At 37.3% G+C, this 144,179-nt stretch overlaps 1 long non-coding RNA gene across 4 annotated transcripts; it reads left to right on the top strand.

The window, feature by feature from the left end:
• The first annotated feature begins 67,104 nt into the window (after positions 1 to 67,104).
• LOC134486295 (uncharacterized) lies at positions 67,105 to 130,808 on the top strand. Of its 4 annotated transcripts, XR_015684958.1 has the most exons (7): positions 67,105 to 67,383; positions 76,473 to 76,557; positions 80,919 to 81,028; positions 91,405 to 91,571; positions 93,283 to 93,421; positions 110,841 to 110,877; positions 130,409 to 130,798. It is a non-coding gene; the product is annotated as an uncharacterized LOC134486295 (long non-coding RNA). The 4 variants fall into 4 exon arrangements; XR_015684961.1 differs by lacking the exon at positions 110,841 to 110,877 and having other exon boundaries at positions 130,409 to 130,808; XR_015684960.1 differs by lacking the exons at positions 76,473 to 76,557; positions 110,841 to 110,877; positions 130,409 to 130,798 and adding exons at positions 94,304 to 94,488; positions 95,236 to 95,314 and having other exon boundaries at positions 67,128 to 67,383.
• The last annotated feature ends 13,371 nt before the right edge of the window (positions 130,809 to 144,179 follow it).

Here is a 144,179-nt window from a genome sequence, read left to right as displayed (position 1 = left end):
AAGGAGAGCTTGGGGACAAGTGCAACTCCCCCAGGAATCTTTTTATATGAACAGATGTACACTCCTTTGGGAGGCTCAGGCATTGCTTGATTAGATAGGTAAGATATGTAAAACTGCAGCTGACTCTTTCCATTCAGAGACCATCTCTGGTTTTGACTGGACATTTACTGATATTGTTTTAATCTAAATTTTCATAAAACAATATGTTTAGATGACTTATTAGAATTATTATGAAATATAACTGATTCTAAAGTTTGTATATCAGGCTTTTACCACTACAATAGTTTTAAAGAATCATATTCCAAGGGACAGTTAAAATTATTTCATTTGGTCTTGTCCTGAGATTTAAATCTTTTGAATATGCTCAATTGAATTTCTAACTAATATATTTTTCTTTTCCACTGAGAGAATCTCAAACTGTTAATTATAAGCTTATCTATAAAAGCAAACTGCAGTTCATTATTAAATTTGAAGAAAATTATTTACATAAATAAATCAAAGAAGGAAAACAGAAGAGAGAATAGCAAGTTAGCTTTATAATAGGATCCTTATTTTAAAGGGACGATAAATAGCAGAGTAGCCCAATAGGTGTCTAGATTCTTGTCAACAGCAATGTTAACCTAACCTCATGTATTTGAAGAAATTCATTTTAACAGAAAAATCTTCAGTGAAAGTAAACTAAATGATACTTCCCTGAAGACATAATTTGCAAAAAGCACGTATAAAAATTCAGATAACCATATAAACTTAACTCAGTGATTTTTTTTTCTCCTAGGCTGTGAGTTTATAGAACAAGGGAAGAAATTTCTGAGACAGAAATGCTTGAGAATTATTTATGTATTTCCTTATCTGAACAATCACTGTTTTTGGAAAGAAATATCAGGCACTGCCAGCTGAGACTCTTCATTCCTTCTTTTACAATTACAAGGAAGTTTAATTAAGAACATCAGCATTATCAGTCAAGCAGCCAACATTGTATTCCAAACTGAGCCCTACCTGATAAGGTCAAGCTACATAGTTATCCAGAAGCCTGCATTCTTTTAAACTTGTGGAAATTTTCAGGGATAAAAAGACTAACATAATTGCAGATAAATTTTGAGAATAATTTCCTCTTTTTCTTTGTTTTTTGTTCTGCTTGATAAGGTCTCTAATAATGAGTTATTATGGAAATAAATAATTGTGGATCTAGGAGCAGTTTCTCACCATAGAATTGAAACTGGTTAAGCTTCCAGCAAAGAGAATCTCCTGACTGAATAAAAGAAGGTTAATGGGAAGATGCCCTGGGGTTGAAGCAAGAAGCAGAACTACTTGATGTATGTATTAATAAATTCACTGCAGATAGTGCTGGACTCAAAGAGCTTCTGTAAAGAATTGAGGTCTGAACTTTTGGAAATTCAATGCACAGTTCTCTGAGCAAACTTGTCAGCTTGTCCATATTTCTCTGTTTAGAAAGAAAAGTTTCCATGTTCATATCTTCTAGCTTCAATTTTAATTGTTGAGCACTGTGTCTCCTAGGGGATTGTTATCTGTTTCCCTTTGACACAGAAGACACTGACATTTGTAGTAAAAATGCCACATCTGTCATCAGGTTCAGGACCTGGAGTAACCATTTTCCTGTGATAGGGTTTGGAAGCAAACTCTGGAAGTGGTAGGAAATTGAGCTAGTAAAAAGGAAAACAGGAATGGCGTATAAGCCTCCATCCTACTAATCAAATGCACACACATACTGCTTATATCCAGCCCTACCACATCTCTCAGTAAGCTCTCATTGTCATGGAGAATGGGTTTATATAATCAGAAAAAATAATAATCTCATGGACTTTTTCAGCTATAACCATCTTAAGGCAAAAAAAAATCCACAATAACTTGTCTATAAGATAAGTGATTTCATTAAATTAAAATATTGTGATAGGTCATCAGAAAAGACCAATTACTAGGCTTCGGGTTTAGTCTACAATGCTGCTATCACAATAATATCCTTTAAGTGTTGGAAAGCAGAACAATGTTCATTTTCTCGCAAGAGTTTGCTGTGTGCATGCAAATTAGTGTGTACACACATGGCAGGTAGTGTGTGCACGTTTGAAAGGTAGTGTGAACATGCATAATATGGTAATATGGGTAATATGGGTAATATGGGATAAGGGGTGGAACAATAATAGGTAGATAAAAGTTCAGAGCTAAGTGGAGAATAGGTGGGAGAAGACCATCTATTCTCAGAGTTGTGTCAGTGTTGGCAAAACTCTTCACAATGTTAGAAAGAACAGTTTGCAAATTCATGTGGAATGACAAAAATCCCAGGATAGCAAAAACTATCCTCAACAGTAAAAGAACTTCTTCTGGGGGGAATCACCATCCCTGACATCAAACTGTATTACAGAGCAATAGTGATAAAAACTGTAGGATATTGGTACAGAGACAGGCAGGTAGATCAATAGAATAGAATTGAAGACCCAGAAATGAACCCAGACATCTATGGTCACTTGAACTTTGACAAAGGAACTAAAACAATCCAGTGGAAAAAAAGATAGCATTTTCAACAAATGCTACGGTGGTCAGCATGTAGAGGAATGCAAATAGATCCATTCTTATTGCCCTATACAAAGTTCAAGTCCATGTGGATCAAGAACCTCCACATAAAACCAGATACACTCAAACTAATAGAAGGAAAAATGGAGAAAAGCCTTGAACATATGGGCACTGCAGAAAATTTTCTGAACAGAACACCAATGGCTTATGCTGTAAGATCAACAATCGACAAATGGGACTTCATAAAATTACAAAGCTTCTGTGAGGCAAAGAACAAAACAGGAACCAACAGATTGGAAAAAAGATCTTTACCAATCCGACATCTGAGAGAGGTCTAATATCTAATATATACAGAGTACTCAAGAAGTTAGACCCCAGAGAATCAAATTAAAAACCCTATTAAAAATGGGGTAGAGAGCTAAACCAAGAATTTTCATCTGAGGAATATCGAATGTCTGAGAAGCACCTAAAGAAATGTTCAACACCCTTAGTCATCAGGGAACTGCAAATCAAAACAAACCTGAGATTCTACCTCACACCAGTTAGAATGGCTAAGATCAAAAACTCAGGTGACTACACATGCTCTCAAGGATGTGGAGAAAGAGGAACACTCCTCCATTGTTGGTGGGATTGCAGACTGGTACAACCATTCTGGAAGTCACCTCTCTTGGGCATGTACCCAAAAGATGCCCTAACATATAAAAAAGACACGTGCTCCACTATGTTCATAGTAGCCAGAAGCTGGAAAGAACCCAGATGCCCTTCAACAGAGCAATGGATATAGAAAATGTGGTACATCTGTACAATGGAGTACTACTCAGCTATCAAAAACAATGACTTCATGAAATTCATGAGAAAATGGATGGAACTAGAAAATATCATTGTGAGTGAGGTAAACCACTCACAAAACACACACATGGTATGCACTCATTGGTAAGTGGATATTATCCCAAAAGCTCGAATTACCCAAGATAAAATCCACAGACTACATGAAGCTCAAGAAGAAAGAGGACCAAAGTGTGGATGCTTCAGTCCTTCTTAAAAAAGGGAACAAAAATATTCACAGTAGGAGATATGGAGATGAAATTTGGAGCAGAATCTGAAGGTATGGCCATTCAGAGCCTGCCCCACCTGAGGATCCAGCCCATTTATATACAGCCACCAAAACTCGACGGTATTGCTGAAGCCAAGAAGTGCATGCTCACAGGAGCCTGGGAGCTCAGCCAGAGAATGACAAATACAGAAGTGAATGCTAGCAGCAAACCATTGCACTGAGAATGGAGTCACCATTGGAGGAGTTAGAGAAAGGATTGAAGGAGCTGAAGGGGCTTGCAATCCCATAAGAACAACAGTACCAATGAACCAGAGCTCCCAGGGACTAAACTTCTACCCAAATAGTACACATGGACAAACCCACATGGCTCCAATTGCATATGTAGCAGAGAATGACCTTGTTGGGCACTAAGGGGAGGAGAAGCCCTTGGTCCTACTAAGGCTGGACCCCCCAGTTAGGGGAGAATCAGGGCAGGGTGGTGGAAGTGGTGGGTGGTTGAGTGGGGGAACACCTTCATAGAAGAATGGGAAGAAGGGAAAGGATGGAGGCTTATGGAAGGGAAACCGGGAAAGGAGATAAATTTTATATGTAAATAAAAATATCGTATAAAAATAAGTAAAAACAAAACATAAAAAAATACCCTTTGAAGCCATAAACAACACAGTTGGTGGCATGTTTTGTGATGTTATTGCAGTATCTAACTTGCTAGATGGGAGGCAATGCTTCCTGAAGAAACCTTGGGGTGCTGGGAGGGTAAAACTTCTTAAAGGTTATAGCAGAACTGGCAAGCAAGCATGCTTAGGGATTACAGGAGTAGATTGCCACTGTGTCAAAGCCGAAAATACTGATTTGTTTCAGCACTGGGCTTGTAGAAACAATTCCATATATAATGTCTTCCATTCTGTAGAATCTCAGTCAGGGAGAATAGACCTGATTTCTATGCTGAGGGATAGTTGTACACCTGGTAAATAATTTCCTCTCACCTATTACTCTTGCTTCTGATTTGGTTGCTCCCTGGAAGGCTCTGCTTTGTTTCTCACTTCTCCTCAGCATGCTGGTGCCATGGAGTTTCACAGTGGCTGCCCCTCTAAACATAATCACCCACTCCACAGATAGCCACACAGTTAGCTACTTCACCTTGGTATGACTTCGTGCTTAAATATCCTTCCTTCTTTGTTTTAGAAATTTTCCTAGTGTCTACTGCAGTTTGCATCCTAGAAAAGGAAAGACTTTATGTTATTTGCCCACCCTCTCTTCAGCACTTAACAGTTTGGAATCCCCACAAACCTCAGAAATATATGGAGAAATAAAATTTGTTGCATGCAGAATCCCTCTTTGTTTAGGGTATGTATTCCAGGAACCCAGTGGGTACCTGAAACCTCAGATGCTGTCCATCTGTATATGTACAATTTTATGTCCTATAAATATTCCTCTGATAAAATGGAATCTATATGGTAGAAATATCAAGAGCATAACAGCAAACTTATTCACTACCTTATATATCAGTAACTAACAAAACGGAAAAGTATATCATATTGCAACAAAGACTTCATGAATTTAATTGTTCTCTATTGAAAGGATTCAGATTATTCTTAACATTTTTAGACAGCCATTTGCTCCACAGGATTGAAACCATGGAGTGTGGAACCATGGTTAAGGGAGGGGCTCTATTATTAGCTGACTCTCTGTTAGGCTGTGAATTAAAGTCAAGAGGTCTTCCTCAGTAAATACTTAGTGAGATGTGGATCTTGAAAAAGACTCTTACTGAGGAAATATCAAGAAAAGACCAATATTTGCTCTTTCCCCTTTGTCGTGCCCCAGACCCCATTTCTTCCTCTGCATTTTCCCTGTCTGATTAATTCCACAACCACTGTAGTTTACTCTGCCAGGAGACTTTACAAAGCAGCGCTTCCCCACAGCCTTGCTATTTTCACTCTCTTAAACCCACTTAAACAAATTCTAGCAGTGGCACAATTTCAACAATCCTTGGAATACACTTTCTTCTTCGGCGTCTTTGATATTTGCCAGTCATTTATCCTTCAGCATTCTGCCTGGCTCTGACCTTGAAATCATTATTGCCCTAACATTGGCAAGCTTCAGCTCATTACAGTTTCTCTGCTCCACGGGAGGTCTGACTTTGTGAAATTTTAAATGGAGGAAGACTTTAATGCACACAATTTAAATCACAAGGCCCCGATAATTTGGTGCAGTATGCAGATGCAAAATGAAAGTTCTTTCTGACTTTTGTAAGGGTGACCAAAGTAGAGAACGTTTGGCCTGCTACAAAGGTTGCTGGGTCCTGATGTTTGGTTCAATGGACATAATTTAGTTTCTAGAACGCTTGCAGCTCAGCTTGCAAGCCTGAGTAAGAAGCAGATGAGTGAGTCATTAGGGTATGAGTAGTCACCTCTTCTAAGTTGACTACAGCCACTATTAGCACGGAGCTTTGAGCAGGCTCCCCTTGCTTTGCCTTGCTGCAACTCAAAGAAACTCCTCTGTAAGCCTTTTGATCACTGCCCCCAAAATGAAGGTCTGCCATGGAGCCATTTTCTCAGTTGTGTCTAATTGCCCCAAAATAGATTTGTTTCCCAAGGTTTACTACCTTATGAGACTTATACCTACTTTGACATATTGCAGGGAAAACAGGTCTGTTTAGACTTGAGCAGTTTTTGGAAGAAGTCAAAATATTACTATTTGTAGATGATATGATAGTCTACTTTAGTGACCCCAAAAATTCCACCAGAGTTAATCTCTTTATATTAAGGAATGTGTCTTTCACTGTCAGAAGAAAGATGCTTTTGAGATTAAAAACGGGTTACTGAAAATTATAATTTTATATATAGATCAATATTGGCTAAATTTCATTTTGTTGTAGTGATAGATTAAAAATTATAGATTTTTTATATAGCAGTGTCACTTTTAATAATTAAACTAACATGCCAATGTTTACTAAACAAAGTTCTTAGTAATGACCTTAACATTAAAACTATAACCCATAGGAATTCTTGGTAAATGTTCAAGAACTTTCATTGTAGCAATAGTGTTGACTTTAATAATACATTGCTCATATTTTTCTGATAAATTGATGGTTTACAATATGATTAAATTAGATTGACTTAATTCATCTAAAAGGTGCATTGTATAATTAATATCTTAATATTTATATTTTAAATAAATTTATAGTTCTTCCTTATATGTTAAGAATGTACTTTTTGTAACTGCTCTTATACTCTCTAAAATGAGACCAAATTGTGCTATGTGGGTGGATATTCCTTTTTGTTTGACATATAGAAATATAACTATCCCAATTTTCTACACATATGGTTTTTCTTCATTTCATTCTAAGAATTTTACTTTGAAGTAACAGTCCAAGTTCAAAAGTTTTGCAGACAGTCTATAATTCCCAATTCCAATGTTGTGCACATTTAATTATTTCAATCGAAATACAAACATCATATAAATATTTTTCTCAGAATTTAGAAATTCCAAAGTGTTTTAGTTATGGACTTTTTAAGCTGTACTTTTAAATTTAGTATATTATATAATTTAAATTTAATTCTCAAGATTGTGCTCTTGATTTGAAACAAATTTTCTTTCCTTTATTTTTATTATAATTTCTGTAAAATTTTATCTTCATGACATGCAGAAAATATGAAACTATCATGATCCAGTTATGAGACTCTAAAAATAGGCATGGGTTTTATTCAAGTGCACAGCTTTATATTTTATTCCTGGGTCATGTGCTGTTTCATAAACAGAAGTGAAGAGGAGAGGGTTCAGATTAGCTAGAAACAAGGAGAGTTTTGATCAGAATTATGAACTGAGTTGATCACACTCTAGGGGAATGTGAGATGTATGCGCAGCGAGTTACTAAGAGAAAGCATTATCATAGCAGAGCTGAAATGCTCAGCCCTGTCTACAGAATGCTCATTTGACTGCACTGCCCTGCCTACAGAACGCTCATTTGAATGCACAGGGTCTCCTACAGAATGCTCATTTGAATGCACAGGGTCTCCTACAGAACGCCCATTTGAATGCACAGCCCCTCCTACAGAACGCCCATTTGCATGCACAGCCCCGCCTACAAAACCCTCATTTGAATGCATAGCCCTGCCTATATAACACTTATTTAAATGCACAGGTTCTGCCTACAGAACAATCAATTGCTATATTATCAGGTGTTTTTTTTTTTTTTATCTTTTATTGGTACAATCCTGAAGGTATTTAAATCCCAGATAAGCAAATCTTCAATGTGCCATTCCATGAACAGTGGTGATGGAAGTAAGCCAATTTTTTTCCCCTATCACCACTTTGTTCCAGAAAGACTCTATGTTACCTAACATTTTTTATTTTAAAAAGAGTCATTTGCTCAATGAATTAATGGTAGCTGTCTTTTTTAAAAGGTATTTTTATTTTAATGTTTATGTATTTACATTTCAAATGTTATCCCCTTTCCTGGTTCCCCCTTCTCCCACACCCTCTCCCCCTGCTTCTATGAGGATGCTTTCCCTCCCACCCACCCACTCCCACCTTAACACCCTGGCATTTACTGGAGAAAAGAGCCTTCACAGGACCAAAGGCTTCTCCTCCCAATGATGCCAGACAATGCTGTCCTCTGCTACATATGCGGCTGGAACCATGGGTTCCCCCATATGCACTTTTGGTTGGTGGTTTAGTCCCTGGGAGCTCTGGTGGGGCCTGGTTGGTTGATATTGTTGTTCTTCCTACGGGGTTGCAAACCCTTTCAACTCCTTCAGTCCTTTCTCTAACTCCTCCATTGGAGTCCCAGTGCTCAATCTGATGGTTAGCTGCAAGCATCCTCATCTGAATCAGTAAGGCTTTGGCAGAGCCTCTCAGGAGACATCTATATCAGGCTCCTGTCAGCATGCACTTTTTGGCAACAGTGACTGGGTTTGGTGGCTGTATATGGGATGGATTTCCAGGTGGGGCAGTCTAGCTGTCCTTTTTTAATGTGATGTGAGTGAATAGGATTGAACTCCATCACAAACTTCCTCATTGTGTGGTCTCATACCAAAGCAGACAAGTCCTGCAAAAAGACACTTGTTTCTCTTAGAACTTCAGAGTGAAAGGAGATTATAGCAGGCAATGGGGGATATATCTGGAAGACACCTGGGTAATACTATTACCCAGATCTCACCTACCAGAGCTGAGAAAGCTAATGGTAGTTGAAAAGATGAAGGAAAAAAGATAAACATTGAGTGGGTGCTCAAAGCTTATCTAAGATCATAATTTCGTTATTTGCTATTCGTAATTTTGATACTTCCAGCAAAGCAAAGATACAATAATAAAGAAACTCCTCACTAGGAAGACAGACATGCATCTCTGGAGCAGGTATAAGGAAGACTTTCATTCTTTGGTTACATGCAGTAAGTTTGTTTATTGTCTGATGGAATTGCAGGTGGTCCAGTGTCTGGTGTAAGTGCAGGTGGTCCAGTGTCTTTGTGAGTGCAGGTGGTCCAGTGCCTGGTGTAAGTGCAGGTGGCCCAGTGCCTGGTGTAATTGCAGGTGGTCCAGTGTCTGGTGTAAGTGCAGGTGGTCCAGTGCCTGGTGTAAGTGCAGGTGGCCCAGTGCCTGGTGTAATTGCAGGTGGTCCAGTGTCTGGTGTAAGTGCAGGTGGTCCAGTGTCTGGTGTAAGTGCAGGTGGTCCAGTGTCTTTGTGAGTGCAGGTGGCCCAGTGCCTGGTGTAATTGCAGGTGGTCCAGTGTCTGGTGTAAGTGCAGGTGGTCCAGTGTCTTTGTGAATGCAGGTGGTCCAGTGCCTGGTGTAGTCCCAGGCTCTTAGACCTGGGTTTTCATCCAGATCCTCAGTCCCCTTTCCCAGTTCCAAAACAAAACAATTAAATCTGCAAACTCTGCTGGGATTTTAGCTTCCTTTAGTTCTTCAGACAGAAGTTTTATCTATTCTTCTTCTTTTATTTAACACTTTTGAAATGCCTCTTGACTGACAGTTTTGAATTTCAGAACCAAGCTCCTCAGCACTATAGAGGCTACGTTTTCGTTCCTGAAGTAGGTCTCCTCAGTTGTAACTTCTCTCTATAGTATCTACAGGCTTCACTAGCCATGCATTTTAGGGAACTTATCTGCTGATGTTTAGAATCATTTGAAATAATTACTTGCATAAATACTAGGTGAATTTCATTGCCCATTAGGAAACTAAATGAGCTCAAGTGTAGGCAGTTCCGTGTTACCTCTTCAGGGATCCTATGTGAACAAACTTGTGCTGGTATTTACATTGCATGCCAGCTAGCAGTAGAAAATGTCACAGGGATCAAGACATGAATGGATGCCATTTTTATGTTTTTAGATGTTTAAATTACATAGCACACCTGTGCAATTCTTGGTACATTTGGCTAGTGTGCAAAGGAGCAAACTAGAATCCCATGGAGCAGAAATAAGGCTCTTAACTTGATAATTCTATTGGCCTATTGCATATTTTAGAAAAGCACTTGATTGCTACCTGCTGTTTCCATGCTTTTAAACTGAGATGATTGAGTTAAAGGACTCCATTTTCCTTCCCAAGTCTAAATTGAGGATTTTTATAGGTTAGTTCTAGAGAAATGAAAGAACGTTGCTTCTCTTCATGTTGTTACCCAATGCCAAAAACCAAAGTCAGAGTGAAATAGGGTTGTATTTTTATAACATGGTGCTTTACTCACTGCTGGACATCTGAGCCTGTTTACAAAGGGATACTAGAAAAGGAAAGAAAGGCAGAAAAAATATCATGTTTGCAGTCTTATCTGTTTGTTGCTAGTATGATGGGAATGCTTCTCTCCATTCTGATATATATTATCATAATTTGCTGGGAACACCTTTCACCACGGAGATATGTATTATCAAAGTATTCTTTCCTTCCCTTTCTGTTTTTCTTTTATTTGAACATTGGGTAAGAAGCATTAAATTAATAGACTCCCCACTTCAGATCAATTATCCTTGCAAATCCCCTTTCCTGTCTTCTTATATTATTGATATTTCAATAATTCTTATTTTTAAGGATTAATGTATTACATTACATACATACTAGGAAAATCATTGAGATTTACCTTATTGTGAATAATTTTCAAGACAGTCTATTATACATGCCATTCTATTGCCATCCTTTTCACTCAGCTCATAATATTTCTATTTATGCATTCTGCTATGTGCACTCTACTCCACCATAGGACTGGCACACTCCCTACATTTATCTTCTAGAGAAAAGACTGCTTCCTCTTCCATGCCAAAATGTAATGTTACAGAAGATCATTTTCTGATTACATAAGCGTTCACGTGGGGCAAATAGGGAACTGTATCACCAGTATGGATGGTGGGTGTCTGCTTAGTTTGCTTGTCATTCTGAACTGCTTTTCAATGTGTCTATGTCAAAAAGAACATTATGGCTTTTTGTTGCAATCCAATATCACACTTGCGATGTGTACTTGTGTGCAACGACAAATTCTTTTATATTGTATATTAAAATATAAAGGTAATTTATCTCCTTTACAGTCTGCTACATGATGTGTTGTCACAGTAAAGCAATTATAGGAAGAGTTTCCATAAAAATTGTTACAAAGAAATATATTTTAATACCTTGTGTTTTCCTCTGGATTCTAAGGAAAACATATAATTATTTTATCCTACAAATATAACCTTAAAATTTGTTGCTAGTACGCTTCCACCAGGGGACACATAATAGTTTTCCCTGTCGCCAATACCTATGAGTCCTTTCCCTAGTAGATACTGTACTGCACATATAGGTCCATGTCATTAGGTTTTAATTTTTCTTTCTTTTTGGGAAGTAATAATATCAAGTCCCTTTTTGTATATAACTTTTCAGTTGAATCCCACTTATTCAGGTATAAATTATTTGCTAAATCTTTTTTTCCCAGTTTTAAAGCTATTCTAAACATGCATCCTTTATCAGAAGAATACGGTTAAATCTAAATATTTAGTTTTTATTTCTCAAGCTGCCAACAGTACCTTTGTATAAACACATTATTTGCATCAGTTCGTCAATGAAAATAGTTATGATTCTCATGTTCTCTTCAAATAATCCTTCCTTGTTCCATAATAATAATTATGTTCTCTTTCCTAATAGTGCTATTTGCTAGGCAGGATGCATGTTAAGGGACACAGTTCATCCTCAGCTAATATTTATGTCATTGGTGCTAGGGTCAAAGGTGATGCTTGTATAACTATTCAGTTTATAGTATGGTGGTTGCTTTTTTCATTGCTGTGAGCAAACACTTAACAAAGCATCATGAGGGAGGAGAGGCTGACTGTGAGTCACAGATTCACAGGGTCGCAGCAATCATGGCAGAAAAGACAAAACTTCTTGGTGCTTGACGGACTTGGTGTACATGGGTGTGGAGCAGGAGACACAGCAACTGGGCTTATAACCTTCTATAAAACACTCCATAGCCATCAAAATATTGCTGTGCTTTAAAGCATGAGCCTATACATGCACATTTTAAATACAAAGCTTAACAGATAATATTTATGGGGTTGCCATAAAGCAAATAGTAACCATGAGAAAAACATCTCACTAAGAATGACCTGAACGGCCTTCATCAATGCTTTAGCTTCAGCTATCACTCTTCTCACACATACTATTAATCAGAGACAAAATTAATTTTAATCTGGTTTGGTATTGTAAAACCCTATAGTTAGGGGACAATATTAGGAGCTAGGAAAGAAAACCAAGTGTTATAATTTTCATCTTCTGTTGTTTCCCCTCATCTTTCTCAAAATGAATTTTCTCTTTTTCTCTACACTCAATGCCATCTCACAGAATATCTGCCAGGGGTGTTTATTTATTATTTACTTGGAAATCAGGATAGAAAGCTGCTTCTTATTATTTTCAGTCTTCTGCTATGCATCCAATATTTGGTGGGCATTTTATAAGTTATTTTATTTTCTCTTTTTTAACATATATGTTAGTGAACGTTGTGATTTAAGTCACCAGAGCGCTTCTAAATCTTTCTACCTGCTCTCTGTGCTGAATTTTGAGTAACTCTTATTGTTGCAAGCTTGAATTCACTGGTTTCTCTTTGTGCTCTTCTAACCTGTTTTCAACCCCTGTAGCATGCTTGTATGCTTTCAATTCACATATTGTATTTTTTATCTATACATACTGCAAAGATGCCTATTTTAAATATATTTCACAGAACACTTATACTCTCATCTGTATTCTGGAACAGATGGTGCATAATTATAGTTGCAGTTTAGAATTCTTTTCTAATAAAGCATTACCTGTCTTCCTTTTGATCTGCCTGTTCACTAACATTTTTCTCGGTCTGATTTACAATAGATGTTCTACTTTTCCCAGCTTCATACTTTTTAAATTGGAAACTGTATACTAGAACTTTTACATTCTTTTATTGCATTTATTTATTTGCTTATTTAATGTTTGTGCACTGGGGAAGTGTGTGCACATGAGACATGATTTTTGTCCTGGTAAACAATTAAGTTAAAGGGGTTCAGTCAGATGCTTAAAGTATGTCTTTAGATGATATTACTAATTGAAGCTAGCTTGGATTTTTAAAAGTATATTAATCAAGGGTCTTAATTCAAAGGATGTATCAAAGACTCTGAATCCTCTAGAAGAGAGGGGCTTTATCCATGTGTGAACTCTGGGAGGCTCTTGCCCTTCTCCTGCCTTATGAATGTTTTAACTGTTTTTCTGTTTTAGCTAAAAACAGACCCTACAGAGTTATCAGAGAACTGCTCTCATTTTTAGAACTCTCCCCATGAATTGTAATCAACTCCCTTTCCAAGAGTACCTATTTATGTCTCCTTTCAAAGAAAAGTGCCATGTTTTCTCTTCCTGACCTATAGCATGAAATCTTCACTCAGGCCTCAAATCGCTGGAGATGATTCCAGAGCTCACTGATACCTGTTTTCTCAGATGCAGTGATCGATGCCCATTGTTTATTTGCAAAGTCAGATGACTGATATGTAAGTGGCTAATATCTTTCTCCAGGTTTCTAACTATTAGAGGAAGTGGGGGTAATTCTGTTTCCTATAACTAGGTCATGATGCTAAATCAAATTTCTTTCCTGTCTGATATAGAAAAAAAACCCATATATTTCCTTTGTTAAAATAGAGGGCCCAGTTTCCTCTCCTATTTGCTCTTTCATGGCTGATTTTGTGTCAAGGCAGAATTTACTGACACACTTTCTCCAAAATGATCTTTTATAATATGTTTACAACGATAAGGATATTGTTATCTGATTGACAAACTAGATTCACTTCTTTGTCTGCTGTGTACTTTTTTTGGTCACTAGTTTTCAGTTTTCATTATGTCTAGCAAATGTAGTGTAGCTGTCTAAAAGTAAAGAAAAAAAGAAATGGTATCAGGAAGATAATGAAATGACAGCAAGTAAAGCGTCAGGGAACACAAGCTATTATATAGGTTCTATGGCAAATCTTATGGGTTAAAGAAGTTATCAAGCTAACATTTTTTATTAGATGACATTGTTTAAACATTATCAGCTTTAGATCTCATCACATATAAGCTTGACACTTTATATCATATGTAAAGAAAGAAAAAATGTAGTTGAATTAGGGAAAAGCTGGAAAAAGCTGAGGAGGGCAACCCTAGAAAAAGACCAGCAGTCTCAACTACCTTAGGTCCTCGGGATCTCTCAGACACTGAGCCACCAATCAGGCAGCAGCTGAGATGAGGCCCCCAACACATATATAGTAGAGGACTCCAGGGTCTGGATTCAGTAAGAGAAGATACACGTAACCCTGGAGAGACTTGGGGTCCGTGGGTGTGAGGAGGTCTGGTGGGGTGGGGGTGAGGGTGGGGACATCCTCTTGCAAACTGGCAGGGGGAGGTGTTGGATGTGGAACAGTTGGAGGGTGGGTCCCAGTGGGGAATAAATTCTGAACTGTAAAAAAAGATTAAAGAATATAAAAGAAAACAACAACAAACTCAGTCCTTATCTTTATAGTCTCCATTTCCAAATGAACACAAATAAAAACACTACTTCAAGTCTCCTATTTGATAATTTATAGAGGAAAACATATTTTGGGTGTTAAATATTTCATGCTACATAGGAAACCAAACAGTTACTTAATGCTCAGAGTGGGTTATGCTATACTCAGAAGTGGTTAAGATACTTCAGGTAGGTAGAATTGTTTTGCTAAAGTTAATTGCCATAGGAAAACTTTATAATCTACAAAATTCAGCCCTAAATTAGAGAGTATATTTAACAGTTTTTGAGTTTAAAAATCATTACAATTGACTTTTTCCCCCTTCACTTTGGTTTTCTAAGATACCAGATTTGCTTCCAGGATGTTGGAAAAATTAATATCAGTATTCTTTAAGGTAGACTAATTCTTAAATAATATAAGTGAATACTTAATTTAATTGGAAGTATAATTTGTGTGTAATCATTTTGCTAAGTATCTTTGTACCTAGTAATATGCATTAACCTGTGACTTTTTCTTCAAATCTAAAGGACCAGGGAAAGGAAATAAAACTAATGATCCCAAGAGTCATGAAATATTTATTTTCTGCCCCTTCTTTAAAAAAGAAACAAACTTTAACAGTTAATAGTGATTGATGGAGATAATTTGGGACACATGAGGCAATTTCCTTTATTCAACTTTTCTTCACATTTGTGTTTTATTTCTTCTTTTGTGAGAATTAATGGTTGTTGTGGTAACTTAACAGATGTTAAAAGAAGGTCTTAGTAATGGAAATTTGGATCATATCAATATAGCTAGAGTTAAGTGTTCTTGCTCATTGAATAGACATAAATTCCTCAAGTTCATTCTAAAGTTACTCAGAGCCCAAGGAAATAGGACTTTTGGAGCCAACGTTTTTTAAATGACCTGCAAAACTAAACAAAACAACTGAGTAGAACAGTCAGTCTCTGGTGTATTTACTCCCATGTTAAGAGAAATGGTGAGAAGAGTCTGCCTTAGACATCTGAGTAAATAGATGCTCATGACAAAATAAGATAGCAAATGCTTATTGAAAGTCACCTGCAAGAGCAGCTTTTGATTCTTCCAGTAGAAAGGGAAGAAAATAAACAATAATGTCATATAAATTTTACTGCTATTGGAAAAATACTGGAATATTATGTAGCAGAAAATTAACATTGATGTGTTCTTCTATATGTATCAACTATCAATCTCAGTGTCTAAAAGTAGTTGGAACTGAGATGAATGAAAAAGTTATACAGAATTTAAGAAACAGAATATCCCAAGTGTAAGAAATTGCTAGTGTATCTGCCTGGGTACAGCATCAATGGAAGAGTCCACAGACATGGAGAAGAAGGCAAGGTTTAGGCTAGATGAATCTCCAGATGGGCTGGAGATTTAAACACATACATTATTATGTTATGGAATCTCACAATGACATCTTGTACACTAGAAAAATATTTTTAAAACTTTATTTGTGATAATTCAGGTATTAGTAAACTATGGTCAGATTTGAAGTGTATTTAAGAAATAATATAATAAAATTAATTTATAAAGAATTTAGAAAATAACTCGTTTTTGTATAAGCATTGGGCACATCATGATGTTATTGCTTGATAGAAGAAAAGTGAACCTACAAAATGGCTATGTTTCTTTTTAGTGTAAATTATTCCAGAGGATTGATATGCATGGTGAGGGTGACTTGGTAAAGAAATGAACTATAAGAACTTGTTCAAAATCTACTGTACAGAAGAAAAGTCTGAAATTGGTGATTAAAGTTGATGGCTTCCAGAATATGTACAATATTGCATAACAGGGCTATTGGTATATGATTTGATAATACTAAAATTATTCTAACTGCAGATATCTAAAATGTTCAATATCTACAAATGATGGCAAAGTTTAGACATCAGAACAGAATAGCTATGAAAAAATGCTGAAATAAATTGCCTCAGATATTTTTATTTCATCACTGTTTGGGTTTATACTTAAGAGGATTGCTGTAATTATTTTATTGTTAAAACACTTAGCTCGAGGGATCCTTGAAGCAATAGGTTTAGTTTCATGATCAAGGTTTTTTAAATCTGATAAAGAGAAGAATTATATATGCACAGATTTTCTTTCCATGGGAGATTACTTGCAAGGAGCCCATTTCTCTCCTTGCTGTATCCAATGAGTTAGTATTTTGATTCTCCTTCAACCAAGTTGTAGAATTTACTATACTTTAGTTGTTAGGTGAGTGACCTATGGTGGAACTGGTATTGAAGTAGTTAGGTTTCTCTGTCACAAGAGAATGTGTATTTGCACCCTATGTCTTTTAACTCTCTCCTTCTATTGACATCTATGTTATTTAGACTGTCGAAGGCTAAAAGTCCAGGTAGACTATAGGTGAGCTTTTTCACAGTAAAGTATCTGTTTTCATTACTTGTACTTTGTTCTTCTAGAAATCTCTGGACAAAAGAACAATGTAGGGGAGAAAAGATTGATTCTATTTGAGGCAATACACTTGAACATGACATTGAATGCATTGTGGTAGGATCAAGGAACTAACTCCTCATATTTCATCCAGAGTCAAGGAGCAGAGTTTAGTGAGTCTCAGCTTTCAGCTTGCGATCTCCTTTTAATTTTGTCCATCCTATGGACACTTGCAGTTATGGTGGGCATTGCCACCTCTATTAACATTATCTACATAGTCTCTCAGAGGAGTATTTAGAGACCCAAAATAACCTAGGAAATCTCCTGCACATATGCCTGGAGGCTTCTCTCCTAGATGATACTAGTCCCAGTTAAGCTGATTGTCTCTATTATTCCATTTATCTGTACTGTGGAACTTTCTCTGAATCAGACATAGACTTCAGGAATAAAGCATATTAAATATGGTCCAGTGAAGGCTCTTTTCCCCACTGTAGGGGAATGCCATGGTATTGAGGTGGGAATGGATGGATGGGAGGGGGAGCATCCTCATAGAAACAGGAATGGGGAGTGGGAGGGGGGAACTGGATAAGGGGAGAATATTTGAAATATAAATACACAAACTATCCAATCAAAAAGAAAGCCGGCAAGGATGTAGAGAAAGAGGAACACTCCTCCACTGTTGCTGGAATTGCAAACTGGTACAACCACTCTGGAAATCAGTCTGGAAGTTCCTCAGAAAATTGGACATTGCATTACTTGAGGACCCAGCTACATCTCTCCTGGGCATATACCCAAATGATGCTCCAACATATAACAAGGACATATGTTCCACTGTGTTCACAGAAGCCTTATTTATAATAGCCAGAAACTGGAACAAACCCAGATGCCCTTCAACAGAGGAATGGATACAGAAAATGTGCTACATCTATACAATGGAGTACTGTTCAGCTATGAAAAGGAATGACTTCAAGAAATTCATAGGCAAATGGATGGAACTAGAAAATATCATCTTGATATTTTCTATTACCTAGTTTTGTAACCCAATTTATTTCTGTAACCCAATCACAGAAAAACACACATGGTGTGCACTCACTGATAAGTGGATATTAGCCCAAAAGCTTGAATTACCCAAGATACAATCCACAGACCACATGAAGCTCAAGAATAAGGATGACCTTATCAAGTGTGGATGCTTCAGTCCTTCTTAAAAAGGGGAACAAAAATATTCATAGGAGGGGATATGGAGGCAAAGTTTGAAGCAGAGATTGAAGGAACAGCCATTCAGAGCCTGCCCCACATGGGTATATAGCCCATATATATCTAGCCACAAAAATTAGGTAAGATTGATGAAGCTAAGTAGTGAAGACTTTTAGGAGCTGGTTATAGCTGTCTCCTGAGAGGCACAGCCAGAGCATGCCAAACATAGAGGCAAGTGCTAGCAGCAAAACATTGAACTGAGAACTGGACCCCATTTAGAGGTATTAGAGAAAGGATTGAAAGAACTGAAGGGGCTTGCAACCCCGTAAGAACAAATGCCAACCAATCAGAGCTTCCAGGGACTAAACCACTAGCAAAAGACTATACATGGACTGACCCATGGTTCCAGCTGCATATATAGTGGAACATGGCTTTGTTGGGCACCAATGGGAGGAGAAGCCATTGGTTTTGTCAAGGCTGGACCTCCCAATGTATGGGGATGTCAGGGGTAGGAAGGGGGTGTTTGGGGAGGAGAACATCCTTATAGAAGAAGGGGATGGGGTGATGGGATAGGTGGCTTATGTCCAGGAAACTGGGAAAGAGAATAACATTTGAAATGTAAATAAAAAATACCCAACAAAAAAAGAATGAATAAAATAATATTTAATAAAATGGATGAAGAGACTTTATTCTGTTAGCTAAATTTCATGAGCCCATCATGTCCCTAAGATGAACACACACTTTGCTTCCACACTGTTAGAATAATTTAACTAATAATGTGATTTGTTGATATCTATAACATGGAATACCTCAATACAATACTTTAACTATTATATAGCAAGCTACATAGGTAAGCGTTGCTTTGTAAAAGACGGCTTTCTGCAATATTAAAAAGACTGGAATGACTGTCAATAAAATTTACCTTTCCCTATCAGCTATATGCATTTTTTTCAATTTCATTTATGCCAAGCCCTTATTTTATTCAAGATTCTTCCTTGAGAACATGAGCATACAAAGCAATGGGAGCTTTAGATTGCTTGTCCTTTAGTCTCACGCTTCCACATCTCTGTACCAGTTGTTTTTGTGTGTCGATTTGACATAAGCTAATTATTAGAGAGGAAGGAGCCACAGTTGAGAAAATGTTTCTGTGAGACCCAGCTATAAGACATTTTTTCAATTAGTGATCTGTGGAGGAGGACCCAGCCCACAGAAGGTGGTGCCATCCCCAGACTGGTGGTCTTGGGTTTTATAGTAAGGAAAGGTGAGCAAGCCAGTAAGTAGCACAGCTCTATGGTCTTTGCATCACTCCTGCCTCCAGCCAGGTTTGACTTTCTGTCCTGATTTCCTTTTGTTATGTACAGCAATGCGGAAGTGTAATATGTATAAACCATTTACTCCCAGTTTGCTTTCTGGTAATGTTTGTTTGTTTGTTTGATTGTTTTGTTGTTGTTGGAGCAATTGAAACTCTGAGACACCATCCCATATATGAGAAGAAAAATAGTCTCTCTGTCTTTAGAACAAGCACGGAGATCTTGAACAAATGGGATTCTCAGGATACCTGCACCCAACCACATATATTCCCATTAGTTCCCCCACTGTGCTGCCCGAATGGCATGTTGTCTGTGGTCTATGAAATAAAATCTATGGAGAATAGCACTTTGATGAATTAGATTCAGCAGATGCAAATTGTCACATGACTGATTACTTCTCTCAACTTTTCTAATTAAATGTTTCCTTCAGACTTTGACTTTACTTTGGGTAAGTAACACTTTATACAGTCCCAAGCAGAACATGGTTTGTAAGACTGCTTTTGAATGTACTCTAATGCATCTTCACCACTGCCTGACACAGCCCTCCTCTTTTTCTTTAATTTTATTTTTCTTGGGTATTTTATGTATTTACATTTTAAATGTTATCCCTTTCCCCTTTCTTTCATCATCATTCCCCCTGTTTCTATGAGGATGCTCCCACTCCCACCCACATAAAAGTATCAACCAACCAGACTTCACCAGAGTTCACATGGACTAAACCACCAACCAATGATTACACATGGAGGGACTCATGGCTCCAGCTGCATATGTAGCAGAGAATGGCATTGTCCAGTATCAATAGGAGGAAAAGCCCTTGGTCCTATGAAGGCTTGTTTCCCTTGTGTAGAGGAATGCCAGGGAGTTGAGGTGAGAGTGGGTAGGTGGGAGTAGGAATATCCTCATAGAAGCTTAAAGTCACTCAGTTGTAGGGCTTCCACCAAACGTCAGCTTTTATATAATGGTTGGCAAACTTACCTAACCTATACAATCTTATCTTTTTTTTCTTAATCTGAACTCTGAAACATTTAAATGCCTACAGAATGTTAATTATTACAAGTTATAGACCACCATAGCCTCAATTAGCACAGAACTACTCTAGTTTAAATATTAATAGTTTTCTAAATCATGCATGGCAGTGCAGGGCATGTAGTAACATCCGAATTTAACACTTAGGTACAGGCTAATAAAACATAAAAGCAGTCTCTGGGGGAACATAGACAACTGTATTTAAAAGTTTTAAATGAAAAAGGGAACAAGAAATTTATTGTATTAAACTAGAAGCACACAATGCACACAGAATACTCAAAGTAACAATTAGAGTAGCAGATCATTGTGAGTTACTAAACATAGAAAGTCATACACACCAATGAGCAAGACAGAGCATTCTTATTAGTCTTTATAGTTCCTTGTGATGCCTGTGGGTTTTGCACCAGAGATGATTGGTACTGACAGTTCTTTAATTTTTATCTTTATATGATTACTATGTAGTTGAGACCTGGGGAAATGGAGCCAATAGGTGAGACAGAATAAAGTCTTATGGAATAGCCAACTCTGTTTAGACCTTCAGACCCTGAGAGTTAAGAAAGGTCACACGAGTAGAGATCTCATGAGTCCAAGCTATATAACAGTCACAAGGACAAGCTACAAATGGGAAAAACAGGTTTCTCCATACAGCCATAGAGAAGATAGTTTAAAAATATAACTGAATAACAAGCATAAGCAATAATGACTAATATGAAGTAAAGTCACCCCTATCTGCTGTACCTGAGTGGAGTGTGGGAAGATATCCCAAGCTTAATTCCTTGTTTTGAAGAAACTGGAGTAACACGAATTTGGCTTGTTTTCCTAGAGTGTTCTCACAAACACTCAGAATTCTCTTAAGACAACTCAATCCTTGCACCATTTTATGATGCTATGATTTTTATATATAATTATTTAGTGTCTAGTAAATATTCATAAATTGCATCTGTCATGTAGAACTGAAATATAATTTTATATAATAAAGTAATTTAAACATTTATTAATATGGGATCTATTGACTACTGATAGTTTATAATAATAAACTCTTTCATATATAGTACATTAATTATAGTATATAAAGGTATTATTTTAATGCTGTTAATGATGATATATCTACCATTTGATGAATTTTTTTATTTACTAACCATCACAGGAAGTACTCACAAACCAAGGTGGGTAAATTTCAATTTCAATAGGAGATATATTCTTAAAGGTCATAATTATATGTGGTTATCTATTGACAGACATGTCATCTAATTTACCATAACATGTATAAAATAGCATAATGTAATGACTCATTAGTACACAGATAATAAATTTTTGTATTAAGGTATTTATGAGATATATTTAGTAATATTTTCTATGACTTTCAAATATTTCTACTTTAACAAGAATATGTTTTTATTTTCATAAAGATCTTAAGGATTATAAATATTTTCCAATTGTTAGAAGACCGAACTATACATCTGCTATATATATTTAGGAGACCTAGGTCGAGCCTATATGTGCTCTTTTGTTGGCAGTTTAGTCTGTGTAAGCTGCCCACAGTCCAGTTTAGTTGAGTCTGTAGATCTTGTGTTATCCTTCACCCCTCTGGCTACCCCAATAATCCTACCACATCTTCCAAAAGACTACCAAACTGTCCTAAAATTTGGCTGTGGATCTTTGCATCTCTTTCCATCAGAAGCTAAATAAAGCCTCTCAAAAGACAGACATCTGAGCAGCTCTCTGCTCCCAAACTCCGTGGGAGAGAGCCCTCACCGCCTGGTCAGGTGGGCACTCCTGAGACTGCAGAGCGGAAGAGACCAACAACACTGCCCTACCCTGCCCACATCCCTGGCCCAAGAGGAAACTGTATATGGCCTCTGGGTTCCCCCAGAGGAGGGCCCAGGAGCAGCAGGTCCACTGCGTCTGAGACAACGCCAGAAACTGAAGGGACCGACCAGATAAACAGTTCTCTGCACCCAAATCCCGTGGGAGGGAGAGCTAAACCTTCAGAGAGGCAGATACGCCTAGGAAACCAGAAGAGACTGCACTCTGCACACATTACTGATTCCAGAGGAAAACACCAAACACCATCTGGAACCCTGGTGCACGGAAGCTCCCGGAAAGGGCAGCGCAGATCTTCCTGGTTGCTGTCACCGCGGAGAGCTCATAAGCAACACCCCAAGAGCAAACTTGAGCCTCGGGACCACAGGTAAGACCAACTTTTCTGCTGCAAGCAACCTGCCTGGTGAACTCAAGACACAGGCCCACAGGAACAGCTGAAGACATGTAGATAGGAAAAACTACATGCCCGAAAGCAGAACACTCTGTTCCCATAACTGGCTGAAAGAAAACAGGAAAACAGGTCTACAGCACTCCTGACACACAGGCTTATAGGACAGTCTAGCCACTGTCAGAAATAGCAGAACAAAGTAACACTAGAGATAATCTGATGGCAAGAGGCAAGCTCAGGAACCCAAGCAACAGAAACCAAGACTACATGGCATCATTGGAACCCAATTCTCCCACCAAAGCAAACACAGAATATCCAAACACACCAGAAAAGCAAGATCTAGTTTCAAAATCATATTTGATCATGATGGTGGAGGACTTCAAGAAAGACGTGAAGAACTTCCTTAGAGAAACACAGGAAAACATTAATAAACAAGTAGAAGCCTACAGAGAGGAATCGCAAAAATCCCTGAAAGAATTCCAGGAAAACATAAATAAACAAGTAGAAGCCCATAGAGAGGAGTCACAAAAATCCCTGAAAGAATTCCAGGAAAACACAATCAAACAGTTGAAGGAATTAAAAATGGAAATAGAAGCAATTGAGAAAGAACACATGGAAACAACCCTGGATATAGAAAACCAAAAGAAGAGACAAGGAGCTGTTGTAGATACGAGCTTCACCAACAGAATACAAGAGATGGAATAGAGAATCTCAGGAGCAGAAGATTCCATAGAAATCATCGACTCAACTGTCAAAGATAATGTAAAGCAGAAAAAGCTACTGGTCCAAAACATACAGGAAATCCAGGACTCAATGAGAAGATCAAACCTAAGGATAATAGGTATAGAAGAGAGTGAAGACTCCCAGCTCAAAGGACCAGTAAATATCTTCAACAAAATCATAGAAGAAAACTTCCCTAACCTAAAGAAAGAGATACCCATAAGCATACAAGAAGCCTACAGAACTCCAAATAGATTGGACCAGAAAAGAAACTCCTCCCATCACATAATAGTCAAAACATCAAACCCACAAAATAAAGAAAGAATATTAAAAGCAGTAAGGGAAAAAGGTCAAGTAACAAATAAAGGCAGACCTATCAGAATCACACCAGACTTTTCGCCAGAAAATATGAAAGCCAGAAGATCCTGGATAGATGTCATACAGACCCTAAGAGAACACAAATGCCAGCCCAGGTTACTGTATCCTGCAAAACTCTCAATTAACATAGATGGAGAAACCAAGATATTTCATGACAAAACCAAATTTACACAATATCTTTCTACAAATCCAGCACTACAAAGGATAATAAATGGTAAACCCCAGCATACGGAGGCAAGCTATACCCTAGAAGAAGCAAGAAACTAATCGTCTTGGCAACAAAACAAAGAGAAGAAAAGCACACAAACATAACCTCATATCCAAATATGAACATAACAGGAAGCGATAATCACTATTCCTTAATATCTCTCAACATCAATGGCCTCAACTCCCCAATAAAAAGACATAGATTAACAAACTGGATATGCAACTAGGACCCTGCATTCTGCTGCCTATAGGAAACACACCTCAGAGACAAAGACAGACACTACCTCAGAGTGAAAGGCTGGAAAACAACTTTCCAAGCAAATGGTCTGAAGAATAAGCTGGAGTAGCCATTCTAATATCAAATAAAATCAATTTTCAACTAAAAGTCATCAAAAAAGATAAGGAAGGACACTGCATATTCATCAAAGGAAAAATCCACCATGATGAACTCTCAATCCTAAATATGTATGCCCCAAATACAAGGGCACCTACATACGTAAAAGAAACCTTACTAAAGCTCAAAACACACATTGCACCTCACACAATAATAGTAGGAGATTTCAACACCCCACTCTCATCAATGGACAGGTCATGGAAACAAAAATTAAACAGAGACATAGACAGACTAAGAGAAGTCATGAGCCAAATGGACTTAACAGATATTTATAGAACATTCTATTGTAAAACAAAAGGATATAACTTTTTCTCAGCTCCTCATGGTACTCCCTCCAAAATTGACCATATAATTGGTCAAAAAACGGGCCTCAAAAGGTACAGAAAGATAGAAATAATACCATGTGTGCTATCAGACCACCACGGCCTAAAACTGGTCTTCAATAACAATAAGGGAAGAATGCCCACATATACGTGGAAATTGAACAATGCTCTACTCAATGATAACCTGGTCAAGGAAGAAATAAAGAAAGAAATTAAAGACGTCTTAGAATTTAATGAAAATGAAGGTATAACATACCCAAACTTATGGGACACAATGAACGCTGTGCTAAGAGGAAAACCCATAGCGCTGAGTGCCTGCAGAAAGAAACAGGAAAGAGCATATGTCAGCAGCTTGACAGCACACCTAAAAGCTCTAGAACAAAAAGAAGCAAATACACCCAGGAGGAGTAGAAGGCAGGAAATAATCAAACTCAGAGCTGAAATCAACTAAGTAGAAACAAAAAGGACCATAGAAAGAATCAACAGAACCAAAAGTTGGTTCTTTGAGAAAATCAACAAGATAGATAAACCCTTAGCCAGACTAACGAGAGGACACAGAGAGTGCGTCCAAATTAACAAAATCAGAAATGAAAAGGGAGACATAACTACAGTTTCAGAGGAAATTCAAAAAATCATCAGATCTTACAATAAAAGCCTATATTCAACAAAACTTGAAAATCTGCAGGAAATGGACAATTTCCTAGACAGATACCAGGTACCGAAGTTAAATCAGGAACAGATAAACCAGTTAAACAACCCCAGAACTCCTAAGGAAATAGAAGCAGTCATTAAAGGTCTCCCAACCAAAAAGAGCCCAGGTCCAGACGGGTTTAGTGCAGAATTCTATCAAACCTTCATAGAAGACCTCATACCAATATTATCCAAACTATTCCACAAAAATGAAACAGATGGAGCACTACTGAATTCCTTCTATGAAACCACAATTACTCTTCTACCTAAACCACACAAAGACCCAACGAAGAAAGAGAACTTCAGACCAATTTCCCTTATGAATATCGACACAAAAATACTCAATAAAATTCTGGCAAACCGAATCCAAGAGCACATCAAAACAAACATCCACCATGATCAAGTAGGCTTCATCCCAGGCATGCAGGGATGGTTTAATATACGGAAAACCATCAACGTGATCCATTATATAAACAAACTGGAAGAACAAAACCACATGATCATTTCATTAGTTGCTGAGAAAGCATTTGACAAAATTCAACACCCCTTCATAATAAAAGTCCTGGAAAGAATTGGAATTCAAGGCCCATACCTAAACATAGTAAAAGCCATATACAGCAAACCAGTTGCTAACATTAAACTAAATTGAGAAAAACTTGAATCAATCCCACTAAAGTCAGGGACTAGACAAGTCTGCCCACTCTCTCCCTACTTATTCAATATAGTTCTTGAAGTTCTAGCCAGAGCAATCAGACAACAAAAGGAGGTCAAAGGGATACAGATCGGAAAAGAAGAAGTCAAAATATCACTATTTGCAGATGATATGATAGTATATTTAAGTGATCCCAAAAGTTCCACCAGAGAACTACTAAAGCTGATAAACAACTTCAGCAAAGTGGCTGGGTATAAAATTAACTCAAATAAATCAGTAGCCTTCCTCTACACAAAAGAGAAACAAGCCGAGAAAGAAATTAGGGAAACGACACCCTTCATAATAGACCCAAATAATACAAAGTGCCTCGTTGTGACTTTAACCAAGCAAGTAAAAGATCTGTACAATAAGAACTTCAAGACTCTGAAGAAAGAAATTGAAGAAACCTCAGGAGATGGAAAGATCTCCCATGCTCATGGATTGGCAGGATTGATATAGTAAATATGGCCATTTTACCAAAAGCGATCTACAGATTCAATGCAATCCCCATCAAAATACCAATCCAATTCTTCAAAGAGTTAGACAGAACAATTTGCAAATTCATCAAAAAACCCAGGATAGCTAAAACTATCCTCAACAATAAAAGGACTTCAGGGGGAATCACTATCCCTGAACTCAAGCAGTATTACAGAGCAATAGTGATAAAAACTGCATGGTATTGGTACAGAGACAGACAGAAAGACCAATGGAACAGAATCGAAGACCCAGAAATGAACCCACACACCTATGGGCACTTGATTTTTGACAAAGGAGCCAAAACCATTCAATGGAAAAAAGATAGCATTTTTAGCAAATGGTGCTGGTTCAACTGGATGTCAACATGTAGAAGAATGCAGATCGATCCATGCTTATCACCCTGTACAAAGCTTAAGTCCAAGTGGATAAAGGACCTCCACATCAAACCAGATACACTCAAACTAATAGAAGAAAAACTAGGGAAGCATCTGGAACACATGGGCACTGGAAAAAATTTCCTGAACAAAACACCAATGGCTTATGCTCTAAGATCAAGAATCAACGAATGGGATCTCATAAAACTGCAAAGCTCTGTAAGGCAAAGGACACTGTGGTTAGGACAAAACGGCAACCAACAGATTGGGAAAAGATCTTTACCAATTCTACAACAGATAGAGGCCTTATATCCAAAATATACAAAGAACTCAAGAAGTTAGACCGCAGGGAGACAAATAACCCTTTTAAAAAATGGCGTTCAGAGCTAAACAAAGAATTCACAGCTGAGGAATGCCGAATGGCTGAGAAACACCTAAAGAAATGTTCAACATCTTTAGTCATAAGGGAAATGCAAATCAAAACAACCCTGAGATTTCACCTCACACCAGTGAGAATGGCTAAGTTCAAAAACTCAGGTGACAGCAAATGCTGGCGAGGATGCAGAGAAAGAGGAACACTCCTCCATTGTTGGTGGGATTGCAGACTGGTACAACCATTCTGGAAACCAGTCTGGAGGTTCCTCAGAAAATTGGACATTGAACTGCCTGAGGATCCAGCTATACCTCTCTTGGGCATATACCCAAAAGATGCCCCAACATATAAAAAAGACATGTGCTCCACTATGTTCATAGCAGCCTTATTTATAATAGCCAGAAGCTGGAAAGAACCCAGATGCCCTTCAACAGAGGAATGGATACCGAAAATGTGGTACATCTACACAATGGAATATTACTCAGCTATCAAAAACAATGACTTTATGAAATTCGTAGGCAAATGGTTGGAATTGGAAAATATCATCCTGAGTGAGGTAACCCAATCACAGAAAAACACACATGGTATGCACTCATTGATAAGTGGCTATTAGCCCAAATGCTTGAATTACCCTAGATGCCTAGAACAAATGAAACTCAAGACGGATGATCAAAATGTGAATTATTCACTCCTTCTTTAAAAAGGGAACAAGAATACCCTTGGCAGGGCATAGAGAGGCAAAGTTTAGAACAGAGGCAGAAGGAGCACCCATTCAGAGCCTGCCCCACATGTGGCCCATACATATACAGCTATCCAATTAGACTAGATGGATGAAGCAAAGAAGGGCAGGGTGATAGGAACCAGATGTAGATCTCTCCTGAGAGACACAGCCAGAATATAGCAAATACAGAGGCGAATGCCAGCAGCAAACCACTGAATTGAGAATAGGACCCCCGTTGAAGGAATCAGAGAAAGAACTGGAAGAGCTTGAAGGGGCTCGAGACCCCATATGTACAACAATGCCAAGGAACCAGAGCGTCCTGGGACTAAGCCACTACCTAAAGACTATACATGGACTGACCCTGTACTCTGACCTCATAGGTAGCAATGAATATCCTAGTAAGAGCACCAGTGGAAGGGGAAGCCCTGAGTCCTGCTAAGACTGAACCCCCAGTGAACTAGACTGTTGGGGGGAGGGCGGCAATGGGGGGAGGATGGGGAGAGGAACACCCATAAAGAAGGGGAGGGGAAAGGATTAGGGGGTTGTTTGCCCGGAAACCGGGAAAGGGAATAACACTCGAAATGTAAATAAGAAATACTCAAGTTAATAAAAAAAGAAAGAAAAAGAAAAAAAAAAAAGGACAGACATCTTTGGTAGGCTCCTGTCTTCAACCATAGCAGAGTACCACTGATAGTGTCAAGGCTTGGGTCTCTGCCATGGGATGGGTCTCATGTTGGGTCAGTCATTCGTTGGCCATTCCCTCAAACTCTTCCATCGTTGTCACTGCACAGCTTGTACATAGAACCAATTTTGTGTAGGTTTCCTGGGTGTGTTGGTGTCCTTATTCTTCCACTGGGAGTTCCTCTTTGCTACAGAAGGTGGTCAATTCAGTGTCTATATTCCCAGCTGCTAGAAATCTCAGATAGGGTTACCTCCGTAGACGCTTGAGAGCCTTTCCCATCCTAGCTCTTGGCTAGTCTCAGAGATTCACCCCTCCATCATCAATTTCTGTTTTTTTCCCCAGTCCCTCCCCTGCCCCATTTCTTCCTGCACCTCATCCCCACCACCCTTCCCTTCCTCGTTTCTTCTTCCACCCAATCCCCTCCCTCCATCCATTCTTTATCTGTGGATTATCGCATTGTTATCCCATACTTTAGGCTAATATACAGTTATGAGTACATATCATGCATATCTTTCTGGGTCTGGGTTACTGCACTCAGGATATTTTCTAGTTCCATAAATTTCCGTGAAGATTTCATGATGTCCTTGTTTTTATATTATGAGAAATAGTATATAAGAAGCAAACAGCTGAGTGAGGTAACCCATTCACAGAAAAACACACATCACTGATAAGTGGATATTAGCCCAAAAGCTTGAATTATCCAAGATACAATCCACAGACCACATGAAGCTCAAGAAGAGAGATGACCAAAATGCAGATGCTTCAGTCCTTCTTAAAAGGCTGAACAAAAATATTCATAGGAGGGGATATGGAGGCAAAGTTGGAGCAGGGACTGAAGGAACGGCCATGCAGAGTCTGCACCACATTGGTATACAGCCCATTTATATACAGCCACAAAAACTAGATAAGATTGATGAAGCTAAGAAGTGCATGCTGACAGGAACTGGATATAGTCTCCCGAGAGACACAGCAAGAGCATGTCAAATACAGAGGCGAATGCTAGCAGCAATCCATTAAACTGAGAACAGGATCCCCTTTGGAGGCATTAGAGAAAGGATTGAAAGAGCTGAAGGGGCTTGCAACACCATAAGAACAACAATGCCAACCAACCAGAGCTTTCAGGGACTAAACTACTACCCAAAGACTATACATGGACTGACCCATGGCTCTAGCTGCATATGTAGCTGAGGGTGGCCTTGTTGGGCACCAACGGAAGGAGAAGCCCTTGTTCCTGCTAAGACTGGTCCTCCCCAGTGTAGGGGAATGTCGAAGGGGCGTAGGTGGTTGGGGAGGGGAACACACTTTTAGAAGAAGGGGAGCGGACCAGGAAAGGGGCCTTATGTCCAGGAAACATTTGAAATGAGAATAACATTTGAAATGTAAATAAAAGAAATCTAATTAAAAAACAAGAAGCAAACAACTCCAATTAGGTGCCTCTATACTGTCTCTACACAAACTTTAAAAATTCCATCCAAGTTATTTACCTACAGAATGAAGTTCTCTCTTTCATTGTTTTAAATAAATGAGGGTTTTCATTTGTTCACTTATTTTTGTTTGCATCAGAAATGCAAGACATATGGGTGTGAACAAAATCATGGCTCAAAATCCAATGTCTACACATGCCAGCTCAGTCCACCTGCAGTTCCTCTTCCACTGTATTTGTTATAAAAGTAATTTCACATGTCTGTAAACTAATGTCCTTATTGTGATTAGCACATATATGACTAATTGATAGTCTTATATTCACAATTCTGTTCCTTGATAACTCTCTGTGAACTTAGGGGTTAGATTCAACTTCTTGATTTTTAGGCATTTCAGCTGTACAAAAAGGAGGGGTATGAGGCCCATTATCATTATTAGTAAGATCAATATCTATAAATTGTTTAGTGCCTGCTTGGCATTACCAACGCAATAAATATTTTTTAGTTAAAGACACTTGCCAAAATTCATGCAAGCCATATAGGGTATACACAGACTTAGAAATGACAGAAACTCAGGTCAGAGTTATTATAGTGCTGACTCAATAAAAGCAATAAGTTTAGTTTACTCAGAAGGTATTTCTGAGTAGGTAGGAGTAAAAGTATTTGAAAATTTGGTCTCCAACAGTAATGCCTAATAAAATATTCACAAAGCTATTTAATTTTTGATGAACTTGTTAACTACCAATTTGTCAGCCAATAAAAGTTTGAAACAATTCAACGTTAGCTTAGTAAGTTAAAAATGTTAGATTTTATGGAGTATTTATTTATTTATTTATTTAACTTTTAACTAGTTTGTCCATATAACTTTAACTAGTAGTAATATTAAAGGGATATATTGATATTTTCCCTTTTTGCTTTAGATCTTGTATTTCTTTTTATTTTTCTTCCTTCCTTCCTTCCTTCCTTCCTTCCTTCCTTTCTTTCTTTTATTGGATATTTTAGGTATTTACATTTCAAATGTTATCCACTTTGCTCCCATTTCCACTCACCCACTCACATCCACTCACACCCACCCACTCCCACCTCAACACTCAAGCTTTCCCCTACTATGGAGGAACAAGCTTTCACAAGACCAAGGGTTTCTTTTATTGATACCAGACAATACCATCCTCTGCTACATATACATCTGGAGCTAAGGGTTCCTCCAAGTATACTCTTTTGTTGGTGGTTTACTCCCTGGAGGCTTTGGGGGTTCTGGTTGGCAATATTGCTGATCTTCCTATGGAGATGCACACCCCTACAGCTCTGTCAGTCCTTTCTCTAGCTTAGCCATGCTCAGTTCTATGGTTAGCTGTAAGAACTCTCATCTGTATCAGTAAAGTTGTGGCAGAGCCTCTCAGGAGACATCCATATCAAGCTTCTGTCAGCAAGTACTTCTTGGCTTCAGCAGTAGTGACCAGGTTTGGTGATTGCATATGGGATGAATGGACAGTTGGGGCAGTCTGTGAATGACCTTTCCTTCACATCTGCTCCACTCTTTGTCCCTGTACTTTCTCCCGTGATTATTTTGTTACCCCTTCCTCGAAGGACTGAGGCGTCCACATTTTGGTCTTCCTTATTCTTGAGCTTCATATAATCTGTGAATTGTATCCTTTGTGTTCCAAACTTTTGGGCTAATATCCACTTATCAGTGAGTTCATTCCATGAGTGTTCTTTTGTGACTGGGTTACCTCACTCAGGATGATATTTTCTAGTTCCATCCACTTGCCTAGGAATTTCAAGTAGTCATTGTTTTTAATATCTGAGTAGTATTTCGTTGTGTAATACAGAGCAATAGTAATAAAAACTGTATGTTATTAGTACAGACACAGACAGGTAGATCAATGGAATAGAATTAAAGACCCAGAAATGAACCCACACTCCTATGATCACTAGAACTTTGACTAAGGAGCTAAAACCATCCATGGGAAAAAAAAAACAGCATTTTTACTAAATGGTGCTGGTTCAACTGGAGGTCAGATGTAGAAGAATGCAAATCAATCCATTGTTACTGCCCTGTACAAAGCTCAAGTACAAGTGGATCAAGGAACTCCACATAAAACCAGATACACTCAAACTATTAGAATAAAAATTGAGGAAGAGCTTCAAAAACATCGCTAATGGAGAAAATTTCCTGGACAAAATACTAATTTCTTGCCTTTTCTGGGGTGCAGTTTCCCTCTTTGGGTTGGAGTTTTCTATGTATTATCCTTTGCATTGCTGAATTTCTAGAAAGATATTGTGTAAATTTGGTCTTGTAATGGAATATCTTTGTATTTCCATCTATGGTAATTGAGAATTTTGCTGGATATAGTAGCCTGGGCTACCATTTTTGCTCTCTTAGGGTCTGTATAACATCTGTCTGGGATCTTATAGCTTTCATAGTCTTTGTTGAGAAGTCTGGTGGAATCTGGTAGGCCTGTCTTTATATTTTATTTGGCCTTTTCCCCTTACTCCCTTTAATATTCTTGCTGTGTTTTGTGCATTTGGTGTTTTCACTAATATGTGATGGGAGTAATATCTTTTCTGACCCAATCTATTTGGAGTTCTGTTGGCTTCTTTCATGTTCAGAGGCATCTCTTTCTTTAGGTTAGGGAAGTTTTCTTATCTAATTTTGTTGAAGATATTTACTGGCCCTTTAAGTTGGGAATCCTCTCTAGCTCTCTTCTACACCTATTATCCTTTGATTTGTTCTTCTAATTGTGTCCTGTATTCCTGGATGATTTTGGCTGGGATCTTTTTGCATTTTGCATTTTCTTTGACTGTTGTGTCAATGTTTTCTATGGTATATTCTGTCCCTGAGATTCTCTCTTCTATCTCTTGTATTCTGTTGGTGATGCTTGCATCTATGACTCCAGATCTCTTTCCTAGATTTTCTACCTCTAGAGTTGTCTCCCTTTGCAATTTCTTTATTGCTTCTATTTCCATTTTTAGATCTTGGATGATTTTCTTCATTTTTTTACCAGCTTAAATTTGTTTTGCTGTAATTCTTTAAGTTCATTTTTTCTGAGTTTCCTCTTTTAGGGCCTCTACCTATATAATGTTATATTGTATATATGCTTTTAGTGGTGATATTTTGTTAATGGATAACCAGTGAGTGTGCTCTTCCCAAGGGAAGATTGTTTCTTAAACACTCAACATTATTAGTTGCCTATAGCTCTTTGTGATGGTTTGAAGACTAATGGATTCCCCTTTGCACATTTGCATATTTATTGTTGCTCTCCCTATTTAGTTCATGTTTAGAGCTATACTTTTAACGGTGGAAACAAAAACAAAAACAAAACCCCTCCACAAATGGGATAAACAGGGAATCAAAAGGAGAAATTATATTTTATATTACTTATGACTATTATGAAGGGTATTGTTCCATAATTTCATTCTCACCATTTATCATTTGTAGGATGGAAAGCTACTGATTTATTTGAGTTAATTTTATATCCAGCCACTTTGCAGAAGTTGTTTATCAGCTGGAGAAGTTCTCTGGTAGAATTTTTGGGATTGCTTATGTACACTATCATATCATCTGCAAATAGTGATACTTTGACTTCTTTTTTGCCAATTTTACTCCCTTGATCTCCTTTTGTTGTCTTATTGCTCTAGCTAGAAATTTGAGTACTATATTGAATAGATATGGGGAGAATGGGCATTGTCTTGCCCCTGATTTTAGTGGGATTATTTCCAGTCTCTCTATTTAGTTTGATACTGGCTTTTGGCTTTCAGTACATTCCTTTCATAATGTTTAGGTATAAGCCTCGAATTCCTGATCTCTCCAATATTTTTAACGAGAATTGATGTTGTATTTTGTCAAATGCTTTTTCAGTACCCAATGAGATGATCACATGACTTTTTTCTTTGAGTTTGTTTTTATAGTTGGTTATGCTGATGCATTTTCGTATATTGAACCAACCTTGCATTCCTGGAATGAAGCCAACTTGACTGTGGTAAATAATGGCTTTGATGTGTTCTTGGATTCAGTTTGTGAGAATTCTATTGAGTATTTTTGCATCGATATTCATAAGTGAAATTGGATATGAAGTTCTCTTTTATGTTGGGTCCTTGTGTGATTTATTTTTATCTTGGGGTAACTCTAAACAAACTAGTGAAAAATCTGTGTGACAAGAACTTCAAGTCTCTCAAGAAAGAAATAGAAGAAGACATCAGGATTAGAGAGATCTCCCATGCTCATGTATTGGTAGAATTAACATAGTAAAAATGACCATCCTACCAAAATAAATCTATACATTCAACATAATCTCCATCAATATTCCAACATAACTCTTCAAAGACATGGAATGAGCAATTCTCAGCTTCATCTGGAAAAATAAAAACCTCAGGGTATCAAAAGCAAAAATTCTCAACAGTAAAAGAACTTCCAGGGGAATCAACATTCCTGACCTCAAGCTATACTACACAGCTTTTTTTGGTGATGAATCACTTGTCTTACCAAAGCAAAGAGTTAAATATTTGTCTAGAGATGTGATTCAAAGAAACTCAATTTCAACTCTAATTTCTCTACATTAAATGGAGCTTGAATCCTTGCTAAATACCTTTGTTGTTTCCTATCTCACCTTTCTGTTTTGGGAAACTTAGATATTTAATTTTCTTTTCTGATTTAATTGGGAGAGACTCCCCCGCCAAATTTAGTTTTCTGTAAGTTTAACCTGAGCTTCTCAGTTCCTAATAGGATATGGCACTTTAGAAAGAAATAAAACACTCTGGAGAAAGAGGGTATTGAGTGAAGTTCCAATAAAAATTAGTACAGCCTTCATATTAGCTCCTAACTTGTTATACTTCTGTATCGAATAAACTTTTCTCCAAAGGTGAAAAAGAAACTCTTGTGTTCTTGATGCTAGCATAAATTGAACACATCGTGCAAATATATTCTTATGGGTTGATTTTATCAGGAATTCTAGAATACAGAAAAATGAAGCGACATATTTCTTTCTAGTTCCATGATGAATCCTGTTCTTCTGTAAGGACTATATAATTAAACAGAATAGCTCCTGCAGAGAAAATACTCAGATGAGCCTGACATTATCTGGGACAAATACCTTTTAACATATAACAGACACATTGACACTTTGCTATTTCTCAGTTCTGCTTATTTCTGATGAGATTGTAGAGACCACAGCTGGGAATGTTTGTGCTGATTTCCACTCATTCAACACTGAAAGCTACAGAGGAAGTGAGAGCATTTCTGCTGTCCTGAGGAGGTATCCCTTGGACTAATTTCCTTTCTTGCTTCTAGATGATCCTGATTCAAACATCCAGTTGCAGGGGTCGGGGGGGGGGGGGGCGGGGAGTGGGGATCAGCAGAGGGGGAAGGAGAGAAAGTGGGGAGAGAGAGATAGAGAGATCCTTTTTTGATTTCTCTTTATCCCTGAAAAGTTACACTTGTTTCCATAATGGATTATAAGAAAGATTAATAAACAGTTTGCATCTTTCTTTTCCTTTTTGCCTGCCAAATTGAATGACATTCTGAGAAACCATTGTCGGAATGCTATCTAAGAAAAAGGAAATGTGCAAGTTGTTTCTTCATTATTTTCACATGAATTTCTCAAACAAAGAAGATGATTGTGATGTAGTTTCACCTACCAATATATATCATGTGGTATGGCTATGTCTTTACTACATTATTTCCTGATGCTTGTTCCTAATCATTCAGGCAGATGGATCTTTTAAAGTTCCATTATATATTTGAGAAACAGATTCAGAAATGAAAAGGCATTTTTTTTCCTGCTTGTTAGGGCTATATGATGTTAGGAAAACCAGCCAAGGTGTCCATTCAGCTGAACAGAGTGGCTTAGTGTCCTTAGTCCTCAGTAAAACAATGTCAGAATTCTGCTCATCCCTCAGAGTAGTTTTGCAATCATCTCTGCTATAGAAAAGATGTTTTGAGATCAAAAGCCTCTTATACAGTTTATTCTCGTAGCAGTTCTGAACTATAATGAAACAGTATTCAAAGTGTGCTACTGGACCACTGACATGAGCTCCCCCAGAGACACTGAATCAGAAGTTCTGACTATGGGGCCAGCAGTCTAGTTCAACTCAGCCTCCAGGTGATTCAGATACATTGAAAATTCAGTCGATATTGACCTCATTATCAACCCACAGAGCAGACAATCATTCAATTGCATATAGCTCTCAATCTCTTGTTTAAGCACAGTTTCCCCCCTCTACAGAGGAAAGTCAATTGTGCTCTATTCTGCAGGCTTGGCATGGAGATTTTCCTACTAGTGATATAAAATATAGATGAGAGCATGCCTTTGGAGATGTGGAGAGGAAGGCATGGGAACTCATAAAAGTCTCTGTCTTGTATGCCAATGAAATAGAGTACCGTCAATGCCCCCTCTCTTTCTCTCCAAAACTTTATTTTCTCAGAAACTCTCCACGAGCATATATGTACAACCATCCTTCTTTTGTTCCTTTTTTATTGGATAATTTTTATTTACATTTCAAATGTTATTCCCTTTCCTGTTTTCCTGTCCATAAGCACCCTTTGCCATCTCCCCTCCCCATGCTTCTATGAGGATGTTCCCCACACACCCACTCCTTCCCACCTCCCTGCCCTGACATTCCCCTACACTGGGGTTGGGGGTTGAGCCATGGGAGGACCAAGGACTTCTACGCCCATTGATGCCCAACAAGGCCATCCTCTGCTACATATGCAGCTGGAGCTATGGGTCTGTCCATGTGTACTCTTTGGATGGTGGTTTAGTCCCTGGGAGTTCTGGTTGGTTGGTATTATTGTTCTTATGGGGTTGCAAACCCCTTCAGCTCTTTCAATCCTTCCTCTAACTCCTCCATTATCCTTCTTTATCCATGATTCTGTACCTAAGGAGTCAGCTAAAATAATGTTCCCAAGTGTTGATTTCACTGAATATGTACAGATATTTTTAACTCCCCAGGCAACAGAGTTTAGCAACTGTTAATGTCGTATTATATTCACTAGGTGCTTTAAGTAATATATAGATTATTTAAAGTATTTAAAAGGAGACATACATGTTTAAATACAAATACTGCACACACTACATTCTATCAGTGCCTGAGCATTTTTCTCATCCAAGGGGGATGGTTATTGGTACCCCTGAATGAGGGAGGTAACTGTACAGAAATATATATGGGTTTTTTGGTTTCTAAGTAGTAGAAGCAACTTTAAATGTCCACAGTGAAAGGATAAAAGGCAGACAAACAATATTGCCAAGAGAAATTATGTTATTTTTATGACAACAGCTGGATAGTGGCAGTAAAGAAAAAGACGTAAAGGCTGCAGACTAGAAAAAGCACAGAAAAAAAAAACAGTCTGGATGAGACTTGACACATTAGCTTGTCATTTTTACCTTTTGATTTTGAAAATATACTGGAGAGTAACAAAATACACCCACTTTTATTTGAAAGGAAAGGCGTCCTCTGCCTCATTCAATGATCCACCCAAAGCGGAGTAGCAGGAAGGGTGGGGATGATGATCTACGAATGTGCCACTTCACTGGAATTACAACCACAACCACACATGTGCAATATACATATGGATTATGATTCTGCCCCGCTCCGTATGTCAGTGCACATAATTCCCCACTGTGCTAAGGACTGGCATTGGAGGAGTGTATTTTATTTTCAGCATGTCAATGACTATTGAGTTCCTGCTGTGCTACCAAAGAAGCAGACTGGACAGAGTAGACAAGACCTAAGCTCAGCTCAGTGTTGCTCAGAAGATATGTCCATCAACCAAGGCAACCCGTTAAACTATTTACTCAAAATTTCTAAGTGCTGCTAGCAAATATAGGATGGTTTGAAATTATGCAATGTAGGCTCCCAACCTAGTTTGCGTTTTTACAAATGAAAATTTAAAGATGAGTGGGAGTTAACCTCATGAAAGGCAGAGGAAAGTTACAGGCTGAAAGAATATCACAAGCAAAGTCATGGTCTTGGGAAAATGATCAGTGAGCTGAACAAACAAACACTAAAATGATATGAAATGATTGAAGTGGGTATGAGACTGAAGATGAGAGGAGGCTAATCCTACAGTGATGAAGAGAAGAGGAGAACCGTTTCTCTAACTCTGTCCCTGTCTCATTATTTCAATTTGCTAATGCAGGGTATCTGAGCAGGGCTTTAGGAAGGAATGAATTCAGCTCTCTAGAGAACTGTAGGAAGAACGGTCCTGATACTGAGATATGCCAGTCTAGGACAGGCACTGGCAGAATTATTTCTGCCACCTGTCAATCTAACTCTCATTCCACACAAGAATGGTAAAGTCAATTTCTATATTAAAAAACTCAATGTAAATAACAGCAACCTTTGGAAGTCTTCATCTTCTGGCTTTGAAAGGGGCTGGGACGTATGTTCTATCAAAGAATGCTGCTCATTTTTCATATACTTCTGCTTTATTGGCTACAGAGTCTTATGCATATTAAACTATATGGAAAAGAAATGCAAACAACTTCTAGATCAGCTTAGATACTAAACTACAGGGTTAAATGATAAAAACCTTGTACTTTAGTATCAAAGCTCCTAAGGTTCAATGTTAATTTAATTTGTGCCTTTTAAAGTAGAGTAAAATTGGGCTCCAAATAGATAAAAATCATTGTCTTTATTGTTGATATAAATGTATACTTTTTATGAAGATAAAAGCATAGGAATCCAAATGCAGAATAGTGATTCTTTCATAGATCTAAATAGAAAACTACGTGGGGTACAGTTGTGTATGAGACTTCAAATGGATCTATATTTTAGTTCCTAAAAGTATTTGAAGTCAATGTGCTAGAATGTTTCTGTGCTAATTTTTATTAGTTGGTGAAGTATATATGCTATGTTGACTCTTAAACTTTTAATTTGTATGTGATAATTTTCTACAGTTCGAAAAGGAAATAACATGTAGGTTGCTTCCCAGACAGGGTATATGAATACAGCTGTCCTTGCTGTAGACATCTTGTTGTAGGGTTTCATGGCTATAGTGGCTACAGTGGCTGTAGTCATGGAACCTCATTATTTTGTGTGAAGTGGAGATGAGTTAAAGTAAAATGGGATCTACAGGCTGGTCTGGAATTTGCCTAATGTTGGTGAATGACTTGGAATAATGCCTTTGATTCATAATATTGAGACAAATAAGAACTGCCTCTTTTACTCTGAGTAGGTCTGAATACTTCATGTATTAGATGGATTCACTTACTCTGTCATATTGTTATTATTCACAGGAGTCATATGATCATAATTACAGGAAAGGAGAATAAATGTCCACCTGAAGATATTCACCACAGTCAAGCAGATGTGTGAGAGTTCAAGGTAATTTCACAACTTCCTTGTAGATGAGAAATATATGTTGTCTTGTACAATTTCCAAGTGTTTTTTGAACTCCCTCAGGAAACAAGATCACCCTTCATCTTTTAACCCTCTTCCTATGATATGACTCTTAATATTTCATTCTTTACTGTGCCTAGTCATAGCAGCAAATAAAGTTAACATAAATGCTGTATGAAGAGAGACGTAACCAAGATCAAAGCAACAGAAATAATCAACATCTGGCCTAAACAACCTCTCTCTCTCTCTCTCTCTCTCTCTCTCTCTCTCTCTCTCTCTCTCTCTTACACACACACACACACACACACACACACACACACACACTGAAATTACATATAATTTCTTATCTAGTTCAATCCCTTTCCATTACCCAGTTGCAATTGCATTGTTCCCATTTAAAGGCAAAGTCATTATTTTGTGTATTATAGTATACTTAAGATTTAAATGGATTTTTATTAGTTATATGTTATATAATTAGTTATTAAGTATCATAAAGTTTCCAGTAATATTTTACCAGCTTCAGGGCCTGAAAGAAAAAAAAAACTGACAAATGTAAGAACTGCTAAGAAGTAAGGCAGTTTGAGCCAGGCCTTGAAAAACAATGAATTACCTGACCTCCAGTTACTCATAGCTGAAGAGTGTTTGTTCTGACTTTGATTATATAGGTATGTTTAGCAGTCTGATATGCAAATCAAGTAGACTCCTCTCTTTCAGATGATCCTGAAATGGCCTTACATGATAGAAGTGAAGAAGGAGTTGGTGGGTTTTGCAATTTTGTCATATTACTTCTGTACACAGCACTACTTTACATGCTATCTGTTATTCTTAGCTTTTGTCTGTCGCATGATGCAAATATCCACAGTAGTAGGTATATGTCCACAAATATTCACGATTTGTTATCATGAGACAAGAATGAGTTAAAAGGATATACATTTATACTAATATCTCTGAAAGTTTTGTGTCTGATGGATTGAGCAGAAGAAGGGAAAGCACATAGAACTTGAACATGAAGCTTGTCATTGAAAAAAAATGGTGGGAAATAAGGGTTTCTTTTCAGACTGGTTTAATTTGAAATCATAAGATATCCTGAAAGAAACAGAGTTTGTGAATTTGAGTACACACATCAAAATAGAAATGCGAATTCTGTAACAATATGAGAGTTATGAAGGAGGTGGCACAGTCATAACTGGTACATGGATTTTGAAATGTTTTCTAATTTCTTTCATCCATTTACCAACTCCATTAAAATGTGGAAAATAGGAAAATAATGAAGATCAAATGAAACCTGTCAACAATACAGCTACATCACATATCACAGTGCTGGCTTCTTAATAAGCAGAAAATAAATACTGTTCCCTAAACTTTATGAAAACCCTTATTAAATGTCCACTCTGTTCTTGGGTATTTGGAGAAGTCAGTGAGCAGGGCTTCTAAGCTTTCTTCTCACAAGGAAATTACTAGTCAGATCAAAAGAGTAGGTTGGATTTTGGTATAATCTTGAGAAATGTTAAAAATACATTTTCCATGTATTGCTTTAGCACATGTTGACCCTTGTACATTCCTTAGGCTGGTGCCACATTCTCTCTTGAAGTAATTTATTGTGACTACCTATGACTCTCGCTAGTGGTTATTTCTTTTTGCCACAAGAGAAAACTAGAATGTAATCTATGACAAGTCAGAAGTGTCAGACTTAATATCCTTGCCTTTATCTGGGATAAGTCTCAGGTACATCTTACTTTGTCTTATATATTTCCCTGGTGAGACTGAATGTCAGTTACCCAGAGACCTGGGTGTAGATAACACTTTCCTTATTGGATTCACTTGAGGCCTCCTTTCTCTCCTTTCCCATGATCATATTGGATACTACCATTTTTACTTGTGTAGGGGTCCATGATTCGCTGAAGAATGCAGCCTGGACTCAAATAGTTGTAGATGGAGTGTTTTAATCTGCAGTTCAGCCTGCTGGGGTCTCTCATTGACCTGAAGGTATGCTCATAGACCTGAATTAATGTACATTAGGGGAATTCCAGGTAAGGGACCTCCATCTTCATCTGTTGAGTCCATTTCTAGGGGCATTCCAGAAGCATTACCAGGGCATGTGGGCTAGAAACTGTTGCTGGGGAAGTTTGGCAACTATTGCTGAGGTAGTCTGGGTACTGCTGCTGACCCATTGTCCTTGCCTCAGGCCAGGTGACAGGGCAGCTTCTGATGGCAGAGCAGGTTCTGAGTAGCTGCCTGAGGTCTGTTTTTTGTTTTTTGTTCTCTTTGTATATGCTTTTGTTTTAGTTTTCTAGTAACTGACTTGCCTTGGCTTGCCTGGGCTTGCCCAGTTCTTCAGCATAGTCTCCTGAACTGCCCGTGTGAAGCCTGTCAAGGAATCAGCTTAGCCTTCTCACTTGAATTTTTGACTTAGAGTCTCCTTCTCAATGATTTCAAACAAAACAGCTACTATAAGGGTGAAGAGAGCTAACATTCACTGAATGACCTCTGGGTAAAACACTGAATTACTAGACTTTATATCAGTGACCATTCAAAATCCATGTAGTTATTATATTATTGCATAGGTGATAAAACAGAGTAAAGAATGATTTGCAAGGTTGTTATCATCTGTGATTAATGGAATCTCACTTATATTTCAATTTCTGTACTTTTCCTATTACTTTAAATTGTATAACTATTGAATAGCACTATAACTCAAGCAAATATCTTATGAAGATTCAATTAAGTGAGTAAATAGTTGGTGAAAAAGATTTTCTTTTTGCTGACATACATTAATTTCGTAAGATAATGCTTTCCATTGTGTGTGTGTGTGTGTGTGTGTGTGTGTGTGTGTGTATTCCTTTGATAATATTCACAACCAACTTTTCTGTGGATGTTAGACTCTAGTCATTTTTTCTTAAGATTCTATATGTGCATAGCAGCCTTATTTATAATAGCCAGAATCTGGAAAGAACCCAGATGTCCTTCAAGAGAGGAATGGATACAGAAAATGTGGTACATCTACACAGTGGAGTACTACTCAGATATAAAAACATCAGCTATGTAAAATTCTTAGGCAAATGGATGGAAGCAGAAAATGTCATCCTGAGTGAGGTAACCCAGTCACAAAAGAACACACATTGTATGCACTCACTGATATGTGGATATTAGCCCAAAAGCTTGGAATACCCAAGATACAATTCACAGGCCACATGAAGCTCAAGAAGAAGGAAGACCAAAGTGTGGATGCCTCAGTCCTTCTCATCAGGGGGAACAAAGTACTCCCAAGAGGAAATACAGGGACAATGAGTGGAGGAGAGACTGAAGGAAAGGCCATCCAGAGACTGTCCCACCTGAGGATTCATCCCACATGCAGCCACCAAAACCAGTCACTATTACGGATGCCAAGAAGTACTTGCTGACAGGAGCCTGATATAGCTGTCTCCTGAAAGACTCTGCAAATACCTTCATGATACAGATGAGAATGCCTGCAGCTAACCATCAGACTGAGCACAGGGACTCCAATGGAGGTGTTAGAGAAAGGACTGAAGGAGCTCAAGGGGTTTGCAACCTCATAGGAAGAACAATATCAACCAACCAGACCACCTCCCCAGAGTTCCCAGGGATTAAACCAGCAACTAAAGAGTACACCTGGAGGAACCCATGGCTCCAGCCACATATGTAGCAGAGGATGACATTGTCTGGCATTAATAGGAGAAGTCTTTGGTCCTGTGAAGGCCCACTTCCCCAGTGTAGGGGCATGCCAGGGTTTTAGTGGGAGTGAGTGGATGGGAGGGGGAGTATCCTCATAGAAACAAGGGGAGAGGTAGGAGCAAGGGGAAAACAAAGGAAGGGGATAACATTTGAATATAAATACATAAAATGTTCAATAAAGAGGATTCTATAGTTGTTACAACTGACCTAATTGATGTTAATTATATTAATTAAAAAAAACTTTCTGCAGGGCATAAATTTTGAGGCCAAACCAGTAGCACTTGTGTGTGAATGTGTGTATGAATGTGTTAGTGGGTAAGTGGGTATCATTAGAAAGAAATGGGAAATGGAGGAAGGAGGGGGAATTTTTAAAGTCAAATATTTTAGATATAGCTTTCTATCTCCCTTAATAGCCAGATACTGGCTATTATCATCCTAGTCCCTTTGAGCTTGAAGGTCTTTATGCTTGTCAACTCTAGGATGTGTCTGGTTAATTTAAATCTCATTTAAGCCCATTATAGCTTTTTTTGCAGATAACTGTAATGGATACTATTTCCTCTAAAGGCACCACAATGGAGCCAGCTAACTTTTTATTTCTAATGTGTGTCAGCTCAGATTTGGACCCTGTGGAGTCTGAGCTGCCCTCCATAGGAGGGGTGGGAGAGGGGAGGCCAGTGTTGCCTTCTGATGAGTTCATCTGAATTTCAAAGCACTAGTTCATAGCCTCATTATAACACCAGTTTTAGAGACAACTTTTTTTTTAACTGAGAAAGACTTTGTTTTAAAGGATGCAAAAATAGAAGCCACATCAAAAACTACATGGAACCTATGACTGTGGCAGCTTGGAAATATGATAGTCAGCATGGACCTATAATTACAATGGCCATTCTTCTGCCACTGATTAATTCAAGACCATAACGGATTTGAGATATGGTGTCGAGAGTGAGAGTGAATGCTTTTGAGTCAAGTTGATTTGGACTCACATACTGGCTATTATTACTCTGGTTCTCTGGTTCTCTGAGCATCTTGTGGCAATAAGATGGTGGCAGAACTGTTTCCTGATTTAAGTTTTATAAGTCTCACAGCATCTGTTGGGATTAATCTACTTCACAGGGATACTAGCATTACTAGACAAATACAGGTCTGAAAATATTAGTGCAATAGCAATCTTATTGTCAATTTAGTTTAATGCATGCATGTTTGATTACATGTATGTTTTTGTATTGATGTATGTGAGTAGAGATATGTGCCCATACTACAAAGCCTGTCTAGAAGTTGGAGGCTACTCTCAGGTAGTATCCCTGGTTCCGGCCTTCTAGCTGCAGGTAGAGGTGGTACACTGCAGATACAGCTGCATAGCTGCTGTTCCTGGCTTTTAAATGATTCATTGAGATCCAAATTCAGGTCTTCAGGCTTAGATGATAAGAACTTTGGCCACCAAATCAGCTCTGTGTCCACCAACATCTATCTTTGAGTAGATAACTGAATACATTTATGATGTTCCATTTGGATTTTAACACACCATTTGTTTATCTACCTTTCTTTAACACCTTCATATATTTAATCGATTACTCATACTTTGTGGCTAGTATCCTAAGAATAGGTTACACTATTCACATTTCATGCTCTTATCTATAGTATGTTTCCCCATTTTATCATTTTTCTTTTTATCTTGTCTATTTAAGTGATAAATTCAAGCTCCACTTACTTCGTGGAGCTTCCTCTCATTCTGACCTCACACACACACACACACACACACAGACACACACACAGAGATACACACAGACACACACACACAGACACACACACAGAGACACACACAGAGATACACACACATACACACACAGACACACACACACAGACACACAGACACACACACACACTATTTATCCTTTATCTATCAATTTATTTCGTTTGAATCTTGCCACTCAGTAAAAATTATAGACATTGTTTTCCAGGGAAATGGTCTTGTGTTAAAATTTCTCATTACCTACAGCACTTCAAAAATTTGTAAATTTGTCTAAACATTAGTGTTTTTTAATTTGGGTATAGGTAATTTCCTAGGAAATTACTGAATTGCTCTCTCTCTCTCTGTCTCTCTCTCCCTCCCTCCCTTCTCTCTCTCTCTCTCTCTCTCTCTCTCTCTCTCTCTCTCTCTCTCTCTAATTCAGCATCCTCTCCAACCCATTACTCAAAGCCATATTCTGCCAATGTAATCCTTCCAAATCACAAGATTTTAACACTTGCCAATAATAATAAAAATGAATGTCAAACTTTGAGATCAACAATTTAAATAACCTACAGCCTAACATCAACTATTATCTATCTATTCTTATTGAAAAATCTCAATCTTTCATTCCTCTTTCTGCTATTGACTTGCTATGAGGGGGTGTGATACAGATGTCTTACATAGGACTAAGAATTTCACAGTCTTTTATTGTGTACAACTGACCAGCTATTAGCATGAAATCATCCTCTATGGCACTGTTCATCACCTACTGCAAAAATAAACTTCTTTGCTTAGAGTTGAAGGCTTTACTAATATGGACATAAGGATAAATATTTAGGGTACAGTTTAATACTCTGCTCATTTAGCAAAATAATAGTAGGGAGTTCTTCCCAAGTGCCTATGACCCACTGAACCATGAGTTCTTGCTCCAGTTAACATCATTGGGCATAAGTTCTGCACTGAAGATAAGGTCTTATATCCAGGCATAGAATAGTAAGTTACTCCTATAATATTCCTGCCACTATTGCAAACTTGGCACATCTTGCAATTATTGAAGCTCTCAGGTTTTACAGCTTTTAAAAACCAGAGGTAGTTGGGGACTGCTGTGAAATAGTGTTTGTTAGATATGACTACCTAGCCAAAATCTCAGCATGGAGGGGTATGGAGTTCAGGAAGTCCCTCCTCTATACAGGAATTATGGGCAAATATTAGCTGCTGGGAGAACAAGAGGTCAGTTATCTTCAGAGATGAGAATCCTGAATTGGATACTCATGTTCTAGTGGATGGCTTTCATCTGTACCCATTCTGGCAGCACTGAATGGACTCTGGACTGAAAATAGGTAATGAAATTGAGTGGTAAAAATGGCAGAGTGAGGAGTAGGAGAGGGAGTGGGTGTGGATTTGGTGGATTTGCCTGATACTTACCATATGTGTATATAAAATTCTCAAACAACAAATTTTCAAAAACCCTCAGAGAATCTCCTTCCACCATATGATATACTGTTTAAAGGAGTAATCTCTAAACAGGAGGTCAGTCTTTACTACATATCAATTTTTGGGCATCTGTTAGAATATCACCCTTTATGTTCCAATCAGATCATAACCTGTGCCTCAAAGCTGACCAGCCTCAACTCACTAAAAGTTTTGTCATTTTCCCCCACATTTTTGATATTGTTAGGGAAGAGTTCTTAGTTTTTGTTACCAGTGTTTTATCTTAGTCTTCTATAATAATCTGAGTATCTTATGTATAACTGAAGTTATTTCCCATATCTCTATACACTAGAAAATGCAAGATTGGGATACCATGAGGTTTAGACACTGATTGGGATTCACTTCTTACTTTGTAAATATCATCCCTGAATCTGTAACTGCATTTGGCTGAGGAAGTACTCTGGTGCCTTCCTATTTTATATGACACCAATCCTATTTATAAGGCCTATATCCTCATGACTTACTCAATTGGTTCAGCCTCCTAGTTTAATAATATTAGTGGTTAGGTGATAATATGTGACATGTTAGGACAAGTGATCATACATTCTTGTTTATTTTATAAGAAATGTATGTCTCCTACCACCAAATTAACATACATATTCATATACAGTGTATTTCTAAAAATGCCTTAAGAAAAATCAAGTTATAGTAGTTAAATTCTTTTTATAAAATCAATACCTTTATATAGGTATGCCTTCAGTTAATATCGTAATTTTGTACCTACTATGTGTAAAAGTAGCATAATTTAATATGTACTTTGAGTGTAATTTATACTCATGAACCAAGGTAATCAAGTGTATGCATACAAATAAATATTAGTTTGTGATTATGATCAAGGAAATATAATGGTTATTCAAAGATAACTTCACCTTTCCCATTTGAGGAGAAAGAAGATGGCTAGGCTACAAGGCTTTGCTAATAGGAGATGATGTGAGCAGGAACACCAAGATTAAAGTTACCTAGAACAAGATGGTGTCAGCACTAATGTGTTTAAAGTAAACATCTTTACAGGAGCCTGATATGCTGTCTCCTGAGTGGCTCTTCCAGAGCCTTACTGATACAGATTAGGATGCTTGCAGCTATCCATTGAACTGAGCACTGGGACCTCAATGGAGGAGTTAGAGAAAGGACTAAAGGAGCTGAAGGGGTTTGCAACCCCATAGGAAGAACAACAATATCAACTAACCAAACCCCTCAGGGTCTAAACCACAAACCAAAGAGTACAAATGGAGGGACTCCAGTCACATATGTAGCAGAGGATGCATTGTCTGGCATAAAGAGGAGAGGCCCTTAGTCCTGAGAAGGCTCTTCTTCCCAGTGTAGTGGAATGCCAGGGTGTTTAGGTGGGAGTGGGTGGGTGGGAGGGGGAGCATCTTCATAGAAGCAAGGGAGAGGGTATGGGAGAGGGGGAACCAGGAAAGGGGATAATTGAAAATGTAAATACATAAACTATCCAATAAAAAAAGAAAAACAAAGAAAGTAGAAAAATTCCATCTGTTTTTTATTTTGCTTTTATACTTTTAATAAGTTTTATTTGAAATAGAATTAAAACAGAGATTTCCCTTCCCTTTCCTCCCTCCAGCTCCTTCTAGTTACTCTATTGAATGTCTTCTACAACTGTTCTGCTCTCAAGCTGATAGCCCTTTTAAAAATTATTGTTACTCGTCTATAGATGTAAGTAAATGCATTGCATACAACTTTGTTAGACCAGGGCAGTTCCTTGTGCTGTTCTAAATCTTATCCTTATGCCCTAAGATAAATGTGGCTACTACCTCACACCAAAGGAAAGAAGCCTCTCTTTACAGCAAATGGAGATCATCACAGAAAACCACAACAGAAAACGATAAGGGAGTTTACAGAATGTGGAGAATGCAGCCTCATTTGATACATCTACGTCACAGCTCCTGAATCTGTAGATCAGAGAATACTGAGAAAACTGCTATACAATAGTCTTTCCCAGAAATGGCTGTACAAACAGTACAGGAAGAACACAAATATAATCAGATGTGCCAACATGGAAGGGTTAAGTCTTAAGGGCTAGCGACTTGTGGGAAGGTGGTGAACGACAGGTAAAGGCTAGTTAGTAAAGCTAGTTGTTATAAGCTGTGTAGGTGTTTCCTAAAGGTCTGTTCATCAATTTCTGGATCTCTTGGGTCCCACCCCTAGACAATGACTTGCAGGTAACTAATCACTACTCGGAGAACTAGAATTAACCTTTCCCAGGGGTGAGATCATTTTTTGGTTATCTCATGCAGAGTTTTCAGCCATGAACCTATACACACAAACGAGAAGAATAAACTCACTAAATTCTTAAAAGACATATGACATCTATCATAGAGAACTGAAAATAAGTAAGTTTAGGAAAGACACTTGGAATTATACTATGGGAGCAGTAGGTAGAAGGAAATGAGGGTTTTATATCATAGTGTTTTCATTTTATATTTTTATTAGAAGAATAATGCGTTAGATTTTCAGTGAGAAAGGAAATGAATCTACTACAAAATTTAATTTGAACACATTTTAAAAACTTAATTGGCTAAATTGTCAATTAATTGTCTAAAAGTCAAATACATGACTTTAGAAAATAAAAAGCATGGGCAATGCTTATTTATTTATATTTTAAGGTAATATGGCACTAACCTGTGTTTCTGTTTTGAAGACACAGTTTTCTCCAGATCAGTATAAACTATGAAGAACCAATATGCATGTTACATGATGTAGTATTCATGATTGTCCTAGTTAGTATTCTTTTTTTTTTTCCTGTGAAAAGACACCAAGGCAACTCACACAAAGAAGTATATTCAATTGGTGGCATGCTTGCAATTTCAGATGCTTAGTCCATTGTCATCATAACAGGGAGCATGGCAGCAGGCATGCATAAGTAACGGAAAGTTACATCTGGATTCAGAAGCAGAGAGAAGGAGCTTGGTCTTGGCATGAACTTTTGAAACCTCAAAGCCCACCACTAGTGACACACTTCCAAAAAGACCACACCTCCTAATCTTTCAAACAGTTCTACTTCTGTGTAACTAAATATCCAAATATATAAACCTATGGGGAACATTGATATTCAAATCACTGTGGCAGTTTACATAGTATCCCCAACAAAAATGTAAATTTTGAAAAGAATAACCAGAAAAATACTCAAGTCTTAAGAGAGGCTAGCTACTTGTGGGAAGTTAGTGAATGACAGGTAAAGGCTAGTTAATAAAGCTGGATTTTTATGGGCTGTGTGTTTCCCAAAGGTCCTTATGGTTCAAGCCTGGTCATCAGCTTCTGGGTCTTTAGGGAAGAGCTGGATATTTAAAGTAGGGCTGTGGAGTGGAAGAAAATATTAGGCCACTGCAGACAAATTGAAAAGGACAATGGGACCCTAGGCTCTTTTGTTTCCTGGTTGACAGAAGCATCTTTCTCTATAGCATCATCCTACCTTGCCCCTCTCCTTGAGTGTAGAAAGCAATGGAGCTAATGAAACATGAGCAGACATTTCTGAGACAGTATAAAGCTTTCTTCTTGTTTACTACAAGTATTTGTTACAGTAATTGAAAATTGTCTGACATTGTGCTGCAAATTCTGCTGAATGACAAAGGTTTACTACTGGTTTGTGCAGCAAACTTTTTATCCAAGCGGCCACCATAGTAGCCTTCCTTTAAATCTTTAAGAAACTTTGCATCCATATTTAATAGGAAATAACCTAAACAGGGGTATATTTCAGCCATTTCACTTGATGTCAGGGAAATTTTAAGAACTAATATCAGTTAAAGGTAAAACCGTTGATTTATTATTTACTTATATTTAATTAAAATATAATTACATTATTCTTCCTCCATCTCCTCTGTCATATCCCTCCCAGATTTACAGCCTACTTTGCTGTAGCCATTGTCGTTATATATACAGTATAAAAGAATAAACATATAAATACGACCTGCTGAGTCTATTCAGCAAATGACTATGCAAGACTAATAATTATATATGAATTTTTAAAGTTTTAAAAATAATTTACAACTTTAGCAAAAACAGTTTAAGCCTACTTTTTTTGTTGGTTTTATCATTATATTTTTTTCCACAGCAAATTTAAGGGAAAAAAAACCCACAAAACAAATTTAATGTGGCCACACACTGAGTAATCATCTTCAAATCAGAGATGCAGGCCAGTCTGTCTCTTTTAAATGCAAATGCATGTCCATGCAAAAGACTCTCAACAAAAAGTTTTCTTCTAGAAATGGGTCATGTTTATAGTCACTGCCTTTCTGGAGGAGAAAGTACATCGGAGAGTGGGCTCCATGACTCTGCAGAAGGCAGAACTATAACTGTAATGATAAAGGGTCTTGTTTGCTCTATTGTTTATAGAAATACTATTTACAGAATTGAAAGGTGCTGTTATTTTCTTTGTGCTAAAAGAGTAAAACTCTGAGAGATTTAAGAGTTGGCATGGTGTTGCCTGACTAAAGGAGCCAGGATGGAAAGTGAATTTTACACATCTTAAACAAGAGTAACTAGTGGCTTCATCCAGACTCCGGAAAGAACTTGGAGTGATGTCAGTGGCCTAAGGGCTGTGCTGGGCATAGGGAGCCTCCTCAGTGGAGTCTTAGTTCTGTTTTAACGTTGGAGGTAGAGAGATTGCTTACGTTGACATTACAATTTTGAAACCAAATCTTTAGTAATAGGAATTGCACTATGCCCCGTCCCTTCCTGACCTCAGGATACCTGTGGCTTCAGAATGCAGGACAATTTGGAGACTAAGAGGAATAACGTGGGAAAAATTGCATCCAGTTTAAATTGAATTTTGTTGCAATTTTAAAACTGTTTTGCATGAATTATTTATGATGGCTTCTGGGAAGAGTTTTTACTCACTTGTTCTTTTGCACTTTGTTAAAGCAACACATTTTTAAATATGCCCACGAAGCTCATCTACCCAGCTTCTCTGGGATGGAATGCTTGTAATTCATCACACTGCTGTGTTTACAATGTTTGTCGGCATGATGAGCCATGTAAGAGTAATCACCATATCAATTTCATTTATCCAGACTCAGTGCATTTGACCCTTCCTGAATGAACTCTTGGTTTTATCCTCCCTTCTACAGGGACAATTGAAATGTTCTTCAAAATACGCAAAACTAATTCCCTCTGATGCATTTGAGGTCAGTGGCCTGAATCTTTTCCTCTAATATAGACTAGTGTCTCATTGTCACTTTGGTGTACCCCCGAACCTTTTATTTATATTTCATTAAATAAAGCTGACATGAGGCATGGAGAGACAGCTCGGTAGGTAAGCCTCACTTTTGCTGGTTGAGAGGACCTTGGTGCAGGTTCCAACCATCAGGTGGTAGTTCATGAGTTGCTTTACCTTAGCTAGGCAGCAGCTCTTGCTCATGGCAGACTTCTGTTTTTTATCTTTATCTAATTTATCAACACCTCCAGAGGAGGTCAGTGGTTGTTTTCATGCTCACTGGAGCATTCTTTATTCCAATAAGTTATTACCTAGTCTTGTAAAATTGTCTTTGTCCCTTTCAGCACCCACCTTATTATCTCCTAGACTCATCAATCACTTGGTCATTCTTTGGGCTTTATACCTTGAGTGGCCTTCTGAACGTGCGTGTGCATGATAGACAAATGTGCTTTATTCTCCTGTTTACCTCTCCTTTTAGAAAGCATGTTTTTAAACCTTCAGGAATAAAATTTGAACTTCCATAGTAAAGTAGGTTCTTTGAAGACTCCGTTTGGAGTATTCATTCAATGAGAGTCATTGCTCTCCAACACTGAGTCAATGCCTTTCTGAAATAAGCCTATTGGCTGTGCAAGCATATTATTAAAGCAAAGATTACTAAGAAGGTGTTGTGCAAGAGTCATCAAAAGGGGGATGTAATTCTTTTGTTCTCATTAAAAATAATGTCTTATTAAAAACACATCCAAGAAGCATTTTCTTTTCTCCTTTCCTTTGTAAAGACATGGAAGGCAGTAGCTGATAGCTGTTCGCCTTCTCTCTTATATGTTGACAATAAGGGAGTGATATGGTGGTGTTGCTGTTCTTGTGGTTGTTGGCTTTGTTTTATATCCTGGCCACACTGACTCCTTAGCATAAGAACTGCTTGGACATAGTATGAGATGTCTCATCAGTGAGATCACTTAGAGTTCATCAGTTTTCTATACAAGTTCTGGATACCATTTTAAGAGATGAATGGCGGGCTGGAGAGATGGCTCAGTGGTTAAGAGCACTGACTGCTCTACCAGAGGTTCCTGAGTTCAAATTTCAGCAACCACATGGTGACTCACAACCATCTGTAATGAGATCTGATGCCCTCTTCTCGTGTGTCTGAAGACAGTGACAGTGTACTCATGTACATGAAATAAATAAATCTTAATATTTTTTTTTCGGAGCTGGGGACCGAACCCAGGGCCTTGCGCTTCCTAGGCAAGCGCTCTACCACTGAGCTAAATCCCCAACCCCATAAATAAATCTAGAGAGAGAGAGAGAGAGAGAGAGAGAGAGAGAGAGAGAGAGAGAGAGAGAGAGAGAGAGAGAGAGAGAAATGGCTACCTCTGTAATACGCACTGAAGAAGAGTAAAAACAGAAAGCAAAGATCCCTGGCGTCTTCAGTGTTTCCCTGTTTGTCAACTCAGAACTTTCCAGGCGGCAGGACCACTCAACTTATGATGTTTTAATCCAATTTTTCTCCTTGACTCTGTTGTCTGATATGAGGGCTTTGACAAATCTCTCTTTAACCAGGGCAATAGTAGCAGGTGTATCATGAATATTGAGTTAATTTCCTGGAGAAACATTGCATTTTCTATCCCATTGACATTAGTCATAGTTAAAAAGGTGTAAATGAGAGCTTTTATCAGTAGTGTATTAGTTGTTAATTTCTGCCATAATACACAGTTAATGATCCAACATGTGGCTATACTGCATTAGGACATGAAGTTTTTTTTTTTTTGGGGGGGTTCTTTTTTTTTCCGGAGCTGGGGACCGAACCCAGGGCCTTGCGCTTCCTAGGTAAGCGCTCTACCACTGAGCTAAATCCCGAGCCCCTAGGATATGAAGTTTTGATGAGGAATTTATTGTTGCAAACTGTTGAGATTTAAGGACACTTATAGCCATAGTACCTAGTAGCTAGATTATGTTCTGATGTACTTTATGGAGAGGAAGTAAAATAAAACCATTATTTCATAATGGCTATACTTAAAAACTGATATATATTAATTAAATAAATTATCATTTTAAGGGCTATTTGTAATAATATGTAAAGTTAAACTCAGAGTTGTAGTATACATGGAATTGGAACATTTTTTTCATATTCCTAAATTCAGCCAAAAATTTAGCTCTCATTTCCTCTAAATTCAGCCTTAAATTATATTTGCCTCACGGTTTTTCCAGTTTTTCTTTTATTCTATGCCAGTTTTAAACTCCTCCAGGAGTTTTAAATTACAGCAGTTATACTTACTTCAATAAACTTAGGAGAAGAGAAAAATGGGTTTCTCCACTGAAAGTGCTGATTTTTTTCTTAAACATGTTCTGGAGCATAAGTACTGAAATTTACTTTTTGATGAATATCAAAGGTATTTATTTACAAGAAGTCTGCATAAATATAGGTGAACTGTAGATAAAGCTCTCAAGGGCATGCTGTCTGAAGTTTTCCTGCTTGCAATGACAAGAATATACTTATTATACTCTCAACTGAAGCCCAAACACAGAGACCTTAAAGTGTGATGTAAGCCAGTCCAAGGTCAATGAAAACACTTGAATGTGTTTCCAAATAAACTCTGATTACCTTAATAATTGTTTAGTGAGACACTCTGTAATTCAGAGTAATCCTACTCTGAATTTGCTTTCCTTGTACCAGAGGACCAACCTATTAGTGTTTTTTTTCTTTTTTTGTTTTGTTTTGTTTTGTTTGTTTTGTTGTTTGTTTGCTTTCTGTCACAGAGGAGCTTTTATTACTGTTCCAGAAAGCTAAGATGGACTGAATTACCGATCAGCCTCACTGAATTTTAAGTGATGAATTCATTTCTCAAAACATCACCAGAGGATGATGTTAAAGCAAAGTTCAAGGGCCTCTAAGTCATCAGGTCTGTTTCTATTGTCTCCCTGTGGGTCCTGTCTCTGTGCTGGTTTCCTGCTCAATCAAGTTCTGAACAAATAGTGAGAACCATGGTCATGGGCCAGGACAGACTTCATCCAGCCATGCAGTTTGGGATTCCAGAGAATATGGTTTCTTTCCAAAATTTCTTCATGCTCTGACTCTGATGGAACCATCTTGGGTATGGGCTAGTTTGTTGTCCAGGTTGGTATCGAATGTCCCACTATTAGTAATGCAAGGGGAGGGAGTCTCAGACTATAGAGAATGGATTTCCAACGGGAATTGTTTTGTAAACAGAAGGGAGAAAATTAATAAGGCATAAAGTAAAAAAATTGTAACAAGGCAGAATTCTTCCACATTCATTGGTCTCTTTAGCTGTTAAATAGTCTGGCCTTTACAGTTACATTTTTATTTTCTCTTGAATTCATGGATTTTTGTGAAAAGACATCAAGTATATTAAGCATGTGATTACTGAAGGCTATTTTCTCTGATAAAGTCTATTGCTAAGGCACAGACTGCATTGCTTACCCTGGCCAGTAAAAGTATTGTCGCCAAACGTTTGGTAATGACCAAGTGGAAAGCACAGGGTAGCAATTCATGGATGATCAGAAGATACTTTTTAGTCTTTCTACTTACTGTGTTGTAATAGTGTTTATTTTTATGTGTGCCAGTGTGTGCCTGCTTCTGTATAAGAGCAGCAGGTCTGTGCAGTGCCCATGTGAAAATCTCAAGGCAGATGTCTTGAGGCAATAGTTTCAGAAGAATCTTAGGATATCTGGTTGAGATTTCTTCTCATGGATCTGCCTGGGACTTTCTTTTACATGCAGTTCAGTAATGTAACAGGGGAAGAGATTCAGACAATAATATTTTTGCAAACAAATATGATGTCACATTAATGTATATATGAATTATGTCCAGAGAGGTACCTTTTATCTTTAGCATCGAGGGTGTATGTATAGAAATAGATAATTCTCAAATTCCTTTGGCCTAGAAAATGACAAGCTTGATACTGTTGTTAGTATGTTAGAATCACTTGAAAGACAAACACTCACTCAAGTAGTATAAAGATAATGTAATTTATCTGACATATGTTAAAATATGAGAATAAAGATTATACTACCTAGAAAAGAAATTAAGGGTAAAATAGTTCAAATCCTGATTAAAAGCATTTTTGTAATATTCCACCAGCTCATGAAATAGAAGATCTCTTAATAATTAGGATAGTTTTTAAAATTTGAATGTCTTCTATAGTGAAGAATAAATATTTTGAACTCATTCAGGTATCTTCTTGTTTTTGAGTGGCTTCTCTGCTGATCCTCACATCTTCTGAAGCATAGGTACCCCAGAGCTCTAGTCCTAACTGTTATTAAAACAAAACAAATCCTTCTCTGTCTGCTTTTTTTGGGGGCGTCTTTTCCTCTGGATTTCCTTTTCTTTCTTTTTAGTTATTTTTGTTGGTGATTTTATTTATTTACATTTCAAATGTTATCCCCCTTCCAAGTTTCCTCTCCCAAAGCCCCATATCACCTACCTTCTCCCCAGCCTCTATGATTGTTCCCCAACCCACCCACCCATTCCTGCCTCAGCGCCCTAGCATTTCCCTACACTGAATCATTAAGCCTCCACAAGACCAAGGGGGTCTCCTCCCTGTGATGCTCTATTAGGCTATCCTCTGCTACATATCCAGCTGGAGCCTTTGGTCTCTCTCTCAGCTCCCCATGTATTCTTTGCTTAGTGATTTAGTCCCTGGGAGCTTTTGGGGGTCTAGTTAGTTGATATTGTTGTTTTCCTATGGGGTTGCAAAACCTTTCAGCTCCTGCAGTGCTTGTCCGAACTTCAACATTGGAGTATCTGCGCTCAGTCCAATATTTGGCTTCATGCATCCACATCTGTATTGGTGAGTTCTGCAGAAGCCTCTCAAGGGACATTTATACCACGATCATGTCAGCAAGAGCGTCTTGGCGTCAGCAATAGTGTCTGAGTTTGGTGTCTGCATATGGGATGAATCCCTAGATGGGGCAGTTCACTCTTTGTCCCTCATTTTCTTTTGACCGGAGGAATTTTGGATTAATATTTTTGAGGTGGATGGGTATTCCTGTCCCTCAACAGGGGCCATGATTATCCATTGGATATGCTCTCTACAAGTTCTATTTGCCTTTGTTGTATATTTCAGCTAATGTTGGGTCCTGTGAGCCTCTTGGGTCCCAGGCATTTGGGACTTCATAGTATCGACCCCTAACTCCCCCTCCCCCAATGCTACACATTTCTGTTCAAATTCCTGACCCTCTACTTCTCCCTCATCTCTCCTCATATCTGAACCACCCCTTTGTCCCTGCCCTTTCTCTCTCCCTCCCATGGTCCTCTAGCCCTCTACTTCCAAAGATTATTTAATTCCTCCTTCTGAGTAGGACCGTAGCATCCACACCTTGGTGTGATTTTTCTTCTTGGGTTTCATATGGTCTTTGAATTGTATCATGTGAATTCTGAGCTTCTTTTTGGCTAATACCCACTTAGCAGTGAGTGCATATCATGTGTCTTCTTTTGTGACTGGGTTACCCCACTCAGGATGATGTTTTCAACTTTGTATCCATTTGCCAGCAAATTTCATGAAGTCATTGTTTTTAATAGCTGAGTAGTACTCCATTGTGTAAATGTACCACATTTTTTTTCTGTATCCATTCCTCTGTTGAGGGACATCTGGGTTCTTTCCAGCTTCTGGCTACTATAAATAAGGCTGCGCTGAACGTAGTGGAACACATGTCTTGTTATATGCTGGAGCATCTTTTGGGTATTGGTATTAGGTCTTCCTTGAAGGTCTGACAGAATTCTGCACTAAAAGCATCTGATCTTGGGAATGTGTTTGGTTGGGAGACTTTTAATGACTGCTTCTATGATGTTAGGGTTTATGGGACCCTTTAGATGGTTTATCTGATCCTGATTTAACTTTGGTACCTGGTATCTGTCTAGAAAATCATTTATTTCATCTCGATTTTCCAGTTTTGTTAAGTATAGGCTTTTGTAGTAGGATCTGATGATATTTTGAATTTCTTCAGTTCCTGTTGTTATGTCTCCATTTTCATTTCTGATTTTCTTTAATTTGGATACTGACTCTGTGCCCTCTGATTAGTCAGGCTATCTATTTTGTTGATTTTCTCCAAGAACCAACTCCTGGTTTTGCTGATTCTTTGTACAGTTCTCTTTGTTTCTACTTGGTTGATTTCAGCCCTGAGTTTTATTACTTTTGCTCTCTACTCCTCTTGTTATATTTGCTTCTTTTTGTTCTAGAGTTTTCAGATGTGTTAAGATACTAGTGTATGCTCCCTCCAATTTCTCTGTGGAAGCACTCAGAACTGTGAGTTTTCTTCTTAGCACTGCTTTCATTGTGTTCCATAAGTTTGGAAATGTTGTGTCTTCATTTTCAATAAATTCTAAATTAAATTCTAAGTTAAATTCTAGATTATTTATTTTTTCCCTGACTAAGTTTTCATTGAGTAGGGAGTTGTTCTGCTTCCATGTATATGTGGGCTTTCTCTTGTTTTGTTTTGTTGAAGACCAGATCTAATCCATGATGATCTGGTAGGAAGCTTGGGATTACTCCAGTCTTCTGGTATTGGTTGAGGCTTGTTTTGTGCCCAATTATATGGTCAGTTTTGGAGAAGGCACCGTGAGGTTTCTTTTACAAATGTGGGTGTCTTTGCATTTGGGGAATAGAATTTCGCAATTCCTCTTGGCTTCCTCTTGGCAGATTTTTTGTTTGATGGATACATAGTGTCCATCTGTATTTTTTTGATAATTTTTGGTTGAAAATTGATATTATTAGATACTAGAATTGCTACTCCAGCTTGTTTCTTAGGACCATTTGGAAAAATTTTTCCATTCTGTTATTTTGAGGTTTTGTCTGTTTTTGTCACTGAGGTGTGTTTTCTCTATGTGGCAATATGCAGGGTCCTGTTTATGTGTCCAACCTGTTGGTCTATGTCTTTTTATTGGGGGAATTGAGTCCATTGATGTTGAGGGATATTAAGGACCATTTTTTATTGCTTCTTGTTCTTTCCATTGTTAGAGGTGGAATTACACTTAATTTTTTCTTTGGTTTTGGATTTCTTGTGAACTTAATTTCTTGCTTTGTCTTGAGTGTTCTTTCCCTCCTTATATTGCAGTTTTCCTACTTTTAACATCTGTAGGGCTGCATTGGTGAAAAGAAATTGTTTATACTTGGTTTTGTAATAGAATATCTTGTTTTCTTCCTCTATGGTAATTTGAATTTTTCTGGGTATAATAACCTGGAATGGCATTTTTTTTTCATTTTAGTGTCTGTATGACATCTGTCCAAGGTCTTCTGGCTTTTAGAGCCTCTGTTGTGAAGTCTGGTTTAATTCTGATGGGTCTCTCTTCATATGTTACCTGACCTTTTCCTCTTTTTACTTTCAATATTCTTTGTTCTGTGCAGTTGGTATTTTAATTATTATGTGAATGGAGGAATTTCGTTTCTGGTCCCATGTGTTTGGTGTTCTGTAGACTTCTTGTATGCTTACGGACATTTCTTTCTTTAGGTTAGGGAAGTTTTTTCTGTAATTTTGTTGAAGATATTTGCTGGCCCTATGAGTTGGGAATCTTCACTCTCTTATTATTCTTTTCATTGTGTCCTGGCTTTCTTGAATGTTTCAAGTTAGGAGCTTCTTGCTTTTTGTATTTTCTTTGTCTCTGTGTCAATGTCTTCTATGGTATCTTCTATGCCTGTGATACTCTCTTCTATCTCTTGTATTCTGTTGGTAATGCTTGCATTTGTGACTCCTGATATTTTTTCTAGGTTTCTATCTCTAGGGTTGTCTCCCTTTGTGTTTTCTTTAATGTTTCTACATTCATTTTTATATTCTAGATGGTTTTGTTTAACTCTGTCCTCTTTTTGTTTGTGTTTTCTTGTATTTTTTTTAAAAAGATTTATGTGTTTCTTTTTTAAGGGCTTTTACCCATTTACCTGTGTTATCCTGTATTTCCTTGAGGGAGCTATTTATGTCTTTCTTAAAGTCCTCTATCTTATTCGTGATATGGGATTTTTAGATCTGAATCTTGCTTTTCAGATGCGCTGTGGTAACCAGGGCTTAGTGTGGTGGGAGAACTGGGTCCTCAAGTAGTACTGGTTTCTGTTGTTTATGGTCTTGCATTTGGCTCTTGTCATCTGATTATCTCTAGTGCTAACTGCCCTTTCTGTCTCTGACTGGATCCTTTCCCTCCTCTAAGCCTGGTTGTATCAAGACTCCTGGGAGCCCAACTGTCTGTGTGAATCTGTTATTCTGGGATCCTGGGATCCTGAGATCCTGATGTGACCAAACTCCAGAATTCCTGTTTTCTCAGCACTCCTGGGAATCAAGCTTTCTCTGAGAGTTGCAGGAGTGATTAAGGACCCAGAGCCTTTGGTCTGCTCAGTGCACTGGTGCAAATCAGAAAGTACCCATGTCTCTGGCTGGGTGCCTAGATCCCTGGATCTTGGGGGTCCCACTTATGCCGGGTGTTGGGGCAGATATTGTGGCCTCACCTGTGATCCTGTGTGTGTCAGAGCATCTGGGAGTTGAATTTCCTCTGGGTGTTATAGGAGTGGTTGGGGAGCCAGTGCTCTGGTTTGCTCTGGGTATAGGTTTGAACTGGAATGGCATCTGTCTGCTTTTCCTCTTGTCCTAGCATTGTTCTACTTTTGTGGGTCTCAATATAAAGCAGAATCAAATGGGAGAAATGTCCAAGGAATGATGGCAATTATTGATGAAATCTGATCACAATAAGACCATGCATGCCATTGGAAAGAAGAGAGCACAGAAAGGGGATAGCAACAGGAATTTGGTTTATCTATTTTTCAGAGAGGTTCTCATTATTTAGCCAGGCTGGCACCAGATCATGTCTCAACTTCTGGAAGCTGGATCGTATAAGCCTGTGCTTTCTTGCCTTCATCAAGTGGAAGTTTTTCAAGGAAAGAAAGAATGATCCGTCATTATGATTTAGCTGTAGTGGTTCACTGCTGTGGTGGCTTGAATACAGGGTTTAAATATTACTGAGCTGATATGCTTATAGAAATCTAATGCAATTTTTACAATGCTGTGGTGACTTTCTGGTACCAGCATAATGACATCTACTGTTGAGCCATTATATGGAGAGGCCCTTCTGCATAACTTCTTGGCTTAACTCTTTTTTTTCTTTTTTTCCGGAGATAACAAATTTCACTAGCATGATTCTGAAAGCTTTCAGTTTACTTTTCCTGGCACAGACAGACTACTTCTTTGTGGTTTCTTTTGTTCTACCATATGATGTAGAATATAACTTTATTATAAAGGGCCTCAAACATAGAATTGTAACTGTTTTGACACAGCCTATGCATTCTTTATTGTTATGCTATATTTTGAATCTCTAATAATACTTTTTGTTAAAAAGCATATATGCTCAACAATCCATGAATGTGAATTTCAGCATTGATTTTTACAGAACTTAGAAGCATAACAGTTGTGTACAGCACACATGCTTGTTAAAAAGAGCAAGGTAACTATACTGGGGACAAGTTTTATCTAACACTTTCCGGACTGAGTTTCTCTTAAGTACACTACGTGTTTTCTTCATATTTCTCTGTATTTTTATCAATCTTCTGCTTTACATTTCCTGGATTTTGATTCTGCTTACCTGTGTTTTACCTAACCTTTTGGCATTTTCACAACTTCATATCCTTTTGACAAAAATCAACTTAAATGAGTAAGGAAACAAAGTAGTTCCACCTAGGGGTGATTGTGTCAGACTTGGAATTCCAGTAATGATTAAATAAGGGGGGATGTTCTGATATTTTTGTATCTTTGAAAGGATGTAGTTACCCTCTCATCCAGAGGATTAGATACAAATGTCATTTAGAATACACATACTGCTCAAATGGAGTTTCATTTTTTCCTGGGTAAAATGCACAGCCACATTCTCAGGAGAGGAAGAAAGGACGAGAGAGAGAGAGAGAGAGAGAGAGAGAGAGAGAGAGAGAGAGAGAGATAGAAATACAGAAAGACAGAGGGATTAAGAGTGCATTCTTCAGACAAAATGATGATTAAAGCAATTTAATGTTTTGCACTGTCTTTCTTAGTGATGACAGGTCTTTGCAAGGAGATCTTTAGGCTTATAACAAAAGTGAGAGGGCTCAGATATATCCACATCTTCTTCATACCAGAGAAAGAGGGACAAAAATGCTGTAGGGAGAGGAAGCTTAAGAAGTGATCTGAGAAAGGAAGAAGCCCATTCCAAGTTGAGCCAAGCTGTAGAAGAGGCTTAGGCTATCCTGGTCACATACCCTATGCTCTTTCTATTGTGACCTTCTCCAGATACATAAATTCCCTTCTCAGCCATTCAGGGTGAGTTTTCCTTCAATTATAAATGAGGTTCACTCACTAATATATGTATTAACATATATATGATATTTAAATATATATGGCTTAATATATATTGAAGTGTTAGAATATATAAATACATATTTATATGATTTCAAATGTTAGTTTAAACATGCAAATACATACTTAACAACTATATTTAATCATGTTTGAACACTAATATAAAGATACACTGTATATGATGCATACATTTATCATAAACTTTGCCTATTAATATATTTTTGGTAATTCATATGTCTATCATATATTGTATATCTTCAAAAAAACATAGAATTTTTAAAGAAAAGTTTATTTCTTTATTGGTTTACTTATTTTCTGTATTGGTATATGTGTGGGCACATGCATGCCAGTGGCATGCTGGGAAGGTTACAGGATATCTTGTGGGAGTCAGTTCTCTCCTCTTCTCTCACCCCTAAATATTTTCTCTTTAACTCCATTCCAGTCTCTCCCTTTTTACTATTATAACCTGTGTTTTCACAACACACACACGCACACACACACACACACACACACACACACACACACACACACACACACACCTTAAAGTCTAGAGACTATATATGTGAGAAAATATAAAGTATTTCTCTTCTGAATCTGCCATATTTTACCTAACATAATATTTGCTCATATGACTACTTTCCAGCAAATGATGTAATTTCTTCTAAGTAAAAATGTCTGTCTCTGTCTCTCTCTGTTTTTCTCTGTCTTTCTGTATCTCTGTCTCTGTCTCTGTCTGTCTTTGTCTGTCTCTGTCTGTCTGTCTCTCTCTGTTTCTCTCTCTCTCTCTCTTTCTCTCTCTCTCTCTCTCTCTCTCTCTGTGTGTGTGTGTGTGTGTGTGTGTGTGTGTGTGTGTGTATGTTTGTTCATAACGTAAGATGAACCACTTTACTTGATGTCCATTAAAACTTTGCACAGTTGGGCATTTTCCTGGTTGTGATTCTAACCTGAGACTCTAGTAGTAAGACTCCTACATTCGTGCTGCTGGATTACTACTGGCTTTGAGGTACTACCTATCTACATTTCCTATTCCTGCATGCATGTCTGAATAAGCCTATAAAATAGACAAATCAAGTTGTTTAACTACTTACCCACAAGCAAGACTCTCCATTCTATTAACCAACAGAAAAACCAAGGCCACCTGCCATCCTTTACTTGAAGCCTCTGCCAAGCAGCTGAGGTGTCTACTCAGGTGTATTTTTTTTAAAAAATTCAAGTCTATTTAATTCATTAACAAGTATTTTTATAACCCTTGATGACGCATAAGATCAGCAGGCTCGTTTTGTGATAATTCTTTTCTTTGTGTGCAGGGCACTAATAAAACAAAGTTTCTAAAAAAAAAAAAATAGAAAGGCAACCTCTAGAATTTCTTCACTACTTCATATCTCAACAGCCGTGGTGGGGCACTGTGCCTTTATCCACACTGCCATGCCAGATAACAAACAGTACTCAAGCCAAATGATGATGAATACAAACTTTATTACAAGAAAACTACAGTTTAAAGCCTGTTCCTAACTTTCTCCTCTTTCAAACATTGTGATTTCTTTTATAAAAAAAGCCTGAGCCTATTGCTGATGTTGGAAGACAAATGATATGTTGCAATAGTAAAGTCAGAGTATCTCATACATCTTGTGAAAGATTTAGTCAAAGAATTATCCCTTTGGGTAGGAAGCATCTGTTTTATTCAACTTTCCTTCTTCCAATTCTTTTTTTAACGGAACCAATTTTTCTCTGAGGAATATATTCCATATGTTTCAACATCACTAAGTCCTTTAAGCTGCATAAAATTTGTCCCAGACACTGGAGTGGTCATGAAGCCCTGGCTTAGAATTTGAGAATATTTTATCCCATTGAATCTAAAGATATACTTATAAATGTGCCTACGATACAATTCTAACCCCCAATTTTTTCCAGTCTTACATCGCATATTGAAGTTCCTATATGGACAGGTATGTGTCCTTGAAATATTATTATTATATGTCCTTGAAATAATGTGACTTGAAATATTATTTCACTTACACAAGAAATAGAATTCTTTCTTCGATAGGTTAGTTTGCATTGATTTGAGATTCTATGGCTGTCATCAAAAGCCTAGTCTATGTCAGACATGATGGTGCATGAGAAATAGCACTTTGTAGCAAATAAGGGCTATATATGGAGTTCATGGCCCTCTTGGCTACATAGCTAGCTCTTTTCTCAAAATCAAATACGTAAACAGCATGTGTACTGGTGTTGAGACATTCTGTCATTGTAACAATATACCAGAGCAAGGCAATATACATGCAGAAACTATTCACTTTGGCCCACAGGTTTGGCAATTTCCATCATCAAGGAGGAGGGGGGACTGACAAAGCAAAGTAATTCACATCACAGCAGCCAGTAGTAAAAGCAAAATATGTCTTAACTAGAGGTATTTCTTGATTTTCCACTTTTATGTTATCCAGGATCTCAGCCCCTGACATTTGGGGTGAATCTTCTCCACTCAATCAATCTTCTCTGGAATGCTGCCATATGCCCAACCCTACCATGTACTATACTCATTTTGATTATTAATCATCAAAAGTAACCTTCACAGTGCTAAGTCATGGTACCATGAGAGAAATACTTGATAAAGTGGTTCATGATTTAAAGTCTAAATCAGAAAACTAAACCAGGTCACATGGTAACTTGAGCAATTTGGATTGTGCCAAGCCATATTGAATGATTTCTAAATTCCATGAAAGGGTTTTTCATGGCCACAGATATTTTAGTGTATACTTTGTGTCTAAAGAAACAATTTATGAAAAGAACAACCAGAAAAGAATGTGTTTGTTTTAGCTCCCTAAATAGAGATACATAATGGTACATAATACCATATGTAATAGTATAGAACAGGTATGTATGTATGTATGTATGTATGTATGTATGTATGTATGTATGTGTCTCAAGTTCCACATCAGGTTATCAGGTTCATGTTAGAATCTAAATAAGTAGTTGTTTGATTTGGTACTGGAAACATAACTAACTACCTAAGACTAGTGAAATCATGGATCTTTGAATAGAACCTATAACCATAACTTTTAAGAAACCACCATAATCTTTAACTACATGTAAATATTTGTTCTTACACACCCATATAAGTGTAGTCCTCACCTCTCATGAAAAAAACTTTTCTTTGCAATAAAGGAAGACTGTCACAGATAACCTTAACTAATCAAAATGCAGAGATGTGGAGCCATTTCAAAATGGAATCATCTTCAGTACAATTCCAGTTCAGGAATAGCTTTGGAAGAAATGATAAAAACAGTGTAACAGCCAGAATAGGTAATTTGCTGTGACATTGTGTTTCATAAGAATGTCAGAAGCTATACCCATTACTCATAAAGTCTCACCAATATGACTATCTAAATGTAACCTAAACAAGCATGCTGAAATAGACATGCCAAAGTAGATGGGGGAAAGCTCATGATGCTTCAACTGTACACAAAAAATATAGGCAGCTGAGAGGTGCTGGGGCAAGCAAAGGTGGTCTTTCCCAGGGAAAGACATACCAATTGTTTATCCAATACAAAATGGTGAGCCCTGGAAACCTATACCTATAAGTCAATACAGATTGAGCCTATTACATTCATGCATTTAGGAATATATATGCATATCCATATCCATATGTATTTATAACAAGAACTAATTAAAACAGAAAGTGTTCATTTGAAAGATAGCACAGAAAAGTATGTGGAATAGAGTAAAAGGATGGTGAAAATGATGTAATTATTTTTTAACTTCAAAATATAAGAGAATGCTTAAAAAATTAAACATCAAAATATAAGAGAATGTTTAAAATACAAATTAAATTAATTGAAGGACATAGCAATGACAGCAGCATATCCTTACTTGTGTGTGTCTGCCTATAACTAGGCACAAAGCAAGTGTTCACCACTTCTTTTTCTTTTCTTTTTTTTTTCTTTTTTTCGGAGCTGGGGACCGAACCCAGGGCCTTGCACTTGCTAGGCAAGCGCTCTACCACTGAGCCAAATCCCCAACCCAACTTCTGGTGGTTAAACTGAATTGCTAGAGAAGTTGCCCCACACACTCCAGTTGCAAACTTCTTCTTTTCATCTTCAAACAAAATGCCACATCTCCCTGACATTTTATTTATGGCAATGACATGAAGATTTCTTTTTAAGTTTCCATGGTAAACAATTTTGGACAGCTCTATATCCATCCTATTGTTTTTATTTCTGGTTTAAATAAATAAAATCATGAAAAATAAATATAAATGCCGCACTATAAATATAGTTTTCACAAAAACCACTAATTAACAGAAAGGCTGTTTTCATATGCATTTGGAATTATTTTTGTATGTTTTAATGGTTTTCTCTATAATAATATGACAGACTAATATTAATAAACTAAAGAAATCAAGCTCTTGCTCACTGATAGCTGTCACCTTTCCTCACCAATGTTTATGTTGCTGGAACTTACTTGGAATGTTGCTTGGAATGTTAATCATCCCTATCTCCCACTTACAAACCTTACAACAACACAGTGACCTGCCTGCAGGTTAGACTGGTACAAGAGCAGCACAAATGTCATTGGAGTAACTAACCACTTTTTACAATTGGATTTAATGTTTACTCCACGATATAGAATCTACGCCTAACACTGCTAATGTAGCCATGAACCTGAGACTTGAGCCTACAGGAAAAAAACTCATGCATTGTTATCTGAATAAAATATGATTTCCATTGATTTTTCTTTTAACAAATAATTCTATGGGAAAAAATCTTTGCAAATTTAGGGGGAAGCACACATATCTATGTTTGTGACATTAAGTTAATATCTTGCATAAACTGAGATTGATGTAGTACTAGTAAGAATGAAAATCAAGAATAATTTATTACTTTGCATTTATAAATACTTACATAGACCTTACAGTCTAAGGCACTCTTCTGTCTCTGCTAAGTTGATTGCAAAGTTCAGGGAATTGAGTTTATCATAACCTTCTGCCTGCACCCTTCCATTTCTAAGCATACATTTATGGGGCCATTGACACTGATGAACTGAGAATGACCAACATTATAGTCCCCAGATTGGTGCTTTAATACTGGCAAAATCCACCACCCAAGGAAGGTATGTAGTCCTTGAGTAAACACTAGTTTTACAGTCTGTAGAATAATCAGCTTGGAGAGAATTTAGAATTCTAAAGTTCTACCCTTAGAATTAAAAATAAACGTTTATCTCAGGAAGGAGCGTCATAGTCCAGCTCCATTGTTATGTAGAATTTCGAAAGTGGTGCAAAGAAGTGTGTGTATTCGTGGACATCCCCAAGCACATCCAAAACATAAGCCCTGGAATTGGAGAAAACTTCCTTTCATCATAAAACTGCTGTTCAAGTGACTTAGAATGATCACATCGGAAGAGTAAAGTGAGTTCGCTGTGTAGGCACTGAGTATAGTTGACAGGTTTCTTACCGGACATAGGAAGACTTGTGTATGGAAGAGAAGAAGGTCATGTGACCGCATTGCTAACTTTTGACAAAGGGAGAACAGACGGTGAGTCAGAGCTGTAAGGAATGTCATCTTTAAGCAAAGGAAATGGAATTTGCTTAGAAACTTCCATGTGGAGCAGAGAATTACCAATACTTTGTTTTTAGACGTCTTGTGATGGTTTAAGAATGATAAATTTGTACTGCCTTCAGCCACTTAGTGTATGGCAATTTGTGACGGCGGTTGAGGCAAATCATTGTAGAATGGTAAAAACCACATTGACTTTAACCAAGTTGTCAGCTACACCTGCGACAGCCCCTTCAGAAGGCAAGTGAGTAGCAAAGATTGCGTTACTGGCATCTGTTTTACACTAGAAAATGACTTGTTTGAATATAGAGAATTAGCGTTGTCTTCTGAGTCTATCTGCATGTTATACTCCTGTGCAGAGCCTTTGACAGGTGTAAATTGCTCCTTCTTTCCAAACAGGTCTCTGCACCCATTTCAGATGCAGCCTGGAGCAGATCTGATATGCCCTATTTACACAAAGCCTCTTCAGCACCTACCTCATTTATCATATCTATTTACTTATTTTCTTATTTTGGAGAATGAAGACTATAGTGTACTCTGCGCTGGCCTTGAACACACTACGTAGTTTGTAGTGCATCTTGGCCTTGAGCTCTCAATTCTCTGCTTAAGCTTTCCAAATGTTAGAATTACAGTTGTGAATAACCTCACCTAATGACTTTGTCAGTCTTTACTATGGTAGCATCTAATCTATGACTTGCATCAAAATCAGGCTATTATGAAAATGCTGACCAGGATTTAATTTCAGGGGACCCAATTAGAACTTCTTTCACTTGTCTGGTTTTAATTCCTTTATACAGATTACAAATACACAACACTAAAAAAATTAGACTTTTCATCTTGGTTCTGTTATAATTTGAAACCCTTGAAACTCTAAAATTCTGCTTTTTGTGCAATGTATGAGTCATATTGTGGTCATGGTGTCATGTTACTCTTTGATATATATATTCATCCCCACAAAGGCTCAGACTTTCTTTCTCTCTGTCTGTCTGTCTGTCTGTCTGTCTGTCTTCCTTCCTTCCTTCCTTCCTTCCTTCCTTTCTTTCTTTCTTTCTTTCTTCCTTTCTCTTCCTTCCTTCCTACCATTCTTTCCTTCCTCCCGTTCACTTTTTCTTTCATGTATGTGTTATGTGGTGTGTGTGTGTGTGTGTGTGTGTGTGTGTGTGTGTGTGTGTGTGTGTGTAAGGTTATGTTCAGGGGCTTGTACGTGTAAAGGCCAGACAATGTCATTGGGATGTCTTCCTTTATCTTTTCTACTTCAAATATTCTCATGGATTCTGGAACTTACCTAAGTAAATAAATGAATTAGTGGTCAACAAGGCCCTATGATCTACTTGTCTTTTTTCCCCCCAGCATGTATTATACACATTCACTGCTGCCTCTGACTTTAACATGGGTGTCAGGGTTCTGAGCCCAAGTCCTCTTGATTCTGAGTACAAAGTATTTCCTATTCAAGTATGTTTGTAATATTTATCTTTCAATGAGCTAATGGATCCATTGATGTCATGGGCAAAATGGACACTGCATTACAGGTTCCACAGCAAAGATATTACAAATAGTTCAGCTTTATTACAGTTATTATTATCCTCTCATTTTATTTATGTTATATTTTAAAAGCATTTCTTCTGCCATAAAATTACTTAATGAGTATAGCTGGTATTATGGGTAGGGATGCACTTCCATATTTTTAGTTTATCACTTATTTGTTATTTTCTCATTAACATTTCTCCTCTAACAGATGAACAGGCATGGGAATAGATGTTTTGGATACCTGTGGTCATCGTCTAGAAGCAGAAGAGAAGATTATGAAGAGGCCTTGAGAACACAAGGGTCTGGGAAGGTAGCTCTTCCCAGAGGACTGAGCCTTTGATTTGACCCTTGAATGATGAGCTGATGCAATCTCTAGAACAAGGGAGAGTGGTTTTGACCACAGCAGTGTGAGGGTGCACCACAGGTAGTAGAGAGCAGTAACACACAGCAGTTGAAGAGAGAGCCAAGGAGTAAAATAGCACAAAAGTGGATTTAGAGTCACCAGCTTAATGTCTCTAGATATAAAAAAGGTTAGATAGGCAAGGAGAAAAGAGAAGCTGTCCCTGTGGTTCCTCTTAGAACAAGAACATCAATTAATGTGACATAGTTACATGCCTACCACCTCCTTTAATCTCCTTGCAGTGGGGCAGGCCATGCTTTTCCTGGGTTTGCAGGAGAAAAAAAATGCCTGGTCTTACTCTGCTCTTTCTCACCTAGGACCGGTGCAGCTCATTAGCAGGGCAGACTTGTTTTCTATACTGTGTTTTTAGAATTAAATTAAAAAGGGTTTGGGCAGTAAAAAATATTAAAAGTAATTTTAGGAAAGAATTTAATTAATTTAAGTAACATGTATATCAGGACATATATCCAATTAAAGACATATTTGAGGATGAAAACATATACTTGGAAGTCAACTTGGCGTCCATTTCTCCTTATTTTAGGGATAAGACTCCACATTTTGTTAATTTGGATACATTATAATTTTAACACTTTGTTAGTCCAAGCAAAATTTATCTCTATTCAGGTACGTTCATAATTTGTCCAGTTTCTAAATTAACTGTTAATTCTTCATAGTCAGAGAAGTACTTTGGTTTTTGACTTTCGTTATTTTGATCTTGTTGGATGATCTCACAGGCACTCGAGTAGAAGAAGCTTACTGTATTCAGGACAGTGGGGGGGATGCCTCAATAGGCACCTGATTCTTTATCCAGAAGAGGATAACCATAGTCTATAGATGTTGAAGAGTCTAATCAGATGAGACAATTAGAGTTGAGAATAATTTTCTTCATTTTGTCTATTTCTATGTCACTTTGGTTTCTACATGGGGAAGGCAGAATGGGCAACTGTAGACTATCCTACTTTTCTTTTATTGGGAATAGCAACATTCTCCACTTTGTGAGGTAAACGTTTCTGCACTGGTTCAGGGTTGTCACACGAATTCTACGTCCTATACTTAGGAATACTTTTACAAAAGTAAAGCCATGCTTTACAGTCTAATCACATGTCCAATTTACTTTAGCACAGTGTATACACATCTTTGTCAGTAGCAAGATGTTGTGTTTACAAGTAGCCATCATGTAGGGTCATGTTTCAGAATTCAGGCTGAAGAGAAGTGCATCACTCAAATTCCACACATGTGGATAAAACAAGGACATGAGGTTCTTGGTTGTATTCATCTGAAGTGACAGACTAGTTTTCCCCTTTAAGATGAGGTTTCACTAAGGTGCTCTGGCTGGCCTTCAACTTACTATGTAGACAGGTGAGCTTAAACTCACGGGGTTCCGCCTTCTTCTGGCTCCTGAGGGCTAGGATTGAAGGCATGCATCATCAAGCACAGATTGAAGCAACCATCTTATTGGAGATACCATATTCTCAGACAACTTGGATTCATGCAACAAGGCAAAGGAAAAAAATAGAATGAAAAACCTTAGCTTTCTGTCTAAGCTTATCCCCGGTGCTGAGATCCCACCGAGGAAGGCATAAGTTTTGTCTGAACATGTCTTTATAAGAATTAAGACTCCCTGAGAAATTCACTCTGGAGACAATGCCAATTTCCAGAACTCCCCTCAATACACTAGAGTAGCTGTGGTGTTTGAGCAGATTTTGGTGACCGAGGCCATTCCCATGAATATAGATTTTATCATTTAATTCATATCATTTTGACTGCTCAGTGAGTTGGGCACAATGACAAAAGAAATACAGCAGCATTTTAAATATATTACAGGGCTGAAACCTAGTTCTTGGGCTGAAGTTATACTGTGAACTGGTGAAAATAAATTGGAGAATTTGGGACAACAAGTACAAAAACTGACAGGTTCATTATATCTTGAATTTTATACACAGGCTATGAATACTTTTCAAGTTAAAATTTTAACTGCAGAAGTATGAGTCACAACTCCAGTTTAAACTTTTCTCATTAAATTTTTATTCTAAAATGTCATTCTTAGAACAATTAATTATTTCTTAAATTAATGTAATTATGAAATATGCATGTAAGATAATAAAATAACAATGTAATAATCATTATCTACCTTTTCCTACCATCTAGTTGAAGAACTCTACTATTAATATTATAGCATCAACATTATTATAGTTTATAAAATTGACGTTCATAAATAAAAATAACACATCTAGATTTTACATTCATTAAAAAGTTAATCTATGTTCAAAAGTGTTTAAAGATATGTGTAGAAGTGTTGATCATGACCATTGGCCACTAGAAAAATGTTGATCAATATGTCTTTTTAAATTATTTGATAAATATTAGTTACTGATGTTTTAAAATTTCTCATATATATGTTTATATTTGTATCCTGGTAGAATGTCCCAAACGTGCTTTCTTTACACTGATTCTGTTTTCTAAAGGTCAATTCTGCTTTACTTAGAATCCAACGCATACTTTTCTTTCTGGATGAAAGTAAAGTTTTCTTTCAGTATTTGGTTTTAATTCGACCTTGCCACCATACCTCATAATTGTTCTATAAAAAGATAAGACTTCCGTAACACATGAGCAAAAGTAGTCCCTTTGAAAAATAAATAACTTTAATATAACTTTTAAAATTGCCTCTCAAATGAAATGGAACTGTATTGTACTTACAATAGTCTGCCAAACATCTGCTTATGATCACCTTCATTGTTGTATTAAATTCTCAATGTTGGTCTATACTCCAAGTAAACATATTGAGTGATATATCAATTAAACTATGAAACAAAGCACCCTGAAACAATACTATTGATTAATATTACTAATCAGTCAGAAATTGGGGCAGGGCTCACCGGTATGTGATATACTTGTTTGCACTCATTTATGGAGCCACAGTCAGTGCCAAGTTGGCAAGGGTTATCTACTTGAGATAGCCTTTCCTGCCTCAGCTCTCCTCCATGCTGTACATGGTCTCTCATCCCCTCATGCTCTCATGAGCCTGTCCACATGGAAGAAAAGCAAGCAGCTGGGAGAATGCAGAAGTACATGGACAAGGACAGCTTTTGAGCCCACAATTTCAAACTGACATGGCACGTTATTGATCAAAGCAATTCATAGGCCAGCGGCCACATAGCAAATCCAGGGCAGCAGGTAGCAGTGAAGGACTGAATTGCCTTTTGCGTTTTAGCACAGACAATACCCGTTACTTAGTCTTGAGATACATATCGAGATGTTTCTATGTTGTTTTTTGTTTATTTCCAAGCAAAGGAAGGCCTAGGGAGAAGTGTTGGGACTATAAAAGGATGTTTAAACTGCCATTTCCTTTGTTGGCAGCTTTCTCAACATTTAAATGCTAAGAGGCCTTAAATTTCTTCACAGTAATCTTTGCTTGAGAAGCTTGACATTCTTGTGCTACAATCTAAAAGGGAAAACTAATATTTGCACAGGGGCTTGTTTTCAGTTGCCAGATGTCTACACTTAAATTTTTATTTTCAAGATAGACTCTTGCCACGTTGACTTGGTTCAAGCCGTCTTCTTGCCTCAGACATCTAGAATCCTGGGAGTAGAGGCATGGAGCACCATGCGCAGCCCCTGCGCTTTAATTTAATTTTACTTTCCTTAGTATATGTCAGACAGTTATATGTGGTTATTCATTCATTTGTACGGTAACCACCATCGTGACACATTTTGGCTACTCTTTACTGAAAGTATATTTCCTAACAGATTAACATATATTGGAGACAAGGATTCCTTGTGTGCAATTCCTTACACGATCGTCCATTTTTGTCCCATGCTCATTGTTACCTGCACTGAGACCTGCTGTTGCCTCTGAGCTGGCAATGTTTGAATTGGCTCTTGTTTACCCTTCTGATCCTCCATCAATCAGGCTGTCAGTATAGACGTTTACATTTACATAATTAATGGCAATCCTTCTTCGTGTCAGTTCAGTTTGCGCTATGACCAACGATTTCATTTACACTCTGGTGACCTTCCAAATTCCACTTCTGTTGATTTGATCTTTAGGTTCTTCAAGTTCAAGCGACACTGTCCCTACATGCTTAGAGAAGTGTTTTCCAGACCCTGGGCCAGTCCAGTTTCTGCTGATGCTTTTGCTTATATTCATTACCTCAGCTCTTCATTTAATATCTTATTGATTTAACAGTGTTTGCTCTAATATTTTCACATTCCGTGAGCTTGTCTCTTTCTCTTTGGAAGGTCTGGGAGGGTGTGCTGCTTGTTTCAGACAACTCTTGAAATCCTGAGAATGTTGGTGCCCATATGATGCCATCTAATTTGGATGGAGCTGATTGATCAAGTTCAACTTCCCTTCCTTTTGGTCAAATAAATATTTTGCATATGTTCTAAGTGTAATTAGTGGAATTAACTGCTCATTAGGCTATAGTGACTGAATATTCTTTTTATGTTTTTGGATAGAGAAAGTCTCTGTTTAGCCATTTATTCAATGATGGTCAAAAACTCGAGGTTATAGTTGTATGTGTGAAAAGACTTAGATTTTATAAGTTTAGAAGTTCATTACTTTGTCTGCTTAGTGTTTGTAGGGGAAGGAAAATTATTTTCTCTCTGCCCCTCTATGTTCTTCACAGGAATGATTAAAACATTATAAAAAAGATAGATTTACTAGTGGATAAAAAGTTGATTAATACATACCTCATCCAAACACAGGAAATACATAGGGAAAATATTTTAAGTTAGCTTAGAATCAAAACTAAAATAGCATCTCCAGTTAAAAACAAAAGGAGACAGAGGTGTGTGGACAACCCATTTTGTGCTATTTTTCATTACCATTACTAATACCTAAGGGAGGTATTTTATGCAGAAAACTGGTTATTTTGTCTCATTGCTTCATGGGCTTCAAATGATGATCAGCTTTGCTATCTCAGACCTGTGACAAGCTGAGGCATCCTCTCAGGAGACCATGCATGAAGAAGATTATTGCGTCTTGTGGTGAGATGTGACGTGGATGCCGGTAAAGGGGTTGGCTCCAGTTTTCCATTCAAAAGCGTGATTATTTGATCAGAGCATCTCCAAACAGACTTTACCCCTTAGAGATTCCATGAGTCTCTAATAGTCACATGGTTGTGACTTAGCCTCTATCCATATGTGTGTTCAAATGTACCCAAGTTAATATACACGTTTATCACAAGGCTTTCAGCTTGCTTTCTATACAGACAAGAGTTGTCATTCCATCACTATTCTCTTTTTTTGGAATAGGGTATAGTTATTCTCACAAGTGGAGAATAGTTAGTCTCCCTTAATAGACTTTAGTTATTATTCCAAAAGGAAAATGCTAAATTATTTTCAAAGTGTTTTCTTTGTTAGATTTTCCTCAAAATTATCAGCTCAAAATAATCTTTATCTAGTAAAGCACCAGTATATTATAGTAGCATATTCTACTTCTTTACATATTTTGTTACACCCCTGAAATGTGCCTGCTATTTAAAACCATGTTTTGAGCAAGGAAGACAGAGTCAAGCTCCAGTTATGTTTTTTTTTCTTCCAAGTATGATCCTCAATTTATTCTTTTGTAAACCATACAAACTTTATACTCATGAAGTTCTGGTGACATAAAATACATGTATCTGAACTTATTACATAATGCAAATTGCATGGAACATATGAAAACTTAGGAAAATATATCTTTGCAAAAACACCAAAGGCTGTGTCTTTCAGGGCAATCTTTCTGTTTTGGTCTGGTTGGCTTTATTCTGGAATTTTGACATTTGTTTTCCTGATCCACATTTGACCTTGCTGTTTCTGGAGGTAACAATGAGTGAATTCAATCTGGATTGAAGAAAGAGTATGGAAAAATAGGAAGTAACTTCTACCCTGCCATGCCATGCCCTGAGCCAAGTATGAACCCAGCTTTATGCCTTATATTTAAAGAGTGGTTTTACTCTGTTTGATAAAACTGATAATAACATTCTCTTGGAGACAGGGGAGGAGGAATAGGGTGAGGAACTGTCAGAGGGCAGATAATGACTAAACTGGAAAGATTAAAAATATTTTTAAATATTTATTTTACTTATATGAGTACACTGTAGCTGTCTTCAGACACACCAGAAGAGGGCATCGGATCCCATTACAGATGGCTGTGAGCCACCATGTGGTTGCTGGGAATTGAACTCAGGACCTCTGGAGGAGCATTCAATGCTTTCAACTGCTGAGCCATCTCTCCAGCCCCGAGTAAAAATACTTTTAAAAATCTGATAATGGATCCAACATCTGTGCAAGAAGGCTCTTCTTCACATGCAATGTATGGAAGGAAACATTTACTCCCTCAGAGGGCTTGACAAATAAAACAAACTGATAGTAGGGGTCAGCAGGAATAAAAAAGATATACAAGTTTATTAATTATGTGTTCAGGGAACTCAGAGGAAAACCAAAAGACCACAACAGAGCCAGACAGATATAGAGGTGGGAAACACTCTTCTTAGAAAGGATAGGAGAAAATAGACAACCAACAAAGAGTAAAGGATTTAGTTAGAAGATGAAATGCTGTTGGAGTATTAGATAATGACCTGTGATGTATTCTGTCTGAGCAGCTTGTCTACATTAATTCTCCTAAGATCTGATTTTCTGGATTCATGATTTATCCTGATAGGGAATATTTAAGAATATATAAGTATCAAGACTTAATTCAGCTTCAGATGGTTAAGAAGAGCTCAGAATGGAAAACTCTTCACCGTATCTACAATTTCCCATGTACCCTTAGACTAAATCACCCAACAAGGACAAAACATAGTTTAAAGAATCATCCCCTAAAGCATTTCTGAGAAAAAGAGGCTTTTCTGGGGAAGGACTCTGGAAAATGAAATGAATACTGCAAGGGACTAGAGACAAAAAACCTCAGATTGCAGTAGAATTATTATACCTAAAATTTGAAGCATTTGAAGAAACCTAAAGTGATAGAAATAGATCAAACACTTAATGAAAAAGGAAATCATTCAAATTGCCATATGCAGCAACTAAATAAACTACTTCCTTCTTCGAGATTTAGATATTTTACCATAAAACTAGGGTGCTGTTTTCTTAATCGTAAATTGATTTACTCCTTTGTCTTGCCCTGATTATTATTATTTTACTTTCTAATGCACAGGCATATGTTACCATATTAAGAATGTCTACAAAGTCTTTGAAGCAAATCAGGGGTCCATTCAGCATCACTGTTGATAGAAATCATGGTAAGTATGATTTAGCATGCTTCCAAGAGCTGCAGTAAATATGCTGAGCCAAATTCCTAGGGCATCTGAACCACAACTTGGCAGAAAGCTCGGCCTTCTTCCAAAACCACTAAGTGTTACCTTTGTGACCTGACTGTGTTAATTATGAGTTGGACACTATGGGAGGTGCATCAGCTCATTGATAGCATTGGGGTGAGTCCAAACTTGCTTTCTGGGAGTAAGAAAGCCTGGAAAAGAAGCAGTCTTTACTTCATTAGAAAATGTGTGTGCTTCTTTATGTGTTCCATATATGTGACCAGCATTCAGGTGAAAACAAATCCCTGAAACATGGATGTGAGTATCAGGAGACATTTCTGGTATTGGGTGGCTATTTGGCAGTCTGAACCAATACGCTGAAGGAATTGATAACATGCCTGACTCAGTAGGATAGAAAACAAAAGATCTTGACATTTATCTTATTTTTCCCTTCTAAACATAAGCTTTACAATAGTATGATATGATCTAGAATTTCCTTTAAAATGACAAAATATAGGATAACAGCACTTCTTGTACTCATGCTACAGAAGAGAACAAATCAGGAGAAAGTCTAAAGGTAGGGTGTAGGAAATATCTGTTTCATAACTGAGTCTCTTGAGACCTATTGTCTTTTCAAAGTACTCAAACATACAGGATACATGAACACATGCACATTCATAACACTTTTTTTACATACACAGTGTTAATTCACTTTACATTATGGCAATCAAAGTTTAGATTTTGAAAGTTAAATGGAAATATTTGTTACATTGGTTTGGGTAAATAAAGAGTGTTAATAGGTGTTGCCTTATTGCATGGTAAAAGTACCATCTAAGAATCTAAGATTGCATAGCATGTTCTCTTAGTTAAGAGAGGGAGAGGACGAAGGAGTGTGTGTGTGTGTGTGTGTGTGTGTGTGTGTGTGTGTGTGTGTGTGTGTGTGTGTGAGAGAGAGAGAGAGAGAGACAGGGGGGGCGGGGAGGGAGATGATTGTCATGTACCTTTCTACTTTATTTTCATTCTTTCCCCTCCTACATTGCCTTTTTTTGTAATCCCTGGCCTTCCCAAGCTCTTTCCATCCCTCCCCATTTATCACATGTATTTTTAATCACTCCTATTTAGTCTCTCCTGATAGATGTCATCCTTCTCTCTCACGATCCTCCTCCTTTGCTTTCATCACTAACACACACAAAATTTCAAGGTTGACAATTGCATAATTTTGGTTACGAATCACCGAATTCTACCTCATTACAACTATTTAGGTCTGCTCATACTAATGAGAGTTGTATTTGGTGTTTCTAGGCTGTTTTGTGCTCCGTGTTGCTCAGGAGACCAGGAAGCTTACAATAAGATGGATGGCATAACAGTAGTAATCTTATATAGGAAACAACATACAATTAGGTAAAAATTATATAATGGGCTGCTAAATGGGGCATAGCTGAATACACTTTGCAAGTATTTAGTGTAAGAGCAGAATTTATTATGTGGAAATGGTGAACATTAAAAGCTAATATTTCTACTTAAAATTCTTTCTCCTCCTTTTACATTCCTCAGAAAGCTAATAATACCAAGGAGAGGGACTGGAAAGCAGCAAACAGAGGTGAGGGAGACTGGTGCTCAGGATTTAATCATACGCAAAAGTACATTAATTTTTTTGGAAATTTTCTTTGTGCGTTATTTTCTTGGCACTTACAAAATAAAACAAGTGACAGACTGACAAAGGGGGTTGTCAGGACAGCCAGAATTTAATGCTAGAAAAAAAATAAAATATGAGCAGTGCATAATCAACCTGCTCCAAGCAAGCTTAACTACTCGAGAGTTTTACAGGAAGTTGTATTTGTAGGTTTCCATAGTGCGAGTGCTATATTTATATTTTCTATAAATCAAGTCTGTCATCTGTACACTTGAACTAATTAGGGAGAAATCAGATATTTCAAACAGGAGGATTTAAACATAATAAATGAATACAATTTTCAATCATTTGTATACTCTTGAAAACATCCCTGTTAATGTCTCTCTAGTGTGATGAATATATGAATATATATATATATATATATATATATACATATATATATATATTCAGCATCCTTCATCTCACTGGAAGGATTATGGTTTTCTGTTTCCTTGTGGTCTATCTTGGGCAGTTTGTTTGGATGGAATTTATAGTATGCCAATGATATATGTAAGCATTTTGTAGCCTACACCATTTCATGTCCCAGCTAGTTTTCAGGTTATGTACTATCAATGCTGTGAGTCCAACAAAGGAATGATACCTGCCAATTACCAATTCAATAGAACTGTGAAGTTATAAAAAGAGGGTCTTGATATACACATACTTAACAACAAAAAGTATTATATAAGACCTTGTGGATATTAACCTAAAAGCTTGAATTACCCAAGATACAATCCATAGACCACATGAAGCTCAAGAAGAAAGAGGACTGAAGTGTGGATGCTTCGGTTCTTCTTAAAAGGGGTAGCAAAAAATATTCATAGAAGGGGATATGGAGACAAAGTTTGGAGCAGAGACTGAAGGAAAGGCCATAAAGAGCCATCCCACCGGGGTATAAAGCCCATATATATACAGCCACCAAAACTAGATAATATTGATGAAGCCATGAAGTGCATGCTGACAGGAACCTGATACAGCTGTCTCTTGAGAGGCTCAGCCAGATTATGTCAAATACAGAGGCGAATGCTAGCAGCAAACCATTGAACTGAGAATAGGGTCCCTAATGGAGGAATTAGGGAAAGAATTGAAGGAGCTGAAGGGGCTTGCAACCTCATAAGAACAACAATACCAACTAACCAGAGCTCCCAGGGACTAAACCCCTACCTAAAGACTACACATGGACAGACCCATGGCTCCAGCTGCATATATAGCAGAGGATGGCTTGTTCAGCCCCAATGGGAGTGGAAGTCCTTGGTCCTGCCAGGCTGGATTCCCCCAGTGCAGGGGAAGGTCAGGGAGGGGTGAGAGGTGGGAAAGCAGGTGGTCGGGGATGGCGAACACCCTTATAGAAGAAGGAGAGGGGGATGGGATAGGCAACTTATGGCCCAGAAACCCAGAAAAGGAATAATATTTGAAATATAAATTGAATAAACAAACAAACAAACAAACAAACAAACAAATAAAACAAATAAAAGAACTTGCCAAAGCCACAAGAGTCCTTTCACCAGGAATTGTGAATCCTGTCAGTTTTTTTCTGGAGAAATATAACATGCATGCACGCGCATGCGCGCGCGCGCGCGCGCGCGCGCACACACACACACACACACACACACAATACAGTTTTTTTCACATTTAAACCCAGATCAAAATACGATCATGCATTCTTACATAAAATATTCTTCCTATGTGATCCTTTCTTTTACCTCAGATTGTCAATATAAAGTAGACATCTAAATTAGTTTTAAGATGGATGTTTAGACTTCTGAGCAAATGGAGGTTTCTCTCTTCACTGGATGTTTTAATTGAAAATACCCATGGCTCAATATTCTCTTTATATCGATTTCAGTTGAGATTGTCACAGGTAATGTGGATTGTTTCATGATAGGAATGGGCAATCTGAAAACCCATCATATTTATTGAAGAGGAAACAGATTAATACCAGACCCAACCTCAGTGGAGATCATACATCAAAAAAGAATATGTACAGCATTTTGGTACACATGTATGTATATATAAATACATTCACTGTGCAAAGTAACAGGTTTAAATGAAGATATTTCTATACATGCATATAGTGTTCTTTGTCCATATGTACCTGTGTCCTGACTTCCTCTTTTATTTCCTCTGCTCCTCTCCCATTTTCCTACTCATTCTGCCAATTGTTTTGTTTCATGTTCTATATTTAAATGTGATTTTATGTATCTATGAAAAATCTAGGATGTAAAAATGAAAAACACACAAAAGTATTTGTCTTTCTAACTTATTTAACTTAAAATAGTTTTAGCCAATTTTACCCAGTTTCAGGAAAATGGTACAATTTGATTTTTATTCCAAAGTAAAACTTCCTTATATATTATATAAAATATATTATATATACATATATTAATACATATGTATACACCCATATATCTATACACATATACGCACAAATATATACATGGCACAGATTATATATACGTGTGTGTGTGTATGTGTGTGTGTGTGTGTGTGTGTGTGTGTGTGTTTGTGTGTGTGTATGCCACAGACATTTTACCTAGGCTGAATCCACAATTGCCTGATATTCTCTAACTGGATAGCTCTTCAAGTCTATAGAACATTATATTTTATTTTTACTTATTGGTGTTTGTGTGTCAATGTATGTCAATATGTGTTTGCATTGTATATGTGTTTTCAGGTACCCACAGAGAACAGAAGAGTTACTGGATCTCTTGAATCAGGAGATGCAGGCAGTTGTGAGCCACCCTACATGTGCTAGGAATCAGACTCTGGTCTTCTGAAAAATCAGTAAGTGCTTTGAGCAGCTGAGTCATTGCTCCAGACCTTAGGTTTATTTTTAAGGTGTATTAAAGAGAGTGTGGGTTATATATCCTACACTGAACCACATTTGTTCTCTCACACTGGACAGAATTTGCAGAATATGCTTCCATTTCTGAAATTATTTGAATGCTTTTACATGATGTGCCATTGTGAAAAAAATGGAATATGAACTTACATCTCTAGATAATTGTCTTTGATTACTCAAAAAACAAAAAAACAAAAAAACAAAAAAACAAAAAAAACAACCAACCAAACAGAAACCCCAACAAAACAAACTATCTGTAGTGTTGGCATTTTGGGGGGGGATAGTTCTTCCTATATTTTCTGATGTTTTTCCTGTAATGCTAAGTGTCTTATGCAGGTAACATGATCCAAATATTGAAGTAGAAGTTTGTCTAATTAAAAGTACTGAGACAATGGTTTCTCAGTAGAATCATACTGTGCAGAATTGAAAGGAATTTTTGTTTGTAAAGAATTATGACATGGCAAAAGAGATCCTTTCTTGGAATAGATAACCCTTTATCACCCTTATTCTGGCTGAGGAGTCTCTTCTTTATCAGTCGGTGAACGGACAGGAGTTTCTATTACAGAGTTTGAATCCTGCCTGCAAGAAAAAGGTAGAAAAAGAGGTTTATATCCTTATCAAAAAACTAGCCTGTTCAGTGGGGACCATATGGATAGAATTTCTCTTGCACCATCTAATGTGAGTTTTAGTCTATTTGTCCTTGATAACTATCTATCACTTACCATGGAATTGGAATAGATTGCTGGGTTTGCCATATATTTATAAACTGTACCAAGAATAGGATAATGGGATCTTGAAGAAGCCTACTGATTGACTTTAATTCTCTTGGAAGGAAAGACTGGCAGTAGTTGGGAAGGGCTTTTATGGTGTGCATGAAAGTATCCTCTCAATGGCTCTCGTAAGGAAAGCTTTTTTGGCTAGTTTACTGCGTCACTGGAAGGTTATTGGATCTTGAGCACTCTGATTTAATTCACGAGTTGACCTACTTACAGATTCATAATGTGGTAGTATAGAGACCTGTTAGCAACTCTGAAAGTGAGGGCTAACAGGAGGAAGTTGATCATTCAAATATCTTACCCTTGGCTCTTCCTAACCATCACGAAGCAAGTAGTTCCAGACCAACCTACTCTTTTTAACAGTTTCTCAGCCTTATCACAGGACCACAACAATGAAACCCTTGAAGTGGGGCACCTGAAACCACAGATTAAGAAAACCGTCTTTTTGTCTGTTTTTTGATGTATTTGCCTAATATAGGAGTGTCAATCATAGAACAATTACAATAAAGCCATCCCATTTTGCAACTAGTCAGTTAACCTATTCAAGCAATTTCCCCCTATTTTCTTTCTTCCCTTGAAAAAAAATATGGCAAATATGCAACTACAGTGACTTCGTTACATTTTTGTGATTACATTGTCCACTTTGATAGGCATATAATTCACAACTGAAATAAAAGGTTGTCAGCATTGGTAAGGAAGACTGCTGGGATGGAGAGAGGGCTCGATGAGTAAACACTTTAGCTGTCAAGCCTGATAATGCAAACTTAAATCCAGTCCGCAAGGTAGAAGGGAATTGACTCAGGTTGTCCTCTCACCTTCACGAGGACACCGTGGAACACTCATGTGTGTCTGTACATACACATGTGCATGTGCGTGCGTGTGTGCGTACACACACACACACACACACACACACACACACACACACACACCACGAAACATGAAATAAAAAGGAAGGCCTACTAAGACATCCAGAACATTAAACAAGAGTCTGCCTAAATAAAACATGATTCAATTCTGCTATACATATTGATATTTCTTGTCCTTGGTAGGAGAAATGACAGTGCTCTCCAAGGCACTATTAAAAGGATGAAATTACAAACCCTATTAAATATATACCTGACCTTGGCATTCTTATGGCCATCATATATTATAGGAGGGTTATCCCTGAAACAGATGCACTGAAAGTCCCGTTTCTATCAATATGTATGTACTTACAACAGGGTCGGCCTGGCATTCCTGCGGCAGATTGTGCTGATGTACTGGGATAATTTCATTCACTTGTTTATACAAGGTTTAAATTAGATTAGTAAGTGCCTGGTGTCCCTCTTTCAAACTTGCAGGTTATATCTATATTATCTCTAAGGAGTTGCATAAAAAGCAGTGAGCTGGCCTTAGATAATTCACCTCAAAAGTCTTGTTAAGGTTAGAAGGCCACTAGATGTCCCATCAGCTGGGCAACACTCTTTTTTTTTTTTTTCTAGAGCTGGGGACCGAACCCAGGACCTTGCGCGTGCTAGGCAAGCGCTCTACCGCTGAGCTAAATCCCCAACCCCAAACTGGTCCAGACACATTGGTCACACACCTTTGGTTTTTTTTTTGTTTTTGTTTTTTTTGTTTTTTTTGTTTTTTTTTGTTTTTTTTTTTTTTTTTCGGAGCTGGGGACCGAACCCAGGTCCTTGCGGTTGCTAGGCAAGCGCTCTACCACTGAGCCAAATCCCCAACCCCAACACTCTTGATCACAGGCAAAAAAAGGCTCCTGTTGTTCATAAAAGCAGGCAGGTTGGGGCAGAGTCCTGTGTTTAGAAGAATTTATTACTTTATTTTGTAGCTTCTTGTTTCTAGTTTGAGACCTTGGGTATTCAGATGAATTTATTTCCAAACTGTATGATGTGGATAGCTCTTCACATATCTTAATGTGTACATGAACTCAATGGAGTCTTTGTTAGGACTCTTCTTATTCAGTATGTGTGAGTATGTCCTAGAGTCCTCATTTCTGAGAAGCCCTCTCATAGTTCTACTCTGGCCTCTCCTACTATACTTTATCTCTCTTCAACCAAGCTTCTGTAAATAACTAATTGCTATGTAAGAAACATATTTCATCATGATTAATACTTCCAAAGCTTGGGATTTCTTATATGTTTATTTGGCAGTGATTTATGGTCCTGATACAGAAACCTAACTTTCCCCCCCCAGCAAAAATCTATTGTTTGTAACTTCTTTACACTCTATTTAGTGTTATATTTAAAGAGAAACAATCTGTCCATGAAAAGGCAAAAAAGGATACTATTAGTGGGGGATGTAGAAAATTATTATTTCACAGTAGGTTCTAGTTCTTTCTCCATACTGTAATAATTCAGAGAGCTCAGAAACTAGTTAGCCTACAGGATGCCCAGTTTAATGTGAATTTAAGACACATAATAACTTTTTTGCATTATTCACGTGCTTCATTTAACACTTGGGCCATAGAGAATTTGTTTTGTTGGTAACAACTGATTGTATTGACTAAAATTATTTTGTCTGAGGGAAAATTTAAATTATCTTTAGCACAGGTTAAATGCGGGCTGTGTTAAACATGACAACTTTGATACCCCTGGCAGTCCTGTAAGTCTGCACTGCTAAAGAGTGTTGTTCTGTTCTGTCAAGACAAATCAAAGGGTGACAGTCATTTCCTATTTCCTGTTCCTGTATTCTCCTGCCACATGGCTAATTTGTAAATGAAATGAATTTTAAGTCGAAGCAGTGAAAATATGCCAAAGTATTCTAGGACTTGCTATATATTTAGATGCCATTCTGTGGGCTATGACCCTAATTTCCATACTAGGAGAATCAAAGTTTCTGAGAGGAACTCATAAACTAAAACATCCTAAAAATCATAAACAAGACTTTAATTTCCCTCTAAAATATTTATGTGTGACAAAAACATATGTAAGATTTTGATGTTGAAGGAAAAACAAACAAGCAAAATCCCCTTTCCCTTTACCAACTTAAGTTCCAATGTAGATGAAGCCTTGAATTAACTAATGGTAGAATAAGAAAAAAATTGATTTGTCAAGTTGAAAGACCCACCCCATGAGTCTTAACTCAGAGCTGCAACAGGCTTGAATGAGCCCAGGCACGCCCAGATACCTAGGGCCGAGTCACCATTAAAACTAACAGACCATAAAAGGAAAGGAATACAGAACAGACTAGGAGTACCAGATCTGGCAGGAAGGGATAAGCCCCTAGCCCCCAACATTCAGGACGTCCCAGCCCGCACGTACTCTTTTACCATGTTACAACCTCATTCGAATATGATTCAAACCTGCCAATGTGTGTAGCTATACCTTATTACCTCATCATGTGAAATAACCAATCATATGTGAACATGTCTATATGCCTCGTTTAAATCCACCAATCCCCGTAACTATGCATCTGCTTCTCTATGCCTGCTTCTGCTTCCCCAAACCCTATAAAAGCCCCATGCTGGAGCTGCTGGGCGCGCAAGTCCTCCGAAGAGACTGTGTGCCCGCAGGTACCTGTGTTTTCCAATACACCCTCTTGCTGATTGCATCCGAGTGGCCTTGGCTTGGTCATTGGGCGCTTGGGGTCTCCTCCTGAGGGAAAGGTCCTCTCCGGAGGTCTTTCAAAGTATGAGTGCTTGATGGATACTCCTTGGATTATTATCAGGTTACTTACCACTCTTTCCAAAATATTGTAAATTGGAAATGCACTCATTACACCTGACCTATCAACCCAGCTTAGTGTATTCTACCTAACTGTACTTAAAACACAGTTGTCTATAGTTAAGGACAATCATCCAACACAAAGCTATTTGATACTAAGAATTGACTGTCATGCAACATACTCAGTGTCTTACTGAGAGTGAAATGCAGAAGGTTATTTTTGTTCTCTACAGTTTCTAATGAGCGCATAGCTCTCATGTTATACTAAGGTCACAAAGGACTAAGCACAACTTTCATTGTAATTGGAACAGGAGTTTATATATCAGACTAACAGAAGTTGGCTGGACCAGTGGGGAAGTGTAGAGTTCTCTTTAGTCTTTACACCAAAAATGCTAATAGGCACTAGCCCTCCTGCACTGTGAATGTCTGGGGAAGGGTTTATAGCAGCTGGATTCACACCTCTCCATGCAAAAGGTTAATCTCCCAAAGTGGAAACTCACAGGAGGCAATGTGAAAGGTGGCTGTATGTTAGGGAGGATATGCTTTAATTACATAACTGAAGAAGAGAAAGGTTCTTTTCTGGTTTCTTTTTCTGATTTCTTCAACAGTTTTCAGTTGTGAGTAACTCATAAAAGTCTGAACTCTTATGGTAACTATAAGAATATTTTAGGAAGCAAATACGTAGGCATTATATAAAAAATAAAAAATAAAACAATGTTCCCATTAGATAGTATCTGTTACACCATACAGAGCAGAACTGCAGTAAGTGAAAAGGAAAGGGCTACCAGAAAATGATACTTGTCCTCATCACTGCAGGATGAAAGCAGGGAGGGTGGAGTGAGCACAGCAGGTTGTGAGGAATGCGATAAACACTGCCTTGCAGATAAAACCCCAGATGCTACTAAGTAGGCAATTGCAGCTTGTAAGCTAGCCCATCCCTATGTCCAGCCATCCAAGCCTTTTAGTGGTTAGAATTTATGAAATGAAGTACATTTAACATGGAGCTATTTCATCTATAATTTACTCTTATAGAAAAAGTCCTTCTAATTACAAGGACACTCAGGTATGAAAGAAGTCCTGAAGGAGTAGAAAGACGAATTTGGTTATTAAATATAACTTGAAGGAGATGTTTTTCCTTTCAAAATGAGGTAATTCATCCTTCAAGCCTTGCACTGAACTCTGAGAAAGAGCTTCAAAGTGATTGTGAAACAAAACATGGTGCTCCCACTAATTCTGTAATATCATCAAAATGATTCTGAAATGATTCTGTTTGTAATGGCAACTATTGGTCTCAGCATAAGACTCTCCTTCTGGGACATTTTCATAACTAAAATCTGTTAACATAGAACATAGAGTCTTATCTGTGAGAGAGTTGCTCTAGACCCCTGTAAAGCGAAATCTTCTGATGTTCAAGCCCCTTTTATAAAATGAGAGAGTGAGTATAACCCCTACAATCCTCCTACAGATATTAGATATTTCCAGATTACTAATAATACCTGATACATTTGGAAGAACTGTACAAGAAAAAAGAAGTATATTGAATAGACATAACTTTCTGTTTTCATGTATTTTTGACTATTGGCAGAATGCATGAGAATAGACTACTGTTCAAAACATTCAGATACGCAAACTCCACTCAGCAGCCAAGTAGTTTCCCCCACCTTAATTTTGTGTATAAGTGCTGTCTGGCCACTTGACAGATTATAGGGGGTTTTTGTTTGTATGTTGGATTTTTTGCTTTGTATATCTGTTTTTTTTTCAAATTTGTTCCTATTTAGATTGTTACCCATTTCTGCAAAACATTTTTATAAGCTTAGAATACCCTTAAATCAAATTAGCTATAATTTTGTCTTTTGATAGTTTCACTGGTTTGGTCCCCCGAAACATTAACAGAAGATAAGCAAAATTAATTGAGTTTATTTACTTTTACGACTTGGAGCCTCATAAGGAGATGAATACATAAAGAAGTGGCTGATCCCAGCTCTGTTTATACTAGGACTAGTGCACAGAAGAGAGACAGGGGGAAGCAGGGTGCTCTAAAGACAGTCCAATCTGAGTGTTAACCTAACAGAAACAGCAAGCCTGTCGCTCAGGTTCCTCTGTATGCTATCTTCATTTTTGATGAAAGGATGCTCATTCTCTAGCTGTTTCCTCCAGGCTGGACAGGAACCTGCAGCAGAGCAGCTGAAGCGTCTCTGAGGAGTATCACCGAGCTATCAGGAAGTTGAGCCCCTTCATGATCTCTTGTAGATATTAGAGGCTCGCAAGGCTTCTGAGGCCTTTCTAGAAGCCACTCTCCACTCCCTGTACTCTAATCATCAGCACTTAAGAGGCTGGGGAGTTGGGATGGTGCATTTTAGTAGGATGACTGCTAGTAAGTGCTTAGGGGACTTCCTAGTTGTGAATCCACAGAAGAGTCACCTGTGCTTTGTGAGTAACCCTAATGAACTCACTCGTTCTGTTCACAGAGCAGGGTTTATATGAAATCCTTTCTTTAGTCTGTAGGTGCTCTTTATATAGGAGTAAATAACATTTCTTTACATTTTTCCAGGAAATGTCATGCAGCTATGCACCTGGGTATGAAGAGAGCACCTTTCAAGTCAGAACTTTATTATTTCCTTTGGGGGTGAGGAGCCACAGGCACCTTTGCACATCTGCTGTAATGCTATCAGTTTGAAGTGCTCAGTATGTCACAGTGCAATGTTCTGGGGTAGCATATACTGCTGCACACTATCCACAAAATCATAGAAGTTCACTCTAACCTTATCTGCCTTGGCAGAACCGGGAGGGGGATGGAAATGCCATGTTCCTTCTTACCTGATTGCATTATCACAGATTGTTTTGATCTTCATTTGATAAAAGTCAAACCTAAATGGGACAAATGGACTAGTTGAGAAATATTTTGTTAAAATTTATGAAAAGGTTAAGATTTGAATTGTAAATGCCTAAAAACCAGCAAATTACTGATAGTATTTTGGATCATGTGTTCAGATGTTTTCTCTTGAGAATATAGAATGATAAGTTCTTGCCTTAGGAACTATTTATATACATTATTTATTATCTGCTCTGGATTTGATCATTGATGAATAATGAAAGCCTGTGCCTTGTGACTTTTACTTACAGAATGAATTCACCTTTAATCACTACCATACATGCTGGGTTTTCTTAGTTATTCTCATCCCTTTTTTATTGAGGAATGGTTTTGTTTTTATTTATCTTTATAGACAATTACCATTTTTAGAACATATTAAAAACCTTTCCTAAGTGTTTACTTGACTCTGTTCTCAAATGCAAAAGAAACTTTACCATTTTAGATTTGGATTAGAACCTTTGATAAACAGTAAATTTTGAGATGTGGAAGAAATACACAGTCCCATCTAGGCTTTGGATCCATATCATTCTCTTTTTCTCACTACCGAGTTATAAAACTTCCCTGTGTGGTTAAATTTTAGTCAAAGGTCACATTTTCTCAGGACTATTTGTGTACTTTTATGTAAAATACAATTTTAGCAAAGAACTATTTTAAGTCAGTTTATGAAGCACACCCTACCTGTGATATCTAATTAACCCCTATATTTGGTTAGTTTTATTCCACAGACAGTATCTGTCCACCCTAGCATACCCAGAAAAAAATAATTTGAAAGGAAAAAAGATTCCTCCTGCTTCTATAGTCTTAGTCTGTGGTTGCTTGACTTTATTGCTTCTGGGCCCCTGTGGAGGCAGAATATCGCCGTGGAATCATGTGACAAAACAAAGCAGCTTACCCCATAGTGGGCAAGAAGAGGAGAGTGAACTGTCAAGGGGTGGAGGCTAAGACATACCCTTCAAAAGTGTTATTCTCAATGCCTTTTTTGTCCCAGCCAAGCACCATAGTCTTTTTCACCTCCTAACAGTTCATTCAACAGTGAATACCAAGGCATTGTCTATTTATAGAAAATACCTTTGATGTCTTTATATCTATAGCAATGTTACTGAATAATGTCTGCCTTGACAGACCTTAAGGAGTGCCAAGGAGTATATTTTCAGCAAGACGCATTATCTAATTTAGGAGGATTGATAATTTTCTAATCATTTTTATCAACAGTTAATAGTTTGTACTTATCCCATCACTACCAAAACTGAAGTTTATATGTCATAAAATTAATCCACAAATTCATGTACTTTGAGATGAGGTCTTTGATAGTTAATTAATTAGTAGATGACTGACAGTGGGGACCATCCGACAGCTTTGATTACATTATAGTGAAAGAAAGAGAAGCAAACATTTTATTCTGTCTTGTCCTTAGTGTTCTAACCAGGATGATCCAAAAGAAAAAGTTCTAATAAAAAGCTGAATGCATTCCAATATCTTACTCTTGGGCCTGCTATTCTAGGTTCAGAGTTATGAACCCCTAAACTATCACATCAATCTCCATTTCTCACATATTTTATTATAGCAACAGAAAATTATCTAAGATGGAAAATTGATAATAAAGGCTAGCACTGTTACTATAGAATACATTTGCTCCAAAATATACATGTAACTTTGGAAGTGGATAATGACTTAATCCTGGAACACTTTCGAGGTGGATGCATTAGAAGGACATACATTGTCATGAACAGAAGGTGAAAGGTGGTGCTAGTGACGACCAGAATAAGAGTTAAAGGAAACCCAGAAGCTTTTTGAGTACTTCATTGGTCTGAATCAGAGTAGTCAAAGAAGTACGTATGATAAAGCCCATTATAATGAATTCTCTCAAATGTATTCTTCTGAAATGACAAAGCATAAAGAACTGGAGTAAAAAAGTCTACCTTGTTATAAATTTACAGAGGATGTAGGAGCTTGCCCTCAAGCCTCCAGGATATGGGAAAATGCAGCACTAAGCACAGTGACCTAAATCCTGTTCTACATGCATCTGAGCTTTGAGGTGGGGAGCTTTTGGCTGGTTACAGTGAAGTACAAAGAAATCATCTAAGCATAAAATTTGTACCTTAGAGGAACAGATTGTAGAAGTACTTAGAAAAATTTCAGATTGATGGTGTAGGAGGTGATTAAACAATTTTTAAAGAGAAGAAGCAAAGGTGTGGTTGGATAATTTTTGTTTGTCTTTTGTTTACTTTGGAGTTTAGTATAGAGAAAAAAGATCATCAAGATAATGAGCAAACCAAAGTAAACCAATGAACCAAACAGACAAAAAGCAGAGGTTTCAGTCAGTCTCTTAAGTTATCCCTCAAGCCACAGTTCCAGAGATCTGAGAGGGTAGAAAGGTTTTGGTAGATGGCTCTGAACACACAGTTTGTACCTAGTACTGTTTTGAGTTTTGTTTCTTGTGTTCTTGAGCAGAATGTGATGATTATTCCATCTGTGCTAAAATGGCCCCAGATACAAATCAACATACTGCTCAGCCACAGACTGTAAATATTGCAGCTTGCTCATATGCAGTCTGTGGCATTGTAGGGGCACGACTCCCTTCTCCATGTAGTTGTTGAAGGAATCACAGGATTTCAAGAAAGAACAAGGTATAAGAACAAGGAAGTGCTATTGAGATTTCCAGAGCCTTGGAAAGAAGAGACTTTAAAGTCTCAACTATGGTAGAGTCATGTTAAACTATGGGTGCGGGACTGTCACTGAGCAGAGTTGGATCACTATAACTTCCAGGATGCACACGTTAGACTACAGCATGAATGCTAAAATGTGAGCTTCAGGTAAATCATGAGGGGTAGGCATTCTTGAGAAATTTTGTGTCCAGGCCCATACCACTGTGTACATGATGCAGAGTGTAGTTTCAAAATGTATTATTTGCAGCTTTTTGATTCACTCTTGTTTTTCCTGTTAGGTTTTAAGCTTACTTGAGATTTGCTACTCTCTGACTCTTAACCCATTTTTCTCTTTCCGTATAGGAGTGACTGTCCTGTATGGGCTGTATTCTCCATTAATCTTTGGAAGTTGAAAGCTTGCTTTAGTTTCACATGCTCATGGTTAGTGGATGTTCCTGTTACGGTGGATCCTGATTTGATCTTCACATGAGATTCTGGACTTTGAATGTTGATATTGAAATAAGCAAAAGGTTTGGGTCCAGTGAATTTAATTATGCCTTGTCAATATGAAAAGAATGTGATTTGGGGAGCCAGGGATACAATGTGATGATTTGAATATGGTCTCCAGTTCCTATGTGGAAAGTAGGGGCTCTACAATGCCATTAAGATTGAATGAAGCCACGAGGGCGAGGAACATGTCATTACTTTCCTAACTTCCTAAGAAGAGAGACGTGAAGAAGCAGATCTGCTCCACATCATTCACAAGCAAATGCTCTCTGCTGTGAAATGAGAAGGCCTTAGCCAGATGCCACGGAGAGCATGGTGCTGTGCTCTTAGAAGTCCTGGCTTGAGAAAAACAAAGAACAAAACAAAACAAAACAAAACAAAGAACAAAAAATGCTATTCTTCTTATAACTACCGGGTCTTAGGTATTTGCCACATCAACAGAGAAAAGACTAAGATACTAAATGGGTCTTGAATGGAGTACATGCTATTTGAGAGATGGCCCCAAATTTTTCTGAGTAAATAAAATGAGTGTAAGAGTAGAGAAAAACTAGTAGTTGAATTGAAGAGCACTCAATTTTCTTTCCTTCTTTAATACTAGTTCCACTTAAACTTGTTCTAACTTAGATATAGCTGGGAATAAATACAACTTGTTGTTAAAAATGAGTTTGCTTTCCGTAACAAGAGATCATGATTAGAGGCTGATAAAAGAGTTTCTTATTCTTGACACTACTCATGGCTATAGACCACAGAGTACTGATTAATGGACTGGCTAATTGTGCTTTCCTATTGAGGTCATTAGTCATTGGGAAGGTAAGTATATGGTCTCCCATTGCTTCCTTGAGCAGGTGCTGTGGGCACATTGGACTATTGGGTCTTAGTATGAGACACTGACATGGCTCTGAGATGAGCATGTGCAGTAAGAGTTTTCTCTCTCACATTAAATGACCTTTTGCATTTTAACTCTGAAAGGCAGGTGACCTGTAAGAAAGTCTAAAAAGCCATTGAAGGGTTTGGTCCTAACTGAGTTGGATTAAGATGTGACTAATGACTAGGTATATAGGAATCACATAGATTCAGACTGGAGAATTACTACCTGGTCAAAGCATATGAGCAGGGAAAAACACTTCACAGTTTGCTGTCCTTTTCCCTTGTATGAGATGGGAAAATAATCATAGAACTTATTTCATGGACTATGACAGGATCATACATACATGTTAATTTGTGTAAAACATACAACCAATGCAGAAAATTATTGTTACTTGGTAGACAGCAAATCGATTACACTAAAAGTGATCTTTATCACACATGTACCGTGATGAATATTACTGAAAGTATTTTTAGTCATCATTTTGCTTGATATTCTAACTAACATAGAAATCAGTGCTGTTACTGTTCTCTTTTTATAAAGCAGGAAACTAGGACAGATATTTGAGACTTTTTCCCCAAGGACTCCAACTCCCAAGGACTTCCCAACATAAATTTTCAGTTATTTACATTCATATCACATAATAAAAGCCAAAAATTGAACAGAAAAATATAGTTCTCATAAGTACTAGGCAGTTAAATATCATACATATCATAAAACTAAAAAGACCAAATCTCTATATAAGAACCTCATTTTTCTTATATTTTTTTATAATGAAACAAGGGTTTTCTGAAAATTTCTTAGCTCTTGACATTTTTGCTTTTAGACTATTGATTCCATGCATGACCATATTTCTACTTTCTCTTCAGGCTGTCAGATTTCTGTGGATATTTGCATGAAAATAAGATTCCATTTGAGCTGAATGTTTACTTCTTACTTCTCCCTTCAGAGGACACAGTGATTTCCATGGCTGGGAGTCTCCAAATAGCGGATTATTTCTTCAAGCTGGTAACAATGCAAGACGTACTTGGGATAAAATTTCTCTGCACATTTCATGCTCATATTTAAAGAAAGTATAGTTTTGTGCAAGTATAAAGGCTTAGGAAATTCACTGGCAGAAATGGTCTTGCAACTACCCTTAGTGTATTTCTAGGTTCTAAAGAATTTATTTTAAAATTGGTCATATTTGAGTCACAAGAACTCTGTCTTTCTCTTCCTTGTTTCCAAGTCAATGTAGAGTAAGTGCTTCTTAAAACTTTTACATCACTTTGTTGTTTATTTGTTGTCCTCTCTGCATGAATTCACTATACTAATCTTCATCTTTTATTCTCCATTGTATTCCGACATTAAATTTTGGTTTTAAAAATTATTAGTATTTTTATAATGGTGCTATTTTATATATTTCCCTAAATTTACATTTTTCAGGATACATAATTTTGTTGTTTAGATGAAGTTAGACTCCAGAAAACCAAGTAACACAATTAAAAATAGGGTATAGAACTAAACAGAGAATTCTAAACTGAGGAATCCTGAATAAATGAGAAATACTTAAAAGCAATGTTCAGCATCCTTAATGATCAGGGAAATGCAAATCAAACGACCCTGAGATTCCACTTTACACCAATCAGAATGGTTAAGATCAAAACCTCAAGCAACAGCAAATGTTGGGAAGGATGTGGGGAAAGAGGAACACTCCTCCATTGCTGGTGGGATTGCCAACTGGTACAACCACTCTGGAAAACAACCTGGCAGTTCCTCAGAAAATTAGGAATAGTTCTACCTAAAGACCCAGCTATATCACTCTTGGGGATATACCCAATAGAAGCCTCACGGTACCACAAGGACACATGCTCCACTCCGTTGATAGCAGCTTTTTTTTTTTTTTTGTAGCCAGAAACTGGAAGCAGCCTAGATGTCCTTCACCAGAACAATGGATACAAAAAATGTGGTTTGTTTACACAGTGGAATAGCACTCAGCTATTAAAAATCGCGATATCATGAGTTTTCCAGGCAAATGAATGGATCTAGAAAATATAATCCTATATATATAACACAGACCCAAAAGGATATACATGGTGTGTGCTCACTGATAACTGGATATTAGCTAAAAAGTTCAGAATACCCATGATGCAACTCACAGACAGTATGAAGCCTAACAAGGAGGAAGGCTTAGTGTGGATACTTCAATTCCAAATAATCACAAGAGGCAGAGGGAGGTAGGGACCTGGGTGGGAGAGGGGAGGGGAAGGTGAATAGGAGGGCAGAATCAGGTTTGCAGGGAGGCAGGAGAGAAATACAGGGGGCCAGGAAATGAATACAAATATGCAGCACTGTGGGGTGGGGTGGGGCACGGAACCTCTAGTAAGTCCCAGAAACCAGGGATATGAACAAAGACTAAAGGAAAGACCATCCAGTGACATGGACCACTCAGTGCCCAACTTAGGATCCCATGTGTAGGCACCAAACTCTGACACAATTACTGATGCTGTGTTGTGCTGGCAAACAGGAGCCTTGCATGGCTGTCCTCTGAGAGGCTCTACCAGCGTTGACTGAGACAGATGTAGATACTTAAGGCCATCCTTCTTACTGAGGACAGTGGCCTTTGTAGAAGAGGTGGGTGTGGGTGGGTGGGAGTACACACTCTCAGAAGCAACGGAGAAGGGGGGGATAAGGTGAAGAATTCCTGAAGGAGATACTAGGAAGGGGGATAAATTATGGAATGTAAATAAATGAAATAATACAATTTAAAAAGAAGTAAGTCATTGCATTATAAAAGTCCGTTTAACTTTTAAAAATACTTTATTATTTTTTGTATTTTCCAGAAACTTCACCTATGGAATCAGTGGTTTCCTTATTTTGGTTTTTGCTTTTCTTCCCAATAAATTCCTTCATCTATATTTGTACAGAATGACCACTTTTCTTCTACGTCTTTCTGTTTCTCTTGTTTTTATTAGTGTTTTGTGGACATTTGGATGAAAATATTTTGGTTTAGAAGAATAATCATGGATCTAGTTTTATGCCTCAAATTAAATGGAAAGAATGTTGTGAATAAAAATCCTATTAACCCAAATGGAATCCTAAACTTCCACTCTGAATCTGTAATGAGCAGTTGTATGTCAACAACCGGAGGTAGACCATTCAGATTCTTGGTCAAACCTCATTCTAGATTCTTAAGTCACATAAATTTTAGCTAAGACTACTAGACTAGCACATTCTGAGTAATGTAGAAATAATATCTTGAGTATTTTATGGATGCATTACTTGTCAATTTAAAAGCCTTTGGCCTACTGCTTATGCAGCAAATGGAATGTGGGACCTCCCTGAGGTAGAGAGAATTCTGGAGTAGAGCCCGGCACAGGAAGATCATCCCTCCACCCCCAGAAGATGTGACAAGACAGACATGTGTTACCTGAGCACAGTGAACCAGGCATGTGGCAGAGCATAGGTCAAAATAAAAGGATATTTTAAGATACAGAAGAGCTTAGCTATATGGCAAAGGAATTTGTAAATATATTTTGAGTCTGAGACTTGTTTCTGGAAGCATGCGACTTGGAGGTAGAACCAGACATAATTTCTGCAGAATGAATAACATTTATTTGTTATAACCAGATTTCTTCATAATCTGAACAACCCAAAAGGTTGAAACACTAGAATAATCACTAACATTTCCAAAGCAACAAAATTATGCAGGTAATCAATTTATACTCCAATATATTATACTCAGATCTTCGAGATTTTTTTTTTAACTTATTGTCTACATTACAGGTTTGGAACATATTATTTTTTCTACTTTACTTTTTATTTATTTATTCAATTTTTTAAAGTTATTGGATATTTTAAATTTACATTTCAAGTGTTATTCCCTTTCTCGGTTTCCCATCCATAAGTCCACTAACACAGCCTTCTCCCCTTTTTCTATAAGGGTGATCCCCCTCTGCAACCACACTTTCTTCCTGCCTCCCCACCCTGACATTCCCCTACACTGGGGGGTCCAGCATTGGCAGGACCAAGGGCTTCTCCTCCCACTGGTGCCCAACAAGGCCATCCTCTGCTACATATACAGCTGGAGCTCTAGGTCTATCTATGTGTCCTCTTTGGATGGTTCTTTAGTCCCTGGGAACTCTGGTTGGTTGGTGTTGTTGCTCTTACGGGGTTGCAAATGCCTACAGCTTCTTCAATCCTTTCTCTAATGCCTCAAACAGGGACTCCATCCTCAGTTCAACGGTTGGCTGCTAGCATTTGCCTCTTCATTTGTCATGCTCTGGCTGACAAACTACATGCAAAGTCCGGAATCTCATGTGAGGATCAAATCAGGATCCACCGTGACAGGAACATCCACTAACCACGAGCATGTGAAACCAAAGCAAACTTTCAATATTAAAAGAATATTAAAAGCAGTAAGGGAAAAAGGTCAAGTAACATATAAAGGCAAACCTATCAGAATCACACCAGACTTCTCACCAGAGACTATGAAATTCAGAAGATCCTGGACATATGTCATACAGACCCTAAGAGAACACAAATACCAGCCCAGATTACTGTATCCTCCAAAACTCTCAATTAACATAGATGGAGAAACCAAGATATTCCATGACAAAACCTAATTTATACAGTATCTTTCTACAAATCCAGTGCTACAAAGCATAATAAATGGTAAAGCCCAACATAAGGAGACAAGCTACAGACTAGAAAAAGCAAGAAACTAATCATCTTGTCAACAAAACAAAGAGAAGAAAAGCACACAAAAAAATCTCACATCCAAATATGAATACAACAGGAAGCAATAATCACTATTCCTTAATATCTCTCAAAATCAATGGTCTCAACTCTCCAATACAAAGACATAGATTAACAACCTGGATACAAAATGAGGACCCTGCATTCTGCTGCCTACAGGAAACACACCTCAGAGACAAAGACAGACACTACCTCAGAGTGAAAGGCTGGAAAACAATTTTCCAAGCAAATGATCTGAAGAAGCAAGCTGGAATAGACATTCTATAATCAAATAAAATCTATTTTCAACTAAAAGTCATCAAAAAAGATAAGGAAGGATACTTTATATTCATCAAAGGAAAAATCCACCAAGATGAACTCTCAATCCTAAATATCTATGCTCCCAATACAAGGCCACCTACATACATAAAAGAAACCCTACTAAAGCTCAAAGCACACATTGCACCTCACACAATAATAGTAGGAGATTTCAACACCCCACTCTCATCAATGGACAGATCATGGAAACAGAAATTAAACAGAGACATAGACAGACTAAGAGAAATCATGAACCAAATGGACTTAACAGATATTTATAGAACATTCTATTCTAAAGCAAAAGGATATACCTTCTTCTCACCACCTCATGGTATTTTCTCCAAAATTGACCATATAACTGGTCATAAAATAGGCCTCAACAGATAGAGAAAGATAGAAATAATCCCATGCTTCCTATCAGACCACCACGAGCTAAAGCTAGATTTCAATAACAAACAATAAGGGAAGAACGCCCACATATACATGGAAGTTGAACAATGCTCTACTCAATGATAACCTGGTCAAGGAAGAAATAAAGAAAGAAATTAAAGACTTCTTAGAATTTAATGAAAATGAAGGTAAAACATACCAAAACTTATGGGAAACAATGAAAGCTGTTCTAAGAGGAAAAGTCATAGCTCTGAGTGCGTGGAGAAAGAAACAGGAGAGAGCATATATCAGCAGCTTGACAGCACACCTAAAAGCTCTAGAACAAAAAGAAGCAAATACACCCAGGAGGAGTAGAAGGCAGGAAATAATCAAACTCAAAGCTGAAATCACCCAAGTAAAAACAAAAAGGACCATAGAAAGAATCAACAGAACCAAAAGTTGGTTCTTTGAGAAAGTCAACAAGATAGATAAACCCTTAGCCAGACTAATGAGAGGACACAGAGAGTCTGTCCAAATTAACAAAATCAGAAATGAAAAGTGAGACATAACTACAGAATCAGAGGAAATTCAAAAAATCATCAGATCCTACTACAAAAGTCTATATTCAACAGAACTTGAAAATCTGCAGGAAATGGACAATTTCCTAGACAGATACCAGGAACCGAAGTTAAATTAGGAACAGATCAACCATTTAAAGAACCCCATAACTCCTAAGGAAATAGAAGCAGTCATTAAGGGTCTCCCAACCAAAAAGAGCCCAGGTCCAGACAGGTTCAGTGCAGAATTCTATTAGTCATTCATAGAAGACCTCATACCAATACTGTCCAAATTATTCCACAAAATTGAAACAGATGGAGCACTACCAGATGGAGAGAAACTTGAAGCAATCCCACTAAAATCAGGAACTAGACAAGGCTGCCCACTCTCTCCCTACTTATTCAATATGGTTCTTGAAGTTCTAGCCAGAGCGATCAGACAACAAAAGGAGATGAAGGGGATACAGATTGGAAAAGAAGAAGTCAAAATATCACTATTTGCAGATGATATTATAGTATATTTATGAGATCCCAAAGTTCCACCAGAGAACTACGAAGCCTGATAAACACCTTCAACAAAGTGTCTGGGTATAAAATTAACTCAGATAAATCAGTAGCCTTTCTCTACACAAAAGAGAAACAAGCTGAGAAAGAAATTAGGGAAATGACACCCTTCATCATAGTCCCAAATAATATAAAATACCTCGGTGGGACTTTAACCAAGCCAGTAAAAGATCTATACAATAGAACTTCAAGCCTCTGAAGCAAGAAATTGAAGAAGACCTCAGAAGATGGAAAGATCTCCCATGCTCATGGATTGGCAGGATCAACATAGTAAAAATGGCCATTCTACCAAAAGTGATCTACAGATTCAATGCAATGCACATCAAAATACCAATTCAATTCTTCAGAGTGTTAGAACAATTTGCAAATTCATCTGGAATAACAAAAAACCCTGGATAGCTAAAACTATCCTCAACAATAAAAGGACTTCAGGGGGAATCATTATCCCTGAACTCAAGTAGTACTACAGAGCAATAGTGATAAAAACTGCATGGTATTGGTACAGAGACAGACAGATAGACCAGTGGAATAGAATTGAAGACCCAGAAATGAACCCACAGACCTATGGTCACTTGATTTTTGACAAAGGATCGAAAACCATCCAATGGAAAAAAGATAGCATTTTTCAGCAAATGGTGCTGGTTCAACTGGAGGTCACCATGTAGAAGAATACAGATAGATCCATGCTTGGCACCCTGTACAAAGCTTAAGTCCAAGTAGATCAAGGACCTCCACATCAAACCGGATACACTCAAACTAATAGAAGAAAAAGTGGGGAAGCATCTCGAACACATGGGGACTGGAGAAAATTTCCTGAACAAAACACCAATGGCTTATGCTCTAAGATCAAGAATTGACAAATGGGATCTCATAAAACTGCAAAGCTTCTGTAAGGCAAAGGACACTGTGGTTAGGAAAAAATAGCAACCACAGATTGGAAAAAGATCCTTACCAATTCTACAACTGATAGAGGCCTTATATCCAAAATATACAAAGAACTCAAGAAGTTAAATCACAGGGAGACAAGTAACCCTATTACAAAATGGGGTTCCGAGCTAAACAAAGAATTCACAGCTGAGGAATGCCAAATGGCTGAGAAACACCTAAAGAAATGTTCAACATCTTTAGTCATAAGGGAAATGCAAATCAAAACAACCCTGAGATTTCACCTCACACCAGTCAGAATGGCTAAGATCAAAAACTCATGTGGCAGCAAATGCTGGCGAGGATGTGGAGAAAAAGGAAGACTCCTCCATTGTTTGTGGGATTGCAGACTGGTACAACCATTCTGGAAATCAGTCTGGAGGTCCTTCAGAAAACTGGACATTGAACTACTTGAGGACCCAGCTATACCTCTCTTGGGCATACACCCAAAAGATGCCCCAACATAACAAATACACATGCTCCACTATGTTCTTAGTAGCCTTATTTATAATAGCCAGAAGCTGGAAAGAACCCAGATGCCCTTCAACAGAGGAATGGATACAGAAAATGTGGTACATCTACACAATGGAATATTACTCAGCTATCAAAAGCAATGACTTTATGAAATTCGTAGGCAAATGAATGGAACTGGAAAATATCATCCTGAGTGATGTAACCCAATCCAGAAAAGCACACATGGTAGAACTTTTTGAAAAGTGGCTAATAGTCCAAATGCTTGAATTACCCTAGATGCACAGAACACATGAAACTCAAAAAGGATGACCAAAATGGGAATGCTTCACTCCTTCTTTGAAAAGGGAACAAGAATACCCTTAGGAGGGAATAGGGAGGCAAAGTTTAGAACAGAGGCAGAAGGAACACCCATTCAGAGCCTGCCCCACATGTGGCCGATACATATACAGCCACCAAACTAGATAAATGGATGAAGCAAATAAGTTTAGGCCAACAGGAACCGGGTGTAGATCTGTCCTGAGAGACACAGCCAGAATACAGCAAATACATAGGCGAATGCCAGCAGCAAACCACTGATCTGAGAATGGGACCCCAGGTAAAGGAATCAGAGAAAGGACTGGAAGAGCTTGAAGGGGCTTGAGACCTCATATGAACAACAATGCTAACCAACCAGAGCCTCCACAGACTAAGCCATTACCCAAAGACTATACATGGACTGACCCTGGGCTCCAACCTCATAGGTAGCAAAGAATAGCCTAGTAAGGGCACCAGTGGAAGGGGAAGCCCTTGGTCCTGCTAAGACTGAACCCCAGTGAACGTGATTATTGGGGGGAGGGTGCTAATGGAGGGAGGATGGGAGGGGAAGATTGTATAGAAGGGGAGGGGGAGTTGTTAGGGGGATGTTGGCCCAGAAACCGGGAAGGGGAATAACAATCGAAATGTAAATAAGAAATACTCAAGTTAACAAAGATAAAAAATATATGTTTAAAGGTTTCATTCTAAATTAAAAATTAATGTACAATGACTATAGAATCTCTTTTGTCTTTACCTTAAAGCAATCTCTCTCTCTTTCTCTCTCTCTCTTTCTCTCTAGCTCTCTCCTTCCATCACTCCATTCCTCCTCCCCTCTTCCTCTTACACCGTGTGTCTATGTGTTAGTGTGAGTGTGGTGTAGGCATGTGTATGGGTTGTGGGAATGGGGTATGCCCTGCCATGCATGTACATGATGACAGATAATTTTGAGTGTATTCCTATCTCTGTCTATTTCTTTTTTGAGACAGAGTATCTCACTGAACATGGCTCTCAGAGATTGGCTGTACTAGGTATTTAGAAAGCCCTGAGAATTTTCTCTCATTACCTCTTATCTGTGGGATTACAAAAGTTATGCAACTATACTAACTTTTACCTAGATGTAAATTCAGATTCTCATGTTTGGACAGCAATCCCCTTTCCTACTGAACCATCTCCTCCACCCCCAGTAAGACCTTTTCTCTGCACTTGTTATTTAATTTACAAAATAGTATCATTGAACTTATTCTAAGAGGTGTGTGTGTATGTGTGTGTGTGTATGTGTGTGTGTGTGTGTCTTTGTAGCAGTTGCCAATCTCTAGTAGTGTTCCTCAGAAATCTTTCCATCTTTGTTTTGTTTTGTGAGAGAGGGTCTCTTGCTAGCCTAGAACTCCTTAGTTCAGCTATCTAGGCTGTCCAGCTATCTCCATGGATCCTCTTATCTTTGCTTCTCCACTGGTAGAATTACAACTCTGCCAAAATACAAGCTTTTTAGATAATTTATTTGAATTCTGGGGATCAGACTTTTCTTTAATGCTTGTGCTACAAGCACCTTTACCAGCTTAGCCGTGTCCTCAGTCTTTAAAAGTATTCAATAGGGAGAAAAATGGGAAGGGGAAAATGTTTGAAGTTATGTACATTTCCACAGCTTTGGAAACTAAAGACAGATTACAAGTAATGAGAAAGACTGCCACATAGCAGTCACCTTTACTCATTTACATATTTATGTTTTGCAAAGAAACCATTTTAGTAAAAGAAGTGTCTTTCAATATTTTATTTTATTGTTTTCTATCATTGAAATAGATTTTTAATCATAAAATATATTCTATCTATAGGTCCTCTTCTTCTACCTCCTCCTTCCATACCTCCCCTCCTACCCAAATCCAAACTTTTTTATCTTGATGGAAAACAAATAGGAATGTAAGGAATAGTAATAAAACACAATACAATATGATAACCTAAAACAAATAAGAATAGGACCAAACACTGAAACAAGAAAAAGATGTAAAGAAAAACTAGCAGACATGCATATAGAGTGAAGAGATGCCCATGTTCACATACACAAGAATCCCATAATAACACAAAACTGCAAGCCACAATATATAAACCAAGTCCTCTCAGTGAAAACAATACAAAACAAAACAAAGTAAAACACCCATGAGTTAACAGTATAAGACAAGAAAAGCTCCAAAAATGCTGTTGAGTTTTATATGGGTTGGCCATCTATTGCATGGGCCTACCCTTTAGAGTGGTATGTTCCCTGGTAAAAGTTCTTTGAAGAACATTATTTTCTCATGTGAAGAACATTATTTTCTCATGAGCTATCTATTGGAGATAGATTATGGCTTAGAGATATGGCATGTGTCTACTTCTCATGACAGCCTCCCCGCCACCCCCACCGTGCAGACTGTCACAGCTAATGTGAGTACAGTTGTGTGTCAACTGTGTCATGTACAGAGGGTTTTGATCTAATGGTTTGCTTCACACTTCCGGTGTGTTTATTTTTTCTGATTGCACACTCCCCTGATTCAATAGAGACATTCCTTTCAGTGTTCAGGGTTCCAATGCCTCTCACTTTCTGCATATTGTCAGGCTGGGAATCTCTGAATATTTCCATCTGCTTCAAGATGAGTCTTTTTTTAATGATGGCTTAGCAAGGCACAGATTTATTAGTATAGAAGAACACCATGAGGAATCATTTAATTGCTATGTTCCTTTAGCAGAACTGCAGTATTTTGTTTTCCCTTGGGGCTCAAGTCTATTCAGTCTCAGGTTCTTGTCCTCAAAGGCAGTACTGGATTGGGTTATATCCTGTGGAGTAAACCCACACTCAGAGCAAAGCTAGCTCATTGAACACAGCAGTTGAATGTATCTAGAAAAGCCTCCTTGTGTGGTTCTGCTGAAATCTAATTCTCATCGACTCCCCACCTTCCTTCTCCTTGCTCTGAACTTGTTGGGAGTGATGTAACCGCAGCCACAGTGCAACTCACACTTCCTTAACTTACTTTACAATTGGCTATCTGTTAAGTTCTTTGTGGAATTACTTATAATTACAGAGTGGATCTCAGATATTTTGTGTAGAGATAAAGAGAAAACCACACAACCAAAGAATGAAGCAAAATATGCAGTGGAAAAGAAAATTAAATGAAGGAATAAAGCAGCAATAGAAAAAACATTTTTATTAATGTTTATTAATGTTTTACTAATGCCTAGGTCATTTGGCAACTGAGAAAGTTAGTGAATCCCTGCAAACAAGAATGGTAACATGCAATAACTTTGTGATTACACATCTGTGCATTGATTCTCAATTTTCCTCAAGGAGAGGGTTTAAAAGTGAGTGTAGGATGCTCCTTCTTCGTTCCTTCAATGAAGTATTGCATTCTTGGCACTGCATCCTACATATCTGTTGAAGGTAAAGAATAGAATTCTGGGGACATGGTTATAGTGACATGTGCAGAGAGTGCATAGGCTTTTCTGTGATGTCTTCAGTACAGCCATTTTGTCAGCTTCTGTCAGTTACTATAATGGAAGACAAGACAACTCTAATATTTCCTTCTTTTATGCAATCTACTTAAAGATTCAGATGGACCTTTGTTCATCTTCACATCTGTTCTTCCTTAACATCTTTATTTAGATTATGCTTATATTTTTTTCATACTAGGTACAACCAAGATTTAATTTGAAGCTGTTCATGGACTTGCAAAATATAGTTTCTCAAATATAACTTCAAGGTTGCAGATAGTAACAGAAAGGCAAAGAAACCACAGGCCCTAATGGACTCAAAGGTAGCTTGTGGCATCATCAGCATTCTGTCCTGTTGCTTATGACATGATTGTTTTTGCACTCTCTCTCTCTCTCTCTCTCTCTCTCTCTCTCTCTCTCTCTCTCTCTCTCTCTCTCTCTGTTTGTGTGTGTGCTTGCTCCTATTTATACCTATTTATACCTATGAATATCCATGTACATGTGAAGACCAAAGGTAAATTTTACATGCCATCTAACTTTGAGGCTTCTAGATTAATCTGGGCTGAGCAGAAAGCTAGTGAATCACAGAAATCAATCTGCCTTTGCCATCTCCTATCCCTTCCAATGCTGGGGTTACAAGTACTTGACATCCATCAAAGTATGACTGTTGTGTAAGTACCCATGTTTGAACTCAGATCCTCATTGCATGCCAAGCACATTTGCAACTGACTTGTCTCTTCAGCTCCAATGATTTTGCTTTTATTTATTCCTTTTAAAATCCAATATATGAAATAACTCTTCTTGTCTAAGCTGGAGTCCCTAGGAACCATAAAACTCTCTTCCTGTGCTCTATACAAAAGATAAATGCATTTCTGAGAGCTCAAACAACACAAGCATAGGAGTGCAAAGAATTGTATGGAGCCTGATTCATTTCTGACACAAATTCCTCTTTTCAACACTAATTTTACTAGGCAGTATGGATTTTATATCCTGCAGAAATAATTCATATTTTTCAATTAAAGCAAACCAAATACACTCATCATGCATAACTGAATTCTTATATATTTTTCTTGATTTTTTGGTTACTAGTGTATTTTAAAAATATTACAAGGCATATAGATAAAAAGATTAATTGGGGAAGGCACATGGAAGCAGTGCAGCTATCCAAAATCACTCTGAATACTCTCATTTAAAAAAAAAATTTAAGCAGTATTCATTACATAGGCATGATAGATTAAACCATTGACCCTAGTTTTCAACATAGTCTCCAAGACTTTCCTCTTCCTGGAGGTTGGGAAATAGGGCTGAAAGTTTTCTTTTGCTTTTCCAGTGATCAGCTTTCATCTAAACTTCTCGAGATGGCTTCTTCCTCTCATTCAACTGACTTACAAATTGTTTTTTTAAAAGAGAAACAACAACAAAAGGGAAATACCCAGAAAATTGAAAAAAAAAAACTCATAACTTTTTTTCAGTCATTGGCCAAGAAGCCATGAAGTGATATGACCCATGAGACAAAGTAAATATCCCATGGCAGCATCATTCTCCACATTTTAGTATTTCCTAGATTGGTGCTGTCCAATGTGGTAGCCTCCAAGAATGTATGGCAATTCAAGATAAAATCTGTACAAAACTTAAGACCAGCCTCTTAATCAAAGAATGTTCTGGATGATACAAACTTGTCTATATGTCAAAAGAAAAAAAGCAGGGTGGAGGAACTATTGCATAGTCTGGGGAGTGGAAATGGAAGGTTGGTGATGGGAAAACTTCAGAGATAAATTTGTTTGAAATAAATCGTGTGAAATTCTCAAAGAATTAATAAAAGTATTACAGAAGAGAATAACTATGCATAGATAATGGATTCTAAATAGGAAGAAATTCTTTTGGCTAATGTTCCTTCAGAGGGCTGCATTCTGGAACGTGTAAATGGCTAGGATTTATAGGACATTATTGAATTGAGGTGGAAGCACAATGAAGAGAGAATTTGATAGTTGCATACAAGGGATAATTTCCTGAGATCTTGGCTACACTGCACGTTTCTGGGACAAGATTTTTATTAGGATAGTGGCCATTGTATGCCTCAGATTTGAATGGAGTCATTGTGAAATATATATTGTTGTGAGGCCTAGGAAAATATTAATTGGGAGCCTTAAGCTTTTGACTGAGGCCTAGAAGAAGCCTTTATTTTGATACCAGTGGTGGTATCTTTGAGTACAGTCTATGTCCTTAGGACCAAGGACCAATGAATATAGAACTACATTAATAAATAATAACACAGTTGACATACTGAAACATTTAAATGCTAATGATCATGTTTGCACTATATTTTACCAAATGTTAGCTAAGTGTTTAAATGAATAGATGTATAATATGATGGTTATAGCAATGTTTTTATGATTTTAAAAGACCATAGAATGGGAGTTTTTGTTGAAAAATTTCATTAAAATATTATGGATGTTTAAAAATCCTTATAATAATTGTACATAAAAGTGTTAAAAGAAAGAAGACATTTGTTAAAAATATGATTGTTAGAGTAAAACATATATTTTCAAATTAAGAAAGTGCTAACAAGATGTCTTGAATATATTATTCATGAAAGAAATATGACATGAGAAAGTCAGGAGACAATATCAATAGAACCTGTGATGCTCCAGCTGCTGGGGCACCATTTCACATTATGCATTGTAATGCTATACATTAAAACTTGCACATGTTGGGAAAACACTCTGCTCTTGAGCTTCATCTCCAGAACTTTCTGTTTAAGAAGATCTTTTGTCATATTTCTCAGGCTGGCATTGCTTTCTATACAGTCCAGAATAGTCTAGAATCAGGGAATCTGTCCCCACGGAAAGCTATAATAGGGACTCAGATTCCCTGAAACTGGGGTTACACATTGTTGTAATTTGATTCCTTGGCAAGAGCATCAAGTGCTCATAATCATGGAGCCATCTCTCCAGTCTCTTTATGAACCATTTATAAAACTATGGTTTCTTATGTTTATTCATTCATTTATGTATTTATTTGTGTGTGTATTTGTGTGTGTATGTATGTATTTATGTATATATGTATGTACACTTGTGTTACAGAGCATGAGAAAGTCAGGGATTGATGGAGTCTTTTTTTTTTAATCCTTGCACCACACATAGAATCAAATTCAGGTTGTCTGCCTTGATAACAAGGACCATGTCTCACAGAGCCACTTTGACAATGACAAAGCCATATCCTTTACCTAATAGTTTCTGTGTTCTTTGTATATACAAAAAAGAACTGATTTATGGTGGTATGAGATGAAATATGAGAGTTTATATTGAAGTATATCATATGTGATATACTTCAATGTGATATGAATGATACAATCATCAAGCATACAAGATTCTACATGGACATGGAGACATCAAATATTATGATTTTGTGCTTCAAAACTTGAGACAAATTGTGTTTATTCTGAAGAAAAATGTCTGACTCTTTGCTTGGCTTTCATTGTTCATTATATTTTACTTCTTAATATATTTATCTTAATTTTCTTTACAACTCTAGCCTGCCTATCAATGTAATTTGCATTCCAAATTTTCACCAGGTTTCTTTTACTTATGCATTTACCCAAAATTGATTTAAGTGACAGACATCTACTCATTTATCAAAGTATTTTATTATTTTTTATTTTTAAATTTTGATTATTATTTGTTTTTATTATTACCTATTATTGTTGTTTTGTATGTACGTGTTTGTGTGTGTGTGCATTGTGTTTGTGTGTGCGTGCATGTTATATGTGTGTATTTCTGAAGTTATGAGTCTGACATCAATTAGTTCTCTACTTCTTTCTACTTCACTATGATTTTGAGACAGGAATGTCACTAAATCTGAAGCTTACTGATTTGGTTAGAATAGATCCTGGGATCTACTTGCCTCTATCTACTCCACAATGTGCTTGGAAGCATGAACATTTCTTTTTTTATGAGTTCTAATGATCTAAACTCAGATCTGCACACTTGCACAGCAAGGCTTCACACACTGAATCATCTTCCCAGCCCATCAAAGTTGTTTTAACTTAACAACTCAATTAAATGATATGGAGGATGGTGAAAAAGTCCATTTTTCTCTCTTTGGATTTATAGTCTAAGAGTAAGAAACAGTGGACAGTGACTTACATACTTAAGCATAGTAATGTTATAAAGAGGACAGACTCTTAAAACATGCAGATAGGAATGGAATTAGCAGCATAGGGACCACAGAGCTCCGTGCAAATGAAAACTCAGGTTCCTTTGTTTAATGATTATTAGTGAATTGGAGAGGAAAGTATCAGAGCAAGCATCCAATTCTGTAACAGTAAAAACTGTTGTATCTTCTTCAAACTCATCTCTGTACATTGGCATGCTGGGTACAGCTTTCTGCCTTCATTTGCTGTGCTCCTCTGGGACTTTTGCCCTGTTATTGTTTTCTATTATTTCTATGCCAGCACAGTTCAGTATGGACAGGAAAAAGTGTCTTTTTCAGTTGATTAAGTGTTGATGGTAGTGCTTTACTATCAGGTATCCTGTTAGATCAGAATGCACTGTATGAACTATAGGAATCCAGAGACAATAATTAAAACTAGGATGCTATGACTCACAATTTACAAACTAAAATGCACAATATCTATAGGCCACTGTTACATACTCTTTATATAAATGAATGAGCCCTAGATCTGGGCAGATAAGTTCTTGCCTTGTATCTGCCTCTGACTTCTGAATAAGTTATGATACCCATCAAAGCTTTATATTGCAGTAGAGGTGGGGACGCTGCATTTAAGCATCTTTCCAGCTTAAAATTCAAAGCTCGTGAGAACAGCATTTTCTTATTTTGTTTAGTAAAGAATACAGGAGTTAAGTTCTTCCTGATCTACAATTTTGGAATATAAAGTCACAGTGTGCACTGAATTGCTGACAACATAAATACGTGAGAGTTGCCCAAGGCCACCTTCAGCAGGCAATCTCTTTCTTAAACAACCGCATTAAATCCCTAAGGTGACCAGTGCTATTCCATTCTTCCATTAGTTAAAGGTCACCTTTACTAGCAACCAATTTTTGAATGTCCCTAGGGTGGCTGCTTAAGACTACATTCATTGTCTATATTAACTTCTCTATGGAATCTGTTAAATATCAAAGTAATTAGAGACTTATATGGACATTGAGTCAATTTATTCTCCAAAAGAGATTGTTTTTAATAAAGAGACTTCAGGCAATGTGATATCAGAAATATAAAGCTAAAACTGTTTTATATTTCTAAAAATGTCCTTGTTAGGTCTTTGAATAGAATAGAGTGATTACAAAAAAGAATGACCATGTGTGCTGCTCTAAGCCAGGTCAGAATATTTGATTATAACGAAGATTCCCGATTGTTACAGGTTCAAAATAGTAGCAATGCTTTCTTGTTGGAATTGGTACAGGTATGGAAAAATGATGTCTCTAACATCATGCCATAATGCAAAATAAGAGAATCTGTTAATCAGGGAGCTGGCCTATCATGGAAACGTCTTGGTATGTTCAAGGTAAAAAGCACTGTCAATTACATGTTTGACCTGCAAGAATTCATTGGCTAGAAATAGTTATCTGGTCTCACTTACCTGTATGAGTGAGTGAATGCAATCCTCTAACTGCACAGTGGAGGGATTGAACTCAGAAATATCTGTATGCAAACACTAAAGAAATGTTCACCAAAAAGAGAAACTTCTTGAAAAACTCAGAATTAAATTGGTATTAAAATATACTAATACAGATAGATTATATACTCTGGTTTCTCTTCAGATCGTATAAATCTTTCGCCTTTTACAGATAGATTATAAAATGTATTATACAGTCATAAAATAACCTACTATGTCTTAGCATACAGATGGTATGAAATAAACAAATACAGATAGTCAAGATGCCAATGACACACACAATTAGTACTGTGTACTGTAAACACAACATTTTAAAGCTATGAATCTGGTACTTGATTTAGTTGATGTCATGTGTATAGGATTTCTGCTTCTGTATTTTTCTTTCATTATCATATTGTTGAATGAGTTCTGTCTGTTTCCTAAGAAACCATAGTTAAAAATTGAACCCTTGTATGGAGAGCAAATAGCAAATCTCTGAAAACCAGTGAGATCAATAAATAGCATAATACTTTCAGGACATACACAGAAGGGACCGTGTTCTCTTTTTTTGTACATAAATTGACCTTTTGATAGCGTGTCTTAGAATTTTTAGTTATACACAAATTATATTTTCACACTTTATGATGTATGAATATATCATCTACTGAATATTGCCAAGATACTAAAATAAAATAAAGCAGCTGAGTGAGAAGATAACTTTTAATATTTTCATAGAGCCCTCTGTAACCCATTGCCAGGGATAACTAATCTGGTTTTTGTCATGCTGAATTTATACAACTGGGTCTTTTCCATGTCTAAAGGTTGATGCCAAAGCATTTAAGTGCATTTTGCTATTGCTGTGGTTTCTCCCTTGGCCTAGGCATTTACCTACACTCTTCTTGTGTTTTGTCTCCAAACATGCATCCAACATGCATCTCACTGTCTCTACAGCTATTATGTAATACTCACTCGGCTCAGTATCTTTTATCATAAACCTGTAATATATTGTGTAGTACTTCTTTAATATGAGATGTTTAGAAATCTATGCATTTTCATTGTATATTGGATGAAGATTTACCTAAACCATTGTGATAGGCTATCTATGCAATGGGTTACATCTCCTCTCTGTTCTGTCTTTCAGAATCTTTTGATACCAACCTTGGAGCAGGTGCTCAAAGGTGAGCCAATCTTCAGCACTCATACATGACAGAGAGGAGAGCACAGCTTTTAGATTTTAAAAACTCTCTCTATGCTGGAAGCAGTAGACAGTTACAGAATTAAGTTTTAGGCTAGTGGCAGGAGAACTAAAAAGAAGCTCAGAACAAGGATCTCTCTACTTTGAAAGATAGTGTTTGTGAAGTTGTGTGTGCTGTAAGCACACAGGAAAAAGATATGGGATGACATAATTCATCCAGCTTAATTAGTGAAAAATAGAAAACACCCCTGTGATAAGATATCATGAGAAGAACAGTAAAAATGACCAAAAACTGAGAAAAGTTCATGATACTCATAGAATAGGGGAGGGGAGGATGGCAAACTAAGAAGAGACAGTGCAAGATCCCAAATCCTTTATTTTTATTTGAGGCAAAATATTAAATATAAATACTAATACTTCTGAGAGTAATGAAGAAAATTCATTTGATCAGATTTATATTTGGAAGTAGATTTGAAACAAAGGAAGACAGAATATGAGTGGGGACATGTTAGTGTGGGTATATAACTCTCTTGGAATAAGGAGGGGGAGATGTCATAAAGGTTTGTGTATTGAAGGATTGGACCTGAGCTCCCAGGTCCACTCACCAAGAAGTAATTGTATAATCAGGATTCTGGTAGAGTTAAAGGATTAGAGTTTTGCTAGACTTAAAATGTGATGTCATTAAGGTAAGTTGGGATATAGTTGAAAGAAATTAATTCCTTGGTATATGCCTTGATGGACATTTTTATATTTTTCTTTTTTTGCATTTTTATTGGATATTTTATGCATTTACATTTCAAATGATATCCACTTTCTCTGCTTCTATGAGGAAGCTCCCCCTCCCACCTACCCACTCCCAGCTCAACAGCCTGGCATTCCCCTACACTGGGGAAAAGAGCCTTCACAGGGCCAAGGGCTTCTTCTCCTATTGATACCAAAAAAAAAATTGCTATCTTCTCTTACATATGTGGCTGGATCTGTGGGTCCCTCCCTGTTTATTTTTTTGTTGGTGGTTCAGTCACTGAGAGCTCTGTGGTATCTGGTTTATACTGTTGTTTTTCCTATGGGATTGCAAACCTCTTCAGCTCCTTCCGTTCTTTCTTTAACTCTTCCTTTGGGATTCCCATGCTCAGTCTGATGTTTAGCTGGCTACAAGCATCATCATCTGTATCAGTAAGGATCTGGCAGAGTCTCTCAAGAGACATCCATATCAGGCTCCTGTCAGCAAGCACTTCTTGGCATTAGCAATACTGACTGGGTTTGGTGGCTGCATATGGGATGGATGCAGGTGAGGCAGTCTCTGGATGGCCTTTCCTTCAGTCTCTGCTCCACTGTTTGTCCATATATTTCCTCCTGTGAGTATTTTGTTCCTTCTTCTAAGAAGGACTGAAGCATTCACATTTTGGTCTTTTTCTGCTTCATATGTTCTGTGAATTGTATCTTGGGTAATCTGAGCTTTTGGGCTAATATCCACTTATCAGTGAGTGCATACCATGTGTGTTTTTCTGTGACTGGGTTACCTCACTCAGGATGATATTTTCTAGTTCCATCCATTTGCCTACAAATTTCATGAAGTCATTGTTTTTGATGCCTGAATAATACTCCTTTGTGTAGATGTACCACGTTTTCTTTATCCATTCCTCTGTTAAGGAATATCTAGGTTCTTTCCAGCTTCTGGATATTATAAATAAGGCAGCAATGAACATATTGGAGGATGTGTCCTTGTTATATGTTGGAGCACCTTTTGTTTTTGGCCCTTTCTTGTCTCTCTTCCTGCATCCTTGCTATTAGAAGATGAACATATCAGCTCTACCTTCACTTCCACTCTGATATATTATCTCATCATAAACACAGATTTTAAAAAAGCGGGAGCTTTAAATTTTTTCCTTTAAATTTTTATGATGGGTATAAAATATCTGACTGATGAAACCAATGGATGGATAAGAAATTTCCATGAGATACAATGGAAGGACTTAGCGGTCGCTGTTAAATAGATGATAAAAATAAACAAAAGACAAGATGGGTAATGAGTCTTTCCTGCCACTACCACTAAGCCGTTGGCAAGGTGGTTGTATGATATGAGGAAAATGCAAAGAGGATGCTGGTTTGTAAAGGGAACATTTGAAATTTCTGATCGTACCTTATTTTCATACTTCATGCCTGTGTCTCTACATAGGACATTGGTTCCAGGTATAACATTCAGCATAGACTGAGGACCCATCTCTAATGTATAATCCACTATAACTAACATTAAGCAATATTGTCTTAATAGGCTATAGTGAATCAATTGTGCATTCTGCTACGGAAGTAAAACTTCTGCATATTTTTATGGAGGTATGAAATTCACCCCTTAACAATATATTCAGGATTTTTCCAATTCTTCATAAAAAAGGATAATATGCCCGAATAAAGTGGGATGGTTTGCGTTTATTACCTGATAGATAGATAGATTATTTTTGAATATATACCATTCTGTAGAAAATGATGAATCTGATGTGGTAAAATGAAACATTTCTTTATGGAAAAGCTATATTTTGTAGCATGTGTGTCAGATAAAAATTTCAATTTACAGGCAAATCATTTGTATACTTCCATATGAATGATGACAAAAGACCACTAGAGAAATATTAAAGGATTTAAATATATCTATGACAGATGATGAACTACATATGATCACATGACTGTGCTTTCTTGCTACTTGTGTGGTTTCCTCCTTGGCCTAGGCATTTCCTTAACACTCTTCTTGTGGGTTTTCTCCAAATGGGCACTCTCATTGTCTCTACAGCTATTATGTAATATTTTCTCAGTTCAGGGACAGTATCTTTTACCACAAACCCTCCTACATGTCCACCCTCTACCTTGCAAGGTTCTCCATTTTCCTGTCATTGTCCTTCCTTGGTGGTAACACTGGATCTTTAATTATTTAACCCTAGGACACAGAATTGGCTTTAATTTATATATTAATGTTGTTAACAGAATTTAAAATATTTAAGCCAAGTTTGAATAATCCCCTGTGTTACAGCCAATCACATCAAGGACTAGTATATTTAATAAGCTCATTTACATTTTTGAATCAGAGCAATGTAAACAAGGCATTTTATTAAGTACTGAAAAATTTGACACCAAATAGATTTCTCGAGTTCCTATTATTGGCAGATGTAATGCTAAGTAAAGAAGTAATGAATTTATTCTAAGAAAACCAAAGTATCACATACATTAATTTTTCATATTTATATTTATTTGTGTGTGTGTATGTGTGTGTGTGTGAGAGAGAGACAGAGACACACACACACACACACACACACACACACACAGAGAGAGAGAGAGAGAGAGAGAGAGAGAGAGAGAGAGAGAGAGAGAGAGAGAGAGAGAGACATGGTGTTTATGTGCTATGAAGTGGTCAATGTACAGATTGCAGGTACCAGCTCGTCTTCTACCACGCGGATTCTTGAGAATGAACTCAGGTTGTCTTTTTGGCAACAATTATCTTTCCCTACTGGGATACAGTTTGCCCCTTTACAGAGGTTTAAAAGAGAGGTTTTAAGAATTTTTGTATGAATATTACTAAATTCAATCAAGAATGGCATATAATTATAAACAGATCTGAAAATAGCATTGTGTCTTTCCTAATAACATGCTGGAAACATTCCCCTTAGATTACAGGAAAAAGAGAACAGATCAATCTCACTAGATTTATTTGACACAGTTCAAGCAGCATGTGTATTTAGTATGAATGAATATTAAAACATTGAAGAAGATTAAAAAGTTACAGGACTGCTGAGAGTACAGTTCATTGTTAAAGAGCTTACCTTGTAAGAAATCTTGTATTTCATCCCAATCAACATATATTCTTGCACACACACACACACACACACACACACACACACACACACTCACACACACACACACATACAGGGAGAGAGGCAAAGAGAGGGAGAGAGAATAGTTAAACCAATATCAAATAATGTTTTTAGTTGTTTTCTAGAGTGGAGCAATTGTGTCATGTGTTTTTTTTGCTCTTAGGCTATGCTAAATAGGTTAATTATTAACAGATATTCCTATCCTGAACTTTCTTCCTTCTTCTGAATTTTGAATCCAATTGTCAAAGTGAGATACGGCTCCATACAAACACATACACATACTTAGAGAGGGGAGGCAAACACACACACACACACACACACACACACACACGCACGCACACACACACACACGCACGCACACATACACACACGCATGCACACATACACACACACACTCATACACACATGCACATACAAACACAAGCACACACATACTGAGAGAGGAGAGAGACACACACATACACATTCACACACACACACACACACTCACATACACACAGAGGATTTTGCTCTTTAGACAATTGAGTCATCACTGATTTTGACATTACACATGCATTTTTCTCTCTAAATGCTAGCTTTAAATCATGGAAAAACCACTTTTCTCTTTTGTATACGGTTGTCTAGTACTGAAATTATAGATATCAAAAGAAAGTTCCATTGTAAAGGTTTTCTGAGGACGAGCAACAGTAAAAACCCTCAAATATCCAACACTCCCAAAGAAAAATGGAGCAAATGCACCCCATGTCAGCAAAAATTAAGACATGCGGTCAAGAAGAGGGACTGAGCTTCAGCAACTGTAGTTTCCATGGCTGCATGTACTATAATCTTAATTTTTCAATACTTATTTATTTACTTACATTTCAAATGTTATCTCCTGTTTTGGTTTCCCCTCCAGAATCCTGCTATCCCCCCAACCCCCGCTTCTGTGAGGGTGTTCCACCACCCACCACCCACTCCCTTTCATCTTTCCGACCTGACATTTCCCTACACTGGGGCATTGAGCCTTGATAGGACCAAGGGACTCTCCTCCCATTTATGCTGGACAAGGCCATCCTCTGCTACATAATCAGCTGTAGACATAGGTCCATCCCTGTGTACTCTTGGGGTGGTGGTTTAATCTGTTTGGTTGATATTGTTGCTCTTATGGGGTTGCAAACTCCTTCAGCTCCTTCGGTTCCTTCAGCTCCTTCAGTCCTTTAACTTCTCAATTGGGAACCCTGTTCTCAGTTCAATAGTTGAGCATCTGCCTCTGTATTTGTCAGACTCTGGCAGAGACTCTCAGGACACAGCTATATCAGGCCCTTGTCAACATGCACTTCTTGGCATCCACAATATTGTCTGGGTCTGGTGGTTACATGTGGGATGTATCCCCATGTGGGGCAGTCTCTGGATGGCCTTTCCTTCAGTCTCTATCCCAAACTTTGACTCCATATTTCTTCCTGTGAGTATTTTTGTCCCCCCTTCTAAGAAGGACTGAAACATCCATACTTTGGTCTTCATTCTTCTAGAGATGGTTCTTAAACTCTTTTATCTCCTTTGTAGCTCACCAACCACCAGAGGAGTAGGAAAGAAAGGATACGGGAAGTGAATCTGTTTAGTAGAAAGTTTCTTTGGAGCAATTCCCTTCTGTGTTGTAGGGAAATTGGCAAGTTAGCATGCACTTGTATACTTCAAGGATGCACCAGCAGTAAAGTTCAGTAAAGTAGGGTCAGCAAGAGTGGTGGCACGTCCTAGCAGAGACAGCCAAGCCTCAGTCTTAGCCTCAGCTCCAGTCAGCAGGAGGGACCTGAAGGGACACTAGAAGTTCTTGGTTACGCTTGTCTCAGGGAAACGAAGATCAGTGAAGACATGCTAGACACAAGTATTGCATTGGTAGCTGTTTCAGCAAGCCAATCTCTGTCTCTGTCACTCTCTCCTATTTATAACCTACAAACATCACGTCTTCCACATGCCTTGCCTCAGCACAGCTCTTGCCTCAGCACACGTCTTGTCTTAGCATGTTCATCCAATCAGCCCAAGTCCTTGGAAGCAGCAATAATCTACAACACATTACCAGAAGTCCCAACAAATGGAGTTCAACTACAGAATGTAAATGGACAAGATGAATACATGCATGTTGTTAGCAAAAATTCCTTAAGCAGAGCATCTTCTCTCCTGTGTTTGCTTCAGCTAAACATTCCTTCACAAGTCTGCCTTAGCATTTCACACCTGTGACTACTTTAACAAAATATTCCTTCATGTGTTTGTCCCAGCAAAATACCATGCAACTGACTTTCCAAAGAACCCTTAACTTTCCCCTTCAATGTACAGATCTGATTGCAGTATAATTATTTCCTTCCACAAGTTTGTCTCTTAGAACTATTTTATTTTGTAGATATTCATATTTTAGAAGTTAGGGAGCAAGAAAATGAACGTATCTTTTCTTCCTATCACTAAACTTAATTTTAAGGATCCATTCCCACTAAGATACCCAAATAAACAGGCTTGGATGATATGAGCTCCATTAATTCAATGAAGCATATTATTTAAAAAAATCCTTAATGATGGATGGTGGAAATTTAGTTTTTACCTAAGAGGAGAAGCAAGTCTTGAGGCTGTTCATTAGTGATTCAAATCATAAACCACTGTGAGACAGTCTGAAAGAATTCCAGTGTACATGCCATAGCAGCTTAGCTCAGAGGGAATATGTTTTTAATGTCCTTTCAAATTCATTGTGTCTGACCTCTTTAATTTGTACAAATAAGCAATAGATTTGTGAAATAAAGTTGCTATAAAGAAAACTTTAAGCAAACAATTTTAATATTTATAGTATATACCACTGAACATAATATAGCAAACAAAATTGTATCATATGTATGTCTTTTTGGAACAGCCCTTTAATCAAGTGAAGTATTTATAGATGTTGTGTGATGATTTCCTGTGGAAGAAATACTGCATTCTGAAGGGAAGCTGTACCCTTTAAGGTTCTTTAAGTAAACAATTCACAAGTAATAGAGAGCCCCTGAAAGTTATATGTTTCTTTATTCTTGGCTTCCTCATTCCATAGTTTCTCTTGCTTGCACATGAACACCCTACCCCACACACCCCCATACACACACCTTCACAAACACTGGCCTCCAAAATGGAGATGTTTTCTCTTCTGAGTTCACATGCACGCTCTTCTGCCTCTAGTACAAAACTTAATTCTGTAAATGCTTACCACCTCCAAGGTAGAGAGGGTTTCAGAAATCTAGAAGCTCTGCTCTCATCTCTGTCATGTACTGAATGCTGAAGAGCACATGCTCCAAGCTTGGTATCAAAAGATTCTGAAAGACAGAGCAGAGAGGAGGTGTAACCCATTCTGTGAACAGCCTATCGCAATGGCTTAGGTAAATCTTGAGACATTGTGCAATGGAAAATACATAGATTTCTAAACATTTCACATTAAAGACATACTACATTACAGCGTGAAGAACTGACATGAATTAAGGCTCATGGTAAAAGATACTGAGCTGAGTGAGTATTACATAATAGCTGTAGAGACAGTGAGAGTCGGATGCATGCTGGAAGACAAAACACAAGAAGAGTGTAGGTAAATGCCTAGGCCAAGGAAGAAACCACACCAGTAGCAAGATGCACTTAAATGCTTATAAACCAACCTTTAGTGATAGAAAAGACCCAGTTATGAAAATTTACTGTGACAGAAACCAGGTCAGTTCTACCTGGCAAGAGGTTACAAAGGACACTGTAAAAAATATTAAGAATTATTTTCTCACTCAGCTGCTTGATTTTGTCTTAGTATTTTGGCAATATTCAACACAGATGAGATATTCATGCACCATAAAATGTGAAAATATAATTTGTGCATAGCTACAAATTTTAAGACATGCTATCAAAAGGCCAATTTGTTTATGGTTAAAATATGGTCCTGGATGTGGGTTATGAGAGTAAGTTTTAGTTCTTCTATTCGATAATTACTGTGAGATTCTTATACAAAAGAAGCAAGATATATCTTCAAAACTGAACTATTGTTTCTTGGGAACCAATAAGAACTTAATAAGCTCTGCAGAGACCTCCAGAGTTGTCCTTGTGGAGCAAGTGTATGTTTTGGGGCAGCCATGCCCCAAACCATTACCACCATTACCCCAACAATCACGTTCACTGGGGCTTCAGTCTGCAGGACCAAGGGCTTCCCCTTCCACTGGTGCTCTTACTAGGCTATTCATTGCTACCTATGAGGTTAGAGCCCAGGGTCAGTCTTTGGGTAGTGGCTTAGTCCCTGGAAGCTCTGGTTGGTTGGCATTGTTGTTCATATGGCGTCTCGAGCCCCTTCAAACTCTTGTGTAAGTAACCCCATTATATTGACTTGTTCACCAACTTGGAACAGATCAGCACTATGACCCCAAGTGTGGGAGGCATCGCCAATTTTTCCCTCTCTAGGAATGGCGTTACACTACAACATCCTGCATACTTACAAAGCATGTAAATATTAGTAATATCTTTGTCATGATTACAGTTTCCTTTTCATTCTATTCAGTGAGATTCTTTGTCAAGGAATATATACAAAACAGCAACAACAACAAAAAAAAACCCCTCAATCTACCCAGGACAAAATTTTTTAAAAAGTCTTTCTCTACTTTTCACAGAGTCATTTGTTGTATACCTTCTAAAATGAGGTTTCAGCATTTGTCTAAAAATTTAAAGAATTTGTTGTTAGCATTGCAATTTAACTACAGGAAAACAAATGTGGTGACTGCAGGTGCTACACAATTTCTTCTAATAGAATACAATTTCCTTACAGTGTTGTTGTCTCAAGGGTTACTCAGACTGATATGTTATATGGTCAAGTGGAAAAGAGAAATCTTATACATGATTTGGAAAGGCATAATATTTTTTCTGCAATGGGTAGTAGTTTCGTGAAAGTGAAATTGTAATATAGAGATTAAATAATGGATGTGTAGTAGAAATAAAATAACCGCAGGAATGAGTGGCCACATTGCTTGCATTTATTGTATTGTTAGGTATATCCTGTGGCTAAAGCACATATAACACACATCGCATTTGTCTTAAGTTTTTAGCAAGAGTAATTTACTTTTTTTGAGAGCATGTAAAAGGTTTATTTTTTTTGAGAAGTGCTATTTTATTTTATTTTATTTTATTTTTATTTTTTTCCCTCCATCTTTATTACATTGGATATTTCTTATTTACATTTCGATTGTTATTCCCATTCCCAGTTTCCAGGCCAACATCCCCCTAACCCCTCCCCCTAACCTAATGTATGGGTGTTCCCATCCCCATCCTCCCCACATTACCACCATTCCCCCAACAATCACGTTCACTGGGGCTTCAGTCTGCAGGACCAAGGGCTTCCCCTTCCACTGGTGCTCTTACTGGGGTATTCATTGCTACCTATGAGGTTGGAGCCCAGGGTCAGTCCATGTATAGTCTTTGGGTAGTGGCTTAGTCCCTGGAAGCTCTGGATGGTTGGCATTGTTGTTCATATGGGGTCCTGAGCCCCTTCAAACTCTTTCAGTCCTTTCTATGATTCCTTCAACAGGGGTCCCGTTCTCAGATCAGTGGTTTAATGATGGCATTTGCCTATATATTTGCTGTATTCTGGCTGTGTCTCTCAGGAGAGATCTACATCCGGTTCCTGTCAGCCTGCACTTCTTTGCTTCATCCATCTTATCTAGTTGGGTGGCTGTATATGTATGGGCCACATGTGGGGCAGGCTCTGAAAGGGTGTTCCTCCTGCCTCTGTTCTAAACTTTGCCTCCCTATTCCCTCCTAAGGGTATTCTTGTTCCCCTTTTAAAGAAGGAGTGAAGCATTCACATTTTGGTCATCCTTCTTGAGTTTTATGTGTTGAACCCTTGAAATCAGACCATCTCATTAAGCTTGTGTCTAAATTACAGTGGGAGATCAGCAGATGCTTTGAAGCAAAATCTAGATGGTCTGATTTCAGTGACCTCAGTTAGAAACAAAAAGCAAAACAAAAATAACACCATATTCATTATTGTCCTGTATCTCCTTGATTGTAATGCTATAGTCTTAGGACACCAGAGAGGAAACAGGAAATCATAGCCAAACAACTCCCGGAGAGAGCAGACCAGATATCTCACCAAAGTTAGCTACAGAAAAACCCTTAAGGTTTTACTAAGTAACTTCTAAAATGGCACTTTTGTGGAAGAGAGGTAGTCTAAGTGAACACCACTGTGCATTCAATTTATTGTGCACAGTTTATCCTGCCTTCTATGGCAGTTTGCTTTCAAATGCTTTGTGGGAAACCTTAGACAGTTAGGAGCCCATTCAATGTAAGTTTGATTGTACTACAAGGCAATTGGAGCTTTGCAACCCCAACACCATGATCGCAAGTGTGTTTATTTTCTTAAGGCCTGCATTTTGCTAGCCTATTCTTTACAGAGTCAGTGTGGACATACCCCTGCTTATTCTCAGATATGAAATTTGAGATTTCAAAGAGAAGTGGGTTCAGAACTAAGGTATTTCTCACAAATAGAATACAAAAAATAAACTCAGGCTTCTCAAGGCTTGTGATGATAAGAATATGTTTAATATTTTTCATCACCCATCAGTAATTTTGTGACCCAGAAGTTGGATACATTTCATTAGTTTGAAACATAATTATATGCAATTCATATGGTAATGAGCAATATATCCAGGTGACACCTGTCTTAGTCTGGGACACCGTAGAAAACTACTTTAAGCAAGGTTACTTATAAGCAGCAAAAATGTTTGCCTAGAAGTTTAGAAATGAGAAATTCTAAGTTCAAGGCAATGAAAAATACAGTGTTAGATAAGGCCCAACTTTTCCAGTCATACAAACTGAGTTTTGTTCTGTCTTCATACACTTGGAAGGATGAGGTATCATTTTTGAATCTCTTTTGTTAGTGCACTAAGCCAAATTTGACCTGTTCTCATGCTCTTTGTCAGAAGTGACAAAGCACTTCCTTCTAAAACCATCACTTTTGGAATTAGGAATTCAAATATATTAACTCTGGACATAACATATTTACAGCATAGCAATGTATTCACTAAACAGACACACTCTACTTATTTTACCTAAAGCCATTTGTTTTTTTTTCTTTTTAAAAAAATGAGAATTTTATTTATTTTCACTTTAAATGTTATCCACTTTCCCAGTTTCTGCTCTGCAACCCGTCTATCCCATCCCCACTTACCATGCTTCTGTGAGGGCGCTGCATCATATACCCACCCACTTCCACCTCACCACCCTACCATTCCTCTACATTGGGGCATGAAGGGCCAAGGGCCTCCCCTCCCACTGATCCCTGATAAGGCCCCTTCAGCTTCTTTAGTCCTTCCCCTAACTCCTCCATTAAGGTCCCTGTGATCCTTTTGATGATTGGCTTAGAGCATCCATATCTGTATCAGTCAGGAACTGGGAGAGCTTCTTAGGAGACAGCTGTATCAGGTTCCTTCTGTCAGCAAGCACTTCTTTGGCATCAGCAATAGTGTCTGGGTTTGGTATCTGCATGTGGGATGAGTCCCCAGGTGGGGCAGTCTCTGGATGGCCTTTCCTTCAGTCTCTGCTTCACTCTTTGCCTGTGTATTTTCTTTAGACAGGAATAATTCATGATTAAAATTTTCTTGATGTGTGTGTGGCCCCATTCCTTAAGTGGGCTGGGGAAAGGGAAACAGGCATGCCTAATAGGCATACCTGGGTATGGTCTCCACAGGTTTTCCCTACACTTTGTGGGATATTTCAGCTAAAGTCATCCCCGTGGGGTCCTGGGAGCTTCTTGCTTTCCTAGCATCTGGGACTTTCTGGTTGCTACCCCCAGTTTCCCATCCCTCATTGCTACACACATCTGTTCAATTTCCTGACCTCTGTACAACTCCTCCATCTCCTTCCATACCTGATTCTGCCCCTCTTTTCCCCCTTCCCATCCTCTCTTCCTCCCAAATCCCTCCCACCCTCTACTTCCCTTGATTATTTTGTTACCCCTTCTAAGTAGGACTGAGGCATCCACTCTTTGGTTTTCCTTCCTGTTGAACTTCATGTGGTAGGTGAATTGTATTGTGGGTATTCCAAGCTCTTTGATTAATATCCACTTATCAATGAGTACATACCATCAATGAGTACATATTATAGTCCCTATTTATCTATTGTAAAGACATTTATCTTTATTTGTTGAGGTTGTTTTGGTCAATAAATATTAAAAACTTTTCAAGCTTTTAATGTATGTACTGAGAGGATCACCTGATGTTTTGTCTCCTTTCATTTTATATGGGAATTTATTAATCAAACACACATATATTACATATAACATACATGGATTTCTGCCTGAGTTACCTTACTCAGGATATTTTCTAGATCCATCCATTTGCCTTAGAATCTCATGAAGTCATTGTTTTTAAAAGCTGATTAGTATTCCATTGCGTAAATGTACTACATTTTCTATATCCATTATTCTGTTGAGGGACATCTGGGTCGTTTCCAGTTTCTGGCTATTATAAATATGGCTGCTATGAACATAGTGAGCATGTGTCTAATACTCTGTTAAGTCATGTACACTTGGAAGGTTATTGACTCATTTTGTTTCCTGCTTTTCATTGAATTTCTCAGGACTTAGTACAATGTTGAATACCAGAAGGAATCAATATATTTGCTGTGCTTTTAGTGTATTTGTAGAAATGTTAAGGCTTTGCTATGGACAATAATGTACTTTTAGGTTTTTTTCTGTGAAGGTATTCTTTGTCATAATTGTTTGACATTTTTGTGCATGGATAATGCATTCTGTTTGTTTCTATGCCCACCTTCTATTCTGTCTTTCATATACCCTCTTGTTATTCACCTTCCTCCTTGCCTATCCCTTTGCCACAATCATTCCTGTTTGTGGACTTATTTTTAACTAGGACCCTCTGTGTGCCCATGGCTTTAGAAATACCTATTGGAACCTGGGAAGCTTGTCATTTGGTGTACAACTGGATGTCTCTCTCTTCCCCAGACATCATCAGTTATCAATATGTTAGCAGAAAATGTTATTATAGTCCCTATTTATCTATTGTAAAGACATTTATCTTTATTTGTTGAGGTTGTTTTGGTCAATAAATATGAAAAACTTTTCAAGCTTTTAATGTATGTACTGAGAGGATCACCTGATGTTTTGTCTCCTTTCATTTTATATGGGAATTTATTAATCAAACACACATATATTACATATAACATACATGGATTTTAATTAATGTACTTTATTAAGGATTTTGTGCTTATGTTCATAAGTAATCATGGTCTACAATTTGGTTTTTGCCTCGTCTGGCCTCAGTGGGAGAGACTATGAGGTACCAGAATGGATTGGAATCTAGGTGTGACCTCCTCCTTCTACAGGGGGTATGCTTATGTTCATAAATGATCATGGTCTACAATTTTTCTTTATTTTTGTTTATTTGATGTGTGCATGTTTTTGAGCATTCATTCATGTCACTGGAATGCTTATGGTATATTTATTTGCCCTGTTTATGGCTTATAGACTCAGGGAATTTATTTGCTGAATATATATAATTAGATTGAAAGGATTCCATTTTCTGAGATTTTAAATATGATCAACATTATTTCTTTTTACCACATCCAATATTTATTGCTGAATATGTTCAATACTAATGTTTTTACTTGTTATTCCTTAAAAATTCAATTAATTTAGTCTGTACAGGAATATTTGGATTTTCCCCTCCATTTTTCTTAAATAATTTTTTTAGTATCTTTCTCCTTTTTTAAAGGGAACTTTGTACATTCCGTGTAATTTATTAATTTTCTGGCATAAAGTATCTTAAACATTCTTTCAGTAATAGTAACATCATCATTTGCACAGGCTCTGGGTGATAGTTATTGAAAATGAAACAAATTTCTAAAGCACAGAAGCACTATGGCTTTCATAAATCTCACATTATTTTAAAAAATTAAAGAAAAAGAAACAATAAAACCTCCCAAATACTTGATTGGATAAATAGAAAACATTTCCTCAGAGTCCTTAAAACAAGTGACAATGGAATACAACAGTGGAGATAAGAAAGATAACTTCATGAAAATTTGTTCTTTCTCAAACTGCTTCTCAAATTTCTTCCTATTATAGTACATAGGATTTTTGCACTTTTACTAAAACTTCAAACCTCAATCAGGTGCATTTGATAGATCACTGGACTGTACTCTAAACTTATTAAGTACAGAATGAACTCGTTCATTCCTTTTTTTTTTAACTTACTTTTTTCATCAAATTATTTATTCATTCACTTTACATCTCGATCTTAGACTCTTCTCTCCTCCAATTCCCCCTCATATGGCTCCTTCTCTTCTTCCCATCACCTCTGAGAAGGGGGAGGTCACACCTGGATTCCAACCCATCCTGGTACCTCACAGCCTTTCCCACTAAGGTCAGACAAGGCAGACTAGTTAGGTGAGCAAGATTCACAAGGAGGTAAGCCCCTGCTCTATTCCTTGGAGAATCTTCATGAAGACCAAGATGTATATTGCTACCTATGCTTGTGGGGCCTTGTTCAATTCTTTAATTAGCCACTTAGTGCTTTGCATTAAGTGATCAGCATGTGGCTCGTTAGGAAATGAATCAAGACAGATGTCTGACTCATGACAAAGAAAAATCAATTGTTCAAATAATCCATGCTTTTTAGCATCACAAAATCTAATTTAGCATTTTCATATAATTTTCAATCTTTAAAGATTGTATGATGAATATGCTTTAAAATTTACCTGTATGGAAAATATTTGATTGGTTACAGAATACTTGGTTAGAAATATGGCTTCTATAAGTGCAAATTTTCAGGTTCTACAACCTTATTATAGTTAAACAGTCAAGGGATCATTGGAAATTACATCTCTTTTTTTTCATACATATCATATGTGCTTGTCTGAGATGTTTGGTGTTAGAAACTGATGTTTGATTTGTTGCCTTGAGTTACACACACACACACACACACACACACACACACACACACAGACCATGAAGTTTGCTCTGAATTAAGACAGGATTTCTAACAATTTCTTTTTTTTTTTTTAAATTCTGGAGTTTTTATTTTTTATTAAACAAACAAACAAATGACTCTTTTTCTTGTAAAGGAAAAAGCTTTAAACAATACAAACCACAGCGACAACTGGGTTGACCTGAATGTAATATGCTAATTGATAAATTTTGAAATATTTTTCTTGGGTTGGCTGTAGTTTAGTTGATAGAGTGTCTTCCCAGCGTGTGCAAGGCCCTGGGTTTGATCTGTAGCACTCATTAAACTGATAGGAAGAGTCATGCATGTCATCCTATGGCTAGGGATGGAGACAAAAGGAACAGAACTTAAATGGTTCTCAACAACATAGTGATGAGATGGTGTAAAAAAAAAAATCAAAAGATTTAAAATCAGACATACATACACTACCTGTCCTGGAACTCATCCTCTGCAGATCAGGCTATCCTCAAACTCAGAGATCAGCCTGCAATTTCTAAAATAGCACTAAATACTTGTCATTTTGTGATACATATTTATATGGATTCAGTACTGACAGTTGTAAAATCAACGTGTCAATCATCTCAGTACATTGTTGAAAACTTTGTTCACAGTATCAGATTCTAACCAAGATTTAATTCTTTATGTCAAAGCAAACAAGTACATTGTCTCATTAGCATGCAAATATCCTCCTATCTTTATTTAATGAAAGGTAAAATTTTATGCATACCAAAGAATTTTTAAGCTAAAGTCAAGCAATTGCATCAAAATTAAATTCTTTATGATTTATTATCAGTAAAATTTTGATTTGCACATACATGTAAAATTTCTTTGCTGAAAAAAGGACTGTGAATGGAAAGGTATATACTGAAGAGACTTTCTGAAATTTTTGGTAATGCTGTTATCAATATACATGGTTATAAACAGTTTCTTCTTCCTCACACCTCAACAGCACTTTTCTGTTGCCTATGTGATGAATGTGTTTTTCTGGGTATTTGGTAAGTTTCAGCCTGTAATCTTATTCTGGCTCAAATATGTTTTAATATTATTTTTTTGTGAAGCATATTTTAAAATTAGTTTTTATTCCTATTTTAAGCATAAGTATTTAGAAATATGTATGTATATGCATTGTGTGCACAGAGTGCATGCAATGGCCAGAAGTAGGTGCTGGGAATCAAACCCAAGCTATCTGCAATAATGCCTAAACTATATATCTGACCTTCTGCATTTCAAGAATTAGGTGGCAGAAATAATTTTGCAAACTTCCCTCACTTTTTTGAGAATAGTTCCTCACAAAATATTAAATGCAAAGAAATAATCAAAATAAAGCTACTTTCATAAGAAATGAACTTTAATATTAATATCAACAATCTTTAAGCATTAAAATATAGAGGCTTATGTATCTTAGTTATTCATCTTGTCAATGACATTAAATTTATTATTATTAATGTGATTTTTGATAATTTTCCTAACCTTTTGAAACATCTCTGTGTTTTCTGCTTTTTTCTGTTTTCTACTTTATAATTATTCTCAGGTCTTCTATTTTTCCCTCTTTTTCTCAACCACACTTTAACAAAGCAATACTAAATAAATAAAAAATCCATATTCTTCAGAAATTCCATTCCTGTTATTGAAAATTAGAATGTCTGTAGGATGGGAGGCATTATCAGAGACTGTAGTTGTAGTAAGATAGCTCTTCATTCCCTCTGACCATGCTCTTCAGATAGTCTACTAAATCATATGGACATTTCTACAGAAAGTGTGACCATGTAATACTGAGCCTACTGTCCTCATATCAGTACCTGTTATACCCCGGTACCTCTTTACAAAAGGCACATTGTGACTACAGTGTTTATTTCTTAATCTGACCACTTTTGGGATTTGAGGATAGGTTACCTATAGAGATTGAGAAAAAAAATATTCTACAGTATTAAAACCATTACAGTGTATGCAAATGATGCTTTCTGTTTTTATTAAGCTACTTCATTGTGGCAAGCTCTTATGAAAGTTACTTTTATTTTCATAGTCTTTGTGTCTTCACCTAAAACCATAGTAATAACAATTATAACATTTTACAGTGTTAAGATGGTTGAAGTGAAAAATAATAAGCATGACAGTGATCCTGAGCAAATGCTAAATGAAAGCCATTTGTAATTTTCATTGCTGTTATTTTCAATGCAGTGTTATATCAATATCATAAAGAACACTCTACTAAAGAATCTGAAATTTATTATTTTTCCAAGATTCAAATTAAGCGGAGTGCTGCTAAGATATTTTCATGGATCTATTTTTCTAGGAAGCAAATGTTTAAGTGAAACTTATTGCTGAATATTTCAATAAAGACCCTAATGTCAGAATGGATGGACAAGCACAAAGTTAAGGCTTGAGCTGAGATGCAGGTGTTTATGACACCAGCAGATTTATAGCAGATATAGGAGCTGGGATTATCTGTAACATTGACCTCCACGGAGAAAAGGCAAACCTCTATTGTTGAGGTTTGGTCTTTTTTTAAAAAGTTAATTAATTAATTAATTTTTCTTCCATTTTTATTAAATTGGGTATTTCTTATTTACAAGAATACAAGAGATAGAAGAGAGAATCTCAGGAGCAGAAGATACCATAGATAACATTGACACAACTGTCAAAGATAATGTAAAATGCATAAAGCTCCTAGCCCAAAACATCCAGGAAATCCAGGACACAACGAGAAGATCAAACCTAAGGATAATAGGTATAGAAGAAAGTGAAGACTTCCAATTTAAAGGGCCCATAAATACATTCAACAAAATCATAGAAGAAAACTTCCCTAACCTAAAGAAAGAGATGCCCATAAACATACAAGAAGCCTACAGAACTCCAAATAGATTAGGCCAGAAAAGAAATTCCTCCTGTCACATAATAGTCAAAAACACCAAATGCACAAAACAAAGAAAGAGTATTAAAAGCAATAAGGGAAAATGTCAAATAACATATAAAGGCAGACGTATCAGAATCACACCAGACTTCTCACCAGAGGTTTGGTCTTGTATTGTAAAGCTAAATACTGGCTACCAAACTCAGGTTGCCTCCAGGGACCTGAGAGTCTGCAAGTACTCCAGTGAAGTAATATAACCTTCTCCAAGTTAACCTATAGCTAATAGGTAGGCAGAAGAGATATATATGGTGCCTAGTTAACTGATCTTGGGATGTGAGGAGATCACAAATCATAATGAGAGAGAGGGTGAAAAAGGGAGAAGACACCATGAGGTAAGATTATTAAAATAATGGCCTTGTGGGCTGGCTAATTGGAGTCAAGGGCAGCCCAGATGAAACATCACAAATATATAATGGCGTTATTGGCTGGGAAATAGACATTATAGCATAGAGTGTAGATAGCTATCCAGCTCTTGTGCTGATTAAGTCTTACTATAAATATAAAGGTTGTGTGTGTCTTTTTTCTAAGAACTCAATGGTCAAAGGCAGGATAGAAACACCAGATTGGAATTAAAAATATTCAACAACAGCTGTTGATGCTCTTACATTGACCAGAAATTGGGTGTCCATTATATAGAGAGAAGTGAATGAAAAACATCCATGAGACTGCCTTATTTATTAATTAGCCTGGAGTGATCAACAACAATAAGACAAGTTTCTAGAGGAGTGACTTCCTGGAAGCTGAAATAAAGGATCAAACAAAGAAGTTATCAAATTCACATGATTGTCGTGACACTACTTGCCTTTAAAAGGGAGATAGAATAATCATTTGTTTTCTGGTTTTTAACTATGTGGAGGAATCTCTTAAATTCTAATTTTTAAAAGGTTAGTTCTAAATTCACATTACCATTTCAGTAAAGAGAAGTGCTGGGAGTGCTGGTCATTGAATACTCTGAGTTGCAAGGGATGTATTCAGCCTCTCTTGCAGATTGAGGAGTCAGCCACTTGGGCAGCAGTGTGATCCTAAGAGTCCAGTAGAATCTAGTCACAGAATCAGTGTGTGCTTCCTTTAAGAAAATCGTTTCTATTCTTGACAGTAAATACCTGCACCCTTCATCCAATGGACATGGAGAAACATCTTAATTAGATTCGCTAAAATGACCGTTCACTTTTTGTGAATTTAGTCAGGAAAGAAGTTTTTCTAACGATGAAAATCTGTTTCATTATATTTAACATGATATACGACAATTGCCTTCCAAATGTACCTTTTTGACATATACAAGCTCATCCTTTTTGAGTGTTGATAGGGTCTGAAATAGAACATGGAAAAGGTAATTAGATTTCATCACTCTATTTGCATTTCATGAGAAATTAATTTGTATCCAAGTAACAGATTCTTTCTTAATGCTCTAAAGACAAACTGTCATATAATATGGTCCTTTTCTCATAGGTTCATGTAGTACTGAACTGATGATTATATCTGGCTAATGAGCCACAAAGGAATGTAATCCTTCAATACAAGAATACTGATTGAACTAATTCTGACACCAAACAAACATGCTTAAAAAGAAATCCTTCCTATGCTGTATTTTCAAATAAGACCTTCAGTTTAGTGACATTGTCTTCTTTACTTTCTTCCACACTCCATGTCTTTAAAAACATCTTAGAATATTTGTTTAATGTTGGCTTAGTAATGTATTAGTCATCACTCTTTGACATTGTGGTTGAGATAAAGAGAACTCTTGTATTAATCAATATTTTATCATTATAACAGGATATCTGACACAAGACACTTGTGAAGAGAAGGTTTATTGGGATCTTATTTTGGAGGCTACAAGAACATAAGAACATGGGCTATCACCATATGAATCAAATCAGTGATGGATGGAAATGGCTGGACTACCAGTGCAGGAGTAGGGAAGTGACTAAACCACTCAGCAAGATCACCTCTTATTGTGTTTAGTGAATAACAAGAATATAGTGGTTGTAGTGCTATAATTTCCTCAAGGCAAATATAACCAACCAGCCAAACAACCGAACAACCAGCCAACCTACCAACCAACCTACCAACCAATCAACCAACAAACCACAGAAACCAACAAAATGATAGCAACAAGAAACACAACTAAACAAAAATGTAAAGGTGTCCATTAAAGTGTTGACTAAAGACAGTGAAAATAAGCAATTCATTTTCAGTATACAACACAATATCTTTTCTGTGATTGGTAGTCTCCAAAATTAATGGAATCAAAATGGGAAACTGGTTCCTGTTTAGTAGTTAGTATCATAAGTGCTGACAAGTTATGTGTCAAATAATTAGAGAAATCAAATGGAGACCCTGACTTTAATTAAACTTTATTGCTCTGAGTGAGGAGCAATAAATTTATATTAAATAAAAGTGCAGAGGATTTAGGGTGAAGCAGAATTGCATATTGATTCAGATGATAGTAAAATGCATATACACGGACACATCAGTAATTAACTACTATAAATCATTTCCAATGAGTCTCTTCTCTGAAAAAAGAAATCCTTGCAAGGAATTTTAAAAATATGCCTAAACATCTTGTCAGCTTCAACAAGGGCACCAAATATCTGGGCACCATAGATCAGATGTAGCAACATCTGCCCACACTCAACTTAAGGAAGAGTAAATGTGATAATGTGATTCATACTTATGGTCAATATGAAGGCCGGGTCATGAAAATAGAGAGTCAAGGTGATGGTGAATTGTTACTATATATGCTGTTCAACTAGGACTGGAAAAAGAGAAAACATACTTTGGGAAGGTTGAAATGAGAAAAGGCACCAGTGAACTATGTTTTCTTCCTCCTGAGATAGTCTAATGGACGAAAGACCAGAATCACATATGCAGTACTGAGTTGTGTTTCTCCTAAAATGGAGAAAACATAAGGTGTGTGTGTGTGTGTGTGTGTGTGTGTGTGTGTGTGTGTGTGTGAGAGAGAGAGAGAGAGAGGGGGGGGGCACACAGGCAGACAGGCAGACAGGCAAAGACACACATGCAGCATGGACAGAGGCTTTCTGAAGCTGAAGAAGGAAATAAACCTATGAGGTGATTATAAAATGTTTGGTCAGTAGACTTTTTTTTTTCTAATCTGAAAGCAAAAGGTTTTTGAATAACAGCCTTTCAACTGTTACTTAAAGATTAAACTGAAGATCTGAGATAATATACTGGTGCCTGGAACACGTGAGACTCCTGATTCATCCTAATAATTACAAAAAAAATGTCAACAAGTCACATTTATTCTGGGGGTCCAAACAAGCAAAGTGCAAAATGGATAAAGGCTTTTATATAGAAGCAGAGTTGCATATTTGTCACTTAAAATGCACCCCTGTATTTGTAGACATATAGGGATTGATCAGAAACACACCAAGTGATATGGAGAAAGAAGTGTTAGTAAACACTGGCTTTGTGGGAGTTAGGTAAGACTGTAGATTTCAGTTTAATTTATAAGCAATGGAAACAAATTTAACCAAAGAAATGACAATAAATCTTAAAAAATTCTTTTAGAGTCAGTGTATTTCAGGAATTATTTGTCATTTTTATTTGCTAATAAGTTGAAACATGCACACATTCTGGTACCACATGTCTAAACCTGTTTCCTAGTTTGCATGGAGAAACACCCAAATGAGAGTTGACATAAGTAAATGTCATGGTTTATGAGAAAGTGATGACTACTCTCAATGAAAAGTATATTTGGGCACCCAGGAGACTGCATTAAAATAAATATGACTTTCATGGTTAGGTTGAGTAATACTCTAAGTTCTCATTATGGAATCCTGAGCTACACAATGAGATCTAGTCTCCAAAGGAAAATAAGATTAAATAATAACGAGATAATAATAACAACACAATGATAATAACATTATTTATAGTGGTGCATTTCTGTGATCCAAGTGCACTGAGACAGAGGCAGGCCGGTTTCTATGAGTTTAAAGCCAATCTGGTCTACATACCAAGTTTCAAGCCAGAAAGGGCAACATAATAAGACCTTGTTTCAGAAGTCAAGCCTGAAAAGTAAATAACTAAAATGCAGAACTAGAGAAGAAATGCCAGAAATGGAAGGTATGGGGTTGAGGTAAATTGCAATTTTAAACAGAATAATCAAAAGGAGCTTCACTGACCAGTATACGGCTTATGAAAATCAAATGTGTTTTTTTTCAGGATGTGACACTTCACTCAATGTACACATATTTAATTGTTTTTAATCTAAGCTCTGCCTTTACAGAAACATTGTATATAAATGTGCATATAGTGACATAGTATAGAGTGATATAGTATATCACAGATGTTAACTGTTCTCTAGGGTCTTGGTTTTCAACCTTACTAATGCTTCAACTCTTCAATACAGTTCCTCCTGTTTGGTGATCTACAACCATAAAATTATTTGGATGCTACTTCCTAGCTATAATTTTGCAATTTATAAATTGAATCACAATGTAAATATCAGATATATAGGATATCTGATATGCAAGGGGTTGCAAACCACAGGTTAAGAAAGATGTTTTTAGTGCTTTAAAATTTTGTTGACACAATGCATTGTGTTTGTATTCGCCTCCTTTTGCATTATTTCTGAGATGTTTGGAAATCTACTATCCAACTATGAACTTCTGGTGTTTCCTTCAAAGACTCTAAGTTGCTATACAGTAAATAGTCGAGATGTCCATGTTCTTACGTTCATATTCACAATAGCCAGGAAATGGGACCAAACTTGGTATCCATTAACAGACAAATAAAAAATGAAAACATAGTACATATGCACAATGGTATTTTATTGAGACATTTGGAGGATAATAAACATAATCAGGAAGCATTATCTTATATAAAGTAAGCCAGCCTCATAAAGTCCTCGTAAAGATATATATGCCATATATGTGTTGACCTATATAGAGGGAATTTTTTATTTAGGTACATGGTAAGTAGACTAGCAGATTTTAAAAAACGACTAATTGGTCAAATAGTGGCAGAAGGCAGAAGGAAGTTAGTTGTTTGGACATTTTGAGTCTAGTGTTGCCCTTTGTTATTTGTGTACCCAAATACAGGACTGAATAAAAAATACCCAGAACACTCTGAAAGAAATTTTAATGTAGAAAAAATTTCCCCTAAATTGAGATCAATATCTATATTGAGGTCAATATCAGTTTAAGAAGTTAATTTTATGTTTGTTTTGGCTACTCCTCCTCAATTACACAAGCTTATCAAATGCTGAGTTTCTGGATATAGCACAGTTTTATGGGTCTACTTTAATTGTTGTGTTGCCCTGGTTTTAGCACTGTAGGTAGAGTCCCAGCGGACAGGGTTTCTCAACTTACATCTGACTTGAAGTTTTGCACCAATAAAGTTTCACATATACTTCGCTGCTAATTTATTTATTCAAACCTTAAACAATAATGTGTTGAGTTACATTATAAATCCATGGTTAGGTGGCCAGAAATTATGCATTATAACAAAATATTCGTACTTTAGGAGATCTAGCTGCTTGAACTAGAAACCCTCATTCTTTTCATACTTTTTAGTTGAATGTGAGTTTAACAACTCAAGAAGTACAGACCGACAGGAGCCGGATGTAGATCGCTCCTGAGAGACACAGCCAGAATACAGCAAATACAGAGGCGAATGCCAGCAGCAAACCACTGAACTGAGAATAGAATCCCCGTTGAAGGAATCAGAGAAAGAACTGGAAGAGCTTGAAGGGGCTCGAGACGCCATATGTACAACAATGCCAAGCAACCAGAGCTTCCAGGGACTAAGCCACTACCTAAAGACTATACATGGACTGACCCTGGACTCTGACCTCATAGGTAGCAATGAATATCCTAGTAAGAGCACCAGTGGAAGGGGAAGCCCTGGGTCCTGCTAAGACTGAACCCCCAGTGAACTAGACTGGTGGGGGGAGGGCAGCAATGGGGGGAGGGTTGGGAGGGGAACACCCATAAGGAAGGGGAGGGAGGAAGGGGGATGTTTGCCCGGATACCGGGAAAGGGAATAACACTCGAAATGTATATAAGAAATACTCAAGTTAATAAAAAAACAAAAACAAAAAAAACAAAAAAACAAAAAAACACTGGTAAAGCAAAGGCAATCACGAGGAACGGTGTAACTGGAGTTGACATGTAGACAATGAAATGAATACCGAGATGTGTGTATTTACTTAGAGATTCACTTCTAGATAAGCCCGAGTGTTCTTAGCTAAGAGGAAGGCTGTGAGCTGAAAGCTAGCTCATGCAGAGCCTGAAGTTCTACAGTTTTCCATGGGATTCCTGCTGCTGCAAGAACAGCTTAGTTCCTAGGTTCCAAATGTTCTTTGGAGCAGGAACGAGCAAGACCAGTTTTCTCACTTCACGGTAGCTAATATTTATAAAACCTCAACCTGTTACTGACATAGTGTTCTGCCTAACGTATCCTAATAATTTTGTATGAACAGCCCATTGTGGGGTCTCATGTCCCTTTATAGATGAGAAAACTGTGACTCATAAAAAATGTAACTTGACTAAGGCTTTCTAAGTTACCAGTGCCAGACTCTGAAGCAAGGCTTTTCTCACCAGGACTCATTGTATTTAATCATCATGCTGAGGCATAATATTTACAAATGTGCAAACACATATATACAGATTAACTTTAATTTGTTAATCATCTGTAGCAAAATAGAATTTATGCACTATCTCCAGACTAGTAGAAAATTCAAATAGCCAGAAATTCTGTGTTTGGAGGAAAGCAATTCTGCACATGGATAAATTGCCATCATGGGATCTTTGGTTACACTGCTCTATTAATTTAATAGCAGACTCTGACTTTATTACAGTAAATAACACATTCATTAAAATATTTAAGCACTCATGAGTGAAGAAAAGAGGCATTAGAAATGCTCTCTACTAGCACAACTAACAAAAGTGATGGAATCATTTCAGTGAATCAAAGAAGCCTGGTAGGTGTTCTACAGGCAGTCTCAATACCTACATCATACTCCATACCTGCATCAGAGGCCCAAGTAATGTGAGGATTCCTGAAGAAGTTTGTTATGGGATAGCTTAGGCTAATCCAGCACAGGGACATTCAGAGTAGCCTTTCATTTCTCACAAGAGAAAGAATAGTTTCTGAGCAAGGAGCTGAAATGCAAATGCTTTATGAATGTCAGGTAAGGCCTAGTAGTTTCTGCAGGCAATTTTGTTCAGGATTCTAAGTCCATGGACTTAAGGCCATCTGCTGTAGTCAAGGATATTTCTGGTATTCCCACAATACTGGCCATTATTGTTGGTTAATTAAAATATTCCAGAGGGAGGTGGATTTATCAAAGAGACATTCATCTTTAGCTAATTGTTAATCACTCTTGGAGGACTTTTAGTGGGAATAGTGATGTTAGTACTGCTGTAGGTACAATACACAGTGAGCTACATGTAGCAGAGTGTGCTTGGGTTACTGCAATGATCTGGCCTATAAGAGATAGCTGATGGCAGTGGTAATGGACAGAGGACAGATGTGAGACAAATAACATTCCATATTCATAGGGCTTGATGATCCTTAATTAAACATAAGAATCAACAGAGAAGGGTTGGGGATTTAGCTCAGTGGTAGAGAACTTGCCTAGCAAGGGCAAGGCCCTGGGTTCGGTCCCCAGCTCCGAAAAAAAAAAAGAAAAGAAAAAAAAAAAGAATCAACAGAGAAAAAGAATAGGTCTATTTCTACTACATCCATTCATTCATGTAAGAAGCATTTATGAGCTGTTCTGTGCCAGGAACTGAGGCACAATGCCCATCTTGCTGCTCATCTTCCTTGAGCTTGCAGATACAGTCAAGCCTTCTGTTGTGTGGTTGTAGCCAATTTCCCTGCTGCTAGTGTGGCTCCTTTCTGACTTTCTTCCAGAATCTGAACAAAGCATCTTTCCCATTTTTATCAACTACTTGTCTCCTTCGCTGTCTTCATGGGAAGAGATCCAGAAAAAAAAATCTGATGTCTAGAAAAGGTGTCATGCAATTCATAGGGCAGCAGCACTGAAAATACAAAGGCTGGTGAATTTCAGGTAAGCACTGGTGGTTCCTCCAGATAGTTTCGTGTGGATTCTGTTTCCATAAGAAGCAAATACAAAGAGCAATGTAACCTGGAGCTAATGAGTACTATTGGGCATAAAGCTACTGTAGCCATACTTCACCTGGTGAGGAGCCTCTTTTCTTTGATTTTCCTCCTATTTCACTTCGTGGTCCCTCTGTGATCTGTTTGCCAGCTTTGTCTCATCAATGCGACTAGTGCAGTGATTCCTGAGGCTCAGTTCTCATGTAGGTCTACTCATTGTATATACTTACTCTTACAGTTTTCCAATCTTCTGATAACACATATGATTTTCAAACTGACAATAAATAAATAAAGATAAAGATAGATGTAGAGAGACATGGAAATAGGCATATCTATCTACATACATACTACATACATACATACATACATACATACATACATACAAAGAGTCTTGTTGACTTTAGGCTTTGCTTTTAGTTGGACCATCTTCATGCAGACTTATTAGCATTTGAAACCTGGCATAAATCATGAATTGCAAATGCCTCACCTCTGATTCCCTCAATCTCACCTCATAGCCTCCGATATAAATATGAGGAACAGCACAACTGAACTAACTCTGAGCCTCATTAAACTTCCTACACACCCAGTGATAGTGTCCTCTGTCCAGTTGCCAAGGATGAATATACTCTGGTCATCTATGGTCCTTCTATTTCCTTTGCAACATGTATTCTTTATTTCATCCCAAGCTGTTTACTTCCAAGGTGGATCCAAATCTAATTCTTTAAATCTCTGTTTCATGCCCCTCTGGTCCAACTCACGATGATACAGTGTGTGAACTATTGCAGTCAAGTTATAACAGATCTTCATTCTTTTTCCTTAGTAACTCCTATAGAACCATTCTAAAACATTCCCAGAGTGGTTTCTCAAATTTAACAGTTTTGTCGATGTTTCTGTCTTATTTTTTAAAATCTCATGGAAAATAAATCCCCAGTAAGTTAGCATAGGTTATGAGGTTCTCTGTGTTCAAATCCTTGCCGTCTCTGACTCTCTGACTACCTGCTCCATGGAGTATGTCTTATGTCAAAAAATAATTAGCAAATTTTAAATGTGTAAGCAAACATACAGCTTTCTTTTAACTAATACCAGAAAAATAATTAGCTGCAGCATTTTAAGCCTATTTTCTATTTGCCAAACATATTCGTCTTTAACCATAAGAATTTCAAGTCAGGGCAATCAGGGAAGTAAAATCTCTAAAGGGATAAAAACTTGTCCAATATCAATGCATTTTTATTGATCTATGGGGTGATTTAAACCTATGCTTTTAATAGATAGGATAAAGCGCAGCTTTACTTGAATATTTTGAGCTATGTAAATGGCTGGTTGCCTAGGAGATGTATTGTGGTGTCCTCTGTATGCATGTCAAGAAAAGAAGTTGCTTAGTGATAAAACTTTGAAAAGAATTGTGGATTGTTGCAGTAAACCTTTTCAGACAAGTCTACCTTTTTAATGTCTTTCTGTAAGGGGAACTTACTTCCCCTCAGAAGGAGGGTTACATTAGTGTGAAAGCTGCCACTCTGACTAAAATAGCAGTGAAGAGAAAATTGCATTATTTAAATGTTAATTATGCCCAATCTAAGTAAGGTAAATAGGATGGTTCTTCACCACTTTCTTGTGCACTTTAAGTTACAGCATCTATTAACCTGAAAGATATTTATTTAACATTTAGTTGGACAAATATGGGTCTTAGGCTATGGAAAATAATCAACACAAATATGCTGTATTTGTCAAATTTAAGTATTTCCTATATTATTCCATGAGACCCTGTGTTAGCAAAATATCAATATAATATTTAGTATAAAAGAGATCAGAGAAACTATAGAGACCAGTAAAAATTCAGTAAAGAGTAGTTTGTATCTTGAATAGTACTGTTAGGAAATGGTAGGTAGGTTCTTAGAAAAGTAGAATTTGAACTGTAAATATTTCACTGGACAAACATTGGGAAAGACACAAAGCAACTGGTGAAGCTTATGTTAATATGGATATAACATCAAAAGGTCTTTGAACACATAAGGTTATATTAGTGGTCCACCTTGGCCAACATAGAAAGCATATGAAGAAGGTAGCAGAGGTACAGCAAAGAGATCATAGGGTGGATGATGAAGTACATGTGGTTTAGAGGCTTTGCTCATTTTTAGGAAGGTTAGAAGTAGTAAAGAATTCAGATGAGCTGGTTTGACTCCAAATACATTCTTAACTATGTGAACACTCCATTGAGAGCTCATGCATTGGGACGTCAAAATACTTATCTACAAAGTGAAGAAGATAATGTGAGAATATGAGTTTTCTGCCTGTTCTAAATAAGAGTCCTATGAGGTATTTTGGCAGTTTAATTCTAGAAAAGTTTCTCACAGAATAGCTCTTCTGTATCGACTTCCCCATTATTACTATGGTATAAATTTGGGGATCTTTGGCTTTCCTTCCTACCTGTTATTTCAGAGTCATTAGCTCCAAAGAGTCATATGTTAAATGCAGTTTTAGCCAAGGTCAAGAGTGTTTCTTAAAGCTGTGTATGTTCATATTCCTCCCTTGTGACGTCTGTTTAGAAGTCCTTGACTTCAGCCCTATGCATTCCAAGAGGTCCTTATTTACGTACATAAAACAATTTAGGTGATAGTTTTTTCATAGCCATTTGGTCCTACACACACACACACACACACACACACACACACACACACACACACACACACACACTTTTTGAAGACCCTGTTCCTTTAAATTTGCTAAAGCATTTGTATGCTCATGTTTTTGAGTGAGAACACCAAAATACTGTTCAGAAACATTGAGTTAAATCACATTGTAGGGACAGTATTAGAGTCTCAAAATTTCTGCCTGGTGACTCTGGTCCTACACATGTTTATGAATTTCTAATGACCATTTTCTCTGCTTCTCTAGAAAATAATTATGTATGTGAAATATTTTAAAAGGAACTTAAAATTTACTATTTCCCATGTGAACTCAGAACCCACAACTGCTGTCTTCTAACAGTATTGTTAATTATGAACAACAATATTTTATATAACTTTGCTAGAAATTGTGAGCTGCAGGTTCCAAAATTTAAAAAGCTTTACTTTAAGCATTCCATAAGAATGATTGATTGGCCTAAACCTCAATGACTATAGAGTGTTGGGATGCTGCATGTATTGAGCCAAATTATATTGGGATATCTTTAATCCTCCTACACAAATATCCATTAAATTATCACTTCCTTGTGTGAACTACCAGTGTTAAGGAAGATCTTTAGGAATGTACACATTGACCCATAGCTTCTGACTCTAAGGTTCCTACTGTTCTTGAATAGCAGTCCAATAGGTCCTGCAGCACTGCCTATTGTACTACATCTAGCTATCCTAGTTAGATTTCTCTTTTTATGTCAACTTGTCACAAACTTGTTGGTCATATTCTTTATTAATGAATAAATTGGTAGAGCCCATGGTGAGAAGTGTCATCCGTAGGAACGTGGTTCTGAGGGAATACAATGGCAGGCTGAATATGTCACAAGGAGCAAGGCAGGAAGCAGCACTCCTCCGTGTTCTCTGTTTTAATTCCCATGTTCATGTTCCAGTTTCTAGTCTTGAGTTCCTTCCCTGATATTCTTTAGTGATGTAATATGATCTAATAGTTATAAACTGAAAAAAATGTTGCTTTTTGTCATAACATTTATCACAGTAACCGAAACCTACCTTAGATACTAGCTTACCTGTTGTTCCCCAGGAGTGGATTTGGAAAATGACTTGATTAGTTACTTCCTTTGTTGTTACTCTAGAAACATCAAGAGGCTCTCACCACATTGGAACACAGCTTTGGGTTGGTAACCTGAATTAGTTTCCTGAGCCATGTTCTATCACATCTGGCTCCACAACAAATTACTTCATTCCCTTTAAGAGGAGATACCAAGATTGATGCAATGGCAAAGGTAGGTCAAGTCTTCTATCAGGCCATACATTCATTGTGTCACCTGTACATTAGAAACCTTGTAAATGCAGATACAATACAAACATCTAAGTGCTGAAAGAGTGAGCCTTCATGCCTGGTTCTTTCTTTGATTTTTTTTTCTAGAACCATTGTTCAAGAACAACTTAGTTTCCACGAATAGTGGAATTTTCTTATTTTACTCTTTGGCTGTTGACTTCAATGTTCAATGCATTGTGATCTACTAAAATACCCTTTGTGCCTTCCTTTATTGTTTTTGACTTTTTCAAAATTTTCTTCATCATCTAATAAATAATATTTTATACAGAATATTGCATACATGTTTGAAAATAGTTTGAATTCTCCTAGGATTAGAGAAAATTTTGTTAATTCTTTTGGATATAGATGTTTGCTGTCTTCTCTAAACTTGAGGGATTTTAAAAAGACTCATTTATTTATTTATTATTTATGAATAACTTGATTACATGTGAGTGCAAGCATCATCACATGTATGCCTGTTACCCACTGAGGGCAGAATAAGGCACCAGAGCCTTAGGAAACGGAGTTCTGATTGGTCATGTGCTTGCATTCGGATGCTCAGTCCTCTGCTGAAGTCCTCTGCTTGCTTAGCCTACTGAATAAACAATGTTCTTAACCTCTTGGCATTGCTCTCGTCTAAATGTGAGACATTTTAAAGTCCTCAATTCTTGGTCCTTTTCTCCTTCTCAGCTTTATGTTTTTGTCAATTTTCTGTCGGGTGTCTGTTTTGACTTCGGTCCAATTGTATATTATTTCACTATTATCCTTCCTTTTCTACCCTGGGCTGCATTATTTCATGTTATCTATATTAGAGCTCATTTACTCTTTCTTATATTTATTCAATGTTCTATTAAAATCCTATAGTGAGTTTCACATTCTCTCTTCAGTCATTGTTGGTCATTGTTTTGTTTTGTGATGGTTAACATTATTTTTATTATTATTATTATTATTATTATTATTATCACTATTACTATTACTATCAGAGTGTATATGTGTGATTTTGTTGGTGAATGTATGTGGAGGTTAGAAGCCATTTTTCAATAATTGATTCTGTTTAGGTAGATTTGCTAGGCCGCAAGCACTTTTACCCTTTGAGCCATTTTTCTGAGTTCTTGGTGAGGTAATTTACATTCCCTTGTTTTCATAAGGTCATCTTATGGAGCACTGATGTGGCATTTTGAGAGTAACAAGCCTCCTTGTTTCTTATAAATTTGATTGGTGAAATAGTCACCCAGTTTGGTCTTTTTGTTTGTTTTTTTTTTTTTTTTCTGTTTTTAATGCTGTGAGTAAAGCCCTTTGTCTTGCTTCAGCAAGGCATGTTCTGTCTGATTCCTCGTCCTTTTGTCCCAGTCCTTGAGCACTGGCTTTGGGCTGGGAAAAATCTTTTCCAATTAGTCTCACAAAGACTTCTCAAAGATCTTCAACATTTTCTACAGATGTGCCATCTTCCTGTATGTGCTTAGTAATTCTCAAATCAGGGATTAGTTTGCCATCCTCCTAGAAACTTATACTCTCTTTGTATATCAGATTGAGCGGAACCTCACTATTTAAGCTTTCCTTTTCTCTCAGTGATCTTGAAAAGTCTGAATAGAAAACGTTACACAATACTCTAAAGCAGGCACTGAAATTAGTTTCTTAGTTGATTCTGTACTTGAACAAAGGCTTTAAGCAAGCTCCACTCTTCTGTTTTCTACTTAAAGTTTGGGCCCTGAGTTGTGTCACACTCTAACTATTGTCTGTCAGGTTCCACAGAGCAACAGAAAGCTACCAAAGTTGCATTTGTTCTTAGAGGCTACCAAGCACACATATCCCGTTGAACTCAATATAAAAAACAGAAAACATTCCTTCATTAATTCCTCCAAAATACCAGATAAGGCATGCTTTAACTTTCTATTCTCATGGAGAGGCTAAGAACTGGTTTTTGTTCATTTGTTTGTTTGTTTTGTTTTGTTTTTTGCTATATACAGATTTTATACTGACATAAAAGAAAGGACTATCGCTAGGCAGCACAAGCTAGTTTCAATTTCATTGTTTCATTCTCTGTTACTCAAAATCATGTCTTTTATCAGGCAGAAATCACCTTTGTGTTAGCAAATGTCCTTTAGACTTCTGTACAGAAATCTAAATGTCAGATGCAGTTTCTAGTCTGTCTTTTCTCTCTTTAGGGAGAAACCAGGAGCTACGTGTTTTCTTGGAGTTTGCTCATGCTGGGTTTGTGGCACTAATCCCTGTAAGTAACACAAGTTTTCTGTGAATGCTGCTGATGTGGCTGGCTGGTTTCATGCTCACTTGGGTTTGAAAAAGCTTCCAATTGTTTCTATTTTTAACTTATTTATTTGTTAATGTATTTCTGATTCAGAGTTTTACATTGAATTGAAGAATGGTGCCATAGGAGCACCTCTAGGTTAAATAAACCTTGTTTCAGAATGTGCATGCCTTCATTAACGACATCTTCAACAGAGGAAGGAGGATCATTTTAGATTTAGAATATCTGCTGGAGGCACTGACTTATGATGTCATAGATACCATAATAACTCTTTCAATGTTCCACTGTGAACAATGTGTAACTTCTTTACAGAGAAGAGTTGATTGTACACCCCCCCTAAGTAGAACTGGTATATCAATCAGTGTTACAGAACAGTGGAAGTGCAGGGATGTGGAATTTTCTCAGCAAGGGCACTGATACATGACACATCAATCATGACACATATATATGAGCTAAGAAGGCTGTTAATTATGTTGGAATTCAATTGAAGACCTCTGATTTATAACTTATGAGACTGTTTCAGAGATTGTGGGACAAAAAAGTGGGAGAGCAAATTGTCTTGAAAATAATACTCTTATCTTCCTCAGAACCACAAAACAATGTGATCAAGATATAAATGGTTTATGTAACCATTTACATCAATTCTGATAAGCCATGAAGAATAAGAGTCAATTAGGCCAAATGTAGAACAGGTGATGAATATGAAAGAGTGGTATTGTGGTAGATCCCCAAATAACAGTTCTCAATTTTCCTAATAATGCATCCTTTTACTACAGTTTCTCCTGCTGTAGTGACCTTCAACCACAAAAACTATTCCATTGCTACTTTATAACTGTAATTCTGCTCCTGTTAAAATTTTTAATGTAAATATCTGATATGCAAGAGATTTGGTATGTGACCCCCTAAGGGGTCATGATCCATAGGTTGATAACTACTATGCGAAATTATATTGAGATAGATATGTATGCTAGTTTATCTGCAAGTGTATGTGTACAACACACTTCATCTTGGTAGTTTCAAGGGCAGTACAAAAAATAGCAATTCTGACACTTCCTGATGGGATATTAAGTAAGTTCCTAAGCATGCACTTGGATAAATTTTGTTCCACTAATATCCACACCAATGTCCAATATCTCAAGAATTCAGAATGTGAACTTTTTGGGGGCATTGGTTTGATACATATATGCTTAGTTGAATTACAGAAATATAAATGTAACAGATTTCAATTCACAATGAGAGTTAGCC

Source organism: Rattus norvegicus, chromosome 3, assembly GCF_021556685.1.
Source record: "Rattus norvegicus strain SHRSP/BbbUtx chromosome 3, alternate assembly SHRSP_T2T, whole genome shotgun sequence".
Taxonomy (NCBI): domain Eukaryota; kingdom Metazoa; phylum Chordata; class Mammalia; order Rodentia; family Muridae; genus Rattus; species Rattus norvegicus.
The sequence above is the reverse complement of the archived record's forward strand: the minus strand, read 5'-3'. Positions and strand labels throughout refer to the sequence as shown.